General features: G+C 48.5%; 1 protein-coding gene across 1 annotated transcript; it reads right to left on the bottom strand.

Moving 5' to 3' along the window:
* Positions 1 to 23,721: 23,721 nt before the first annotated feature.
* Positions 23,722 to 114,137, bottom strand: WNT3A (Wnt family member 3A). Its single transcript, XM_056857964.1, has 4 exons — positions 114,067 to 114,137; positions 64,082 to 64,323; positions 25,645 to 25,910; positions 23,722 to 24,286 (listed from the first exon to the last, which is right to left on the bottom strand). Exons 1-4 carry the CDS (start codon positions 114,135 to 114,137, stop codon positions 23,807 to 23,809), a joined length of 1,059 nt encoding a protein of 352 aa, XP_056713942.1. The 3' UTR covers positions 23,722 to 23,806.
* Between the last annotated feature and the right edge of the window lie 30,042 nt (positions 114,138 to 144,179).

Raw genomic sequence — 144,179 nt, forward strand, 5'->3', positions numbered from 1 at the left:
CTTTCGTTTGGCAATACAGTGGTAGCTCGAGGATTTTTCTTTTGTCTTTTCTCTTCTTTCATAAAATTGTTGTCGTTTGTGAAGTATGGCCCTGGACCTCCCAATGATTGACATGAAATGACCACGTTGCTTTTTATTGTCTGTTTCTCAATCCATCCGAGGCTGCGAACGAGAGGATAAAAATGCACACGGAATCCCCCTGGAAGATCCAAAGTCTCCAGGAAGAAGTGACGTTAGGTGCATCTCTTTTTGAGTATACCCCGTTGAAATGGATAAATGGAGATAATTTTCCTTTGCCCCTCCCTCCCTGCCTTAATTCTTTCAGAGCTTCTCGGGTGCAAATGAATGAAAGAAACGCGACACTCTTATTTGCACCCAGGAAACCCGGTCTGAACTCTGTATGACCGTTGACTGTTCGGCTTATATGGTGGCTAGGCATGGCTGAAAGAAACCTGTACCTATTATCATGTAAACAGTGTTGTAGTTCTAAATGTGACTGGGCAGATGTGGACCACAACCTAACACACGAGCCCGCTTGACGTTGTACTGGATCGTGGCCATAGAATGATCTCTCTTTTCCTCATCTCCCTATTTTTCCATCACTGGTTGCTGATTTAACTATTCCCTTTACAATCTAATTAACAAGTGGCACTTGGCTGATTACAGATGCCCCTTTGGCTGGCGAAGGAGGAAAGCCGAATGTATAGAAGATATAAATCTAATTTGGGAGGGTAGCGCCCCCCCTTCGGAAAAAGAGAGAGGGAGGAGGGAGGATTGGCGGGGATAAGGGGGCGAAGAGGGGGGGGGGGAAAGGATTAGAAAAAAAGAAGGTATTTTGTGCTAAGCTAAATATTATTTTGTTTCCATTGAAAGGGTTAAGAAAACAAAGACCGACTTGACAATTTCTCCCCAGTGGAAGCTGGGAATGGTCCTCCGTGGCACAATGCTATCATTATAACACAGCCCCATTCTCACTGGATTTTCCACAAAATCTTTAATAATTTGATTCTTTTCAGCCCCAGCAGCCAGCTGAGCTCTTTAAGAAACAGTAACAAAACCCAGAGAAAAACCTACTACTGAGAAGGGAGCTTTGGTGCAGAGAAGAAATGAAGCAGATTAGACCTGAGCTGAATAGACTCAGGCAGGGTCTAGCAGTACAGCACAGCCTGGAGCCCACAGTTTCATTCATTCCAGTACAATATCACCACCAGAGTCCGGTCCTACCTACTAAATTACACCATTATAGGCCTAGATTGATACACAACTTTCCCTCCCAGGCTGAGCCGGTCGGGGCGGGAAAGAAAACGCAGACTTCTCCCCCCACCCAGCCTCCCTCCAGCCCCGCAACCCAACAGTGTTTGGAGACTCTCGGGTCTCCATTGAGCGTCTTTCGAGGTCCTTCCATTCATATTAAGCATATCAATTCTGAATTGTGCCACACACACAAAAAAAGTGGCAATTCCTCGGGAGGCAAAGTCGAGGGGGAGCGGGGCGAGGGTTGGGGGGGCGTTGTCCGGGTTCATTGGGAACATGTTCGGGGTTTTGTCGGGGTGGTTTCCCAGAAGCCTCAGCGGGCTGGAAGCCTTTCATCATCGCAGCGCCTTCCGTATTTGTCGCCCGGCGACTCGCTTTCGAGTAACAGTTGGGTTCTCGTGTCTCGAGGCGAGATAACATAGACTTTTTGACCCGTGTCTCCATGTCTGCAGCCGGGGTAAACCTGCTTCCCGTCTTTGCCGTTGCAACAAATTGTGGCGGGGAGGCCTGCGTTTGTTTCCCGAGATGGGCAGGGCAAAAGAAACACACAAACACCGCACAATTTCGATGCCAGCTTGTGTCTCATTTAACTCTCTCGCTGTCCGCCCCGACAATTATGACCGTAACCTTCCTTTATTCTTTCAGAAAGTGTGAAATATTTATCGGTTTCCTTAGCACATTTTTTAAACCCGCCTTTCTCCAGTCACAGACTCAAGGTGGATCCTGACAATCATTAAGACAAGCAGGCTTTATTTATTTATTTATTTATTTATTTATTAAAAATGACACCTCATCGACACATTGATAACCACAGTAAATAGTAATAGAAGGCTCAGATGGTAGCCAATGATGCACCAGCACAATACACTGAAAAAGCCCTCTTTAAAAAAAATTAGCCTGGTAAATAGGGTTGCCAGGTCCCCCCTCTCCTCCGGAGGGAGGGTTTTGGGGTGCAGCTGGGGCATGACTCGTGTGCGCAGCTGTGCTGATGCAATTACATCATTTCTGGTTTACACTTCTGGGCCTGTCGGGACGCGGTGTTTCCATGTGTAAACCAGAAGTGATGTGATCACGGCCGCGCATGCGATCCCCGCTTCTATGCCGAGCAATGCATTGGCAGGAAATTGCTTGCCAGTCCAAGTGGCCTGGCAACCCTACTGGTAACCTTAGCATCATGTTCGTAATGTGGCTGCCTTCCTACTCCTCAGAAAGGCTATTCGACAATGTGAAGGGTGGCTACAGAAAATGGCAGCAAACAGGTAGTAAGAAGACGAAGAAGAGTTGGTTTTTATATGCCGACTTTCTCTCCCACTTAAGGAAGACTCAAACCAGCTTACAATCACCTTCCCCTCCCCACAACAGACACCCTGGGAGGGAGGTGGGGCTGAGAGAGCTCAAAGAGAACTGTGACTAGCCCAGGGTCACCCAACAGGCTTCATGTATAGGAGTGGGAATCAAACCCGGTTCACCAGATTTGAGTCCTCTGCACGTGTGGACGAGTGGGGAATCAAACCTGGTTCTTCAGATCAGAGTCCGCCGCTCCAAACCACCACAGCACTCTGGCTCCCCGAACAGGCTGGAGAGAGACTTTTTAATCATTTCTTTGTACCTTCTAAATGTTGCTGAAGATCTTGCAGATAGTTTGGGGCTTCCCAGCTAAGAGCAGAAGTGTCTGTCTGTTGTGGCGTGGTGCAAAGATGACTCATTTCCGCTACTGAAGCCAGCCTGGGAGAGAAGGGCCCGGAGCAACCAGGAGACATTTTGAGAGAAAGGAGAGTAGAGCCTGTTTTGACAATAAAAGTTGGCTCCCAGAATCCACTTTATATGTGAACGAGGCAGACATGTGAACAGTCTGAGTTTGATAGTCCGTGTGGTTCCTAGGGGTGCCAGCCTCCAGATGGGGCCTGGAGATCCCCCGGAATGACAACTCATCTCCAGATTACAGAGATCAGTTCCCCAGGAGAAAATGGATGCTTTGCAGGGTGGACTCTATGGCGTTTGACCCCACTGAGGTCCCTGTCCTCCCCAGGCTCCATTCCCAAATCTGCAGGAGTTTCCAAACCAGTATCTGACAACCCTATCCCCCATCGCCCACTAGGGAGAGGGGCTGTGGTTCAGTGGTAGAGCATCTGCTTTGCGTGCAGAAGGTCCCAGGTTCAATCCCCGGCATCTCCAGTTAAAGGGACTAGGCAAGTAGGTGATGTGAAAGACCTGAGACCCTGGAGAGCCGTGGAGAGGTGCTGTGGCTCAGTGGTAGAGCATCTGCTTTGCATGCAGAAGGTCCCAGGTTCAATCCCCGGCATCTCCAGTTAAAGGGACTAGGCAAGTAGGTGATGTGAAAGACCTCTGCCTGAGACCCTGGAGAGCTGCTGCCGGTCTGAGTAGAGAATACTGACTTTGATGGACCAAGGGTCTGATTCAGTATAAGGCAGCTTCATGTGTTCATGTGTAGTGGCCAGGGGGGAACTGGCCAATACCAGTGGTTCAGCTGTTGGAGAGCTCATAAGAACATTAGAAAGGCCCTGCTGGATCAGACCAAGGCCCACCAAGTCCAGCAGTCTGTTCACACAGAGGCCAACCAGGGACCTCTAGGAAGCCCACGAGCAAGATGGCTGCAGCAGCATAGTTGTAAGGTCTGGGTCCACCTGTCGAATCCCAAACAAGAGAACATCCAAACAGAGTTGTCTAAGAAGCCATTTATTTGGGAAGCATACGATGGAAAGCAGAAACTTACAGGAAAAAGGGACAAGGACTCAAGTGGGGAAAAGGCGGGAAGGTTGAACACATATACATCAGAAGGGCGCCGTTATACATCAGAAAGGCACCGTTAGATACTAGGCTGACTCTGGTTCCCATGAGAGGTTACAGCTACAGTCATAACAAACTGCAGAGCTACTCGTCCTTGACTCCAGCTGCGCTCCCAGCCTGGAGCTCACAATAGACCTGCCTGTGTTCCGCAGCACCTACTATAATAGGCCTGCTCCTTTGATCATGGAGAGCTCAACCCTAGTGGGATTCAGATTCAAATTCTGACTGTGCCGTGGAACTCATTGGGTGACCTCTTTTCTTTCTCACAGCCAAAGTGCCCTTATAGGGCTGTTGGGAGAGAAGGAAGAACCATATCTGCTACTGTGGAGGAATTAAAATGTGATACTTTGACCCTTCTGTCTAGGGTTGCCAGTTCTGGGCTGGGAAATTCCAGGAGGTTTGGGGGTGAAACCTTGGGGAGGGTTGGGTTTGGGGAGGGGCTAATACCATAGAGGCTGCCCTCCAAAATTGCCACTTTCTACAGGGGAACTGATCTCTGGAGAGCAGCTGTAAGTTCTGGGAGATCTCCAGGCCCCACCTGGAGATTGGCAAACAGGTAGGTAGGGTTGCCAAGTCCTCCCTGGCCACCGGTGGAGGATGGGGAGATAGGGTTGCCAACTTCAGGTGATGGCTGGAGATCTCCCGCTATTACAACTGATCTCCAGGCGACAGAGATCAGTTCCCCTGGAGAAAATGGCCGCTTGGGCAATTGGACTCTATGGCATTGAAGTCCCTCCCCTCCACAAACCACACCCTTTTCAGGCTCCACCCCCCCAAATTTCCAGGTAATTCCCAACCTGAAGCTGGCAACCCTAGGAAGACTGGGATCTCAGTGGGGTGCAATGCCATAGACTCCACCCTCCAAAGCATCCATTTTCTCCAGGGGAAGTGATCTCTGTAGTCTGGAGATGAGCTGTAATTCCAGATGGGATCCCCAGGCCCTACCTGGAGGTTGGCAACCCAACTGTCAGGCAGGCTTGCCAGGTTCCTGCTTATGCAAATCCCATAGGCAAAGCTCTCCTTGACATGGAATTGTAGGGACAGGGCAAACTTGTCTTATGTAGCAAAGGGCTGTGCGAGCTGGCTTCTGCAACTGGCCACCCACCGAGAGGAATGCCAGCCCTGTGCTCCGTGCTGCCAGGTGTATGCAACTTCCACCCCCACCCCTGTTTGTGCAGTCCCAGGCCAGCTGCAAAATCAGAAGGATTAACCAGTCCCATGGTGGGCCATCACTCATGACTGCTTCTGGCTTGTGCAGGCCTGTGTTAGCGGTGCAGAAGCCCTGCTAGGAAATAAAGAGCAATGGCCACGGTTGGGAGGGGCCATGGCTCAGTGGTAGAGCATCTGCTTGGCATGCAGAAGGTCCCAGGTTCAATCCCTGGCATCTCCAGTTAAAATGACTAGGCAAGTAGGTGATGGGAAACACCTGAGATTGGAATCTTTATGATCAGAAATCCTGAGATGTTAATTATTGGGTTAAAAATTTGCGGTATATGTGTTGGTGGGCACATATTATTTATTTACTTACTTCATTTATACCTCACTTCTCTCCCCAATGGGGACCCAAAGGGGCTTACAACATTCTCCATTCTTCATTTGATCCTCACGACAACCCTGTGAGGTAGGTGAGGCTGAGCGGGTCTGACTGAGCCAAGGACACCCAGAGAGCTTCCATGGCAGAATGGAGATTCAAACCTGGATCTCCCAGATCCTAGATATTCTAACCACCACACAAGGCTGCTCCCAATTTAGATGTAATGATTTGCTGCTTTTTATGTTGTGATTCTGCTCATCGTTTGGCACTGCAAAAATATTCTTTTCTTCTTCTTTTTCAAATCAAAATCTCACAAAGGAAAATTCCAGGCTGAAGATGGAGAAGGAGGAGGAGAAGAAGAAGAGTTGGTTTTTATATACCGACTTTGTCTACCACTTCAGGAAGGATCAAACGGGCGTACAATCACCTTCCCTTCCTCTCCCCACAACAGACACTGTGTGACATAGGTGAAACTGAGAGAACTGTGACCAGCCCAAGGTCACCCAGCAGGCTTCATGTGGAGGAGTGGGGAAACCAACCTGGTTCACCAGATTAGCCTCCGCTGCTCATGTGGAGGAGTGGGGAATCAAACCCAGATCAGAGTCCACTGCTCCAACCACCAATTTTAACCGTTACACCACGCTGGCTCTAAGTGGGTGCCTGCATTTCCAGCAGTCCATTTATTTATTGCACAGGCTAAAGCAGCAAGGTTTTTCTTCATAGTGTCATGCAAAGTACATGGAAACTAATTAGGGTGGGAATTAAATTTTAAAAACCCCCAATCATTAAGAAAAACAATTCAGATGATGTTTGGCACTGTTGCACACTGCGGAACCATTGAAACCATGTCAGAGTTCTGTCAGCAGGCTGGCGGCAAACCAAACCCCCAACGTCGTTCCATTTATCATCTCGGGAAGAGACTGGGAATTTAAACAGACAGGCCTGCACAGCTTCAGGCTGGAAAGGCAACCCTGAAAAATGGGCTATTTATGCAGGGCTGTTTCCTCGCGGTCACCCCGCCGACTGCTTCGGGGCTTCTCCTTGATTATCCATGCGTTTTCCGACCGTCAGAGGCTGCCTCGATCTCCCTGCTCATTCCCGCGCGTTTCGCCTGCGTTTTATGGATTTGTGGGGTTGCCAGGTTGTGGCGTTGGAGGAGAGTGTTACTGATGCCGTGGACTGCCAAAAAAACAACAAATCAGTGGGTTATAGATCAAGTCGAGCCTGAACTGACCCTAGAAGCTAAAATGACTAAACTGAGGCTGTAGTTTGGTCACATTATTAGAAGACAAAAGTCACTGGAAAAGACAGTCATGCTAGGAAAAGTTGAGGGCAGCAGGAAAAGAGGAAGACCCAACAAGAGATGGATTGACTCAATAAAGGAAGCCACAGCCCTCAGTTTGCAAGACCTGAGCAAGGCTGTTAAAGATAGGACGTTTTGGAGGACTTTGATTCATAGGGTCGCCATGAGTCGGAAGCGACTTGACGGCACTTAACACACACACAGGATTGCCAGGTCCCCCCTGTCCTCCGGCAGGAGGTTTTTGGGGCAGAGCCGAGGCACGGATCACATGCGCATGGCCGCGCCAATGCGATTCCATCACTTCTGATTTACACCCGGAAGTGCCGTATCGCAAGGGGCCTTTTACCACTCAAACTGTGAGTGGTAAAAGGATCATTGCGATGCGGTACTTCCAGGTATAAACCGGAAGTGATGTGCTGTGATGTGCAGGCACGGGTGCACGCTTGCTCGCCAACCCTCAGCTGTTCGGCGGGCAGCCGGGTGGATTGGCAGGATTTTGCCCACCACCACCAGGCACTTGGCAGCCCCATGGATTTGTGCTTAGCATCCAGAAAACCGGGAAAACGTGCGGAAACCGGCGGGGAGAGGGGGCAACCTGTGATGGTCGGAAAATGCAAGCATAATCAAGGCAAAGCCCCGAAGTAGTCGGTGGGGTGACCGTGAGGAAACAGCCCTGCATCAATGGCCATGGAAATCCATTGGAAAGTGGCATAATTTTGCTGTGGTTTCCTGCCAGGTGAAAAGGAATTTGATAGCCACAGATGCAATAGTCATGGCTACCATGAACGGTCGATAGCTGGAGAGTCAACACATGAGTTTTCAATATTCAAAGCAGTCTTGACAGAGCGATCCAAGCAATTGGCCTGCTCCAGCTAGGGTTGCCAACCTCCCAGTACTAGCTGGAGATCTCCTGCTATTACAACTGATCTCCAGCCAACAGAGATCAGTTCTCCTGGAGAAAATGGCAGCTTTGGCCATTGGACTCTATGGCTGGGGTTGCCAAGTGCCAGGTGGTGGTGGGCAAACCCCCGCCAATCCACCTGGCTTCCCATTGACCAGCTGAGGGTCAGCGGGCAACACATGCACACGTGCCTGACCGCCGCACCATGTCACTTCTGGTTTACACCAGGAAGCGCCGCATTGCAACGGGTGTAAACCAGAAGTGATGCAATCACGTCGGCACAGCTGCGTGCACGCACAATCTTTGCCTCACCTCTGCCCCAAAAACCTCCTGCCGGAGGAGAGGGGGGGACCTGGCAACCCGAGCATCCGCTGCTCACGTGGAGGAGTGGGGAATCAAACCTGGTTCTCCAGATCCGAGTCCACCACTTCAAATCACCAGTCTTAACCTCTACACCTTGCTGGCTCCCAGCAAGATCTCAAGGTTGGAACAGCAGGCAAGAGGGGAGAATTGCAGGGTCAGGGAGTGGAACATCCAGGGTCAGCAGGTAGAAACAAATATCTCATGCGCCGCAAATTCCAAAATTTTATGTCTCTGCCTATCAGCCAGGAACACCGTTGCCCAGAGCTAACTTCTAATGAAGCTTCCACACTATTATTCTCCCCCCCTTTTAATTTCTGCGCACTGCATTTTTCTAACATTTCTTGACGTGTTTTTTCATGCACTGCATTTCTCCAGGAGAGCCTTGTGGTGAGCAGCAAATCGTTACAAAGTCCTCCGGCATTCGGTCGGCTGCTGGTTAACCCTGTGTGTGCAGCGACATCTGGGCGTCTGAGGTCCTGCCTCGGAAGCCCATCCAGAGCAGCTCTCCGAAAATGGTGCTCAGGATGGCATTCGGGGCAACGCCTGAGCCTGATCTTAGAGCGAACAAGTCAGAGGGGTGAAGGACAGAAGTCCCCAGATGGCGGTGAAGCAGGAACCCCAGCGTGTCCAGACTAAGAAGACCAGGTCCGCAGCCCCAATTCTAGGCAGGATTCATCATCTTGCCATCTATGTCCCCCCACCCCGAAATTCCCATGAATGTTACTGCCAACGGCATATCCTCCAGCATTTAAAGTTGAAAAAGAAGGTACTGATAACACTCCAATAATTCTTGGTTTGATTCCTTTCCCCTGTACACAGTTTCCTTTTTGCTGAAGACGCTTGCTGTTTTCATGCACTCTGCAATTGTCTGTCTTGCTCCGGTTAAAAAACCGGGAGGGCGTTTGTCCTTGTGGGGAAAGATATCCTAGGAAATCAGAATTATTAGACTAACAGTTTTTCAACAGTTGAAATACATCTCAGCAGGGCAATTTATAAAACAACAGGGTGTGTCCAGCTTGGTTTGTTAGGGTGCTTTCACACGTGCTGAATAATGAACTTTCAATCTACCTTAATGCACTTTAACGATCGTTTGCAAGTGGATTTTGCCATTTCACACAATAAAACCCAGCTGCAAAGTGCATTGGAAGTGGATTGAAAGTGCATTATTCAGCATGTGTGAAAACACCTCCCGTGTTCATGCGTACATATTGGCATGCCTCCACTCTAGGGTTGCCAGCTCCGGCCTGGGAAATACCAGGAGATGTTAGGGGTGGAGTCTGAGGAGGGTGGGGCTTGGGAAGGGGAGGGTCTTCAACGGGTATAATGCCATAGAGTCCACCTTCCAAAGTGACCATTTTCTCCAGGTGAACTGATCTCTGTTGCCTAGAAGAAAAAGAAGAGTTGATTTTTATATGCCAACTTTCTCTACCATTTAAGGAGGAATCAAACCAGCTTACAATCACATTCCCTTTCCCTTCCCACAACAGACACCCTGTGAGGTAGGTGGGGCTGAGAGAGCTCTAAGAGAGCTGTGACTAGCCCAAGGTCACCCAGCTGGCTTCATGCGTAGGAGTGGGGAAACCAACCCGGCTCACCAGATTATGCGGAGGAGCTCCAACCCGGCTCATGTGGAGGAGAAGGGAATGAAACCCGGTTCTCCAGATTAGAGTCCACCATTCTTAACCACTACACTACACTGGCCTAAAGATCAGTTGTAATAGTGGGAGACCTCCAACTACCACCTGGAGACTGGCAACCCTATCTAGAGTGGTAATTGTAGTTACCTCTGCAGAAGGCGTTCTAAGGCAGGGAATGAAAAAAGAGCCTAATGGATGGAAGATGATTTATGAAGCGGAGAGCACTTCATGATTTATAATAATTTCCCTGCATTATCTTGATTTATTGTTGTTTACAGCAGAGAGGATGATTTAGAATGTCAAGGAAAATGTGGTTGAAAGAGCTACTAACCAAAGCTTTGTCTGCTGGGCAGACCGCATGTAGACGGGCAAGAATCATGAGTCAGGCTTGAAGATTCGGCGGTCTCATTCCCATGTAGGATTTCCAACCTCCAGGTACTAGCTGGAGATCTCCTGCTATTACAGCTGATCACCAGCCAATAGAGATCAGTTCCCCTGGAGAAAATGGCCGCTTTGGCCATTGGACTCTATGGCACTGAAGTCCCTCCCTTCTCTAAACCCCGCCCTCCTCGGGCTCCACCCCAAAAACCTCCCGCCCGTGGCAAAGAGGGACCTGGCAACCCTATTCCCAAGAGACGTTTGTGTCTAAAATGGCCACAGGGTCAGCAGTCCAGAAGCTTAAAAGCCAGTGTGATGCAGCTAGGGTTGCCAGGTCCCTCTTCACCACTGGTGGGAGGTTTTTGGGGCAGAGCCTGAAAAGGGTGGAGTTTGGGGAGGAGAGGGACTTCAGTGCCATAGAGTCCAATTGCCAAAGCAGCCATTTTCTCCAGCTGAACTGATCTCTATCGTTGTAACAACAGGAGATCGCCAGCTAATACCTGGAGGCTAAGCAACCAAAATAAACACCACTGTACTGTTACCAAAGGTTAGGAAATGAGCACAGAGCATGGCTGAAGGAACTTACAACTGCTATATAGAACAAAGTGTATTAAAGTGCATAAAGTGACTATAAATAAATAATTACATATATACAATTAAACTAAACGGTCCAAAAGGTACACGTATCAAAGTTCATAGCAAGTAAAGTCTGGAACGATGTCTTCATATATAATTGTCGTTGCAGGGGTATAAATGTTGTTGCAGGGGGATGATCGTTTCATTTCTTCTTCAGCCCCGTTTCAATTAGAATCACTTCACATGCATGTTTCCTTATGCAGGATTTAAGATATTTTCAATTCTCCCGTCGGGATGAAAAAAGCAACTTAAGTATATTGATAGTCTTCAGTTCCACATGGGATACATCAAATCACATACATAGTTGCACAGACGATTCTAACCGTTCCCAAAGGGATACAAATGCATTTATATCTTTACTTGCTATGAACTTTGATACTTGTACCTTTTGGACCGTTTAGTTTAGTTGTATATATGTAATTATTTATTTATAGTCACTTTATGCACTTTAATACACTTTGTTCTATATAGCAGTTGTAAGTTCCTTCAGCCGTGCTCTGTGCTCAATACCTGGAGGCTGGCAACCCAAGTGGATGCTATGGTACCCACCAACCCCTTTCCTGGTGCCCGCCAGGTGTTTTGAGAAAGTGGGTGGGGCCAGGTGGGGCTTTCACCCACCAAGAGTTCTGATTGGCCATTGGAGATTTGATTGGCTGTGCACATTTGTAAAAATGTTGCTTTGGCAGCCTCTTCCACCACAAGGATCTTCACCCTGTGATTGAAGCTAAGCTGCGGCAGCCATTTTTTGGCTGGATCCGCCTCCTGCAGCAGCCATTTTTTGGCTGCGCCTACCGTGCTCTGCCAGAATTTCAAAGGTGCGTGCAGGCCCAACAAGGTTGGGGATCCCTGAGTTACAACGTAGGACCACTGGGGTCACTGGGGATGTTGGGGGAGGTAGTTGTTAATTTCCTGCATTGCGTAGGGGATTGGACTAGATGACCCTGGTGGTCCCTTCCAACTCTATGATTCTATGATTCTATGGCCAAGAGCCGGGAGATCCTGGTTCAAATCCCAACTTTGCCATCGACCTTGTCGGGTGACCTGGGCTCAGTCACTCTCTCTTAGCCTAACCTACCTCGCAGGGTTGGTGCAAGACTAAAGCGGAGAGGATCGGCAGGGATGCTTTCTGGAAGAAGGGTGGGATTAAAAATGTGACAGAAAGACAAACCCAATTTTGCCGTGATTTTCGTGGCTTGATTAATGTATCACTTTCTCATGCGCCTTACATCTTTCCCCACCCCTCTTTGAAAGCGGGCGTGGCGGTTGAGTGTCTATTCAAACCTGACACCTGCAATTGTCTCCTGAACATACACATCTTTCATTCCGGAATCTCAGCACTGAAAGGATATATCAGACGACAACAAATTTGCCCCATTCCTCCTTCCCTTAAAAACAACATGCTCCGAACACACCGATTGCTCCCACAATGTTTCAGAACAGACGAAAGAAAGGGCTTCTTTGTACGATGCATAAGTAACCTATGCAACTCATTGCCACTGGATGGCTACTAGTTTAGATGGCCTTATAAGAAAATTAGACAAATTCATGGTGGAGAGGTCCATCAATGACTATTAGACGTGATGGCTAAGTGCAGCCTTTTGAATATGGCCGGGGGGTAGGTGGAGCCAAGTGACTACTCAAACATGGAATGTACAATTGTTTTTTGAACATGTGCATCAAACTTTGTTCTCATATGTTGACACTTAAGGGAGCTTCTGTGTTACCAACGTACAATCAGGGTTCACTTCACTCAGCCGATTAAATTCTAGAGTCATAGAGTTGGGAGGGTTCTTTGAGGTCATCTAGTTTAAACCATTGTTTAATGCAGAAAATCCAACGCCAGTGTGTTGTGATGAGAGCCAATGTGGTGTAGTGGTTAAGAGTGGTGGACTCTAATCTAGAGAACCTGGTTTGATTCCCCACTCATCCATAGAAGCGGCGGACTCTAATCTGGAGAACTAAGTTTGATTCCCCCCTCCTCCACATGAAGCCTGCTGTTTGACCTTGGGCTACTCACAGTTCTTTCCCTTCCCCTCCCCATGGCACCTTGTGAGGTAGGTGGGGCTGAGAGATTTTGGAGAGAAGTGTGACTCTGATGGGTATTCTTTGCTTGATGCTACAAAACACCTTGAATTGGCCCTGACTGGCGAGAGGTGGGCAGGACTAGTAGAGACAGAGAACTGGGTGGACTCATCAAGATAATCCGTTGTTGTTGTTGTTACCACCACCACCACCACTACTACTACTTTTATACCCTCCCCAATGCGGATTTAGACCTGGGTCTTTCAGATACTAGTCCGATGAAGAAGAAGAGTTGTTTATACCCCACTTTTTTCTACCTTTAAGGAGTCTCAGAGTGGCTTACAATCACCTTCCCTTCCCCTCCCCGTAACAGGGGCCTTGTGAGATAGGTGGGGCTGAGAGAGTTCAGAGAGAACTGTGACTGGCCCAACGTCGCCCAGATGGCTTCAGGTGGAGGAGTAGGGAAACCAACCCGGTTCACCAGCTTAGAGCCCACCTCTCTTAACCACTACACCTCATTGCCAGGGGAACTGATCTCTGTCATCTGGAGCTGTAATTCATGGAGATCTCCAGATCCCTCCTGGAGGCTGGTAACCCCAACTTGGGTGTGGCCAGAACATGACATGGATGAGAACCTTTCTTAACATCCCGAGGACTTGAATTTTGGCTCTTGAGTTCAGCTGCATACTCAACACCTTAGAACAAGATTTACATTATACCATCAAGTCATCATTTGTTACAAGCATGGCCCAGAGACCTCTGCCAGGGCTTTAGTTTGCCACATCAAAGGCCAAGGGAAGACGAGACCCATATTCATCTTTAACTGACCAGAGGTGCGATATTTGACTGGCTCGGGAACAAAACAAGGGCCAACACTCCTATAGAGCAGAGTTGGGGGGTGATGGTCATATAAGAGTTTGTCTCACCTTCTGCCCCCAGCATCTTGGTGTTTTGGGTGGAGGTCTCCTGTCAGGGGGGGGGATGGGACATTAGAGCCCTTCTGGATGGATGGCAATCTAGCCCCCCTGAGGTGTGTTCACATGGTCATTAGTGAAGAGGCCAACTTCACAACTGGTGCCCACTCCTCCGCACAACTCCCCCCAAGACCTCCTCCTCCTCCATTTCACACCATTTCAAGTACCTGTTAATACTTCCATTTCCCTTCAGCCTAGAAAACAGTAGGGGATGGGACATGAATTTGGGGCCTCCTCAAAGCCCAAAGTCATAAAGTCCTTTCAGAGACAGTGATGGATGCCTCCTTTTCTTTTCTTTACAATTCCCAGCTGCTTTTCTTGGTGACAGCAGAAAAGAAACCTGGTACTGAGAGATCTTCCTTCCCTCACCTGCTTTGCTAGGGATGCCAATCTCCAGGCGGCACCTGGAGATCTACCGCTATTATGATCCTCCCCTAAATCCTCCTGCCGGTGGCGAAGAGGGACCTGGCAACCCTACCCAGCAAGCTTCCATTGCAGAGCGGGGGATTGGATTGTCCATTTATTACTATATATTTTAACCACAAAAGACTGAAAACATTCGGGGACCTGCCTTAGGCATGATCCAGCCCTTTCTTTCATCTGTTCTGAAACATTCTGGTTAGGACTTAGATGGGAGGCCAACAAGGAAGTCTAGGGTTGCTATGCAGAGGCAGGCAATGGCAAACTACCTCTGTTCCTCTCTTGCCTTGAAAACTCCATGAAAGTTCTCCATGAGTCAGTTGTGACTTGATGGCACTTAATTATCAGCAGCCTGTATAGCCCTGACAAGCCTGGTAGAGGCCTATAAAATGATGCATGGTATGGAGAGAGTGGACAGGGAGAAGCCTTTCTCCCTCTCTCATAATACCAGAATGCCGGGTCATCTGCTGAAGCTGGAGGGTGACAGATTCAAAACAGATAAAAGGAAATATTTCTTCACACTACAAATAGTGAAATTGTGGACCTTCCTGCCCCAGGATGTGGTGATGGCTGCCAACTTGGAAGGCTTGAAGAGGGGAGTGGACATGTTCATGGCTCCTAGTCAAAATGGATACTAGTCATGATGCATCCCTATTCTCTCCAGGATCAGAGGAGCATGCCTGTTATATGAGGTGCTGTGGAACCCAGGCAGGACACTGCTGCAGCAGCCAACTTATTTGTGGGCTTCCTAGAGACACCTGGTTGGCCACTGAGTGAACAGACTGCTGGACGATGGGCCTTGGTCTGATCCAGCATGGCCTTTCTTATGTTCTGGTCTCATCAGATCTCGGAAGCTAAGCAGGGTTGGCCCTGGTTAGTACTTGGATGAGAGACCACCAAAGAGGTCCAGGGTCACCAGGCAGAGGAATGCAATGGAAAACCACTTCTGAACGTCTCTTGTATCGAAAGGCCTACGGGGTTGCCGTGAGTCACCTGTGACTTGACGGCGCTTTCTACCGGTCCAGTCTCAGGGTGGTGGTCGGGCAGAGACAAACACTTAGCAGCAGGAGCTGACGGTATGCCCACCCAGGTGTGGGTCAAGGGGGCTCCGGCAGGGCCGTTTCAACACTCTCGTCTGTTGTGACTGCTTTCGACGAGAGGTTTGCCGGTTCCCCCTCGCTCTGAGCCAACTCTCTGACGGGACGCCGTTGACCTTTCCTTAACACCCGCCGGAGAGTTCATTACTTAACACTTTTCACCTGCTGACACACAGGCATGCACGCACACACACACACATGCACCTAAGCCCCAGAGTGGATTGTAGCCCGGAGGCATGCATTCTGGCTGGGTGCCTGGGAATGGATCGACAAGGGAACACACACATTGAATCACCAGCTGCCACCACGGGAAGGAACCTTCGGCAAGCAAATTCCAGAGCTCGGGCAGACGCCGGTTCCGTTCGAAGGCTGCATTTGTACAGAGAAATAGGAACAATGTTAGGGGAAGGGCTGTGGCTCAGTGGTAGAACATCTGCTCGGCAAGCAGAAGGTCCCAGGTTCAGTCCCTGGCATCTCCAGTTAAAGAGATGAGGCAAGTAGGTGATGTGAAAGACCTCTGCCTGAGACCCTGGAGAGCCGCTGCCGGTCTGAGTAGACAATACTGACTTCGATGGACCAAGGGTCTGATTCAGTATAAGGCAGCTTCATGTGTTCACAGGGCCATGCGCAGTAGACAGCCTGTTGACCACAATGAATCGAAACTACCCAATCGCCATGTTCATCCTTTTTGTGCCACAAATAATAGCTAAGGTGAGAGAATTAAAATTAATGCATTTTTTAATTTTCATTATAAAGTTAACACATCTAGGAAATAACTGGTACCAAAATAAAAATAAAAAATAAAACGAGATGTCGCTAGAAGGTTGTCAGTAGAAAACAGGATAAAAAGACAACAGGCCATGATCCGGATGGGTCTGTGAAGCTCTGGCGAGCGTGCAGGAAAATGTGACATGAATGAACGCTGCCTCGTTTTCGAAGACATTTTGCAAGCATTTCCAGCGTTCAGGCGGAGCGATTTGAAACACAGGAAACGGGGCAGCCCCGTCCGTGCCAAGTTCCACGTGTGGAGCCGCTGGATTGGGGCCAACCGGGACGATGAGCGCAGTAGCGGATTGAAAACACTGTTTCCAAGGAGTTATTTCTCCAAATATATTCTCTCGCTAATATATACATTTGTTCATAAAATAAATAATCATTAAAAAAAACCATCAGACTTAACGAAATACCAAAAAAAAGAGGGGGGGGGGGAGGAAAGGCCAAAAAAATTAATATGACTACTTTGTACAACAGCTTTGGAATTTCAGGGGTTTGCCTGTTTTTCAGTAGATGTGCATTCAGGGGAAAGAGAGATTGAGGAGAGGAAACGGGCGAATGCTAAGACACTGGCAAGAAGGACCGGCTGTACCATGGAAGGAAGGAGATGCTTCAGATAGCGGATTCCAGGATGCCAATTTCCAGCTTCCAGTCTCAATATCGATATAAAGGTTTCATTCTGAGATTCATTTCAGGGGCGACGTCTAAGGCATGCACTGCTTAACGCAGGGGGATGTGTAAGCATTCCTGTGGAACCTGCATGGGAGAGAGCATCCTCATAGCTTGCTCCCCATACGTCTCTCATCCCTTGGTCAGTATGGTGTAGTGGTTAGAGTGTCGGGCTAGGAGTGGGAGACCTGGGTTCCGACTGCCACACTGCCATGAAATCCATCGGGCGACTTCGAGCCTCTCTCTCTCTCTCTCTCTCTCTCTCTCTCTCTCTCTCTCTCTCTCTCTCTCTCTCTCTCTCTCTCTCTCTCTCTCGATTATATACCTCACAGGGCTGTCTGGATAAAAAGAGGAAGGGAGAAACATGTACTGCTTGGAGAAAGTGTGGGATACAAATGCACCTAGATAGACCCTGCTGCCTTTAATGGCAGCTCTAATCTGCTGAGGCTAGCATATTTTGGTCACATTATGAGAAGACACGAGTCACTGGAAAAGACAATCATGCTAGGAAAAGTTAAGGGCAGCAGGAAAAGAGGAAGACCCAACAAGAGATGGATGGACTCAATAAAGGAAGCCACAGCCCTCAGTTTGCAAGACCTGAGCAAGGCTGTCAAAGATAGGACATTTTGGAGGACATTAGTTCACAGGGTCGCCATGAGTAGGAAGCGACTTGATGGCACTTAACACATACACACACACAATCTGCTGAAGCCACTGATTCATCCAAATTCTGGAAGTGCTGGCGCTGGACTTTTGGTTGCCAACTCTGGGTTAGGACATTTTGGGGTGGAGCCTGGGGAAGGAGGGACCACTTTGGTTATAATGCCATAGAGTGGCTATTTTTTCTAGGGGACCCGATCTCTGTAGTCTGGAGATCAGTTGTAATTCTGGGAGAACTCCAGCTCCCACTTGGAGGCTGGCAACTCTAACAGGACAGATGATGGCTCGAACAGAGGCGCCAACTTCCAGTGGGGCTTGGATTTCTCCCAGAATCACAGCTGATCTCACCTGCAGGCGGACATGGGATAGCTGAGACACAGATTTGACTAGCTTAGTGAAAAGTAGGGTTGCCAATCCTGGCTGAGGAAATTTCCAGTGAGTTGGGGGCGGAGTAGGGTTGCCAGGCCCCTCTTCATCACCGGCAGGAGGTTTTTGGGGCGGAGCCTCAGGAGGACGGGGTTTGGGGAGGGGCTTCAATGCCATAAAGCCGCTCTGAGCCTGGCTTTGGCCAGGAAGAGCGGGGTAACAAATGGACATAATAAATAAAATAATAAATAAAGTCCAATTGCCAAAGCGGCCTTTTTCTCCAGGTGAACTGATCTCTATCGGCTGTTCAGTTGTAATAGCAGGAGATTTCCAGCTAGTACCTGGAATCTTTACCAGTCAGAGAATTTCAGGATACCAGAACCGGATTCAAATTCAAGCTTACCCAATTCACCAATTGTAACAGCAAGGGGGTTATTTATTTAATTTGATGCCCCTGTGGGTTACTTTATGTCGGGAAGACGAAGCGCCCAGTAAAATTAAGAATTGGTGAACATAGTTCAAGAATCAGAAATAATAATTTAGAAGAGCTTTTAACAGCACATTACAAGGAAATGAAACATGAGGACCATGAAATATCTTTTTTCGTGGTATGGCAATATAGGGGCAAACCTTATCAAACCAAAAATATGGATAGACTCTTGGCCCAACAAGAGGCACATTTTATCTTTTTGTTTGATTTTTTACATCCAAACGGACTCAATACTAGCTTTGAATTGTCCAGTTTTCTGTAAGTTTCCTTTAACAGTATGGCTCTCTATAATGACAGGTGTCAATAATTACGTTAGTATGACCTTAAATGTAGCAGGGAAGGAGTGCTTGGCAGATGACGTACGCATCGCCATCCGCTTGTAAAATGAGGCTACACGCCACCGGTTTTTGGTATGTATAATCTTCCCTTCTGCTATGTATAATTATTTATGTTATTTTGACTTAAGATCTGGGTGATTGTTCATCTATAAATATGTATTTTAGAACAAATGTTCCAAACGGCTCAAGCTTCAAGTTAAACTTTGCGGGACTGCCGAAATTGAGAAAGCCTGGACTACCTTTGGAAACCTATTTTTTGGCATCTTATTACACTAAGAAAACCTTAATTTTTGAAAAGTTTTGAGCCAATCCGGCACTGTATAATTTGTACAATTTGCTGTTGTCACAGAAAGTGGTATAATTGTTGTTGTCACAAGCTGTACTTACATGTTTGTCACAGTCTGATAACATATGTTTAAGCAATGGATAACTAAAAATTGATTATGCTTCAGTATATGCCATAAGTGCTGTTTATTTCCATAACCAGTACCTGGAGGTTGGCAACTGTAAGGTGGAGCCTGGGAAGTGTGGCGTTTGGGGAGGGAGTTCAGCAGGGTTGTGATGTCATAGAGTCTGCCCTCTGAAGCTGCCATTTCCTCCAGAGCAACTGATCTCTGTAGTCTACTGTGATTCTGGGAGAACGCCAGACCCCATCTGGAGGACAGCAACCCTAGAAGTAGTCATATGACATAGAGTCTTAGGGCCTAGGGTGATCGCTCAGCTGGGTGGGAGAAGCTTGGCTATGTCCTTGAGCTTGGGGGCACCTTTGGAATTCTGACACAGAGTGGTGGGCGGGGAGGTGGATAGGGTTGCCAACCTCCAGGTCCTAGCTGGAGATCTCCTGCTATTACAACTGATCTCGAGCTGATCGCGATCAGTTCACCTGGAGAAAAATGACTGCTTGGGCAATTGGACTGTACGACATTGAAGTTCCTCCCCTCCCCAAACCCCGCCCTCCTTAGGCTCCGCCCCGAAAACCTCCCCCCCCAGTGGCAAAGAGAGACCTGGCAACCCTAGAGGTGGAGTCAGCTTCAAAATAGCTGCCCTGGGAGGTGGAACCAGGCATACAACAGAGGACCTCTAAGTGCTGGGGCGAAAAGGGGTAATTTGAAAAACTACTCTGGGAAAGAGGATTGAGAGAAGAAAACCTACTCTGAACTGGCAGCTGCCACTGAAGCAAAGTTATTTGTATCTGCACGGTCCATCAGGTTTCCAATGGCCAGTCACAAGCCATGCTGGGCAAGGACCCCACCTGACCCCACCCACTTTCTGAAAACACTTAGCAGGTGCTAGATGAGGGGTCAGGGGGGCCCACTGTACCCATGGGCAACCTGCTGGGGACCCCCTGCCCTGCACCAAAGCCCCAAATATTCATTCTGTGATTCCTCTCCATCCAATGAAGGCGCTTTGGAAAGGCAATTTGGCAAGGGTGGGGGGGATGGAATGTTGTTGAAGTTAATTAATAAATAAATACTAATAAATAAAGTCGAGAAACTGGACAAAAAAGAAGAAGAAACATACAGGTAGGAGTTTAATATATTTCCCCAGCGTGGCTGCTGAGTAGGGTTGCCAGGTCCCTCTTCGCTACCGGCAGGAGGTTTTGGGGGTGGAGCCTGAGGTGGGTGGGGTTTGGGGAGGGGAGGGACTTCAATGCCATAGAGTCCAATTGCCAAAGCAGCCATTTTCTCCAGGGGAACTGATCTCTGTCGGCTGGAGATCAGTTGTAATAGCAGGAGATCGTCCGCTATTACCTGGAGGTTGGCAACCCAAGAGGGGAGGGACTTCAATGCCATAGAGTCCAATTGCCAAAGTGGCCATTTTCTCCAGGGGAACTGATCTCTGTCGCCTGAAGACCAGTTGTAATAGCAGGAGATCTCCAACTAGTACCTGGGAGTTGGCAATCCTACTGCTGAGATTTCTCTCGAAGCTTTTGGAATCCTCCTGAGATGCTAGAATGGGAGAAACCTCTCGACAAAAGTGAGGGGGAAGGAGAACAGGCCACACGGAAGGGACTCCTCATTCCTTTCTGAGAGTTGCCAGATCATATTCCTGCTGTGTCCACAGCTGCGTTTCTGCCCTGGGGCGAATATGAAGAGATTCCTAACCTTTCTGCCATCTAAACATACCTCTGAGATTGCTAGAAGAAGAAAGCAGGAAAAAAAAAATCTTCCCAAGTCCTTTCAGGGTACCAACGAAAATCTGAGCTTGGACCACCTAATTCTGCCTCTAATAGGGTTGCCATCCTCAGGTGGGGCGTGGCGATCTTGGGGGAGTTACAACTGATCTCCGTTCAACAGGGTCAGTTCCCCTGGAGAAAATGGCTGCTGTGGAAGTAGATTCTAAGACGTTGTACCCCGCTGAGGTCCCTTTCCTCCCAAAACACCACCCTCCCCAGGCCCCACCCCTAAATCTCCAGTGATTTCCCAACCCAGGTTTGGCAACCCTAGCCTCTGAATCCAATTCAGTTCAGGATCCATCCAGACAAAGTTAAGTGCTTCTCAATCCCATTTATTTCAAAAGGAAAGTTACACATCTGCCTATCTTTGACTTTGCTTAGCCCGCCTTTTGATATTGTCCTTTGGGATTTATATCAAATCAGTTGTCGAGATTTGGGAAGGTGTAACTGCCTGCCTGATGTTTTAGCCTTTAACAACTTTTTAAAGCTTTATCCTCCAATAATTCTTAAAGGGGGAAAGAAGGGAGCACCCTTGTTTCTCACTGCAGATCACACCGACCTCTTAATGGCCACATTGTTCTGGACAGATAATTTCCCACCCTCTCTAACTTCTGACTCCATGGAAACAAGAAAGGAAGCTGATTCAGTGGACTGTTCAATCCAGGGTTGCCAGCTATGGGTTGAGAAATTCCTGGAGATTTGGGGTAGATCATGGGGAGGGCTAGGGTTGCCAACTTCCAGGTAGTAGCTGGAGATCTCCTACTATTACAACTGATCTCCCTCCGATATAGATCAGTTCACCTGGAGAAAATGGCTGCTTTGGCAATTGGACTCTCTGGCATTGACGTCCCTCCCCTCTCCAAACCCCGCCCTTTTCAGGCTCTACCCCCCAAATTGGCGAAGAGGGACTTGGCAACCCTAGGGAGGGCAGAATTTGTGGACAGGAGTTGTCTTCTCACTTCAGACTCCAGACACCGGACAGCACCCTTGAAATGAGATAAGGTCCCACTATCTGCCCCTATCCTTGATGGTGAGGAAGCGGACAGGTGACGGGGACCCTTGAAGCAGCAGGTGAGAGAAGGAGATGTAGCTGCCCATTCCTTCCCTGTCAACTGGGCATCCATTCAGCCTTAAACTGCACTGTACATGGCCTAAAGGAAGAGGGTGTGTTGTGTCCCAGAGATACTATCACCTGGACTAGGGTATATTCTGAAATGCTCACCTAGTTGATCTGCCTATATTAAAACATGCCTGTTTGGGCCTCCCTAGAGCTCACAAATACACGAAATACCCAGTTGTTTACAGAAGAAGCAGAAGAAGAGGAAGAGTTGGTTTTTATATGCCAATTTTCTCCACCTTTTAAGGAGAATGAAACCGGCTTACAATCTCCTTCCCTTCCCCTCCCCACAACAGACACCCTGTGAGGTAGGTGAGGCTGAGACAGCTCTAAGAGAGCTGTGACTAGCCCAAGGTCACCCAGCAGGCATCATGCGTAGGAGTGGGGAAACCAACCTGGCTCACCAGAGTAGAGTCCGCCACTCATGTGGAGAAGCGGCGAATCAAACCCGGTTCTCCAGACTAGAGTCCACCACTCCAAACCACTACACCAGGCTGGCTCCTAATGCTTTTTCTATTGGCCCTGGACCGAGGGATACCAATGCAAAAATAAATGGGGTGGTGGGGAGGAGAATGTAACTAAGCCACTGCAGAAGACCCTAACTACCGACATCAGTGTTCAGAGGGAAGAGGGAAGGGGTCCTGTGAGGAGTGAGGGCATGCTGATTTGGGAGAGAGAGCACCAGGAAGTGAAGATTCGCACACAGCATCTGCAAGACTCCGGCCTGAAGAGGTCCCACTGACCCAGAAGCCCGAACTGAGCATTTACAGTGGGCAAAGAGAGGAGCATCCACTGCTCTCCTGCAACAACATTCTCCTCACGTGTTTGGATGGCTTTGCCCGGGGTACGGAAGCCAAAAGATATCACCTTCCATCCTTTCCATAGCTGTGAAATAATGTGGTTGAGGAATCAACACAGTCTGCTAAGGCATGGATGTCTTTTGTCTCCATGGGGTCTTGTGAGGGGACTGTCCATTTGAGCTGCTATGTTGTCTAGCTAACCAGCCCGCTACTGTCATCCTCCTCAATACCAGAAGGACCATGAATCTCTCCTAGCCTTCCTAAGTCACTCAAGACCGATGTACACATCAGATGCATATGTGTGTTGTGTGCGCGCGCCTGTGTGTAATCTCTCGCACTGTCGAACGAGCATGTCGCACAAGTATTGCCCCCCCTCCCTGCCATGTCTCATGGCAAGAGTACAGTTGGGATGGTCACTTCCTAGGGATATGTTACAAGGCGCGGCATCAACCTGTTCACACGGGGGGGGGGAGTCTGGTTGTTTTGCACAGTAGAGAGCCGTCCACAAGTTTCTCCAGTTCTCGTGAGGTGCCAAACGAGGGTCTTTGAGGAAAAGAAGCACACCACCTCTTGTTAATTCTATACACAGAAACTTACTGGTGGAAATACCGTGCTATGGATTGAGCCAGAATGCTAAGAATCATTGTGTTAGAAGCCCCCGTCTATACTCGTACATGCCCATTGGTCATGTTTTGGGAAGACACACAACTTTCGAAGGACACTTAAGATCAGCAGTCTTGCCATGTGGGTCGAAAGATGAAAGAGCGGAGGCTCCGGAACTTCCTGGAAACCCTCCGGCCATCCATATCCAGGTTTATGTTGCTGAACAGTTAAAGGAACCCCAATCTCATGTAGGGAGGAAGGTCGAACGGGTCACTTGTTTGTGTTTTGGCTCGTCAGAAGGTCCACGTCGCAAGATTAACCTCCAAAAGAGATAGTCGAGAACAAATTAGACCTATTCTAGCCGACCACTTTTAGCCTTGGTTTTGTTTGCGTGCGTTTGATTCCATTCAGTCTCCAGAAGTCGACTTTCCCCACAAAAAACGAGTTGTCTCTGATTCATTTCCCGCTGATGGAGGGTGTCCAGTTTTACTTGCACGTGTGAACGTCGTAGACCCGCGTGCACTCCTGACAGCTGACGTAGCAACACCAGTGGAAAATGCAATGACACTTCTCCTTCCTCTTCTCAGTCCGGGTGTTGTGCCCACGCCCACAGCACAAGAGGTCACATCCATCTATCCCATGCGAGGTGACATTGCAGATCCTGTCACGGGTGCCAAAGGAGCCAGTTTCGGGGTTCGGCTCGCAGAAGTTGGGCGAGTTTTCATAGTAGACCAGGTCTCTCTCGGTTGGCGCTTTGAAGAAGTTATATTTCGGCCGGAGCGTCTCTACCCAGCCACGGGATTCCCTGTGCTTCTCCACCACCATTTCTGAAGCGCTGTCGTACTTGTCTTTCAGGTAGTCGCCGATGACTCGGAAGTCCGGCTGGGACCACCAACAGGTTTTCACCTCGCAGCTACCAGACAATCCATGACACTTGCACTTGAGGTGCATGTGGTCAATGATCGACTGAAAAAGAAAAAGAAAACAAGAGGGGGAGAGAAGAGTGAAAGGAGAGACAACATTAGCCTGCCAAAACCTGACACTTTTAGACCCCTAGGCTTGGATCCAACCAATCAACAGTGGTGGGCGACTGCCAAATGAAGATTATGTTCCCATTTCCTCTGCAATCCCTTTTGACCCCTGGAAACATGATTTCTGAAATCCTGGTTCCCACTTAAACAAAAAGACGTATAGGTTGGAGGACTGCAGTGAGGAGAGGAAAGGGGGTGATATTGCCCATTCACTCCTTCCACCAACAGAATGGCACTTGTGGAAGAGGGAGGATAAAGAAGAAGAGTTGGTTTTTATACCCCAATTTTCTCTACCTTTTAGGGAGTCTCAAAGTGGCTTCCGATCACCTTCCCTTCCCCATCCCCCCCGCCCCACAACAGGCACCTTGTGAGGTAAGTGAGGCTGAGAGTGTTTGGAGAGAACTGTGACTAGCCCAAGGTCACCCAGCTGGCTTCATGTGGAGGAGTGGAGAAACCAACATGGTTCATCAGATTAGAGTCTGCCGCTCATGTGAAGGAGTGGGGAATCGAACCCGGTTCTCCAGATTAGAGTCCACCATTCTTAACTACTACACCACACTGTAGAAAATCAGAAAATTGGAATCGCAGGGTGCAGGCTTCAGCTTAGCTTTCCTCCTGACATGCTAGTTCTCTGCTGTTTGGATTGTGAGTACCCATTTAACTTGGGCTAGTCACAGTTCTCTCAGAACTCTCTCAGCCCCACCTACTTCACAAGGTGTCTGTTGCAGGGAGGAGAAGGGAAGGCGATTGTAAGACGCTTTGAGACTCCTTAAAGGTAGAGAAAAGTGCAGTAGACAAACCAACTCTTCTTCTTCTTCTTACAGGGAAATTACCTGGTTGGCCACTGCTTTAGAACACCACTGGTGGCCAGAAGAAAGCTGAGCCAAACCCTAGCAACACTGCCCAAGCTTCATGGGCCACTGTCCCGGACCCCTTATTAGCCATGACAGTTTATATCAGCTCGCCGACTGTCTCCTCTCGCACTGCTTCCAGTCTGGAGGAGGATGCAGCGGGTGAGCGAATGCCCATTGTCAGCCCGACTGGGCTCCTGCAGCCCTGCAGTGCTGGCTTGTAGGACCGCAGGGACCACCCAGCATGACTTGCTCCAGGGCCATTTTCACTTCTCCACAATTGCATACGCGGGATAACGTATCACAAACGAGTTGCTCAAACATTTTAGGGGGCTGCTCGGTGTGGCTAAACCTTCTGTTCCACCAGCTCCTTGAGAAGGAAGGTCCCACCAGGAAACTATGCTGAAGGAGCGAAGCCAACTGCACAAGGGGTTTTCCTTACCGTCCTCCCAGCCTCGTTGTTGTGTCGGTTCATGGCCGAGCGAGCGTCCGGCCGGTTCTCTCGCGCATCTGCAAACTCCCGAGACACCATGCTCCCAAACTCCACATCCTCACTGCATCCGCCCCATTTCCAGCCTTCTCCCGGAGGACCCTTGTGACGTGTGTCGCAGCCGCAGATGGTGGCTGAACCTTCGGCGCAGGATCTGGTCACTGCGAAAGCCACCCCGGCGGAGGCAATGGCATGAACAAAGGCGGACTCCCTTGTGGCTGCAGGAAGAGAAACGACAGGCTGTAAAGGTTGTGTCTTCACACAGCGCATAGTTAAATGGTGGAACTCCCTGCCCCAGGATATGGTGATGGCGGCCAACTTGGGAGGGTTTAAGAGGGGAGTGGACATGTTTATGGAGGATCCATGGCTACTAGTCAAAATGAACGCTGGTCATGCTGCATACCTATTCTCTCCAGGATCAGAGGAGCATGCCCATTATATTAGATGCCATGGAACACAGGCAGGATATTACTGCAGTGGTCTTGCTTGTGGGCTTCCTAGAGACACCTGGTTGGCCACTGTGTGAACAGACTGCAGGACTTGGTGGGCCTTGGTCTAATCCATCAGGGCCTTTCTTATGTTCTTATGTTTTAAAGATCGTGTCAGATCTCGGAAGTTTAGCATGGTTAGGCCTAGTTCATGCTTGGATGGGAGAGCCCACCAAGGAAGTCCAGGGTTGCTACTCAGAGTCAGGCAGTGGTAAATCAACTCTGTCCATCACTGGCCTTGAAAACCCCATAATAGGGGTGTGAAATATAAGGCCCGCAGGCTGGATCCAGCACACAAGCCAGCCAAGGAAGCCACCCCCCCCATTCTCGATCTGGGCTAGCGAGGCACAGCCCGGCCTGACCAAGTGACATTTGTTATATCTGGCTCTTGTAACAATTTAGTTCAACACCCCTGACCTATAAGGTCTCCATAAGTCGGCTCCAACTTGACTGCACTTTCCACCCTTTAATATCAATTGCTATGGAGTAGGGTTCCCAACACCAGGTTAGAGAATTCCTGGCGATTTGGGGGTGGAAACAGGAGACAGCAGGGTTTGAGAATGGGGTGAGTTCAGCGGGGTATAATGCCATTGAGTCCACCTCCCAAAGCAGCCATTTTCTCCAGAGGGACTGACCTCTTCAGTCTGAAAATCAGTTGTAATTTTGGGAGCTCTCCAGGCCCCACCTGGAGTTTGGCAACCATATTGTGGAGAAAGAGGGCTGATTTGGATTATGAATTTGGGGACTGATCATCATGCAATGTGAAGTCTATGGCTGAAAGAGGGTGCATTACAATACACAAATGTTCTGGCAAGTAGAAATAGCGCCCCTCAATTCCTCAGGGTGTTTCAGAAATTTGGAACAACGACAGAAAAGGCGTGGGCCCTGATTGATACCAGATGAGCTACCCTAAGCAAAGGTACAAATAGCAGCTAGCAACCTGAGCACTGCAATGGGTGCATGGGAGCATAAAGGAAGAGAGGATCTTTTTTATGTTGATAGCAAAGCAGGGAGCCTGGTTTGGAACAGCAAAATCGACTGGAGGCTGAAGGGTTAAATCCCCCTCACTTCCTTGCACAGTCCTGTGGCAAACTGAGGCTTCATGAACCTGAAATCTGCATTAAGTGGCAGATGGAGATGTGTGATCTTCGTCTTATGTGTTTGAGTCCTAAGTTACATAAAATGATGGGAAATACTAGAAACTGGAAATGTAAATTATCCTTTTTGTAAATGAAGGTGGTCAGGAATGGTTAGCTCACTTCTCTTTTAATTTTGCAGAGATTTTTTTAAAAATTTAAAGAAAAACATCTTTTATGAAGCAGTCTTAAATACTTTGAGTTGCTCTGTGTTTCTTCGTACAGTTTTTTTAAAAGAAGCGCATATGGCTTTTCTTTTGCTGTTACCGCACCAAGTAGTTACAGCCGATTATCACCGTGGTAGGCGTGTGGATTTTGGTTCCGTACCCAAACTTCCTGACAGCACTTCACTATTACGCTGGTGTATTAATTGTTCCCAAAACATTTCATTTCCAGTTTGCATTTCCGAAAAGTTCAGCAGGGGGAGCGCGGGGGAGCGCCGCGTCATGGAAGTCAGAAAATTTTCCTTTATTTTTTATTTTATTGAGTACTTAAATAATTACAACTATACTAGTTATGATTTAGATTTTCAGATAACTTTCATTGTTGGTTCTTGTAGGTTATCCGGGCTGTGTAACCGTGGTCTTGGAATTACACAGCCCGGATAACCTACAAGAACCAATGAACTCTGACCGTGAAAGCCTTCGACAACTTTCATTGTTGTTTGTTAACATGAAAAATTTGTATTATAAAAACCAATAAAATTTTTTTTTAAAAATGGACACGTCGCAGATGTTCCCCCATCTTCCTTTTCGTTTTTGCGCATGCGTGGTAACGTTGCTGCGCTGGTACGAAGGACCAACACGATTGGCTGTGAACTCACTTGCTTCCTGTTTGGAATGATTAGATTAGTTTATGCCTATACCTGATTCTCATATGTGAACACCATTTGCCTGGTTTCCCTTTCAGTTAAGGGAGGGTCATACCATCGTATCAATGTCCCTTCGCTAGTACTAAAGGCAGCACACACAAAAAAGGAAGCAGGCACGGGGGATTGCCCGGTTTAGGGTGCTGGAAAACCTGGTACGCATCCCTCTTTGGCACTGGAAAACTACTAACATGTTCCTCTGCAAAAACAAAACAAAACTGAAGTTTTGAGAAATTGCTGGACAGCCCTCGTGCTGGGCTATGTGGACCATCAGTACAACACTCTCATGTCCCAATGCTAGTCCAAGTAGATCAATAAAAAAAAAATTAAAGGGAAGAAAAACTAAGGAAAAGTGACTGACCGAAGAAGAGGGAAGTGACGGGGAGAGTGAAGGAGAAGCAGGGGGCAGATGGGCAAAAGTGGGAGTTAACTATGTAGCAGGTGCGAGTAAATGAGTAGTCTTCAGCACGTTCGCACCTCGGAGAAACCGTCATTAAAACAGATTTTTCTAATAAATCGCCATAAAAGTGTTTGCAGATAACATGGCGATTAAACGTTTGCAAAATGGTTCCAACGCCAAACGGGGGGCGGGGGGAATAAGGCGTGAACACACGGGAATGAAACGTTTCACAAAACATTATAAATTTCACAAAACATTATAAACATTGGTGCAGTAACGGCCTTTAACTCAGCCCACCCATCCTGTTCTCAGAAGGCTGTTACTCACGCCAACAGGAAAAGGAAAATCTTCCTGGAAAAAGGCTCTCCCACCTTTTCTGCGTACTGAGTTCCTATTTCATATCATGTAGATCAAGCAAATTAACACATAGTTGATGAGTATGCACAATTTCTTCTGATTTGGCGTCGAGTCAAGGATTCTTATGATATGCTGACTGAAACGCATTGAAAGGAATCTAGAAAATCAGGATCGAGTCCTGAAAAAGCCATTGAACAAAAAAATATGTACCAGTTTGACAGTTTTTGTTTTAAACCATTTTGGGAACTCGCTCTCCTTTAAATTGAATTAGTCTCATTTGCAGCTTCACGCCATAGTAAGCAAATGGTATGCTGATTGCAAACATGGCATGAAAAATAATTTCAGTAATTAAAAGCTCCTGGAAGCCCAAAGTTCCATCTTTGGAGGGGGCCTGCCTGTTCTGCGTCTGCATCAGTTACTTCTCTGGGATGGACTCCTTCCAATTGACTTCTGTTGGAAGAGGATAATTCTGCTCCATTTTTCGCCCCTGGCATGATTCGATTGCTCAGTATCTCAGATACGTTGCAGAATTATCTGCCCGCAGAGAGGGCTACCAGTTACATCTCTGCATGAGTTACTGCTCGGAGTCAATTTTCTTCCAATCAGGAGGCCCCCAGTCATAATGAAATAAGGGATGGTCTCCAATTAGGTGTGGCAGTTCTCACACACCATAACCAACCATGCCATAACCCTAGAGGTAGGGTTGCCAACCTCCAGGTAGTAGCTGGAGATCTCCGGCTATTACAACTGATCTCCAGCCAATAGAGATCAGTTCACCTGGAGAAAATGGCCGCTTTGGCAATTGGCCTCTATGGCATTGAAGACCCTCCTCTCCCCAAACCCCGCCCTACTCAGACTCCGCCCAAAAACCTCCCGCCAGTGGCGAAGAGGGACCTGGCAATGCTACCTAGAGGGGAGGGACTTCAATGCCATAGATTACAATTGCCAAAGCAGCTATTTTCTCCAGGGGAGCTGATCTCTGTCACCTGGAGATCAGTTGTCATAGCGGGAGATCTCCACCCACCACCTGGAGGTTAGCAACCCTGTTTTAGTGGCTTCCTTGACAAGAGCTGTGCAATCTCTGGGAAGGACGTCTGGACTGCTTGCAGATAGTGCATTTATTGTGTTAAAAACGGATCACTAGCAAAGGCCTTAAGGGAAAATAGTTTTGTGATCCTTCTGATACAAACTTGACAATTTGCTCTACAAAAAAATAATCAGGGAATGGAACTTTCCCCACGAGGCAGGCTGTGAAGTTTTGTTTGCAGAATGCAAGCTATCCTGTGGGACTGGAAAGACCATTTTGTGGTATCTCCAAGCTCAATGGTGCCTGCGAATAGCAAGTCTCTCGGCGCCATTTTTACCAACAGCACGCGCTCATTTCGTGTCTTGGTGTCACATTTTTAGCAATAAAGTATTTTTAATTAAGGTATGTACATTTTTTTAAGACATAATGCTATTGCTCACTCAATCGACGACAGCCTAGTGTAAACATAACTTTTATATGCACTGGGAAACAAAAAAAAAATTCCGTGTGACTCGCTTTATTGCAGTGGTCTGGAACCGAACCCACAATATCTCCAAGGTATGCCTGTATATATCTCTATATTTATCGCTGTATCTTTAAAAAAACAAGTTCTATCTTCTGTAAGCCACTTTGAGTATATTAGAAAGGCAACCTCAAAATGTTTTGAAGGAATAAATCAATGACCCATGCGCGCAGGCCTAAAAGCTAAGCCAACCACACCCCCAAAGCCTTGGAGTGGCAAAAAACCCATTAAAATCCCAGGAAAACAAAATCAAAACCCTAACGCACAGACTCAAAGGCAGGACTAAAGCAACATTTCAATGCACCCAAGGGAACTAGTAGGGTTACCAGTAGGGTTGCCAACTTCCAGGTACTAGCTGGAGATCTCCTGCTATTACAACTGATCTCCAGCCGATAGAGATCTCACCTGGAGAAAATGGCTGCTTTGGCCATTGGACTCTATGGCATTGAAGTTCCTCCCCTCCCCAAACCCCGCGTTCCCCAGGCTCCACCCAAAAACCTCCCGCCGATGGCAAAGAGGGACCTGGCAACCCTAGTTACCAGCCTCCAGGTTGGGCCCAGAGTTCTCCCAGAATTACAACTGATCTCCAGCTTACAGAGATCAGTTCTTTTGGAAAAAACGGCAACTTCAGAGGGTGTGTTCCATATACGCTTGCCAACCTCCATGTGGTGGCTGGATATCTCCCACTATTAAAACTGATCTCCAGGTGGCAGATATCAGCTCACCTTAGGGTTGCCAACCTCCAGGTACTAGCTGGAGATCTCCTGCTATTACAGCTGATCTTCAGCTGATAGACATCAGTTCACCTGGAGAAAATGTCCACTTTCGCCATTGGACTCTATGGCATCGAAGTCCCTCCCCTCCCAAAACTCCTCCCTCCCCAGGCTCTGCCCCAAAAACCTCCTGCCGGTGACAAAGAGGGACCTGCAACCCTAGTTCACCTGGAGAAAATGGCTGTTTTGGAAGGTGGACTCTATGGCCATTTATGCAGGGTCGATTCTGCTCCTTGCTCAATGCTGATTTTTTAAATCCAACCTTTAAAATGATTATTCATGGTCCCGATGCTAGAGGAGAAAGTCTACACTCCCCACTTGCCTGCTCCTTCGTTCCTTCATTTGCATAGCCATTAGCAATAGTTGTTTGCATAGCTAAGCAGTGGCTGGGATTCTGCATGCTTACTTCAGTGAATGCTTTGATGCGGGGGCAGAGCAAATACAAAAGGTCTCGTTAAAGGGGCTCTTAAGAAATGTGAAGCAGGTATACACCGGCTTGGAATGATGTTTCAGCATGAAGAAATAAAAAATATATGCGGGGCACTTCAGCCTGGAGTGTGCTGCTAATTACCAAGCATAAACGGCGTATGGTATTGAAGTCCCTCCCCTCTCCAAAGCCTGCCCTCCTCAAGTTTCACCCCCACAATCTCCAGGTATTACCCAACCTGGAGCTGGCAACCCTAGCTCAATGGCATCACATCCTCACTTTCCAGGCTCCACCCCCAAATCTCCAGGAAATTCCTAAGCTGGAGTTGGCAACTCTAGGCCTAGATCTCCCAGAATTACAACTGATCTCCAGGGTACAGAGAACAGTTCCCCTGGAGGAAACAGCTGCTTTAGAGGGTCGACTCTATGGCATTGTGCCCTGCTGAGGTCCCTCCCCTCCCCAAGCTTCACCCTCCCGAAGCTTCACCCCCAAATCTCCAGGAATTTCCCAAGCTGGAGTTGGCAAGCCTCGCTACGAGGCTGTTACCGCAAAGTTTCCATTAAATGCTTTTCTTCTTTTGTAACTTTGGGGATTGACTAACCGAGATGGGATTGCGCGTGTGTCGCGTCTCCCAGTTTTTGCCCAGCTTAAACAAGCGATGCTTCGGGCTTCATCACCTTTCTGCCTGGCACCCACGCTGGGCACCGGGCCCACGCTGGCGCTGCCCGATCCCACACCTGGCTTCCCTCGAAGCCTGGTGAGCCCACTGGTGTTTTGGCTTTTGGGGACAGCGTGTGTTTCCACTCTGTGGTTTGGCGCTTCCCCTAATAGGAATGCTCTCTGCAACCCCCCAGGTAAGGATTCTTCGCCGCCGTCCTGCTGTTACCAACCAGCTGACTTCCCAGAAAGCCTTTTGGGTCAAGTCGCAACCTGCTGCCGGTCTCCGCAGCAACTACCCAAACCCATCCAGGTGGGCTGGCAGTCGGCTTCCCGCACCGTATCTCTGCTGAGGCTCTTACATTTTTATATGGCACCTTAATAACCCCTCATTTCCATCACAAGGGCGACGCTTGCCCTCCTCTTTATCTCCCAGGATTTCTTCCAGCCAGGCTGCCCCAGGGGCTGACCCCAGGAGCTCTCCCGGGCTCGAGAGGGTCAGGCCAGCCATTAGCTGTCGGGATGGGGGTCAGAGAGAGGACCAGAGACTTCTTCTTGGCAGGAAGTGAGTCATGGATTTCTGGATCCCCTCACCCTTCCAAAACAAAGGTGAACCTGATGCCCCCACCCCGGGAGAGGTAAATCCAGAAGACAGAGTGCTTCCTTCTGAAATCTGCAGATAGTTCTCCAAGGCACCAGGAATGTCTCAAAGTCAGAAAAACAGGGGCACCCTGTTTTTGGTTTGCTTGCTTGCTTGTTTTTACCCCCAAGTCACAGCGGACTTGTGATTTACGGCGACCCCATAGCGTTTTCAAGGCAAGAGATGCTCAGAGGTGGATTTCCTGAGGGGAAACCCTGCTTTTAGGGTTGCCAACCTCCAGGTAGTAGCTGGAGATCTGCGATTACAACTGATCTCCAGCTGATAGGGATCAGTTCACCTGGAGAAAATGGTTCCTTTGGCAAATTGGACTCTGGGGCATTGAAGTCCCTCCCCTCCCAAAGCTTGCCTTCCTCAGGCTCCACCCCAAAAACCTCTCGCCGGTAGCGAAGAAGGACCTGGCAATCCCTACCTGCTTAGCTTCTGAGATCTGACAAGATTGGGCTAGCCTGGGCCATCTAGGTCAGGCCAACTTATTGATTCATGGAGGAGAGGGGTATTCATGGCTACTAGTAAAAATGGGTACTAGTCATGATGCATACCTATTCTCTCCTGTATCAGAGGAGCATGCCTATTCTATTAGGTGCTGTGGAACACAGGTAGGATAAGGCTGCTGCAGTCATCTTGTTTGTGGGCTTCCTAGAGGCACCTGGATGGCCACTGTGTGAACAGACTGCTGGACTTGGTGGGCCTTCCTCTGATCCAGCATGACTTTTCTTATGTTCTTATGATTTAGTGGTGGAAAGTGCTGTCGAGTCGCAACTGACCTTTCAAGGCAAGAGACGTTCCGTGGTGGTTTGCCATGGCCTGCCTCTGCATTGCTACTCTGGATTTCCCTGGTGGTGTCCCATTCAGGACTAGGGTTGCCAATTGCCAGGTGGTGGCTTGAGTAGGGTTGCCAGCCTCCAGGTACTAGCTGGAGACCTCCTGCTATTGCAACTGATCTCCACCTGACAGAGATCAGTTCCCCTGGAGAAAATGGCCGCTTTGGCAATTGGACTCTATGGCATTGAAGTTCCTCCCCTCCCCAAACCCCACCCACCTTGGGCTCTGCTCCCAAATCTCAGGGTATTTCCCAACCTGGAGCTAGCAACCCTAGGTTAGAGATCTCCCGCTATTACAACTGATCTCCAGGCAACAGGGATCAGTTCACCTGGAGAATCTGGCCATCTTGGAAGGTGGACTCTATGGCATTATGCCCCATTGAGGCCCCTCCCATCCTGAAACCCCACCCTTTTCAGGCTCCACCCCCAAAATCTCCAGGGATTTCCCACCCTGGAGCTGTCAACCCTATCCAGGGCTGACCCTGCTTAGCTTCTGAGATTGGATGAGATTGGGCTAGCCTAAGCCATCCAGGTGAGGGCAATTGATTGATTTGGAGGTGGAAAGTGCCATCACGTCACTGCTGACTTACGACAACCCCGTAGGGTTTTCAAGGCAAGAGACAAACAGAAGTGGTTTGCCATGGCCTGCCTCTGCATAGCAACCCCGGATTTCCTTGATGGCTTCTCCTCCAATTACTAACCAGGGCTGACCCTGCTTAGCTTCCAAGATCTGACGAGATAGGGCTAGCTTTTGTGAGTGTGTCAGAATGCAGATTAGTTGCCCTAGGGAGAGCTCAACTCCCTGCATTTTCTTGGTGAATAACTGTTGTGGGTGTGCCTTTTCTGCACGATTTGCCCCTTTGCATTGGGAGTGATTAATTCATCCCATCTTGCCCAGTGCAGAAGCTGATTGGAAGGAGGCACTACAAGAGAAAAGACTCACACAGGGAGGCAGCAGTCACTACAGTGATGAACCTGAATTCCCGAAACTGTCTGGTTCAATACCAATCTCATCACCTCAATTTCGTTTTCTCTTGTCTAAGAGTTGCTCTTGTCTTGAAGGGCTGTCACATAGAAGAGGGTGCCGAGTTGTTTTCTGTTGCCCTAGAAGGTTGGACCAGAACCAATGGGTTGAAATTAAATCAAAAGAGTTTCTGTCTAGACATTAGGAAGAATTGTCTAACAGTTAGAGAGGTTCCCCAGTGGAACAGGCTTCCTTGGGAGGTGGTGAGCTCTCCTTCCCTGGAGGGTTTTAAGCAGAGGCTAGCTGGCCATCTATCAGCAATGCTGATTCTATGACTTTAGGCAGATCATGAGAGGGAGGGCATCTTGGCAATCTTCTGGGCGTGGAGTAAGGGTCACTGGGTGTGTGTGTGTGTGTGGGTAGTTGTGAATTTCCTGTATTGTGCAGGGGGTTGGACTCGATGAACCTGAGAGAAGAGCTATTGTTTTCCCACTAGCTTCCCTTTCCGCACACTCAATTGTCCTGATTTAAATGGAGGCATTTTCCAACATTAATTTCACGCATACAAATGTGGCATATCATGTACAAATGGCATGACAATGGTTGAAACAAAATGAAAGAAAAAGAACCATTATTTAACCTTTGGCTGAAAATACTGTCCAAGAGGGAGCCAAACAGAGCACTCTGTGAAGTGCGTTCTGCAGAATGGGGATCACCACCAAAAAGGCCTGGTGAAGTCCTCTTTGCAGGGGTTAAGGAGGTATTATGGAAATATTAAGGGTCCAGGAACCCTATCCTCATTTGCACCTGGACATGGATTGTCCAGGACAAGGAAATGAACGTCACCTTCCAAGCAACAGATCAGACTGTTATCCTTCTAGAGTCTCCTGATGGCATGATTCAGCCATAGCATCCTTTCTTGATTAGAAGAAGAGGAAGAGCTGGTTTTTATACCCCGATTTTCTCTAAAGAGTCTCAAAGCATCTTACTCTCCCCACAACAGAGACCTTGTGAGATGAGTGTAGCTAAGAGAGTTCGAAGAGAGCTGTGACTAGCCCAAGGTCATCCAGCAGGCTGCATGTGGAGGATTGGGGAATCAAACCTGGTTCACCAGATTAGAGTCTCCCGCTCCTAACAACTACACCACGCTGGCTCTGGGGGTTAGCTGGGGTGTTTGGAGGCATGTGAGGTCCCTTATCACATTCCTTCCACTTACATCATAGGTAGGGTTGCCAGCTCTGGGTTGGGAAATACCTGGAGATTTTTTGGGCGGAGCCTGAGGAGGGCAGGGTTTGGGGAGCGGAGGGACTCCTCCAAAAACTCTGCCCTCTTCAGGCTCTGCCCCCAAAACCTCCCTCTGGTGGTGATGTGGGACCTGGCAACCCTATCTCAAATAAAGAAAAACCCTGCTACCTGGTCTTTGACACCCAAACCTCAACTCGGCCAAACCTCCTAGGGTTGCCAGCTCTGGGTTGGAAAATCCCTGGAGATCTTGGGGGTGGAGCCTGAGGAGGGGGGTTTGGGGAGGGGAGGGACTTCAGTGGGGTCTAATGCCATAGAGTCCACCTTTCACAGCAGCCATTTTCTCCAGGCGACCTGATCTCTGTACTCTGGAGATCATTTGTAATTCTAGGAGATCTCCAGCACCCACCTGGATAGTGTGGCCAACCTCCTGCTATTGCAACTGATCTTCAGCTGATGGAGATCAGTTCCCCTCCCTCCTCAGGCTCTGCCCCAAAAACCTCCCACCGGTGGCAAAGAGGGACCTGGCAACCCTACACCTGGAGGCTGGCAACTCGACAACCTCCCCATTTTCAGTATGCAGAGCTGAATGTTGACTTCCCTTGTAGGGTTGTTGTAGGGATTAAATTGGGTGTGTGAACCCCTTTGAGCTCTTTAAGTGGCTGATGATGTAAAGGGCGTCGATTATCACGAATGAACAAAAGGCCCATCAGGTTTGTCAGGAGCAACAGGAGACCCGATAGAGAGCTCTGTCTTTTTTGCCCAACCAATTCCCCGACTTTCCATTCTCCCTTCTATCACTGAGGCTCTTGCCTCAGGGAACTGGGGACAGGCAGGTTTCTAAGCTGATGGTATCAGAATGTGTTTGAGAAGCTATGCCTGGCTACTGTCTATTTGAAGTATACACGTCGACCCGGAAGGTGAAGATTTGGAGTTAGAGTTAGCCTCTAATGTGTGTTTGTGTAAAGTGCTGTCAAGTCGCAGCCGACTTATGGCGACCCCTTTTTGGGGTTTTCATGGCAAGAGACTAACAGAGGTGGTTTGCCAGTGCCTTCCTCTGCACAGCAACCCTGGACTTCCTTGGTGGTCTCCCATCCAAATACTAACCAGGGCTGACCCTGCTTAGCTTCTGAGATCTGACGAGATCAGGCTAGCCTGGGCCATCCAGGTCCGGGCACTAATAACCCCTCTAAAATTGCAGTGGAGCACGTTTTGTGACTTTTACCGGAGACCCCTTTAACTGGGGATGCCTGGGATTGAACACATGAACATATGAACACATGAAGCTGCCTTTTAGTGAATCAGACCCTTGGTCCATCAAAGTCAGTATTGTCTACTCAGACAGGCAGCGGCTCTCCAGGGTCTCAGGCAGAGGTCTTTCACAGCACCTACTTGCCTAGTCCCTTTAACTGGAGATGCCGGGGATTGAACCTGGGACCTTCTGCGTGCCAAGCAGAGGCTCTACCACTGAGCCACAGCCCCTCCCAATTGAATCTTGGACCCTTGGTGTACAACACATGTGATATTGCTGAGCCACATTTGCTCCCAAAGGACGGTGGTGGTGGGAAGTGCATAGGGTTTTCAAGGCAGGAGGCATACAGACGTGGTTTGCCATTGCTTGCCTCTGCATAGCAGCCCTGGACTTCCTTGGCGGCCACCCAGCCCTGCTTAGCTTCCAAGATCCTGACATCAGAAATTCGGGGGGGGGGATTGTTCTAGTGAAAAATGGTTCTAACAAACAGCCTTGCCTCAGTTTACCTGGAGGTGATGATGCTTCAGTGGGGCGGGATGAGGCAGAAAGCAGAATTCCCCCTTACAAGCTCAGCAGCATCAATATTTGGTTTCCAACGTTCCCGATATTTTCGCCCCGAGCGAAGCCGGCCTAGAACCGCCGCCCTCTTTTGCATGGAAGGAACTCATTACTGTCTTCCTGCCTTGGAGCGATTCACTCCCATGTACTTCTGCGGCACTATTAATAAATTAAACATGCAGTAAAAAAAAACTTCCACGTCTCTTCTCACTTGTGTTCTGGGATGATCTTCATCTTGCCGGGTTTCTTGCCAATCTTTAACAGTTTTGCTTACTGAACTATCTGCTCTTGTATAATCCTGTAATATACCAGCGTGGTGTAGTGGTTAAGAGCGGTGGAGTTTGATCTGGAGAATCAGGGTTGATTCCCCACTCCTCCACATGAGCAGCAGAGGCTAATCTGGTGAACTGGATTTGTTTTCCCACTCCTACACATGAAGCCAGCTGGGTGACCTTGGGCTAGTCACAGCTCTCAAAGCCCCACTTACCTCACAGGGTGTCTGTTGTGGGGAGGGGAGTGAGCCAGCTGACATTTGTAAGTTGTAAAGTCTAAAATTTGTTTATGTATTTCATCCAGAATTGCCTTTATAATCTTAGGGTCCTATAGAAGACAATCATGCTAGGAAAAGTTGAGGGCAGCAGGAAAAGAGGAGGACCCAACAAGAGATGGATTGACTCAATAAAGGAAGCCACGGCTCTCAATTTGCAAGATCTGAGCAAGGCTGTTAAAGATATGAAGTTTTGGAGGACATTGATTCATAGGGTTGCCATGAGTCGGAAGCGACTTGACAGCACTTAAGACACACACACAAGTGAGCCATCTTGCCTCAGAACACAATCTTGGAATGGATGGCCATTCCACTCTTCCAAACTCTATGATTCTAAAGTCTAGAGCAGGGGTGTCAAACATAAGGCCCAATGGCTGGATCCGACCCATTGAGAGCTCTTATCCAGCCCGCGAGGCAGGCGAGGCAGCCACCCCCTCCTCGATCTGGGCTGGTGATGCATGGCCTGGACCGACCGACCGACATTTATGTCATATCCAGCCCTTGTAACATTTGAGTTCGACACCCCTGGTCTAGAGCGTCCCACCACATAGGGTTGCCAACCTCCAGGTACTAGCTGGAAATATCCCGCTATTCCAACTGGTCTCCAGCCAATAGAGATCAGTTCCCCTGGAGAAAATGGCCGCTTTGGCAATTGGGATCTATGGCATTGAAGTCTCTCCTCTCTGTAAACCTGCCCTCCTCAGGCTCCGACCCCAAAACCTCCCGCCGTTGGTGAAGAAGGACCTGGCAACCCTACCACCATAGGAGAGGGGTCGCAGATGCTCTGAGCTCGGCCTGGTCTTCAATTCCACCTCCGCTGTCAATAGGGCCGTCGGGCAACTTTCTAGTAGCAGCTTCCAGACGTTATTTCCCTGAGAAGCCGGTCTTACTTTTTTAATCAACAAATCTCTCCTCTTCCCCGCACCCTCACCCAACAGAAAACCATTTTCTGTGGTCAGCGCCAGCTCTGCTAACAAAAGGATCGCCCTGAGCCCACCTGAGAATGGAATGTGAAGCTCCATCTCCCTTGGCATGATTTCTCTTGACAGCCCGGCTTGGTTGGGAAGGCCCGTTGTCCTTATTACCTGCTGTGGGGGATGAATCCCCTTTTGTCCCGGAGGTGTCACGGCGCGTTAGGCCAACAATGGCCCCAGATATTTTATATGAAGTTCCCCCTTGCCACTGATTAGCAAAAACCAACCAAGTCATAGCAACCTAGAACTATGCGTTGGCCGGCCCCCGTCGCTGGCCGAAAGGGAAATCCCTATTCAAATGGTTTAATAAAACAATCTAAAGGGCGTGTGAATCGTGAAAAAGCATTTTCACTTTTTCTCCCCAGCTTAATCTCCTGGTCTCTGGGATATTGTGCTCCGAGCAGACCTCAGCGGGGTGCGGGCTAAGGTCTCCCCATCGAGGCTATTTTACGGCCCCTTTTTCTCGGAGAGTTAATGATATACTGGGGTGATTGCCTCCCCCCACCCCCCCGCAGCAAGGAGAAACACGCATTTGATGAAAAGGATGGACCTCCGAACACATCCTAAAAGGCAACAATTTCTCATAGAGAGGTCACAGGGCATAACCTGCTTTTTTGGGGAGAAAGTCTACCGACCTTCTTTCAAAAGATGGCTGAAGCTCAGGGTTATTTGGGATGGCCTTACACACACACACACACACACACACACACACACACACACACACACACACACACATTTTCTCATGCAACTCAGCTTCAGTAATTAATTTCCACCATCTCTTTGGATGGATTAGATAATTTCTGGTTGTGCTGTGACGTTGGAATTTTTCTGGAACGCATCCATGACATTGAAGACCACCAATGTCAATGATTTTTGAGAAACAGCCATGTTCCTGGAGAACCACGCCATCGATGGCTTATAGCCATGATAGTGTGGAGTAGAACCTCCATGACCAGAGGCAGGATACCTCTGATAACCAAATCTTGGCAACAAACAACTGGGGAGGGGCATACCCTTCATGGCTTGTGATGTGAGCTCCTCAGGGTCATGCTGTAGATGCGGTACTGGACTTTGGGTCTAACCTAGCATGGGCTTTCTTATGGTTAGAGTTAAGAGTAGGGTTGCCAACAGGCCTGGAGAAAAAGCAGCCTTTCCTTTTTAAAGAGGCTTAAGGGGTGGAAATGGGCAGCCGAAACTTTCTACGACTTGGCGACATACAACCTCCCTTGGAAAATAACCCATTTTAGCTTCTGTCATATGATGGCACTTGGCAACCACAACTGAGGGGGTCTGCAGAGATTCAAGCTAGTATCCAAAAGGCTATGGAGAAAAATATGTCAAAGTAGAAGAAAAAAGAGGGGAATAAAACTCAACCTAGAAAAACAGAAGCTGGGTATCCAAGGTTGGGTGGGATGAAAAAATATATAAATAATGAAAATATAATTTATTAGAAGTGCTATGTCAAGATTAAAATTACTTAAAAACAGCACAATGGCATTTCCTAAGGTTGATATCTATAACCACATGCCAGACGCATTTCAGCCTATTTGGCCTTCTTCAGTGGTCTATTTGAAACCCATGTAAAACATGCACACATATTACAAATATATTTATATATACATATACAGACAATATAAAATAGACAAGGCATGTAATAGGTTGTATAATATATTACCAATTACACAAACATCTGGTAAGATTGTCTCAAGTTGTTATGCTGGGCTGTATATGTCTCCCGTATAAGATGTGTGCAATTATCAACCTGGTACAACAATGCTTCTAATAAATATATATATTTTCATTATGAAGAATATGTCAAATATATCAACTTAGCTGGGGTTTAAAAGTTTTGTAGAAATATGGAAAAAGCAACCAGCAGCCCAATTTTGCACAAGTTTCCATAGAGTCTACCCTCTGAAGCGGCCACTTTCTCCTGGGGAACTGACCTTTGTTGACTAGAGATCAGTTGTAATTCTGGAAGATCTCCAGGTCCTACCTGGAGGTTGGCAGCCTTCCCCTGACTTCCAAGTCCCCTCAATCTTGTCCCCTTTAGAAAGTGCATCCAAGAAATGCGGTGTTAATGTGCATATTTCTAAAAATACAACAAATTACTACATCATCTCCTAAAGCCATGTTGTAAGACTATACTGGATTTAAATTTTTCATTTTTTTTCTCCCATTCTGTAAATTCTAACTTCTGGCAATAATTACCATCTGCTTGAAAATGAGCAAAAACCTTGCATGGATTTCTTCTGCGAGACTTTGACCTCCTTGGTAGATAAAGTCTACAATAGTTTCATCATAATTAACAAGTCAAAAGGAGAAATGTTTAGGGTTGCCAGCTCTGAGTTGAGAAATACCTGAAGATTTAGGGGGTGGAGCCCAAGGAAGACGAGGTTTGGGGAGGGGAGGGACTTCAGTGGGGTATAATAACATACAGTCCACCTTCCAAAGTGGCCATTTTCTCCAGGGGAAATTACCTCTGTCACCTGGAGATCAGTAGTAATAAGCAGGAGATCTCCAGCCACCACCTGGAGGTTGGCACGGTGGCCCCACAATGTGACACAGTAGCAATAGAGTCAATTTAGAGTCAATAGTGTAATTTAGGGGGGAAAGGATTTAATGGGCATTCACTTCATGCCCTAATAGTAACGTGTAAAGAAACCAACAAGTCAATATTACAATTTTCCAACGCACGATCTAGGGTAAGCATCTACAAATGATTATTGAAATGTCTGTTAAAAATTGAGCGTTAGAGAAATTGTTTTAATACTTTTAAGATTGGATTATGAAGAAATTATACATCTTGTACACATTGTATTGTCATTGTATATATTGTATTGTTTTTGTTACAGCCTTACGGTGGTATACTGGATGCATACAATACAGTCCGTCTTGGAATGCTCCCGGGAATATTAATATAAATGAGCTGATGAAGCCACCGAAACATGATATGACTGGTTTCACATTCTCCCTTGTTTAATTTTTCTCCTTTGAATCTTCCTCCGGGTCTTTGACGCACCCCTCAACACGATGTTCGCGTCCTTATCATTTTCGGATCCCGTTGGGTCCTCGTGGGGTGCAGTTGTTTATCAACTTGAGGCTTTTTGCCCATTTGCCCATGAACTTTCGGTTATACCACGACTGCATTGCAATTCGATTCATTTTCATTGGGCAGTTTTCATTTGTGTATTATGTGAATCTTTGTATATTTATGTTTGTATCTTTGTAAATTGGTTTCCATAACTTTGCTCACTGCTATAAGTTGTTGGAAAATTGTAATATTGACTTGTTGGTTTCTTTACATGTTACTATTAGGGCATGAAGGCCCATTAAATCCTTTCCCCCCCTAAATTACACACAGTATTGACTCTATTGCTACTGTGTCACGTTGTGGAGCCATCGTGCCGCCCTTCTTTCAGAATTTCTATTTACGGCATAGGTTTTTGTTCATTGCTTAACCACCTGGAGGTTGGCAACCCGAGAAATAATCTGTCTGATAGTCTTTTTGAAGAAAAAGAAGAAGACGAGGTGGTTTTTATTGCCTGCCAATTTAAGCGACCTGGCAACCCTATGGAGAAAAGGGGTGCTTTGGAGAATGGGCTCTGTGGCGTTGTACCTAGGTAGGGTGCCAACCTCCAGGTACTAGCTGGAGATCTCCTGCTATTACAACTGATCTTCAGCTGATAGAGATCAGTTCACCTGGAGAAAATGGCTGCTTTGGCAATTGGACTCTATGGCATTGAAGTCCCTCCCCTCCCCAAACCCCGCCCTCCTCAGGCTCCACCCCAAAAACCTTCTGCTGGTTGCGAAGAGGGACCTGGCAACCCTATACCTAGGAAATACCTAGGTATAGGTATTTGGGAAATACCTGGAGATTTTTGGGGCGGAGCCTGAGGAGGGTAGCGTTTGGGGAATGGAAGGACTTCACCGTAGCGTCCATTTTCTCCAGGTGAATTGGTCTCTATCAGCTGGAGGTGAGTTGTAATAGCAAGAGATCTCCAGCTAGTACCTGGAGGTTGGCAACCCTAATTGTACCCCACTGAGTTATCTGCTCTCCCCAGGCTCTGCCCCCAAATCTCCAGGAGTTACCCAACCTAGATCTGCCCACCCTACTCCCTCCCCATCCCTCAGCGGTGGCCAAGGGGGACCTGGCAACCCTACTGGAGACAAATGTTTATAGGGTGGAGGCTAGGGATTTGGAAAGATCCTCGCCCTGTTTGTTGGAAACATAACTGTTTGCTGTCCTGGGGCAAACACTACACAAACCTATTTTGCAGATTTTTGGAAGGGTTTTGTTTCAGTCATGGCAAGGAGGCCTCGAGTGCACAGCGTTGGTTGGCTAGCGTGTGTAACGGACACACCTTCCCCTCCAACCTCTGGGCCACTTTTTAAACAGTGTTCTTTGCAGGATTGTCGTGGTGGTGGTGGGGGGTTAATGGAGCTCTGTGTGTGGCTGGCCCACACACTTGAAGAATGGGAAGTGGGGACAGAACGATGTCAGGTTTGCTGTTTGACTTGCCGGTAGGGCTGCCAGCTCTGGGTTGGAAAATACCTGGTGAGTTTGGGGGCAGAGTCCGAGGAGGGTGGGGCTAGGGGAGGGGAGGGACTTCAATGCCATAGAGTCCAATTGCCAATGCGGCCATTTTTTTTCAGGTGAACTGATCACTGCTGCCTGGAGAGCAGTTGTAATAGCAGGAGATCTCCAGCCACCACTTGGAGGTCCTGGGTAACTTGGAGGCCACTTGGCCACCACTTGGCCACTTGGCCACTTGGCCACCACTTGGAGGCCACTTGGCCCTGGGTAACGGGGGTGGCCAGGCATATATCATCAGCAACCCTACCTGCTGAGACAAAGGTGTGCAAAGCAGGTTGCGAATTCTGGATCACCCCTTGGCTGGGACTGCCTGCCTCTACTCTAAAGGGAAACAAAAGCATGGGGGGCCACCTCCCCAAGACTATGTATTAGGATTGCCATCCTACATTTGAGGCCTGGAGATTCCATGGTAGGGTTGCCCACCACAAGGTACTAGCTTGAGATCTCCTGCTATTATGACTGATCTCCAGCCACTGGAGATCAGTTCACCTGGAGAAAATGGCTGCTTTGGCAATTGGGCTCTATGCCATTGAAGTCCCTCCCCTCCCAAACCCCACCCTCCTCAGGCTCCACCCCCAAAACCTCCCGCCGGTGGCAAAGAGGGACCTGGCAACCCTATTCCCTGGAATTATAACTGGTCTCCAGACTACAGAGACCAGTTCCCCTGGAGAAAATGGCTGCTTTGGAGGGTGGACTCCATGGCATCTAGGGTTGCCAGGTCCCTCTTCACCACCGACAGGAGGTTTTTGGGGTGGAGCCTGAGGAGGGCGGGGTGTGGGGAGGGGAGGGACTTCAATGCCATAGAGTCCAATTGCCAAAGCAGCCATTTTCTCCAGGTGAACTGATCTCTATCGGCTGAAGATCAGTTGTAATAGCAGGAGATCTCCAGCTAATACCTGGAGGTTGGCAACCTTAATGGCATCATATCCCTGTTGCGCTCCCTCTCTTCCCCAAACTCTGCTCTCCCAAGGCTCTACCCCCAAATCTTCAGGAATTTCCCAGCCTGTCGTTGGCAGCCCTATATTTACTAGGGATATAAGCAACCAAAGCTCTTTTAGCTGGTTGATCCTCAGAACGTTAACGATCCGATCTGACCCAGCGGTCTCTGGATTCCGGTGGGTTCCCTGGTCCAGTCTGGGGCTGTTCTTCCATTGCTGGAGAGGGGAACGGTTTGGTTCGGCAGCCACCCTGACGCTTTCGTCGTAGGGCTCGGCCGCATCTTCCGTGGTTCTCTCAGTTTCCTACTCTGACTCCCCACCCCCACTTTATCTCCTTATCGTCTGTATCCATCTCCCGTTTTAATTATCCGCATCTTCTCGATTCCCTTCAAAGGAAAGGGTGTTTCCTAAGCAATATTCATGGCATGCCTCCTCGGACTGACTCACTGGTATATGATTGATGGTTTGCGCCATTTGCCTAACTATTTCTGCCACAATGTGCTTAATATGTAAAAATTTAATTAAAGTGTTATTCATTAAAGACTGTATCTGGGCCAATTTCTACATATCCGAAGGGTGTATTCCTATCAGGCGAGATGTGCCAGCAAAACTGTGTTGCAAAATCTCCCTTCTTCTTCTTCTCCCTCTCCCATCCCCCCCACCAACATTAAAGCCATCAACATCAATTTGATAAAGAGCACTGGAAAAAAATTAATAACGACTATTCAAATAATATTTGCAGGAAATGTGTGTGGAGGCAAGCATGGAGTCTCCAGTACGGTCATTGCCATGGCGTGGATGGCCCAGGCTAGCCCAATCTCATTAGATCTCAGAAGCTAAGCAGGGTCAGCCCTGGTTAGTACTGAGATGGGAGACCATCAAGGAAGTCCGGGGTTACTACGCAGAGGCAGGCAATGGCAAACCACCTCTGAATATCTCTTCCCTTCCCCTGGATGGGTCAGGCTGGTCTGATCTCATCAGATCTTGGAAGCTAAGGAGGGTCAGCCCTGGTTAGTGCTTGGATGGGAGACCACCAAGAAAGTCCAGGGTTGTTACGCAGTGGCAGGCTATGGCCAACCGCCTCTGAGCATCTTTTGCTTTGAAAACCCTATGGAGTCATTCATTGTCCTAACCTGGCTAGCCCAATCTTGTGAGATTTTGGCTGCTAAGCAGGGTCAGCTCTGGTTAGTACTGGGATGGGATACTACCAAGAGAAGTCCAGGGTTACTATGCAGAGGCAGGCAATGGCAAACGTAATTAGGTGACGATCCTGACCATAATTAGATGAGGAATAGAGACCAAAACTGCTGCTATCATACTGCCCTTGTACAAATCTATGGTGAGACCACACTTGGAATACTGTGCACTTTCCACCACCAAGGGAGAGATCTGTGCCGTTCCACTTGAACTTCTCAAGTTGGATGACTGTAAATTGTCTTCCTTGTGGGGTCAGGATGGTGCTTGTAGCTCTCATGGACAGATAGAAGAAGAAGAAGAGTTGGTTTTTATATGCCGACTTTCTCTACCGCTTAAGGCAGAATCAAACTGGCTTACAATCACCTTCCCTTTCCCTCCCACACAACAGACACCCTGCGAGGTAGGTGGGGCTGAGAGAGCTCTGAGAGCTGTGACTAGCCCAAGGTCACCCAGCTGACTTCATGTGCAGGAGTGGGGAAACAAATCCAGTTCATCAGGTTAGCCTCCGCCGCTCACGGGAAGGAGTGGGGAATCGAACCCAGTTGTCCAGATCAGAGTCCACCACTCCGAACCACCACTCTTAACCACCAGGTTTGGTAAATATGCGTAGAAGGATGGAGGGAGAGAACAACTGGAAGAGCGTGGTCAGCTCACAGCCTGTTGGCTAGGAGCTGTACCATTAAAGGAAAGGTAATAGCCTGACCTGGATGGCCCAGGCTAGCCTGATCTCATCAGATCTCAGAAGCTAAGCAGGGTCAGCCCTGGTTAGTATTTGGATGGGAGACCACCAAGGAATACCAGGGTTGCTGTGCAGAGGAAGGCACTGGCAAACCACCTCTCTTGCCATGAAAACCCCAAAAGGGGTCGCCATAAGTCGGCTGCGACTTGAAGGCACTTTACACACACACAATAGTTTCTCAAATTCTCAAAGACAAGCAAAGTTTCTCCAAGGAGTTGGGCGCACAAAGCTTCCTCCTCTGTTCCTTCATCTGCTGGCTTCTCACGGAAAACGACGGAGATCAACCCGGGGATTTTTTGCCCCTGCCAGGCAGGTGTTATGCCACAACCTTTCCCTACAGCCTGAACTGTGGGCTCCAGAAAACATTCCTGCCCGTTCTCAGCCCAGCAGCTCTGGGGATGTCAGTTTGACAAGGCCGGGGGCGAGAATTATCCCCCAAACGTCTGCAAAAGCAAAATTGCGTGACGCATTTGGAAGGTCCTGTGTGAGAGAAAATAGCTGAGAAGGCTGGAAAGAAGCACGTTTTCATGAGACTCGTCCGCTTTCTTGGGGGAAGGAAATCTGGGCATGGGAGAAGGCCGGGGAGAGCTTTACTCTCTTTACGTGACAGCCTTACTAAGTCCGTATAGCTAGGATTGCCGGGTCCCTCTTTGCCGCTGGCAGGGTGCTTTGGGGGCGGAGCCTGAGGAAGGCGGGGTTTGGGAGGGGAGGGACTTCAATGTGATAGAGTCCCATTGCCAAAGCGGCCATTTTCTCCAGACGAACTGATTTGTACCGGTGGGAGATCAGTGGTAATAGCATAGGGTTGCCAACCTCCAGGTACTAGCTGGAGATCTCCTGCTATTACAACTGATCTCCAGCCGACAGAGATAAGTTCCCCTGGAGAAAATGGCCGCTTTGGTAATTGAACCAAAAACCTCCCGCCAGTGGCAAAAAGGGACCTGGCAACCCTATAATAGCAGGAGATCTCCAGCTACTACCTGGTAGTTGGCAACCCTATGTATAGACAACCGTTGTTGGAGTAGGGTTGCTGGTTTGCAGGTGGTGGCTGGAGATCTCCCACTATTATAATTGATCTCCAGACAACAGAGATCAGCCCCCCGACCCTAGAGAAAATGGCTGCTTTAGAAGGTGAACACTGTGGTATTATACCCCACTGAGGTCCTTCCCCTCCCCAAACCCCGCCCTCCCCAATAAGGTTGCCAGATCTTCAGTGGCCACTGGTGGGTGGTGGGTGGTAGGGTTGCCAGATCCAGGCTGGGAAACCCCTGGTGATTTGGGGATGGAGCCTGGGGAAGACAGGGACCTCAGGGGAGTACAATGCCATAGAGTCCATCCTCCAAAGCAGCCTTTCCCCCGCAGAGGGACTGATCCCTGTAGTCTGGAGATGAGCTGTAATTCCAGGAGATCCCCCAGGTCCCACCTGGAGGCTGGCATCCCCACGCCCCAGGCTCCACCCCCAACATGTCCAACCCAGAGCAATTGGACTCTGTGGCACTCAACCCCGCCCTTCTCAGGCTCCATCCCCAAAATACCCAGATGTTTCCCAGTCTGGAGCAGGCAACCCTAAGCACAGCTGTGGAATTGACTGGGACGACACTGGAGCTCCTCGGGAATGATGGAGGCGCAAAATGATTGATGGGAAGGGAAATTCCTGACAGTTAATGACCAGCTGGAGTCGAAGGCCTGAGGCCTTTGGGAGGGGACTCAGTTCTTCCATTGGGGTGTCTGTTGCCAGGAAGGGCCCAACCCCAAAAAAGTACCGACCCTGTATTGGAAACGTTGCCAATATAATATGAAAGGTACCCTGCCCTCACTTGACTGACTGAAGCTTGACTCATCTCAGGGAGGTGCCGCCATGTTGAGACCAGGCAGCCATCTTTGAGTCACCGACTAGCCCGGAGCCGGGGACGTCCGGCCTTTTCCTTCACACTCCTGCAGCTAAACCCAATTTAGCGGTACTATCTGCGGGAACAACCCTTTTCTCCCCTTCTTTCTCCACTCCCAGTTAACGGCATCGTGGCATTTCTGTCAAAGGAACCGACTGGAAAGAAATATTCTGAAACATGTACCAAACACTGAACATGACTCAGCAGTGTGATGCTGTAACTAAAAAGGCAAATGCGATCTTGGGCTGCATCAACAGAAGTAGTGTCCAGATCACGCAAAGTGATGGTATCGCTTTACTCAACTCTGGTTAGACCTCACCTAGAGTACTGTGTTCAGTTTTGGGCACCACAATTTAAGAAAGATGTAGACAAGCTGGAACATGTCCAGAGGAGGACAACAAAGATGGTGAGGGGTCTGGAGACCAAGTCCTATGAGGAAAGGTTGAAGGAGCTGGGTATGTTTAGCCTGAAGAGGAGAAGACTGAGAGGGGATATGATAACCATGTTCAAGTACTTGAAGGGCTGTCATAGAGAGGAGGATGCCGAGTTGTTTTCTGTTGCTCAAGAAGGTCGGACCAGAACCAACGGGTTGAAATTAAATCAAAAGAGTTTCCGTCTAGACATTAGGAAGAATTGTCTAACAGTTAGAGCGGTTCCTCAGTGGAACAGGCTTCCTCGGGAGGTGGTGAGCTCTCCTTCCCAGGAGGTTTTTAAGAAGAGGTTAGATGGCCATCTGTCAGCAATGCTGATTCTGTGACCTTAGGCAGATGATGAGAGGGAGGGCATCTTGGCCATCTTGTGGTCACTAGGGGTGTGGAGGGGGGAGGTAGTTGTGAATTTCCTGCATTGTGCAGGGGGTTGGACTTGATGGCCCTGGTGGTCCCTTCCAACTCTATGATTCTATGATTCTACATATGCTTTGGTGTCTTCTGACACTATTTACACGGACCATGAGGGAAGGACTGACTATTTCTCAGCTATGGCCGGAACAACATTTCCCAACCCGATGCTGGGGTTGCCTACTCTGAGTTAGGGAAATTCCTTGAGATTTTGTGGGTGGAATGAGATATCTTGGGGATGGGACCCAAATTCATTTATGTTATGTGTGTGTGTTAAGTGCCGTCAAGTCGCTTCCGACTCATGGCGACCCTATGAATCAATATGTCCTATCTTTGACAGCCTTGCTCAGGTCTTGCAAATTGAGGGTTGTGGCTTCCTTTATTGAGTCGATCCATCTCTTGTTGGGTCTTCCTCTTTTCCTGCTGCCCTCAACTTTTCCTAGCATGACTGTCCTTTCTAGTGACTCTTGCCTTCTCATAATGTGACCAAAGTATGACAGCCTCAGTTTATTCAGTTTAGCTTCTAGGGACAGTTCAGGCTTGATTTGATCTATAACCCATTGATTTGTTTTTTGGGTATCCGTAACACTCTCCTCCAACACCACATTTCAAAGGAGTCTACTTTCTTCCTGTCAGCTTTCTTCATTGTCCAGCTTTCACACCCATACATAGTAATAGGGAATACGATGGCATGAATTAATCTTGGTGGCCAGTGACACATTCTTACACTTCAGAATCTTTTCTAGATCCTTCATGGCTGCCCTTCCCAGTCCCAATCTTCTTCTGATTTCTTGGCTATGTTATCTATGTTATAGATACACTTTGTACACACCTCCTGAATGTAATTTTAAGCAATATTTTTTAATAATTTTGTGTAGATTGAACCATCAGAAGCAAAGGTGTAACTATCTCACCAGAATACCTGTATCAGCTGTTAAACAAGAGCGACCAGAAACAAAAAACTAACAAGGGCAGGCTTTCAGTCTCCACCCACAATGCAACTGCCCTATGAGGAACGGTTGAAACGCTTAGGACTGTTTAGCTTGATAGAGGAGTATAAAATGGGGGGAGGTAGTTGTGAATTTCCTGCATTGTGCAGGGGGTTGGACTAGATGGCCCTGGTGGTCCCTTCCAACTCTATGATTCTATGAAAATGATGCATGGTGTGGAGAGAGTGGACAGGGAGAAGCTTTTCTCCCTCTCTCATAATACCAGAATGCGGGGGTCATCTGCTGAAGCTAGAGGGCGAGAGATTCAAAAGATAAAAGGAAGCATTTCTTCACACAATGCATCGTTAAATTGTGGAACTCCCTGCCCCAGGATGTGGTGATGGCTGCCAACTTGGAAGGCTTGAAGAGGGCAGTGGACATGTTCATTGAGGAGAGGGCTAGCCATGGCTACTAGAGAGAATGGAAACTGGTCATGATGCATACCTGTGCTCTCCAGGATCAGGGGAGCAGGCCCATTATATTAGGTGCTGTGGAGCGCAGGCAGGACAATGCTGCTGCAGTGGTCTTGTTTGTGGGCTTCCTAGAGGCACCTGGTTGGCCCCTGTGTGAACAGACTGCTGGATTTGATGGGCCTTGGTCTGATCCAGCATGGCTTATGTTCTCCTCATCAATGGAACTCAAATTTAAAAACAAATTGAACATATACACCAATGGAAAGTACAGATACTGGGAAGCCAGCTGCAACCATCACTCATGGGCTAATGAAGGCATGATGACAGAACCTCTGAAACCAATGTAGGGTCAGGGCCTTCCTCGCATCCCTGGGCAGCCTGTTCCACAACAGAGGGGCAGCCCCAGAGAAAGAACAAGGCCGAAGGAGTGGGGTGCTCAATCATCACTTCTCTGCATGAGACACAAGGTCCACAAATCTTTATTATTTCCCTCTTGGACTGACTAAACCACCTGTTTCACACCTGCACTTTATGCCCAGAAACTGAATAAGTATAAGAACTGGAAGACCTAAGTTGGACCCAGACAAACAAGACAAATTGTTTCCAAGTACTGACGGCACAAAGTCCCTTTCGTTTTGCAATCTCGCCCCAGAAATTTTTTTTAAAAAATAGCGTGGACATGCTCTGCTACACATAGAATCATAGAATTGGAAGGGACCACCAGGGTCATATAGTCCAACCCCCTGCACAATGCAGGAAACTCACAGCTACCTCCCCCCCACACCCCCAGTGACCCCTACTCCATCCCCAGAAGATGGCCAAAATACCCTCCCTCTCATGATCTTCCTAAGGTCATAGAATCAGCATTGCTGACAGATGGCCATCTAGCCTCTGCTTAAAAAACTCCAGGGAAGGAGCACTTACCACTTCCCGAGGAAGCCTGTTCCACTGAGGAACCGCTCTAACTGTTAGAAACATGTATGGTTTCATACATCTATCAATGGAGCAATGAACTGTGGTATGCCAGTGTCTCCTTCCACGCATGTACAGCGTGGTGTATTAGGGGTGGTTTGGAGCGGTGGACTCTGATCTGGAGAACCAGGTTTGATTCCCCACTCCTCCACATGAGCGACGGAGGCTAATCTGGTGAACCAGGTTGGTTTCCCCACTCCTACACATGAAGCCAGCTGGGTGATCTTGGGCTAGTCACAGGTCTCTCAGCCCCACCTACCTCACAGGGTGTCTGTTGTGGGGAGGGGAAGGGAAGGTGAATGTAAGCCGTTTTGATTCTTCCTTAAGTGATAGAGAAAGTTGGCATATAAAAAATACCAACTCTTCCTCAAACCTTTGTGTATGCATTGGTAGGGTTGCCAGGTCCCTCTTCACCACTGGCGGGAGGTTTTTGGGGCGGACTTTGAGGAGGGTGAGGTTTGGGGAGGGACTTCAATGCCATATTGTCCAATTGCCAAAGTGGCCATTTTCTCCAGGTGAACTGATCTCTATCGGCTGGAGATCAGTTGTAATAGCGGGAGATCTCCAGCTAGTACCTGGAGTTTGGCAACCCTATGTATTGGCTTGTTTTAATGTTTAGAGCACCCATTGATAAAAGCTGTTTTCACAGAGCTAAGGAACACTGCTTAGTTCGCCCCATTATTCCCTACCGTGGCAACCCTACCCATCCCTGGTAACCTTTGCATGGCGTAGGGGTTACGTGGCAAACAGCCAGCAATTGCTAGCACTGGGTCCTCCCATGGCTAATCTCACTTCAAGCTTCCAAAGGTTCTCTGGAATACAGTTTGCAAATGTCTGTCCGATGCCACGCTCACAAACCGGCCAGATTTCTCAAGGGCCCAGTCTGAGCCTAGGTGAACCTCCAGGTGGCTAAGCAACAAAATACCAAGAAAAACTGTGCTGCAAAAAACTAAGTTAGTATTTAAAGAAACAGCACCAAAGCTCCAAATAAAATATTCAACATATGTTAACCATCCTTACAAAGTAATAAACACCTATGACAATATTACTGATATTACAACTTACTACTACTTTACTGTACTGTGAAACACCCAAAAGCATGATCAAATTCCAGTCTTTTAACTTTGCGTATATGTCCAAACAATTCCCAGTCAGGGATAGAGGACCCGGACCACAGCAGGAAGAAACTGGTATGCTCCCAGCAGCTACGGCTCTGGTTTCATGAGCATACCAGTTTCATCCTGCTGTGGTTCGGGTCTTCTGTCCCCGACTGGGAATTGTTTGGACATATACACACAGTTAAAAGACTGGACTTTAATCATGCTTTGGGGTGTTTCATAGTATAGTAAAGTAGTAGTAAGTTGTAATATCAGTAATATTGTCATAGGTGTTTATTACTTTGTAAGGATGGTTAATATATGTTGAATATTTTATTTGGAGCATTGGTGCTGTTTCTTTAAATACTAACCTCCAGGTGGTGGCTGGAGATCTCCTGCTGCTACAACTGATCTTCAGCCAACAGAGGTCCGTTCCCCTGGAGAAAATGGCTGCTTTGCCAATTGGACTCTATGGCATTGGAGTCCCTCTCCTCTTCAAACCCGCCCTCCTTAGGCTCAATATCCAGGTATTTCCCAGCCCAGAACTGGCAACCCTATCTGAGCCTGGCATGTGTGTCCAGAGGGCCAGGCCAGACCCATACGCGTGGCGGATCCGCGACGTTTCTCCCTCCTTCCTCCCTCCCTTCCTCCCACGAGGGGCGAAGGCGCGACGCCCACCAAAAGGGGGTCTGCCTCTCTCAAAGGTGGTGGGAATGTAAAACTCTAATCAACACGCTTTGTCCCTAACTGCCCAAAGGATATGGACTCCCTCCCGACAAAGCTGTTAATCCCGTTGGGCGCGACCTTTGACACTATTAGGGGGTCACAGTGACCCTAATCCAATCAGGTTGATTAACTGGAGCAGAGACCCTATAAGCGGACTCCCCTCTCCTCCTTAGCCCCAGCCAAACAGTAGGAGGGACCGGGTCGCATTTGCACCACAATAGGCCGGGACTGAGAACCCGTTTCTTTGCCGGGTGACTTCGGCACCCCTCCATGTGTTGCTTTCCAATCGCTCATTAAAAGTTGCTTCTCCACAATGGCTGCGGGCCATTCCTCACCGGGGCTGGCAGGTTTAGAGCTTTGGACGGTGTTGAGTCGACCGAGGGGAGGCCGGCGGACAAGCACTCTCTTTTTGGGAACATATAAATGAATGGGCTGAGAAGGGGGTAACGAAGGGGGCGTTTAAAGACTCTGGCGGTAATTTACTGTGAGTGGGAAGGGGGACAGAGGGGAAGGGAACCTTTTCTTCTGGGTTAATTACTTGCCGAGGACTTTTCGAGGGCTCCTTGTTTTGTTTCGGGGCAGGGAAGCAATTTCCAATCGCAGCGGGGGGACCTGATCGACGGCGTTTAGAAAGTATCGACATGTTTTGCATGGTATCTGGGACCATCTATGGGACCGCCACTCCGGATACACCCCACCATCCCAGACAGAATTACGCTCTTCTGGAAACAGCTCCTGGCCCTAGAACTATCTGGCTGTCCTTGACCAGGGCCAGAGACTTTTTGGCCCTGGCCCCAGCCTGGTAGAACTCTCTGTCTAGTGAGACCTGTGCCCTGAAAGACCTGGCTCAGTTCCACAGGGGCTGGAAGAAGAAGAAGAAGAAGAAGAAGAAGAAGAAGAAGAAGAAGAAGAAGAAGAAGAAGAAGAAGAAGGGGGAGGAGCTGTGGCTCAGTGGTAGATCATCTGCTTGGCATGCAGAAGGTCCCAGGTTCAACCCCGGCATCTCCAGTTAAAGGGACTAGGCAGGTAGGTGATGTGACAGACCTTTGCCTGAGACCCTGGAGAGCTGCTGCCAGTCTGAGTAGACAGTACTGACCCAGATGGACCAAGGGTCTGATCTATGTGATGCTTTTAACTGGAGATGCCGGGGATTGAACCTGGGACCTTCTGCACACCAAGCAAATGCTCTGCCATTGAACCCTGATTTTTTCTACCTTTCAGGAGTCTCAAAGCGGCTTGCAATCACTTTCCCTTCCCTTCACCACAACAGACAGCTTGTAAGGTCGGTGAGACTGAGAGAATTCGGAGAGAAGTGTGACTAGCCCAAGGTCACCCAGCAGGCTTCATGTGTAGGAGTGGGGAAACCAGATTAGAGTCTGCCACACATACGGAGGAGTCGGGAATCAAACCCAGTTCTCCAGATTAGAGTCCACTGCTCTTAACCACTATACCACACCAGAGATATTCCTCCAGGCGTACGGTTGAGGACAGTGATGGTATTGCAGATTAGCTGGCCTCTCTTCCCTTCCCTTTCCTTTCCCCCATCCCATCCCCTCCCTTTCCTTCCCCTCCCTTCCTTTCCTTGTCTTCTGTTCTTTCTTTGAACCTGCAAGTTCTCTGCTCTTTCTTGGTCTTCCCTCTTACCATCTTCTGGACCAACTTCACCTTATTGATGACAGCTCCACCTATAGCCAGCGTGGTGTAGTGGTTAAGAGCAGTGGTTAGGAGCGGTATGTACTGTAATCTTGAGAACCAGGTTTGATTCCCCACTCCTCCACATGAGCGGCGGACACTAATCTGGTGAACTGGATTGGTTTCCCTACTCTTCCCCATGAAGCCAGCTGGGTGACCTTGGGCTAGTCACACTCTCACAGCTCCACCTACCTCACAAGGTGTCTGTTGTGGGGAGAGGAAGGGATTGTAAGCCGGTTTGATTTTTCCTTAAGTGGTAGAGAAAATTGGGGTATAAAAACCAACTCCTCCTCCTCCTCCTCCTCTTCTTCTTCTTCTTGAGGCGGGTGCGTAGTTCAGCGCACCATCTTATATTATTAAATTAGGAGCTATGGTTTTAAATTATATGTTTTATTTCTATATTTGTATATGTATTTATTGTTGCGGCTGTTGTAAGCAGCCCTGAGCCTGGCCCTTCTGGGAAAGGGCTGGGTATAAATCGAATAAAGTAAAATTAAAATTAAAATAAATCATAGAAATGGGAGTGAAAATTGGAACAACATTCTCTGTATAGGGAAAAAGCACAGAGAATGAGGGAAATGAGGCAGGAGAGTTTCTGAGGTGGCTTTGGGTATTCACCCAAAGCGGTGATAGAGCAAGGTCAAATGGTTCACCCATTAGGTGGGAGCAGCACATATCACCCCACACACGTGGACACATGTGAAGCTGCCTTCTACTGAACCAGACACTCAGTCCATCAAGGTAAGTACTGTCTACTCAGACTGGCAGCAGCTCTCCAGGGTCTCAGGCAGGGGTCTTTCATGTCACCTACTTGCCTAGTCCCTTTAACAGGAGATGCCAGGTATTGAATTTGGGACCTTCTGAATGCCAAGCAGACTCTCTGCCACTGAGCCACAGCCACTCACATGAAGCTGAGTTATACTGAATCAGACCATTGGTCCATCGATGTCTATATTGTCAACTCAGACTGGCAGCAGCTCTCCAGGGTTTCAGGGAAAGGTCTTTCCCATCACCTACTGCACAGTCCCTTTTCACTGGAGATGCCTTCTGCATGCCAAGCAGATGAGCTACCAGTACCACGGCCCCCTCCTCCCATTGCGAGATAAAAATGCGACAGATGGCAATGCACACCTCGGCATGAGGGAACGGGCATGTTACCCGTCTCTCGCATGAAACATGGGAGTGTGAGTCATCCATCATTTTCACTGGGTGAGATAAGCAGAACGTCAGCCTGGATCCTGCAGATCTGTTGTTATAACAGTTACCTTTCCTCTGCTGATGTATCAGCAGAAGGCTTCCTGAGGCAGAGGAACACTGTTGCCAGAATGAATTCACAGAATTAGACACTATATATCTGTCTCCACTCTCTCCACAAAACCTATCCCCTATATCTTACTTAGCCAGTAGCTGGCCACCTTATTGATACATAAATCCACACAATGAGGCCAGCCATAGGAGAAGGAGGAGGAGGAGAAGAGTTGGTTTTTATATGCTGACTTTCTCTACCACTTAAGGAAGAATCAAATCAACATACAATCACCTTCCCTCCCCCTCCCCCTCCGCCACAACAGTCGCCCTGTGAGGTAGGTGAGGCTGAGAGTGCTCAAAGAGAGCTGCGACTAGCCAAGGTCACCCAGCTGGCTTCATGTGTAGGAGTGGGGAAACCAACCCGGTTCACCAGATTAGCCTCCGCTACTCGTGGAGGAATGGGGATCAAACCAGGTTCTCCAGAGCAGAAGCCACCGCTCCAAGCCACCGCTCTTAACCACTACACCATGCTGGCTCTCCAGCTACGATTGAGGGTCCTGGAAAGTGGAAAACTCATTTGCAGAAAAATCGAACTTTCAGAACCCTAACTCTTCCCAAGTCCATAGCAAATCTGCACATGATTGCAAAAAAAAATAAAAATAAAATTAATAATAATAATAATAAAAAAAACCTTTTGGAGTCTGGGGAGCCTTTTGGGTTGTGAGAACTTTGAGGTGTTTTTGCAACAAACAGAACGAGCCAGGGGAGGGAGTCAGAACCAGAGCCTGAATATATGATTTAGGCCCAGAACGCAGGTGACACTAAATTAGGCTTGCCAGCTCTGGGTTGGGAAATACCTGAAGAGTTTTGGGGTGGAGCCTGGAGAAGGCAGGGTTTGAGGTGGGAAGGGACCTCAGCGGGGTATGATGCCACAGAGTCCCCTCTCCAAACCAGCCATTTTCTCCAGGGGAACTGATCTCGGTCATCTGGAGATCAACTGTAATAGCGAGAGATCTCCAGGTGCTACCTGGAGGTTGGCAACCCTACATTAAATGTCCCTCTACTGCCATAAACAGCAGCTGCTTCTTGAGTCCCTCCCCTCACCTAATCCATGTTATCCCACCCATGGTGTGGGGGAAGAGAAACACAAGCGCTTGGATCATGTCACAACTAGGGTTGCCACTGCCAGCTCCGGGTTGAGATTTTGGGGGTGGAGCCTGAGGAGGGCAGCATTTGGGGAAAGGAGGGGCTTCAATGGGGTATAATGCCATAGAGTCCACCTTCCTAAGCGGCCCTTTTCTCCAGGGGAACTGATCCCTGTCACCTGGAGATCACTTGTAATAGCAGAAGATCTCCAGCCACCGCCTGGAGGTTGGCAACCCTAGTCACAACCTGGGGGAAGCCATGCTAGATCTTACAGTGGAGGGAGAGGGAACCAAATAATAGAATCATAAAGTTGGAAGGGGCCATCCAGGCCATCTAGTCCAACCCCCTGCTCAATGCAGGATCAGCCTAGAGCATCCCTGACACGTGTTTGTCCAGCCTCTGCTTAAAGACCACCAGTGAGGGGGAGCTCACCACCTCCCTAGGCAGCCGATTCCACTGTCGAACAACTCTTCCTGTAAAAACTTTTCCCTAATATCCAGCAGGTACCTTTCTGCGCTCAATTTAAACCCATTATTGCGAGTCCTGCCCTCTGTTGCCAACAGCAAATGTTGGCTTCCACAGCGGACCTGGTTTGAGCATTGCCTTTTGCTGGTGCCTCCGCCCCTGCGAGCAGAGAGAAGTGGCCGAGGGAGGTTTGGTGCTCGCATTAGCTCTGCAATCCAGCTTGCTTCTTAGCAGCTCAAATATGTTCTTTGCCCCAGGGATCGCTGAAGAATGTGGCTTAGATATTTATTCTTTTTTCCCCTCCTCTCCCTCCACCACCCTCAGCCCTGATGGTGCTGTAGGTGAAGCAGAGCTGAGGGGTGGCTTGATTCTCCCTCCAGGGACAACATTCTTCAGTTATGAAATAGTTCCTCCCCCCTCCCCGGACTCCTTCACTCTGCTATGTGCCCAACTGGTTTGGGGAAAGCAAAGACATTTCACTGTCTGGTATGGAGGAGGGGCTTGGGCTGCGACAGAGCTGCAGACTTCTGCTCCACTGGGAAGCGAACAGCGTGCCCTACCAACATCTCACCTCTCTGGGGTCGCCTAATGTGGCCTGCAGGGTTGTTGTACATATGAACACATGAAGCTGCCTATACTGAATCAGACCCTTGGTCCATCAAAGTCAGTATTGTTTACTCAGACTGGCAGCGGCTCTTCAGGGTCTCAGGAGAGGTCTTTCACATCACCTACTTGCCTAACTGGAGATGCTGGGGATTGAACCTGGGACCTTCTGCGTGCCAGCCACTGAGCCATGGCCCCTCCCAATAAGGATGGCACAAAAGGATGCATTGAAAAACCTGCCCTGAATAAGTCAGATATCTCCCCACCCCAAAAAAAAAAAAACATTCGGGAGTAGGGATAGGTAACTGTGGGATAGGTAATTTTTAGATCTATAGGGTGTGGAGTAGGGTTGCCAGCTCTGGGTTGGGAAATACCTGGAGATTTTGGAGGTGGAGCCTGAGGAAGGCGGGGTTTGGGGAGAGGAGGGACTTCAGTGCCATAGAGTCCAGTTGACAAAGCAGCCATTTTCTTCAGGGGAACTGATCTCTGTCACATGGAGATCAGTTGTAATAGCGGGAGATCTCCAGCCACTGCCTGGAGGTTGGCAATCCTACTTATATCGTACTACTGTTCTCAGTGAAGCCTGCTGACCAAAGGAGACCTCCTCTGGTGCAAGAAGAATCTGAACTGAGAAGAATCCCTGTGCTGAACGACAACACTGCAACCACTCTGCACATGTGCAGAGTGCTTTTCCTTTACTATGCAGTAACCCACAGATTTACTACCTGGTATTAAGCGATAATTCTAAACTGGTGGTTGTGATTTACATGCAGATGTAAATTAGAAATCTTCCATTTTACTAATCCAGGTACTGATTAACTGATCTTTCCCCACGCTCCATCTTCCCCAACCCGCTTTTGATTCATAGAATCATAGACTCAGAGAATCCGAGAGCTGGAAGAGACCACCAGGGTCATCTGGTCCAACCCCCTGCACAATGCAGGAAATTCACAACTAACTACCCCCCCCACACACACACACACAGGGACCCCAGCTCCATGCCCAGAAGATGGCCAAGATGCCCTCCTTCTCATGATCTGCCTAAGGTCATGTATGCCTTCCCTCTCATGATCTGCCACTGTGAATTATGATCTGCCTAAAGTCATAGATTCCTACCCCACAATCATGCCCTGCAACATCTCTTGAGAAATTACTGTAGGTATGCAAATTAAATCAAGCAAGCACTTGCAGTACGTTTATAAGCAAATCACTGTTTTCTGGACAGCAGCTGTGATGATGTGGCCATTTCCTCCATTTGAACTGACCTCTGTTGCCTGGAGCCAGCGTGATGTAGTAGTTAAGAGTGGTGGTTAGGAGCAGTGGTTAGGAGCGGTTTCCCCACTCCTCCACATGAAGCCAGCTGGGTGACCTTGGGCTAGTCTCTATGAGCTCTCTCAGCCCTGCCTACCTCACAGGTTTTCTATGGAAAAGTGGAAAGTGACTTCACAGCGCTCTAGAAGTCAGCAGAAAGTCTATGGTTTTACCATAGGGTTTCCGCTGAAGAAGAAGAGGAGGAGGAGGAGGAGCTGGTTTTTATATGCCAACTTTCTCTACCACTTAAGGAAGAATCAAACCGGCTTACAATCACCTTCCCTTCCCCTCCCCACAGCAGACACCCTGTGGAGTAGGTGGGGCTGAGAGAGCTCTAAGAGAACTGTGACTAGCCAAGATCACCCAGCAGGATGTATGTAGAGGAGTGGGGAAACCAACCCAGTTCACCAGATTAGCATCCGCCGCTCATGTGGAGGAGAGGGGACTCAAACCCAGTTCTCCAGATCAGACTGCACCGCTCTTAACCACTACACCACGCTGGCCCTAGGTGATTCCTGGAGTGGCCTGATGGAACGCCGTTGCCAGATGGAGCCCATGTCTCTGCCCCCTGGATGCCTGCCGGTAGCCAGCAGCGCCGAAGAGACTCAGATCGGGGAGGAGGGTCTGGGAGATCAGGGAAGGAGGAAGATATCCTCCTACAACCTGTCAAGACGTTTGAGCCTTTCCTGCCCTGGAGGACAAACGTCTAAGGTCAGCCGTACAACTAGCCACCATGACCGGACTCCACTGATTGTGTTCCAGAGGTCACCTTGCACTTTTGACATGAGGTCAATTGGCGTTTGCTCGGGCATTAGGAGAAGCTAATCTTAAGAGGAGTGTCGGTCCCTTTGGGAGAGGAGGGGGCTCCTCAAGCATTCCAACAATGACTTGCAGGATGGCTGACATCCAGGTCAGCAACGCCAGGGCCCTGTTGAAGACGGAGGATGTTTTGCTGCAAAGGTGACTGGCTATTTGTCCCCTGGGACCTGGGCTTTATACCTCAGTGGGGGCCCGGCACAAAAAGAAATTGAGGGGTAGGCGCATTATTTATTATTATTTGTATTTATATTTATTATTGATTTATATTATGATCAATTTGTGTTCATTTATATCCCACCTTTCTCCATGCTGGAGAGCCAGCATGGTGTAGTGGTTAAGAGAGGTGGTTTGGAGCGGTGGAGTCTGCTCTACAGAACCAGGTTGGATTCGCCACTCCTCCAGGTGAGTGGCGGAGGCTAATCTGGTGAACTGGATTTATTTCCCACTCCTACACCTGAAGCCAGCTGGGTGACCTTGAGCTAGTCACACTCTCTCAGCCCCACCTACCTCACAGGGTGTCTGTTGTGGGGAGGGGAAGGGAAGGTGATGGTAATCCGGTTGGGTTCTTCCTTAAGTGGTAGAGAATGTCAGCATATAAAAACCAACTCTTCCACTTCTTCTTATTCTTCTTCCACCTTTCTTCTCCATAGGGGCCCAAGGTGGCTTATATCATTTTCTTCTCCTCTGTTTTATCCACACCACAACCCTGTGAGGTAGGTTAGGCCAAGAGTGCGCGACTGGCCCCAGATTATCCAGCAAGCTTCCATGGCTAGGGTTGCCAGGTCCCTCTTCGCCACCGGTGGGATATTTTTGGGGCGGAGCCTGAGGAGGGCAGGGTTTGGGAATGGGAGGGACTTCAATGCCATACAGTTCAATTACCAAAGTGGCCATTTTTCTCCAGGTGATCTGATCTCTATCGGCTGGAGATCAGTTGCATTAGCAGGAGATCTCCTGCTACTACCTGGCAGTTGGCAACCCTATCCTTGGCACAAGTGGGGATTAGAACCTCCCACATCCTAGTCCGACATGCTCACCGCTACACCACACTGGCTCTCGCATTGGACACAAAATCGCTCCAGCATCAGGACTCAGGCTAAGAACGGATTCAATGTGCCACTTAGAGTCTCTCCCTTTAGAAACGACACAGGCCATTTATGCAGGGCTGTTTCCTCGCAGTCACCCCGCCGACTACTTTGGGGCTTTGCATCGATTGTGCTTGCATTTTCCGACCGTCAGAGGTTGCCTTAGTCTCCCCGTGTGTTTTGCCTGGGTTTCTGGATTCATTTTTACCCATTCTCCAGAAAACGTGAGCAAAATGTGCAGAAATGCGCGGGGAGAGCGAGGCGACCTCTGACCGTTGGAAAACGCAAGCATAATAGAAGCAAAGCTCCGAAGTAGTTGGCAGGGTGACCGCGAGGAAACAGCCATGCATAAATGGCGACAGTCATAATTCTGGGAGATCTCCAGGTGCCACCTGGAAGCTGGCAACTGTACCAGATGTCCAAGCTGAAGACCTGTCTCAACACTCATGGAGGAGTTGGTCTCCTGGGCGGCTGCAGCCCCATTTGCCCTAAAGAGCAACCCCAGAAGGTTCAAATGTTCTTGCGGAAGGGATTGTTAAGTCCTCCTTGGAAAGGTGGAATGAGAAAATCCCCTTGCATGCGGAGAAGCAACTATGTGCGGCTTTGGATCCAAACCATTGTCTGAAAATCATTGCTCTTAACCAAAATATAAACAGTCATATGCAACACAAGTTTACTTCTGCATTCCACAGGTATGCGCATGCAGGCACATGCTCACTCACTCACACACACACACACAAACCCTTCTCCCAAACTGAACGCTGAAGTTTAAACATTCACATTTGTTTTGTGGGTTTAATGGAAGGGATTTGTGTTATATGTGAAACGAGGAAGCTGGTAACTGGGTAACAAAGATTTTGGGGGAGAGGATGGGTTTTAGGGAGGTGTGTGTGGGGCTAATATTGATTTTTAAAAAGTCACCCACCCCAAACGTAACTCAACCAACTACTGCCATGCAATTGATGAATTGAAGTCAACGTCAATAACAACACTAACAATAATCTGACTGGAACTGTTCAAATCCACCCTAGGTATTCAGATGTCCATTCATTATCTTGGGGCATATGGTCCTTAGCTTTTCCCCTTCTAGTCCTCCTTCCTATCACCTTTCCTTATAATCATGCCTCTGTGCCCCCAAACATCACTGCCCTTCCTGAGCCAAAGCTCCATATGACGTTTTCCTCCCATCCTATAATGGACCTTATGTTTCCCTCACTAAACCTCTGTTGTTTGTCCAGAATCTATTGTCAGCTTCCCTCTGAGCAGCTGGAATGTTTGTGAATGTTCCGTGGCATCACAGCAGCTCAATCAGGCTTTCCTGTGCACAGAGGGGGCCAGCAACTGGCGAAAGCAACCCCGTTGCCTGAACAAAACAGATACCACCTGCACCTTTCCATAGCCAAGTGCCCAAGCTAACATGGCAATGCTTGTTTTCATAGTGGACAGCCTGCCCACCAGGTTAGAAATTCTCCTGCACATTGGACTGGAATCAAAGCCACAAGCAGGGTCTGACTTATCAACCAGTCAGAAGGAAAAGCCAACAAGAGGTCACACTCGTGAGTTTCTCAGATTAAAATTTCTTTTTTTGTGGGGTCCATTTCCAATGTATTTTGAGGTAAGGAAAGGCAGCATGGTGTAGCCCGATCTTGTCAGATCTCGAAAGTTAAGCAGGGTCAGTACTTGGAAGGGAGACCACCAAGGAAGGCTCTGCAGAGGAAGGCAACGGCAAACCACCACTGCTTCTCACTTGCCTCGAAAGCCCCTTGCTGGGGTCACCATAAGTCTTGGAAGGGAGACCACCAAGGAAGACTCTGCAGAGGAAGGCAATGAGCAACCACCTCTGCTTCTCCCTTGCCTCGAAAGCCCCTTGCTGGGGTCACGAGAAGTCGGCTGCGACTTGACGGCACTTGACACACACACACAATACACTTTGCACAAAGCTACGTGCTCACCTTTATCCAGGACAGGCCCAAAGATGGCCAAGCTGTCGTTGACAGTGGTACAGTTCCACCTCCTCCCGCGGAACTGGTGCTGGCACTCCTGGATGCCGATCTTCACCCCTTCAGCCACACTGGGCATGATCTCCACGTAGTTCCGACAGAACCGCAACTGCTTGGGCACCAAGCCAGGGATGCTTCCACAGAGGATGGGCTGTGTCCCCAAAGAAGAATATTGGTGGCCAATGGCCAAGGACCTAAGAGGAAGGAGGGACAATGAGAGAGGGGCATTCCTGAGAGAAATCACTTCCATCACAGTTTTGATAATCCAACCAAGTGCCCACCTCTCCCCTTCCCTCCACCTAGGGTTGCCAAACCCCAGGCACTAGCTGGAGATCTCCTGCGACCACAACTGATCTCCAGCTGATAGAGATCAGTTCACCTGGAGAAAATGTCCGCTTTGGCTATTGGACTCTATGGCGTTGAAGTCCCTCCCCTCCCCAAACCCCTCCCTCCTCAGGCTCTGCCCCAAAAATCTCCAGGTATTTCCCAACCCAGAACTGGCAATGCTATGGCTGGATATCTCCTGCTATTATAAATGATCTCCAGTCAATAGATATCAATTCCCCTGGAGAAAATGGCAGCTTTGGCAATTGGATTCTATGGCATTGAAGTCCCTGTCCTACCCAAACCTCCTCAGGCTCTGCCCCCCCCAAAACCTCCCGCCAGTGGCAAAGAGGGACCAGTAACAAGAACGGAAACCTGGGCACACCCAAAGGCAGGTAGATGTCCTCTTTTTCACCCAGCCTACTAAAAGCACCTTGACTGGCTAATGAGTAATTAGCCGATTCATGGTTTATTTAAAGAAATGCAAACTGGGCACCCACAAGGGATCGACAGTTCAACCGATTCAGCATTTCCTTGTTGCAAATCATCCTTCTTCCAGACAAGCCTTGGGCAAATCCTACCGCCCTGTGTGGAAGTCAGGATGAGTAGGTGGCTTTGTCAAGGGATGTTGGCATGTTGAAATGATTTTTCAGCACATCTGCAGACCATGACTGAACATCACCTTGTTCAGTCCAGTTAGGGAAGGTTTTGTAACCTGGGAAGAATTCTGAGACCGTTGGGTCATGTGTCAGATATTTTGCAAGGCCCAGCAAACAGGCCCCCAACCACTGGGGAAAATCAACCTAGCAAGAGGAGGAGGAGAAGAAGGGGTGGTTTTTATATGCCGACTTTCTCTACCTTTTAAGGAGAATCAAACCAACTTACAATCTCCTTCCCTTCCTCTCCCCACAACAGACACCTTGTGAGCTGCTTCGAGAGTTCAGAGAGAGCTGTGACTAGTCCAAGGTCACCCAGCTGGCTTCATGTGGAGGAGTGGGGAAACCAACCAGGTTCACCAGATTAGAGTTCACAGCTCATGTGGAGGAGTGGGGAATCAAACTCGGTTCCACCACTCTTAACCACTACACCACACTGGCTCTTAAATGTTCTTCAATGTCTTCAGGGGTCTTCTATGTTTCTAGACCTGGGATCCACCATTACCCCACTAGGGTTGCCAACTTCCAGGTATGAATGTAACATAAACAACAGCATATGCAGCTAAAAGATACTGTACATCCAATAAATGGTTAACTATGCACAATTTTACTGATGACTAATATTGTGTGTGCAAACATACAAAAATCACTCTACAGGGTGACACATATAGATTGACAAGATACTCAAAAACAACTATATGTATTGTTATATGTTGGAAGGCGTAATCAAATACATTCCAATATCTACTGGTTCAGTATATCAAACCATCAATGTCCATATAGTGAACAGACGAAAGCAACACCATATAACAGTACATATAGTTGTTTTTGAGTATCATGTCAATCTGTATGTGCCCCCCATAGAGTGATTTTTGTATGTTTGAGCATACAATATTAATAATCAGTAAAATTACTCGTAGTTAACGAGTTGTTAGATGTACAGTATCTTTTTAGCCACATATGCTGTTGTTTACGTTACATTGGCTTTATTCAGCATATATCCTTCTTTTCAATTGTTTGTAACTTCCAGGTGTGGCCTGAAGATCTCCCACTATTCCCACCCATCTCCAGGTGACAGAGATCAGTTCCCCAGGAGAAAAGGGCTGCTTTGGAGGGTGGACTCTGTGGCATTGTAACCTGCTGAGGTCCCTCCCTTCCCCCAAACCCCACCCAGAATTACAGCTGATCTCCAGACTACAGAGATCAATTCCTCTGGAGAAAATGGATGCTTTTTTAAATTAAATATTTTATTATATATAACAAGACAAACAACACAATAACACTCTAAACACAAAACCACACATACAGTATATCAAACCTTCCAAAGAGTGCTGAGCAGCAGCTACTTTCTATAATAAGAACTTGGTAAATAGAGATATCTAAATTAAAAAGGCATGTTGTAAAGTAACTCCAATATCCCTTAGTTGAAATATGCTATCACACGTCTACTTGTTAATCTGCTCCGTAATGCCTGCTCACGATTTTCTTTAAGTACCACCTATTTTCTAAGCAATATATTTAAGTTGTCTGTAATAAGTAAAATTACACTTTTACTGAATACCAGCTTAGCATGAACATCAAGCAGATTATTTTCTGGGTTGCTGTTCCTGCTTAAAATAAAATGCCTTTGAGATCTTAGGCAGATCGTGAGAGGGAGGGCACCTTGGTCATCTTCTGGGCATGGAGTATGGGTCCCTGGGGATGTTGAGGGGGGCAGAGGTAGTTGTGAATTTCCTGCATTGTGCAGGGGGTTGGACTAGATGACCCTGGAGGTCTCTTCCAACCCTATGATTCTATGATCCTATGATCTACACTATTTTATACTTGAATAATCAATCAATAATTATTACTTATTTGCTCTAAATATTCTTATATTAAGTTAGTTAGATTTGTGCAGACTTATAGTAGGGTTTCCATTTCTTTTCCAGCTCCCCTAGAGGTCTTTTATTCAGCAAGTGAGTCAACCCTGCCGTCACTGCGTACTCTGCCATTTTCTCTCTCCGTCTGTCTATCTCTGGAGTTTCTTCTTGCTTCCACATTGATGCCAATACAACTCTGGCAGCTGTTGTCATATAGTTGAAATGTTCTCTATAATTTCCCCCCAGCTCTATCAGTACTATTCCCAGTTACATTAACTCCGGGTCTAGAGGGAAAAAAGCTTTTAACACCTTCTGCATTTCTTGGTGAATAGAAAAAATGGATGCATTGAAGGCTGCACTCCACCGTAGCCCACGGAGGAATTTCGCTGTAGTTTTGCACCTTAACTAGCCAGCGTGGTGTAGTGGTTAAGAGTGGTGGTTTGGAGTGGTGGACTCTGATCTGGAGAACTGGGTTTGATTCCCCGCTTCTCCACATGAGCGGTGGAGGCTAATCTGGTGAACTGGGTTTCCCCCCCCTCTCCTACACACGAAGCCAACTGGGTGACCTTGGGCTAGTCACAGCTCTCTTAGAGCTCTCTCAGCCTCACCTACCTCACAGGGTGTCTGTTGTGGGGAGGGGAAGGGAAGGAGATTGTAAGCCAGTTTGATTCTGCCTTAAGTGGTAGAGAAAGTCGGCATATAAAAAACCACAACTCTTCTAATAATTAAGTGCAATCAAATCGCAACTGACTCATGACAACCCCTCATGGGCCTTTCAAGGCAAGAGATGAGCAGAGATGGTTTGCCGTTGCCTTCCTGTCCACAGCAATCCCGTTCTTCCTTGGTGGTCTCCCATCCAAGTCTTGACCATGGCCAACGCTGCTTAGATTAAAAGTTCTGATCAGTTTAGGGTAGTCTGGGCCATTTAGGCTGCTTAACTACTGGCCATCAAATGGTCTTTGCCGGAGACATATCTCTGGACCAGATTGAGGTGGTCCAATGAAGACCTCCTATTGGTGGACCTCCAAAACTAAAGACCTAGTCCCATTGACTGCTTGCTTGACTTGTTGCGTCACAAGCCATTCCTGTTGGTGGACCTCCAAAACTAAAGATCTAGCCCCATTGACTGCTTGCTTGACTTGTTGCGTCACAAGCCATTCCTGTTGGTGGAACTCCAAAACTAAAGATCTAGCCCCATTGACTGCTTGCTTGACTTGTTGTGTCACAAGCCATTCCTGTTGGTGGACCTCCAAAATTAAAGATCTAGCCCCATTGACTGCTTGCTTGACTTGTTGCGTCACTCACAAGCCATTCCTGGGCTCTCTGCAGACTGGACAACATTTGACTCCCGACTTTTGTAGTTGATGTTTACGAGGGTGTGAGGGTTCGAGTGCAGTGCGGAGAGTGGTGATGCATGAACTTTGCAGCAAATGACATAAAGTGAAATGCCACATGGAGCAACTGTTGAGAACCCATCCGGAAAGACAGAGAGGGATGAGCATCTGAGGATGGATCTCTTACATCAAGCTTTTGGAGTGGAGGAATGAAAAGTGCTTCACGTTTTCACAAAAAAAAGTGTTTCTGCTATCTGAGAGCCAGAGTGGTGTAGTGGTTAAGAGCGGTGGACTCTAATCTGGAGAACCGGGTTCGATTCCCTGCTCCTCCACATGAACGGGGGACTCTAATCTGGTGAACTGGATTGGTTTCCCCACTCTTCCACATGAAGCCTGCTGGGTAACCTTGGGCCAGTCAAAGTTCTCTTAGAGCTCTCTCAGCCTTATCTTTCTCACAAGGTGCCTGTTGTAGGGAAGGGAAGGTGACTGCAAGCCTCTTTGAGACTCCTTAAAGGGAGAGAAAATCAGGGTATAAAAACCAACTCTGCTTCTTCTGTATTATCAGCAGGAGAAAGAGTTTCACAAAGTATCATCAGATGTGCAGAACTATTGCAAAGTTTTGTCATCATTCAGACTATATTAATGGTTTCTCCCATCCATGTTGCATTCAACTCTCTCTGAAACAGGGCGCCTGCCAGCATAAGCAATCTGCTAAAGCTGGTATTTGCAGGGCTGTGGCTCAGTGGTAGAGCATCCGCTTGGCATGCAGATGGTCCCAGGTCCAATCCTTGGCCTCTCCACCTGAAAGGATCAGGTGGTAGGTGATGTGAAAGACCTCCACCTGAGACCCTTGAGAGCCGCTGCCAGTCTGAGTAGACAATACTGATCTTGCACCAAGGGCCTGATTCAGTATAAGGCAGCCTCATGTATGTTCATGCTTTATTTAGCACCTACAATATACAGTGGGGTGCTTTATATGAAAGTCTGTCCTCAAAAGCAAACACACACACATATACTGGCCTGTTTGGAGTACAGATCTAATGTAAACTCTATCTATAGTCTGAGTAGACTATACTGATCTTGATGCACTGAGGGTCTGAATCTGTATATAAGGCAGCTTTGTGTATGTTTGTGCTTTATTTAGCACCTACAATGGGGTGAAGTCTGTCTTCAAAAGCAGGCACACACACACACACTGGCCTGTATGGAGTACAGACCTAATGAAACTCTGTCTACAAATCTGTAGAACAGAGACCTCAAATTTGCGCACCCAACCCCACGGCAACATTGCCTCTTAATGCAGATCTTAGGCGTGCCTGCCATTTCGAGAGCATCTCGCCTTTGCGATGGTCCAACGTCCTCATTATAGTCTTAGATGAAAGAGCGCTCCTAACCCCAACCGCCGATGACACCAAACAAAGATTGCAAGCACTTTAGAGGATCAACCGAAATCTCGCTCGGCTTCAAACAGCATCGCCCATCTGTCAAGCGGCTCCCCTTTCTTCTCCCAAATCCCTGCAAAGCCCTGCCTTTGCCGCGACAGACTCACACCGTCTGAAGCCTGCATGGTACGCAGACACCTCAACTTCGCCTGCTTCACCTGCAGCTTGTCTGAGATCATTTCCCATCCCTTCCCTCTTCGTATAGGAGGGAACCCGCCAGGGTCGGTTTTCAGCCAAGCCACCCGAGCAAACTGTGTCAGATGGTGTGGCGAGGAGGTTATCTGCAGGGCTGGAGGCCTGGATAGGGTTGCCAGCTCTGGGTTAGGAAATACCTGGAGATTTTGGGGGCGGAGGCTGAAGAGGGCGGGGTTTGGAGAGGGGAGAGACTTCAATGCCACAAAATCCAATTGCCAAAGCGTCCGTTGTCTCCAGGTGAATTGATCTCTATGGGCTGGAGATCAGTTGTAATAGCAGGAGATCCCCAGCCACCACCTGGAGGTTGGCAACCCTACTCCTGGACCAGTTGTGGGCATGTGTGGTGGCTGCCCCCTGAACCCTAGAGGGGGCAGTCATGGGCAACCATGACTGGCTCCTCCTCTCCCTCCCTCCATCAGGGGTCCAGGGGTCTGTGTGGTTGGGGCCCCCCAACCTGGGGTCCAGGGCCACTGCCCTGGTGCCCCATGGCTAAGACCACCCCTGCCTCATTTTAGTACCAGGTACCCAAGTTAAAAACCCCAACAATTGGGGGTGGTCATCAGCTTCATCCCCAGATTGTATGTGCCCCAGAGTTCATGGCTTCTTGCTGTTGGATCAGATAATACTCTTGCTCTGAACCAGCTGTGCCATTCTTAAGAACGTTAGAAGAGCCTGCTGGATCAGACCAAAAGGCCAGCTAGAAAACCATCGTTTTCCCCATAGCAGCTGAAGCAGATGCCATTGAAAGACTCATAAGCAGAACAAAAAAGCCAAAGCCTACCCCTATTTTACTTCGCAGAGACTGTCATTCAAATTTACAGTGCCTCTGAACATGGAGGTTTGGTTTAGACATTAATTGAGCTGCCCATAAATTGACCTTTTAAAGTCATTTGAACAAGTAGCCCATGGTAGTGCATTCCTGTCTTGTTTTGTTATTCATAATTTCTTATGTTGTATTTTTAATGATTTTTTGTATGATTTTTACTTTGGAAGCTATACTGAGCAAGTCCTAGAATCAAAGTGTTGGAAGGGACCACCAGGCCCATCTATCCAACCCCCTGCACAATGCAGGAAATTCACAATGACCTCCCCACACCTCACACCTCCATACCCAGAAGATGCGGCGGGGTGGTGGTGGAACTTTCTAGGATCCCTGGGCAATTTGGCCTGGAGGAAAATTGCTTATTGACACCAAAGTGTGCCATTGGCATTTCCCTGGGCGTGTAAGAAAGGGCCACGAGAGCCAAACACTGACGCAACCCTCCCTGCCTCCCTCTCATGACCTGCCTCACAGAATCAGCATTGCTGATGGATGGCCGTCTAGCTCTGCTTAAAAATCTCCAAAGAAGGAGAGCCCACCCCCTCCAGTGGAACCACTGGAGACATGACATATACATTTGCTACAATAAACTAAGCTTCATAGCCGAGTGAAGATTTGAACACCGGCCTCCTGGTTAAGGATGCTACGAATATTGCGGCGAATGCATTCGGCTGTAGAATTTACTGTGTTCGACTGTGTGGGTCACTAGGGCTGTACAGTTCAGTGCTGGACTTAGGGTTGCCAGGTACCTCTTCGCAAACGATGGGAGGTTTTTGGGGCAGAGCCTGAGGAGGGCGAGTTTGAGGAGGGGAGCGACTTCAATGCCTTAGAGTCCAATTGCCAAAGTGGCCATTTTCTCCAGGTGAACTGATCTCTATCGGCTGGAGATCAGTTGTAATAGCAGGAGATCTCCAGCCAGTTCCTGGAGGTTGGCAACCCTAGCTGGAGTCAAACAGTCCATCCCCCTCCCCCACAAATCAGCTTGCTGATCACAATTGGCGAACAGGATATGAACCAAACCATCAGAGATTCAAGTATCCTTCTTACCAAAACTCTAACCACTGCTGCAGTAAGGATTGGTTATAATGTACTTCGAAAAACATTTCCTAAATTCTAAAGCTGAAACTGGCCCTGGCAATTGGAAAGGATGTGGAAGCCCCTTTCCATCTGGGTATTAGGATGATGATTGGAGACACCAAAATCAGTCAGATTAATTAATGAGTAACATCCTTTTCACATAGCAGTTGCTGAAAAGGCCTGTTTGCTTCAGCAGGAGATGCTAGCACAATTTATTTCAGTCGTAGACCAGCAGAGTAAAACATACATTAGTAGAGTTGTTATAAGAATATATATAATAGCAATGCATGGCTCTCATGTGCGGATTTCTAAATCTGTGGATCGGGGCCAGGCCGACACTAAACGGAGTTTCCTGCAAACTTGGGGGTCCCAATGTGGTGTTGGAGGAGAGTGTTACAGATACCGTGGACTGCCCCAAAAAACAAATCAATGGGTTATAGATCAAATCAACTCTGAACTGTCCCTAGAAGCTAAACTGAGGCTATCGTACTTTGGCCACATTATGAGAAGACAAGAGTCACTGGAAAAGACAATCATGCTCGGAAAAGTGGAAGGCAGCAGGAAAAGAGGAAGACCCAACAAGAGATGGATGGACTCTGTAAAGGAAGCCTCGGCCCTCAATTTGCAAGACCTGAGCAAGGCTGTTAAGGATAGGACGTTTTGGAGGACATCGTTCATAGGGTCGCCATGAGTAGGAAGCGAATTGACCGCACTTAACACACACACACAGGTTTGCAGAAAAATCTGAAATCTTAAAATAAAAATACAACTGGGATTTAAATTCTGGAGAGCTGGCGGCGGCAGATGCCAGGAGCTGCTCCAGGCTCAGAGTGGTTTCCAGATACCATCACCATGGCAGCCAGGCTCCAAGGTGAGTGGTGGGGCTTGGAGCTGCGCAGGGCTCAGCAATGGGGGAGGGGAGATGGGATTCTCCCCTGCGAGTCTCGCGCCCCCCCCCACTCGTGTGTGTGTGTATATATCTATTAAAGTATGGCCTCTTATGCAGGGTCGTTTCCCTGCAGTCACCCCGCTGATTGCTTCGGGGCTTCCTTTTAATTATGCATGCCTTATCCACCCATCAGAGATCACCTCGCTCTCCCAGCATATTTTGCCCCCATTTTCCAGATTCTGGCTAAAACAGCATCTGGAAAACTCAGGCAAAATGCACGGGGAGAGCGAGGCGGCCTCTGGCGGGTGAACAAGGCATGCATAATCAAAAGGAAGCCCCGAAGCAGTCGATGGGGGTGACCGTGGGGAAACGTCCCTGCATAAAAAGCCCATGGGACACGCAGTCAGCATGGTACCTCAGTAGACTTGGCAGCTGCACAGAATCCAGCAGCTGTATCTGAGGTTCCAGATGCGAGGTCTGCAAGAAGAAAGGAGGCATACCATTCCTCTGATCTTCCTGGGATTGTTTTTCAGGATAGGTATAATAAATTTATATCTAAGACTGTTATAGATGGGGCAGTGCAGCAGCAGATGTCCAACTGTTTCTATTTCCCCAGTAGCACAAGGGCATAAGCGCTCATGAAGTACCACACCATGGTATCGTCCTTCGAATAAAATGGATGGAAGAATAATAGAATCATAGAATCAGAGTTGGAAGGGTCCATAGAGGCCATCTAGTCCAACCCTCCTACTTAATGCAGAATCAGCCTAGAGCATCCCTGACAAGTGCTTGTCCAGCCTCTGCTTAAAGACTGCCAGTGAGGGGGAGCCCACCACCTCCCTAGGAAGTTGATTCCACTGTCGAACAACTCTTGCTGTAAAAAAACTTTCCCCTAATATCCAGCCGGTACCTCTCTGCTCACAATTTAAACCCATTATTGCGAGTCCTGCCCTCTGCTGCCAACAGGAACAGCTCCCTGCCCTCCTCTAAGTGACAGCCCTTCAAATATTTCAAGAGAGCAATGGTGTCCCCCTTCAACCTCCTCTTCTCCAGACTGAACATTCCCAACTCCCTCAGCCTTTCCTCGCAGGGCTTGACCTCCAGCCCCCACCCTGATCATCCTCATCGCTCTCCTCTGCACCCGCTCAATTCTGTCCACATCCTAACAAGGCAGGCCGGAGTGGAAGCTGTGCTGTGTTTGGGAATCAACAATTTAGCTAAACAGTTTGACAACACCAAGTTCTTCTTCCTGAAGTAAGGATATTTTGAAACAGACTATTTTTTTATTCCTTTTTATATAAAGGCAAGACTGTTGTTGCTGAAATCTGGATTTATTTATTTTTTTTGCCAACAATTGATGCCTGACTTATGGCAGTGGGGGTGCCCTGCTGGCACCAGCGACCTGGCCACACTACCCCTTCTCTTCCACCCCTCCTCCTCATTCAGAGAGCAGGTGGCAAAACCAACGGGCCAAAATTAAAGCAAAAGGGTTTTCAGCAAAACATCAGGAAGACCTTTCTGACAGTTACAGTGTATTCCTAAGGAGAGTTACTCCAGTCTAAGCCCATTGAAATGAACGGGCTTAGACTGGAGTAACTCTCCTTAGGAATGCACTGTTAGAGCGGTTCCTCAGTGGAACAGGCTTCCTCGGGAGGTGTTGGGCTCTCCTTCCTTGGAGGTTTTTAATCTTCCTTGGAGGTTCTTAAGTAGGTGGGGCTGTGAGAGCTCTAAGAGAGCTGTGACTAGCCCAAGGTCACCCAGCTGGCTTCATGTGGAGGAGTGGGGAAACCAACCCAGTTTTTAAGCAGAGGCTAGGTGGCCATCTGTCAGCAATGCTGATTCTATGACCTTAGGCAGATCATGAGAGGGAGGGCATCTTGGCCATGTTCTGGGCATGGAGTAGGGGTCACTGGTTGTGTGTGGGGGGAGGTACTTGTGAATTTCCTGCATTGTTCAGGGGGTTGGACTAGATGACCCTGGTGGTCCCTTCCAACTCTATGATTCTAAGCAGAGACTAGATGCCCATCTGACAGCAATGCTGATTCTGTGAACTTGGGCAGATCCTGAGAGGGAGGGCAGGAAGGATTGTATCAATGTTTGGCTCTCATGGCCCTTTCTTGCATGCCCAGGGTAATGCCAATTGCCACTTTGGGGTCAGGAAGCGATTTTCAAGCCAGATTGGTCAAGGATCCTGGAGGGTACCCCCCCCCCCCCCATCTTCTGGGCATGGAGTAGGGGACACTGGTGTGTGTGTGTGTGTGGGGGGGAGATAGTTGTGAATTTCCTGCATTGTGCAGGGGGTTTGACTAGATGACCCTGGTGGTCACTTCCAACTGATTCTATGATTTGATCCCTTCTCCAAGTGATCGGAAGCAGCACCTGCCACTTTCTGTATGTGATACAGCCAGTGTGGAGGTAATGGCTAGAGTTGCCAGCTTCTGGTTGGGAAATACCTGGAGATTTTTTTGGGGGGGGGCGGAGCCTGAGGAGGGCATGGTTTGGGGAGGGACTTCAATGCCTTAGAGTCCAATTGCCAAGGCAGCCATTTTCTCCAGGGGAACTGACCTCTGTCACCTGGAGATCAGCTGTAATAGCGGGAGATCTCCAGCCACCACCTGGAAGTTGGCAACCTTAGTAATGGCATCCAGAGATTAGTGCAATCCACCCGATGCATCTCCTCAGCAGTGTCTGGCAGGGCTGGGAAATAGCGTCATGGGCCTGTTCTCCAGACGGATTGTTTGTTTCCTCCCCAGAAGTGCAGAAGACATCAGTTCGCACCTTGCAGGTGAATCAGCAGGGGAGCTGCTACCATCTCTCAGCACTTGTGGGGCTTTGCAGCGATTGGGTATGTCTTAGTTCCAAAGATGAGTCAGGGCTTTGCCAAACAGAAGGTTGGCAGTGAAGATGGATGAAAGGCTGGAAAGGACCCCCAAGGAAGATCCCGCTCCCCTTGAGGTTGCCAACCTCCGGGTGGGGCCTGGAGATCTCTTGAAATTATAACCGATCGCCAGACCACAAAGATCCGTTCCCCTGGAGAAAATGGCAGCTCCAGAGGGTGGAGTCTACAGCCTTATACCACACTGAGGCCCCTCCCCTCTGCAAAACCTCCCCTCCCCAGGATTAGGGTTGCCAACTTCCAGGTAATGCAGGAAAGGCTGATAGCAACAAGATTTAACAATTAAGCCACATAAACAACATTAATAGTATAACAAGGTGTATTCAGTGCAGGAAGAATCAAGGTGAAACACACAAACTATATACAATGATGTACAAATACAATTTCAATAGTCCTCTTGGGTACAAGGATCCACAATCGCTACACAGACATAGTGTTCAAAACTTCATAATATCAAGGTGAAAAGGAAGACGATCGTTTCTGTTTTCTTCTTCAGTTCCGTTCAATCAGGTATTTCAAAATATGCACCCGTACTTCCAAACACAATATCGATCTCCCAGTCGGGATGCAATTCAACTATGTAGACTTCAATTTTTAGGTTCCAACAATAGGATATTTTCTAAATCCAACATAGTTGTACAAACGTTTCAACTAGGTTAACCGTTCCCAATGGGATACAACAAATTGCCACTTTGGCAATTGGACTCTATGGCATTGAAGCCCCTCCCCAAATCCCGCCCTCCTCAGGCTCTGCCCCCAAATCTTCCGCCAGTGGTGAAGAGGGCCCTGGCAACCCTACCCAGGATCTACCCCCAAATTTCCAGGGATTTTCCAACCTGGAGTTGGCAACCCTACTCCCCCCATTCCTAGAATTATTTGGGTTTTCAAGGGCAGGAAAAGATTGTTTGAGAATTGTCAAACTCAGGCAGAGGGCAAATGTGGAGAAGGGAGGTAAGATCGGCAAGATGGTTCAGATAACGGGCAAAATGGCCAAATTGCTGCTATACGTTTACTTGGAAGTAAGTCCTGTTCAGCAAAAGATCCGCTTCTCTCTGCCATTTCCTTTTTGTTCCTGTGTTTTACAGCCTAATTAATTGCTTCCTGTTCTCTCTGCATTCAGCCCTGGCATGCATGAATCTACTTCTAATTATAGTTCTTGTTTGGGAGGGCAGACATTAAATGCTGTTTTTCACTTTGCAGGCAAAGCCACTACTCATTTCTTGCATTTCGTTTTCATGTGGTAAAATGGTTATAAGCCTAATACAACTATAAAGTAAGCAGTGGTTCTCCCCCCCCCCCCCCGCTGCTCCCCTTGCATGTTATAGTGGCTTCATTAAGGTGACAGCTCCACAGAGAGGAAGTAATTAATAAAGCAGAAGGAAAGGAGGGAAATTTAAAGGGACAGCGGTCCTGAGAAACACTGATACTGTGCTGGCTCAGTGCCTGTGTTTTCTGCTAAAAACAAAATTCCACCACCGCCACAAATCAGGTCAGAAAAAAGATACGGGTGGGATAATGGGAAAACACTGGAAAGAAACACCTTGATAACGGTGTCAACTGAATTCTCTGCTAAAAACGAATGGACAAAATTAGACCATTTCAGCCTAAACGGTTACTATGGGAACGCCCAATGTTCAGGGGTAGTCCCCTATAGTTAAACTTCAGGCCCTAAAGGACAGAGGGGCCTTTAAAAATTAAGATGAAACTGGGGACATTCTCCAGCAATGGACGCTTCTGGAGTGAAGGCACCTCAGATACCAATAAAAGAGGGGGGCGAGTGGAATCCTCACTTTAGGGATGCCTCTCATCATAGAATCATGGAAGGGACCACCAGGGTCATCTAGTCCAACCCCCTGCACAATACAGGAAATTCCCAACTACCTCCCCCCATACCCCCAGGGACCCCTGCTCCATGCCCAGAAGACGGCAACAAAACCCCTCCAGGTTCCCTGGCCAATCTGCCCTGGAGGAAAATTCCTTCCGGACCCCAAAGTGGCGATTGATCGGCATGACCCTGGGCAGGCAAGAAAGGGCCACGAGAGCCAAACATTGACACGACCCTTCCTGCCCTCCCTCTCACGATCTGCCTAAGTTCAGAGAATCCGCAGAGCTTCAGTTAATGATTTCTTCCCAAAACGACTGCAGAAGTGTTGGCCTCTCGCCAGCCCATGCTCCGCTAGCACACAGCCGCTCGCGCACGCTTAGGGGGAGATACCAGCTTTGACTTGCCGAAGGAGGAGAAATAGTTTGCCGAGGGATCAGACTCCAGCGCCGTGCCAAGATCCCACGTGTGTTTACTTTCGAATCCAGGGACAAAATCTTCTCCTCCTCCTGGTGATGAAAGCTACAGGTCATTCACTTGGACGTTTCTCCTCCTCCGAAGACTGCAATTGGGGTTGCCAACTCCAGGCTGGGAAATTCCTGGAGATTTGGGGGTGGAGCTTGGGTAGGGGACGGTTTGGGGAGCAGAGCGACCTCAGCTAGGGTTACCAACCTCCAGGTACTAGCTGGAGATCTCCTGCTGTTGCAACTGATCTCCAGCTGATAGAGATCAGTTTACCTGGAGAAAATGGCTGCTTTGGCAATTGGATGCTATGGCATTGAATCCCTCCCCTCCCCAAACCCCGTCCTCCTCAGGCTCCACCCCAGAAACCTCCCACCGGTGGTGAAGAGGGACCTGGAAACCATAACCTCAGCAGAGATCCCATCCTCCAAAGCAGTAGAGCCAGCATGGTGTAGTGGTTAAGAGCAGTGGACTTGAATCTGGTGAACCAGGTTGGTTTCCCCATTCTTCCACATGAAGCCTGCTGGGTGACCTTGGGCTAGTCACAGTTCTCTCCAAACTCTCTCAGCCCCACCTGCTTCACAAGGTGCCTGTTGTGGGGGGAGGAGGGAAGGTGATTGTAAGCTGCTTTGAGACTACTTTTGGTAGAGAAAAGCGGAGTATAAAAACCAACTCTTCTTCTAGGGTTGCCAACCTCCAGGTACTACCTGGAGATCTACTATTACAACTGATGGTCCCTCTTCGCAATCGGCGGGAGATTTTGGGGGTGGAGCCTGAAGAGGGCGGGGTTTGGGGAGGGGAGGGACTTCAATGCCATAGAGTTCAATTGCCAAAGTGGCCATTTTTCTCCAGGTGATCTGATCTCTATTGGCTGGAGATCAGTTGAATTAGCAGGAGATCTCCTGCTACTACCTGGCAGTTGGCAACCCTATTTGGAGAACATGGCTGCTTTGGAGGGTGGACTATGGCATTGTACCCTGCTGAGGTCCCTCTACTCCCCAAACCCTGCCCTACCCAGGCTCCACCCCAAAAATCCCCAGGCATTTCCCGACCTAGAGTTGGCAACACAATTTTCTCCAGGGGAGCTGACATCTGTCATCTGCAGATCAGTTATAATCTGGGAGACTGCCAGGTCCCACCTGGAGGTTGGCTTGGTGGAATGATCACCCCAGCGGATTATGGAATAAGGGATGCTATTAGATTCCTGCGGAGATAGGAAATGAAACTCCAGGGCCATTAGAAAATGAAAGGAACTCGCAGGGGTCAGAGGTTAACTACGCAGGGCATTATGTTATTATACGGAGATTATACAAATGCGGGGATTGGTCCTGATGGCTAAAGGGAACCTCCAGATCCAGAGCGAGATGTTCCCTATTGCTTGCAACTCACTGTTGGCAGTATGCTAAGTGCGCAGAGACGCGTCGTCAGGCTCACTAATTAAAGATAAAGTTGCTCTTTATTGAGGAACTACATTTCGGGTAGGAAAGCTGAGAGACAGAACATAAGAAAGACCCTGCTGGATCAGACCAAGGCCCATCAAGTCCAGCAGTCTGTTCACACAGTGGCCAACCAGGGGCCTCCAGGAAGCCCCCAAACAAGACAACTGCAGCAGCACCTAAGATAAAAGGCATGCTCCTCTGATCCTGGGGAGGATAGGTCTGCATCATGATTAGTATTAATTTTGACTAGTAGCCATGGATAGCCCTCTCCTCTGTGAACATGTCCACTCCCCTCTTCAAGTCTTCCAAGCTGGCAGCCATCACCACATCCTGGGGCAGGGAGTTCCACCATTTAACTATGCATTGTGTGACGAAATCCTTCCTTTTCTCTGTTTTGAATCTCTCACCCTCCAGCTTCGGCAGATGACCCCGCATTCTGGTATTATGACAGAGGGAGAAAAGCTTCTCCCTGTCCGCTCTCTGCACACCATGCATAATTTTATAGACCTCTGTCATATCTCCCCTTAACGGCGTGTGGATATTTGACGTTATGGAAGCATTGGAGGGTCCCAATGAGACTCCTTTTGGAAGAGAAAATTGGGGTATAAAAACCAACTCTTCTTCTTCCTCAGTTATCCTAATCAGAAAATTTTATGCACAGAAATGGGTCATCAAACATCTAAATTAAGAGTTTGTGAAAATGTTTGTGGGAACTTAAGTGGGGCTGTCATGTTCGTGTTCTGTTTTCTCCTCCTCAAACAATACTCCTGGCTCTGGTTGCTACTTGATAGAAGGGAGAGAGGGGCAAATTAGGGGCTTATTAATGTTTTGACCAAACAAATGATTTCATGTCTTCATTGGAGCCCTCGATATGCCAGCTGAGTGACGGGATGGATCTGTTATACAAGACACAAGGAATCTACCCTTGAGGAAACTCAACTCCCAAAGAAGCCGATAATTCCTTCAACCTGGGTCACAAACAAGTCCTCGTGGGCAAATCCTCCAGGAGGCCGAGGCTAATGCAAATATTGATTCACTAAAAACAAACAGTGGGGACCCCGCTGCCTGCGCCTTTCCTTGAGATACTTGAACCTGTGCCAGCCCGACAGCTGCCCAGCTAGTTATAATTGCACAGGAGGAGGAATTAAGACGAGTGCGGGCGGTGAGCCTTCTAGGATTGCAGGGGCAGAAGCGCTGGAAACCGAAGGGAAGAACACCACAACTTTCTTTTGCAACTGGCATGGAGGGTTGCCAACGCCGGTTTGGGAAATTCCTGGAAGTTTGGGGGTGGAGTCTGTGCAGGTCAGGGTTCGGGGAGGGACCTCCACAGGGTTGTGAAGCCATACCAACCACCCTCCAAAGCTGCCATTTCCTCCTGGGGAACAGATCTCTATAGGCTGAAGATCAGCCGTAATTCCAGGAGAACCCCAGCCCCAACCTGAAGGTTGGCAACCGTAATCACGAGCACCTGGGAGTAGGGTTGCCAGCTCCAGGTTGGGAAATACCTGGAGATTTTGGGGGTGGAGCTTAAGGAGGGCAGGGTTTGGAGAGGGGAGGGACTTCAATGCCATAGAGTCCAATTGCCAAAGTAGCCATTTTCTCCAGGGGAACCAATCTCTGCCCCCTGGAGATCAGTTGTACTAGCGGGAGATCTTTAGTCTTCACCCTGGAGGTTGGCAACCCTACCTGGGAGAGGGAATGTCTGTAGGGTGGGGTCCAGAACCACAGATTCTTCTGGAGGGCCAAAGACATGAAAGCCACTTTGACGGGATGGACAGAGAGGTGGGCTTGAAAGAAGGTCATGGGAAAGATGCTGAGACTGGAACAATGCCATGGTACAATAGAGTCCACCCTACACGGCAGCCATTCTCTCCAGGGGAACTTATCTCTGTAATCTGTAATCTGGAGATGAGCTGTAATTCCGGGGGATCCCCAGGTCCCACCTGGAGATTGGCAACCTTAATGCATAAGAACATAAGAAAAGCCCTGTTGTATCAGACTGAGGCCCATCAAGTCCAGCAGTCTGTTCACACAGTGGCCAACCAGGTGCCTCTAGGAAGCCCACAAGCAAGACGACTGCAGCAGCATCATCCTGCCTGTGTTCCACCGCACCTCATATAATAGGCCTGCTCCTCTGATCCTGGAGAGAATAGGTATGCATCATGACTAGTATCCGTTTTTACTAGTAGCCCTGGATAGCTGTCTCCTCCATGAACATGTCCACTCCCCTCTTAAAGTCTTCCAAGTTGCAGCCATCACCACATCCTGGGGCAGGGAGTTCCACCATTTAACTATGTGCTGTGTGAAAAAATACTTGCTTTTCTGTATTTTGAATCTCTCACCCTCCAGCCTCAGCAGATGACCCCATGTTCTAGTATTATGAGAGAGGGAGAAAAGCTTCTCCCTGTCCACTCTCTCTATACCGTGCATCCTTTTATAGGCCTCTATCACATCTCCCCTTACCCACACGTGGGTATTTGACATTATGCAAGCGCTGGAGGGTGCCAATGAAGGCTGGACCCGACAGGGTGGGAAGGGCAAGGCCCAGCCCCCTCCCCCACTCCTGCTCCCCCTCCCCAACCTGCTCGGCTGGCTTGACCAAACCGCGGACCGTCTCTTCCCCCCCTTCCCAAGCAGGAGGCGGCTGCTTCTGCTCCTGCTGTCGCCGCATATTTCAAACAAGCCCGAGCAAAGGATGGGAGACGCTCTCCTCAGCGCACGGCGCCCCGGGCCACAGACTTTGCCTCTTTCGTTAGACGGCGTGTTTTGCTGAATAAAGAATGCGCAGCAGGGCCTTTACCTCCAGCTATTTATCCGGAGGAGCACGCAAGGGGGAAAAGCCTCCGCCAGGGAAAGGAGGAGAGAGCAGCAGGGTGCTGAGGCCGAAAGCAGAGCGCCAGCCTTGGACTACCTCCCTGGCTAGCAAAGGGTGCCCCAGCTTTACGTGTAGGGTTGCCAACCTCCAGGTACTAGCTATCTCCTGCTATCACAACTGATCTCCAGGCAATAGAGATCGGTTCACCTGGAGAAAATGGCCCTTACCTTCCCCACAACAGATACCCTGTGAGGCAGGTGGGGCTGAGAGAGCTCTAAGAGAGCTGTGACTACCCCAAGGTCACCCGGCAGGCTTCATGTGGAGGAGTGGGGAGAGCAACCCCGGTTCACCAGATTAGCATCTGCCGCTCATGTGGAGGAGTGGGGAATCAAACCCGGTTCTCCAGATCAGAGTCTCATTTGACGAAGGGTGAAAAAGCACTGGAGGTTTTGCCTTGGATTTGCCACACTCTAAATACACATTTTCCCCATCCAAATTCTCAAAAGTCAAAAATAAGCCCCCCATGCAGAGTTTTGAGAATTCAGTTTGGCAAAATGTGCATCTAGAGAGCAGCAAATCCAAGGCAAAACCTCCCGTGCGTTTTCGCCCAGAGAGTTCCACCAGGCCGGCCCTGGCCCTGGTCGAGGTAGGGTTGCCAGTAGGGCTGCCCAGGTCCCCTCTCTCCTCCAGCGGGAGGCTATGGGGCTGCAGTCATTTACAACCGGAAGGGCCACTTTACCACTCAAACTATGAGGAAAAGGCCCCTTGCGAGGCAGCACTTCAGGTTGTAAACTGGAAGTGCGGTGTGTGCGCACGGTCATACATGGTTGCCCGCCGACCCTCAGGTGGTCGACAGGCAGAGGGGCGAATTGCCGGGGATTTGCCCGCCACCACAGGGCACCTGGCAACCATAGTTGCCAACCATAGTTGCCAGGTCCCTCTTCATTATAGGTGGGAAGTTTTTTGGGGTGGAGCCTGTGGAAGGCGAGGTTTGGGGAGGGGAGGGAATTCAATGCCAAAGCGTCCCATTGCTAGGGTTGCCAAGCTCCAGGTACAAGCTGGAGATCTCCTGCTATTACAACTGATCTCCAGCCAATAGAGATCAGTTCACCTGGAGAAAATGACTGCTTTGGCCATTGGACTCTATGGCATTGAAGTCCCTCCCCAAACCCCGCCCTCCTCAGGCTCTGCCCCCAAAATCTCCAGGTATTTTCCAACCCAGAGCTGGCAACTCTATGCGCCACCATGCTGAGTTTGCCAACCTCCCGGTGGGACGTTCTCCTGTAATTACAATTTATCTCCAAACCACAGAAGTTGGTTCCCTTTAGGGATGCCAACCTCTAGGTGCTAGCTGGAGATCTCCTGAGATGACAACAGATCTCCATCCGACGGAGATCAGTTCATCTCTAGAGAAAATAATTGCTTTGGGGTGTTCTTATGGCATCATACCCCACTGAGATCCCTCCCCAAACACCCCCCTCCTCAGGCTCCGCCCCAAAAATCTCTAGGTATTTCCCAACCCAGAGTTGGCAACCCCAATTTCACTGGAGAAAATGGCAGCATCAGAGGGCAGACTCTATGGTATACCATAGATTCTAGGTGAAATCCCTCCTCAAATTCCCCCTCCAGAGACACCACCAGCCCAATCTCCTGGAATTTCCCAGGTTGTGGTTGGCAACCCCATACCATGCCAAGGCAGAGCTCTTCTCCCTAGTATCTGTAGGGAAGCAAACACAGGGGACATTGGCTGCCCTCCCCCCTGGCTTCAAGGGTATAAAAGAACCATCTGATTGGCTGGCTTCTGTAATAATAAGAATTCCCTAGATCAGACCAAAGAGTCATCTTGTCCAGTATCCTGTTTCCGACAGTGGACAGCCAGATACTTCAAGCAGGTCATGAAGGCAAAATTCCAGGCTACTGTTTTGCTTCCCATCAACAAGTACACTGCTCCTGCACATGGAGTTTCCATTTCACTGGCTCAGCTGACAGCTAGTGACAGACACATGCTTTTGTCTCTCTCCTTTTTCAAGCCATCTATGGCCTGGCAGTGGAACGAGAAGGCAGATTGCTGAACAGGTAAGGTTGCCTAGGCCACTTCGACCTGCAATAAGGTTGCCAACCTCGGGCCTGGAGATCTCCTGGAATTACAACTGCTCTCCAGAGCACAGAGATCAGTTCCCCTGGAGGAAATGGCTGCTTTGGAGGGCGGACTCTATGGCATTATGCCCTGCTGAGGTCCCTCCTCTCCCCAAACCCTTTCCTCCCTAAGTTCCACCTCCCAGATCTCCAGGAATTACCCCACCCAGAGTTGGCAACCCTAGCTTTCAGGGATGAGAATACTTTCCCCAAAGTTGGCATCCTTCTGTCCCAGTTTCCCTGGAGAAAATGTCAGTTTGGAGGATGGACTATTGCACCATATTCCTGCTAAGCTCCCTCCTCTTTCTAAACTCTGGCCTTCCCCCACAAATCTACAGGAATTTACCAACCCAGAGTTGGGAAGCCTAGGCACATGGCCGCCCCTGCAAGTCCCAGCTCTCTACAATCAGCAGACTGTTCCCTGAAAAACAGCTCGGGGTGGTGAATCACAGAATCGTAGAGTGGGAAAGGGTCATAGAGGCCATCTAGTCCAACCCCCTGCTGAATGCAGGACCAGCTTAAAGCATCCCTGACAAGTGCTAGTCCAGCCTCTGCTTAAAGACTGCCAGTGTGGGGGAGCTCACCACCTCCCAAGGTAGCTGATTCCACTGTCGCACAACTCTTACTGTAAAAAACTTTCCCCTACTTTCCAGCTGGTACCTTTCTGCCTGCCATTTAAACCCATTATTGCGAGTCCTATCCTCTGCTGCCAACAGGAACAGCTCCCTGCCTCCTCTAAGTGACAGCCCTTCAAATACTTAAAGAGAGCAATCATGGCCCCCCTTCAACCTCCTCTTCTCTAGACTAAACAGTCCCCTCGGCCTTTCCTCGTAGGGCATGGTCTCCAGTCCCCTGATCATCCTTGTCGCTCTCCTCTGCACCCACTTGATTCTGTGCACATCCTTTTTGAAGTGAGGCCTACAGAACTGCACACAAAACTCCTGACCAATGCTGTGTACAGCAGAATTATGACAGTGAAAGAGTTAAGATCGACCTTCAACAAGAGTGAGCTAGTGAACATGCCAGGCCATAAGGGTTGCCAGCCTCCAGGGATTACAACTGATCTCCAGGTGACAGAGATCAGTTCACCTGAAGAAAATGGCCACTTTGGAAGGTGAACTCTATGGCATTATACCCCTCCCCTTCCCAAACCCCCACCCCCCTCAGGCTCCACCCCCCAATCTCCAGATATTTCCCAGCCCGGAGCTGGCCACCCTACCTGCCATAAATAGCTGCCCAGATGAGAATCAGATAAGGCCAGAAAATTGCTTCGGGCCTGTTGAACTCATGAAACTGCCTTATGCTGAATCAGACCCTCGGTCCATCAAAGTCAGTATTGTCTGCTCAGCGGCTCTCCAGGGTCTCAGGCAGAAGTCTTCCACATCGCCTACTTGCCTGGTCCCTTTAACTGGAGAAGCCGGGGATTGAACCTGGGACCTTCTGAATGCCAAGCAGGTGCTCTACCACTCAGCCATGGCCCTTCCGATGTAGAGGCTGCTGAGCCCTCTTTGGACACAGAGGTTCATCACAAACACTTGGTTGGGTAGGAGGCAGCTTTGGGAAGCTGCTGCTAGAGAAAATCATACCAAAGGCTCAGAAAGTGATCAGCCACAAAATCTGGACTCTTCATAGAATCATAGAGTTGGAAGGGACCACCAGGGTCATCTAGTCCGAACCCCTGCACAATGCAGGAAATTCACAACTGCCTCCCCTCCACACACACACCCAGCGACCCCTACTCCATGCCCAGAAGATGGCCAAGATGCCCTCCCTCTCATGATCATAGAATCAGCATTGCTGACAGATGGCCATCTAGCCTCTGCTTTAAAACCTCCTGGGAAGGAGAGCTCACCACCTCCCGAGGAAGCCTGTTCCACTGAGGAACCGCTCTGTTAGACAATTCTTCCTAATGTCTAGACGGAAATGCTTTTGATTTAATTTCAGCCCGTTGGTTCTGGTCCGACCTTCTAGGGCAACAGAGAACAACTCAGCCCCATCCTCTATACGACAGCCCTTCAAGTACTCTATATGACAGTCCTTCATATGCCATATTGGGGGTGATAACCTCCGGTAGGGCTTAGAGATTTTCCAGAATGACATCTGATCTTCTGAATGTGTGTGTCAAGTGACATCAAGTCACGGCTGACCTATGGCAACCCCAGCAAGGGGCTTTCAAGGCAAGTGACAAGCAGAGGTGTTTTGCCATTGCCTTCCTCTGCAGAGCCTTCCTTGGGGGTTGCCCTTCCAAATAACGACCCTGCTTCGCTTCCAAGATCGGATGGGATCAGGTCATACCATGCCTCCTTCCCGATTCCCCAGGAGAAAATGGCTGCTTCGGAGGATGAACTCTAGGGCATTATACACTGCTGAGGTCCCTCCCTTTCCCAAACCCCACTTTCCCCAGGCTCCACCCCCAAATCTCCATTAATTTGTCAACCTGGAGTTGGCAGCCCTAGCCAGCGTAGAGAGGGCTTGGATAACTCCAGGTAACTCAAAAAAGCAAGCCAAGCTATGTGCAACAGCAGGGGTAAAACCCTACCAGTTAGCCTTGCCTGGAGGCGAAGCTCTTTCCAGTGTTGAATCAATCAGAGATCCCTGAGCCTGGGCAGAGTTTGCCTACTGAAGCCCACCCCCCACCAAAAGTCTACCCCAGTGGCTATTTGCTTTATTGAAAAATTCTGGAAATATTTCCATAGAAAGCCAAAAGTAGCTACTTTTGCATAGGCCATGGTTATACTTCTTCACTCATATTAGTTATAAGTGCCAGGATTTTTTAGCCCATTTTTTGCACTTCATGCTTGAGCTGCTACACACACCATTAGTAGTTCTCATCTGTATGTGAGAAAGGCAGGAAATAAAGAAAGTAAATAATAATGAAATAGTTCCAGTCACAGTCACACTGTATTATGGGATATGTAGTCCTCAAGACGATAATCTGTTGTGCTTGCCAGCCAAATAAAGCAGGTGATAGCTACGTACTCCTATTTGTGCTGCAGCAGAGCTGCTGTGGATTTGGACGAGCATTTCCAGAACAGAGTTCTGCTTTCGCGAAAGGCCAGATTTTCTATCTGAATTCCTGCGGGGCTGGAATTCAGCGACGACTCTGATTGCCAGCAACTCTTTGCATGCCTTTGGTAGAAAAACAAAGGATTACATTTTACCAGAGGAATAAAGAAGAAAGAAAGAACGAAGATGCCTGGGGCGTTATATTGCATCTGTTCAGATGCACCAGGGTGTTTGCATCGCACTGTTCATCAGCATCTTTCCAAATGCTGCTGCCCAATGTGAGCTGAATGTTCTCCCCTGAGGGTGCATGCATGCGTGCTGCTACACCCGTCCCCTCGATTCACTCCAGTCAGCTGTGACAATAAGTCCCACCCTTAGTCGCTTGCGTTCACGACGAAATAAGTGGCACCGATTTCAGTGGAATCTACTTCCAAAGCCATTTGCTTCGGATTCACATCCTAGGGTTGCCAAGTCCCTTTTCGCCACCGGTGGGAGGTTTTTGGGGCGGAGCCTGAGGAGGGCGGGGTTTGGGGAGGGGAGGGACTTTGATGCCAGAGAGTCCAATGGCCAAAGCAGCCATTTTCTCCAGGGGAACTGATCTCTATCGGCTGGAGATTGGTTGTAATAGCGGGAGATCTCCAGCTAGTACCTGGAGGTTGGCAATCCTATTGCAACCAGAGTCCCAGAGATGCTTCAGTCGACAGACCAGTTATTTTCCTGGGATCGGAGCCTATAATAGCGACTGCACCATGTGTGGCCACCGTAGGAAACCCCCTTGACAATCCTGTGGGTGTGGGAACACCCAGCCCCGTGGCCAGTGGCTTTTATACACCCGCTGCTTCATGTCTAGTTATGTTTTCATGTGTAAGACGTGCAAGGGATACATAAAGATGGCATTTCTGGCGGCATGTCAGAATCTGAATTCTGCATACAGTTACACATGCTCATGGGGCTAGAAGCCACCGTGGGATGGGAGTTTTTAGGGAGTTACTGTCCCCATCCACTGCTTGTGTTTTTAGCCCTTTGTCCTCCACTGCCTGTTGCAGGTAGGGTTGCCAACTAGGGTTGCCAACCTCCAGGTGCTAGCAGGAAATCTCTTGCCATTACAACTGATCTCCAGCCGATAGAGATCAGTTCCCCTGGAGAAAATGGCCGCTTTGGCAATTGGGCTCTATGGCACTGAAATCTGTCCCCCTCCCAAACCCTGCCCTCCTCAGACTCTGCCCCCAAAACCTCCCGCCGGTGGCGAAGAGGGACCTGGCAACCCTACTAAGAGGAGGTGGACAGGGAAGTGCGGCTCAGCTTGTGACTCAGTGAAAGGCTGGCCGTCAAAGGAACGTGAGAAGCTCAGCCCGAGCTCCGGTTGAGCGAACACCCGGGATCCTCTTGCGCCAAGAGAGGACTAACCAATAAACGGGCAGGGAAAGCTTGGCAGGCAGCAGAAAGGGATGGGGCTGGCAAGGCAAACCTGCACCGCTGGGCTGCCCGGCACAACAGCTAGGCAAACCTAGGCAAGTACTTATGGCGTCAGATTTTGAGGGGCTCCAAAATAGCGAGAGGAACCTCCTTAATGGCTTAAAGGGAAGCGTTCTCTGACTTATAAAACCTCCTTATGTGTTGACTGTGGTCTTCTGTAGCTGCCAGGATGGGACATGGAGGGCTTTTGAAGAGCTTATCTTTTTTTAATATTTATATTTATCTTTATATTGTTCATTTTGAATGCCCAGGAAGCATAAAGTTAATTCTAGACTTCTAACTTTTAGAACATAAGAATCAATATTCTGACAGCAAATGGTAATAACTCGGCATTCTATCTACATATGTGGTCTAAATTTGCAACTGATTTATGGTAATCCCAGCGCCTTCCTCTGCAGAGTCTTCCTTTGTGATCTCCCATCCGAGTACCAACCCTGCTTATCTTCTGAGATCTAATGAGTTTGGTCTACTCTGGACCATGCCATTCCACATCTCCAAATCATATGAAATACAGCCTACTTGATGCCTCCAAGGCAGAAAATTGATCACCTGAACTAAGATATGTGTTCTTTATTGCTGTTTCTCCATTGTGGATTTGAGAAAAGGATGCAGGCAGCTGGGAGCCAAATCTTGCATTTCATCGGAGTCCTATCTTGTGTCAATGTAACCATTTCTCCCTTTGGGTCTTTCTGCAAAGATCTTATGATGGAGGCCAATAAATATCGGGCAGTTTGAGATAAGCACCTGGAATTCTCAGGGATATCAGGTTGTTCTTTTTGTCAGCCTGGACATTTCCAAAATCAAGTCCTTGTGAAAGTCTCAGCCCGTTTTCTTATAGAGCAACCCTTTAGAGTTGGTAACATTCTGGTGGGGCCCGGAGTTCTCCTGGAAATACAAGTGATCTCCAGACTATGGAGGTCACTTCAGAAGGTGCTGCAAGAATGAAAATCGAGAAACCTCCCCCAAACAATAGAAGCAGTTTATGTAGCTTTAAGAAATCAAGGGCCCAGGCCCGCAGGCAACACATGAAGCTACTTTATACTGAACCAGACCCTTGGTCCATCAAAGTCATTATTGTCTACTCAGACCAGCAGTGGCTCTCCAGGGTCTCAGGCAGGGGTCTTTCACATCACCTACCTGCCTAATCCTTTTAACTGGAGATGCCGGGGATTGAACCTGGGCCCTTCTGCATGCCAGGCAGATGCTCTACCACTGAGCCACCAAGCCACTCCCTACCACTCGATTTGCATGACTCACAGGGGCCCTGCTGGGTGCCACTGTTCAACGGCCGCCACCCCAGGGAAGCGAGTGTAGGGTTGCCAGGTCTTGGTTGGGAAATTCCTAGAGATTTGGGGGGTGGTTAGGGTTGCCAGGTCCCTCTTCACCACTGGTAGGAGGTTTTGGGGGTGGAGCCTGAGGAGGGGGGGGGTTTGGGAAGGGAGGGACTTCAATGCCATAGAGTCCAATTGCCACAGAGTCCAATGGCCCAAGCAGCCATTTTCTCCAGGTTAACTGATCACTATTGGCTGGAGATCAGTTGTAATAGCCAGAGATCTCCAGCTAGTACCTGGAGGTTGGCAACCCTAGGGGTGGAGCCAGAGGAGGGTGGGGTTTGGGGAGGTGAGGGACTTCAGTGAGGGATAATGCCATGGAGTCCACCTTCCAAAGCAGCCATTTTCTCCAGAGCAACTGATCTCTGTAGTGATGTTGCATGTCGGTATGATGCTGAAGATAGTGTTAACCCTTCACCCATTCTTCTTCCCAGTTACCAGCTATGGCTGCCAACTCCAACCTGCCCTAAGCCCTGTGGCTAGAACTGCAGAGTTTTTTGGGGTTTTGTGAGGCAGAGGTGGCTATGGGGAAGGATGGTGGGAAAGCTAAAGATGGGGGTGTCAATAAAGATAGTTTGGCTGGTGAGTGGAAAGGAGAGAAGGAAGCAGGAAAAAGGGAGAAGCTATAGGGCAGGGGGTGGGTCAAACATATGGCCTGGGTGCTGGATTTGGCCCCTTGAGAGTTCTTATGTGGCCTGCAAGCCAGCCAAGGCAGCCACACGCACCCCGTCCCAATTTAAGCTGGTGAGGCTTGGGTTGCCAGGCTTGGGTTGCCAGGTCCCCCTTTGCCACCAGCAGGAGGTTTTTGGGGTGGAGCCTGAGGAGGGCGGGGTTTGTGGAGGGACTTCAATGCCATTGAGTCCAATTGCCAAAGCGGCCATTTCCTCCAGGTGAATTGATCTCTATTGGCTGGAGATCTGGGAGATCTCCAGGGTCCACCTGGAGGTTGTCAACCCTACCAGACGATTGGCAGTAGGGGTGCCAGCTCCAGGCTGGGAATACTTGGAGATTTTAGGGGTGGAGCCTGAGGAGAGGGGAGTTTGGGGAGGGGAGGGACTTCAGTGGGGCATAGTGCCACAGAGTCCTCTGTCCAAAGCTGCCCTTTTCTCCTGGTGAACCAATCTCGGTCACCTGGAGATCAGTTGTAATAGTGGGAGCTCTCCAGCCACCACCTGGAGGTTGGCCACCCTAATTAGCAGGATACACAATAAAGAAATAAACATAGACAGATATAGCTATAGCTATGAGGTTTAGCACAGCTCCAGAGAAAGAAATATCAGTTATCAGTGTATGTGACAGATAATCTGAACAATGGGGTCATGCTTTCAAAGAAGGAATGTCCTTCATCTTAAACTTAAAAGAGATCGATAGGCCAAGCCCTGCTGAAAAGGCAAGAGAACATTCTTGTCCCCCCGCCGAAGGGAATCAGGACCGCCGTGTGTCGCAAGCAAAGCTGAGGAAGAAACAGTGTTCAAATCTTCCATCTATTATGGAGCTAGGTTGCCAGCCCTCCCCCCCCCCCCTGGGCACTGGGGGTAAAGTTGCCAAATCCAGGTTGGGAAACTCCTGGAGTTTGGGAGATTGGTAGATGGAGTCTGGGAAGGACAGGGACCTCAGTGGGGGTACAATAGGGTTGCCAACCTCCAGGTACTAGCTGGAGATCTCTTGCTATTATAACTGATCTCCAGCCGATAGAGATCAGTTCACCTGGAGAAAATGGCAATTGGACTCTATGGCATTGAAGTTCCTCCCCTCCCCAAACCTTGCCCCTCAGGCTCTGCCCCAAAAACCTCCCGCCGGTTGCAAAGAGGGACCTGGCAACCCTACCCATTGAAGTCCCTCCTCTGCCTAAACCCCGCCCTCCTCAGGCTCCACCCCTCAAATCTCCAGGTATTTCCCAACCCAGAGCTGGCAACCCACATTCCTCTGGAGGAAATGGCTGCTTTGCTGAGTGGACTCTACAGTATGATACCCCACTGAGGTCCCTCACTAGGGCATTATACCCTGCCCTCCCCCAGGCTCCACCGCCAAATCTCCAGGAAGAATTTCTCTGAGAAGATGGACCTCTGTCAGCAATGCTGATTCTGTGAACTTGGGCAGGTCATGAGAGGGAGGGAAGGAAGGGATGCGTCAGTGTTTGGCTCTTGTGGCCCTTTCTTGCGTGGATCAGGATAGGGTTGCCAGGTCCCTCTTTGCAATAGGCGAGAGGTTTTTTGGGTGGAACCTGAGGAGGGTGGAGTTTGGGGAGGAACTTCAATGCCATAGAGTCCAATCGCCAAAGTGTCCATTCTCTCCAGGGGAACTGACCTCTGTTGGCTGGAGATCAGCTGTAATGGCAGGAGATCTTCTGCTATTACCTGGAGGTTGTGGAGAAACAAAGGTATCAAGCTCACAATAGTAATGCAAAAAGTGCTCTATTATTTACAAGTGCAAAGCGTCAAAAATATCATGAACATATACAAACATAACACAATGACAATGTGTAGCTGAATAGAGCACTTTTTGCATTACTATTGTGAGCTTGATACCTTTGTTTCTCCACATTACCTGGAGGTTGGCAACCCTAGGTCAGGAAGCAATTTTCCTCCAAGCCAGATTGGCCAGGGATCCTGGAGGGTTTTTTGCCATCCCTGGGCATTGAGAAGGGGTCACTGGGTGTGTGGAGGGGGGGAGGTAGTTGTGAATTTCTTGCATTGTGCAGGGGGTTGGACTAGATGACCCTGACACTCCCTTCCAACTCTATGACTCTATGGACTAGATGACTCTAGCTGTCGTGCTTAAGCCCCGTCTGCCTGAGAGTGCAGAAACTTGATTCCCATGCTTTCCCACTCCACAAAATGTATCCAGACACACACCTGCCACAAAACACAGGTGAAAGGCCATTCAACTCCTGTCCTACAACATGGCAGCTGGAATGACCTTGGTGACCTCAACAGGCCTATTTGGAAGGAGATCCCCCAAGCCGGGAAGATCAGCCTTCCTTGCACGGCAGAGTTGCACCTGGAACGGCTGCCTTCGCCTGGGTTTCTCTGTGTGGTTGCCAGGAAGGTGCAGACAAACAGGAGGGAATTCGGAGCGCCGAAAGCCAGGCCGGAGGGCTGTGTTTTATGGCAAGAGGTTTCAAAGAGCCACACGTGTATAGCTGGGCCAAGCTGTCATACGATAGGGGATCACAAAAACAGGGCAGGCACAAATCACAATAATGTGTGCGCGGGGCGGGGATCATGGAATTTAGACTCATGCAGTGTGTTTGGGATGGGTGCATGGATGTTCAGCGCGTGTCTATTTCTACATGGTCTCCCTGCAGAATTCCAGATTTGATCTGACATCTGAAAGCCTATAAAGCAAAACTGTATACATCCAGCAATCCCACAGAAAAATGGCAGAATTAAGTACCAGGTGCAGAAATCAACCTCTCATGAATCTATGTCTTCCTTTGTTGTTTAGATCAGATTTCTAGCCCCCTATGGTTGCCAAGAGCCAGTGTGGTAAAGTGGTTAAGAGCGGCGGACTCTAATCTGGAGAACTGGATTGGTTTCCCCACTCCTCCACAAGAGCGGCGAATTCTAATCTGGAGAACCAGGTTCGATTCCCCGCTCCTACGCATGAAGCCTGCTGGGTGACCTTGGGCTAGTCACAGTTCTCTCAGAACTCTCTCCCCCCCACCTACCTCACAAGGTGTCTGTTGTGGGGAGGGGAAGGGAAGGTGATTGTAAGCTGCTTTGAGACTCCTTTTGGTAGAGAAAAGCGGGATATAAAAGCCAACTCTTCTTCTTCTTCCAAAGTGTATTGCTTGGAAACGTCTACAAAGCCTGCAGAGGAAGATCAGTACACATGAGCACATGAAACTGCCTTCTATTGAATCAGACGCTTGGTCCATCAATCTCAGTATTGTCTACTAAGTCAGGCAGCGGCTTTCCAGGGACTCAGGCTGAGGTCTTTCCCATCACCTCCTCCCTGGTTCTTTAAACTGGAGATGCCGGGGATTGAACCTGGGACCTTCTGCATGCCAAGCGGATGCTTTACCTCTGAGCCACAGCCTCTCCCCACATTTCCATTCATTGGGGAATGGTGTTTCAGCACCCAACATGATGATGATGATGATGATGATGATGATGATGGAGGAGGAAGAGGAAGAAGGAGTAGGAGTTGGTTTTTATATGCCGACTTTCTCTACCGCTTAAGGGAGAATCAAACCGGCTTACAATCACCTATGCAAATTAAGTAATTGCATATTGTACAGATGTTACAGTGTGACATGTCTACTTCATCTTTGTGCAGAGGTTCCTTGTTATTAAGGGTTTGAGTTTTTAAAAGAGGAGAAGAATTGTGGCTTAAATTTATCCCAGAGGATCCAGAGGTCCTGTTGTTGAGTTATTTTTGAAAACTAATCTGTGGGTGTCAGAGATCTCACAATTTATTCATTAACTGCAGCAAAGATTGCCCTGGGCGTTAGTGGAGAGCTAATCATATCTGAGAATCATAAAGTGATTCATCAAAGATTAGTGAGTTAGGTAAGCATAAACCAGAGGCATTTGGGTCCGGTTTCCAGAACTATGTAGACAAACAAGATTCCCCCCCATTGCAAAACCACCCAAATGTCCTTTGTTTCATGTTCACCGATCAGCGTAATTTTCATAATATTATGGGTGCGATTAGGCAGATTAAATCTCTTTACATTTCCCTCTTTGCACACTTTTAAAAAATGATTGCTATCCAGTTAATCTGTTTGCTAAATTAAGACTCAAGAGAGAAATTCTCCCCACCCACCTCCCTTCTCTTGTTTTGGCATTTGGAAAACTTTTGCCCTGTGATTCGGATCAATTGAGTGTTTTGAGTTGATGAACCAAATGTGGGAGTGAATGAGGGAGAGGAGAGGCAGAGAAGAGCAGAAATGCAGAGTAAGAAAAGAGATTCTGGGTTGCAAGTTAAGGGGGAAGCAGCAATCAGATAAAGGTGAGGATTTCTTTACTACTCATGTCACACAAATATGTAAGGTGGGGAGGGAGATTCCCCCCCCCCAGAGGGCTTGCAGTCTGCACAAGACGGATCGAACTTCATCATACTTCCATGTCACCTTCGATGACATACGATCAAGGGGGAAGGTGAAGAAGTTTGGGGATGTTTTCGTTTAGAGAAAAGACAAGTCAGGAGTGCTCTGATAGAAGTTAATGAACATGCACACCGTCTGGAGAAAGTCAGTGAGGAGAACTGTTTTTCCTTTCCCCATAATACTAGAACTGGGGAGGGGGTAGGTTCCAATGAAGTTGGCAAGTAGGAAGACTTCAGGAAAGACAAGCGGAAGTCCTTCATGTGGTGAATACTAAAGTTGGGGAACTCAGTGCTATGGTAAGTAGCGGTACCTGCTAGGTTAGATGGTTTTAAAGCCAGAATAGAAACACTCATGGAAGGGACGTCCATTAATGGCTATTAGCTAAGGCAACAAAAAGGAATATGTGCACTTAGAGACATTAAACTTCGGAATAGCGGAAGGGAAGAAGAAGAAGAGTTGGTTTTTGTACACCACTTTTCTCTATCTTTAAGGAGTCTCAAAGGGGCTACAATGGCCTTCCCTTCCCCTCCCCACAACAGACACCCTGTGAGGCAGGTGGGGCTGAGAGATTTTGGAGAGAACTGTGACTGGCCCAAGGTCACCCAGCTGGCTTCATGTATGTAGAGGAGTGTGGAATAGAGCCCGGTTCTCCAGATTAGCGTCTGCCACTCATGTGGAGGAGTGGGGAATCAAACCCGGTTCTCCAGATTAGAAGAAGAAGAGTTGGTTTTTATATGCCGGCTTTCTCTACCACTTAAGGGAGACTCAAACCTGCTTACAATCACCTTCCTTCCCCCTCCCCACAATAAACACCCTGTGAAGTAGGTGGGGCTGAGAGAGCTCTAACAGAGCTGTAACTTGCCCAAGGTCACCCAGCTGGCTTTGTGTGTAGGAGTGGGGAAACAAATCCAGTTCACCAGATTAGCATCCGCTATTCATGTGGAGGAGTTGGGAATCAAACCTGGTTCTCCAGATTAGAGTCCGTCGCTCATGTGGAGGAGTGGGAATCAAACCTGGTTCTCCAGATTAGAGTCCGTCGCTCATGTGGAGGAGTGAGGAATCAAACCCGGTTCTCCAGATTAGAGCCCACTGCTCCTAACCTCTACACAACACTGGCTCCCCATGCTGAGGGGAAGGTCGATGTGAAGGAAGAGAGATTATATAAAACTGACACATGGGTGAGCAAGGGAATACAATGTTCATCTGCCATCTGAGCTGTGGGCACACTGCAGCCATGTGGGGTAGAAGTCCCTATATATTCTGATGCCCTTTGGGTAAGTTTCTCCAAGAGGGTAAAAAAAGGGTCTACCTGAGCCCTGGGCCATTGGGGTTTGGGGCAACGACCCAAGAGGAGGTTCTTCTGTGCGCCAGGGTCCCGATCCTTGCATGCTTGCATGCTTGGGTATTCAATTTCAAGCATGGAACTCACAGGTCCCTACCGATGGCCAGGACCAGAAAGAGGATTTGAGAAAAAGGGAAGGTGTGGTTTTACCTGAGCAACTGACCAAAGGACACACATTGAGCTTCATGGTAGAACGGGCATTCAAACTCGGGCCTCCAAGATCATAGCCCCTCAGGGAGGACACAACCAAACTCTTCCTTGCCTACCCTGAGGAAAAGTTCATGAGAGAAGATTGCTACACAGCTTACAATTCCTAGAGCGCACTGAACTGGGGCTTTCCCCAACTAAGAAGTAAGGTAATATTGTCTCAGGGTGCTGCTGGGCTCCTGAGATTGGGGCCTTGTGAATGGTTCATAAGAACATAAGAAAAGCCATGCTGGATCAGACCAAGGTCCATCAAGTCCAGCAGTCTGTTCACACCGTGGCCAACCAGGTGCCTCCAGGAAGCCCCCAGACAAGACGACTGCAGCAGTATTTATCCTGTCTGTGTTCCTAAGCACCTTATATAATAGGCCTGCTCCTCTGATCCTGGGGAGAATAGGTATGCACCATGACTAGTAGCCATTTTTACTAGTAGCCATGGATAGCCCTCTTCTCCATGAACATGTCCACTTCCCTCTTCAAGCCTTCCAAGTTGGCGGCCATCACCACACCCTGGGGCAGGGAGTTCCCCAATTTAACTATGCATTGTTTGAAGAAATATTTCCTTTTATCCGTTTTGAATCTGTCACCCTCCAGCTCCAGCCGATGACCCTGCGTTCTAGTATTCTGAGAGAGGGAGAAAAGCTTCTCCCTGTCCACTCTCCGTACCATGCATAATAGACCTCTATCATGTCTCCCCTTAGCCACCTTCTTTCCAAACTAAACAGCCCTAAGTTTACAACCAACATAATCTCAATGCAACAGAGTGGAAGTATGGTTGTGGTATATCTAGATGGATGATGAAGCAATGAATAGAGATGTACGGAGAAATGAAGAAGCCTGGCAGGAGGAAACTTGATTACTTTGAAATGTGTCGGAGGAGAGTTTTATGGATACCCACCGCCGAAAAGACAAATCAGTGGGTTGTCAACCAAGTAAAGCCTGACCTCTCCCTAGAAGCTAAAGTAACCAAACTGAGGCTATCATACTTTGGTCACATTATGAGAAGATGAGACTCACTGGACAAGAATGCTCGGAAAAGAAAGAGGAGGCGGTGAAGGAGAAGAAGAGTTGGTTTTTAAACCTTGGTTTTCTCTGTTTTAAGGTGCCTCAAAGCGTCATACAATCTCCTTCCCTTCCCCCTCCTCACAACAGACACCTTGTGAGATAGGTGGGGCTGAGAGATCTCTAAGAGAACTGTGACTGGCCCAAGATCACCCAGCTGGCTTGGTGTGTAGGAGAATCGAACCCAGTTCTCCAGATTAGAGTCCGCCGCTCTTAACCACTACACCACGCAGGCGGCAGGAAAAGAGGAAGACCCAGTGTGAGATGGATTGATCCAATGAAGGAAGCCACAACACTCAGTTTGCAAGATCTGAATGAAACTGTTAACGCTAGTATGTTTTAGAGGTCATTCATTCATGCAGTTGCTGACAAGTTGGAAGGGACTTAATGGCACTGAACACATAAGAACATAAAAAAAGCCCTGCTGGATCAGGCCAAGACCCATCAGGTCCAGCAGTCTGTTCACACAGTGGCCAACCAGGGGCCTCTAGGAAGCCCCCAAACAAGACGACTGCAGCAGCACTGTCTTTCCTCTGTGTTCCACAGCACCTCATATAATAGGCATGCTCCTCTGAGACTGGAGAGGATAGGTATGCATCATGACCAGTATCCATAAGAAAAGCACTGCTGGATCAGACCAAGGCCCATCAAGTCCAGCAGTCTGTTCACACAGTGGCCAACCAGCTGCCTCTAGGGAGCCTACAAGCAAGGCGACTGCAGCAGCACCATCCTGCCTGTGTTCCACAGCACCTACTATAATAGGCATTCTCCTCTGATCCTGGAGATAACAGGTATGCATCATGATTAATATCCATTTTTACTAGAAGCCATGAGTACTACTCTCCTCCATGAACATGTCCACTCCCCTCTTAAAGCCTTCCAAGTTGGCAGCCATCCATCACCACATCCTGGGGCAGGGAGTCCCACAATTTAACTATGCGTTGTGTGAAGAAATACTTCCTTTTATCGGTTTTGAATCTCTCACCCTCCAGCTTCAGCATATATTTTAACTCTGTTTTTCAGTTGTTTTACCGACATGTGTCTGGAAGGCAGCAGGAAACAAGGATGACCCAACATGAGATGATTGATCCATGAAGCCACGGAGCTCCATTTGCAAGACCTGAGCAAGGCTGTTAATGATAGGACGTTTTGGAGGACCTTGATGGTACGTAAGCAAAGACTGGGGGAGGGGGGAGTGACTGGCCTGCTAGAGAAGGGCAGTTAAAAAAAGAACAGCTGTCTCCAGGATGAGGCTAATGCCTTCAAAAAACCTCAATCACTCTCCTCTGAGCAACATTCAGTCTTAAAGCCATACACCTGTTACTTCCATACACCAGTGCATTAGGATTTTAGAAGTCTGGAAGCACCAGAAAGAAACAGAAGCATAGCCTAAGTATTCACGTGGCACATTAAGCGGTACAGAAATTACATAATAGGATCCTACTTACAATACGCTATATACAGCAGTTGAGACCACAAGCCCCAACTGGTCTCATCTGGAAATCAATTGTCATTTCGGGAGATCTCCAGGCCCCACACTGGGGTCAGCAGCTAGGGTTGTCAGGTCTCTCTTTGCTACTGGTGGGAGGTTTTTGGGGTGGAGCGTGAGGAGGGTGGGGTTTGTGGAAGGGAGGGACTTCAATGCTATAGAGTCCAACCACCACAGCGGCCATTTTCTTCAGGGGAACTGATCTCTTTCGGCTGGAGAATCAGTTGTAATAGCAGGAGATCTCCAGCCACCACCTGGAGGTTGCAACCCTATCAGCAACCCTAGCAAATATAAGTTTGCCTTGCAATAAATTACAGTTAGAATAGAAAGGCAGTGAAACATTTAACGAACCCTGCAAGTTATGGAATTAATTAATTCATAGAAACATAGAGTTGGTCATTTAATCCAACCCCCTGCACAATGCAGGAAATTCACAACTACCCCCACACACACCCAGTGACCCCCTACTCCATGCCCAGAGGTTGGCAGAAAAAACCCTCCAGGATCCCTGGCCAATCTGGCTTGGAGGAAAATTACTTCTTTTCCTGAGACCAGCTTTCTTGGCCTCTGCCAAGCTTTATATCATTGCATGGAGTCAGAAAGATTCCAGGGACCTCTCTGGGCATGCAATGGAGCCCAGACGTTTCATTCATGCGCTGCAATGCCTGTGAACCCAGGGAAATCACAAACACAGTGATCCAAACATGACATACTGTGTGTCAGAAGCAAAAGGGCTGTCCTCTGAGACACGCTCTTGTGAAATGTATGTTGAACGCTATTTTTATGGCTCATAAAGTCCTTTGTGGTTCAGCCTGGTTACTCAAACCATGCACTCGAGGAAGAAGAGTGGAAGCAGAAAATGTTCCCAGTAAAGGAAAAGGTATGTTAGAGCACTGGTGAGCCAGCATGGTGTAGTGGTTAAGAGCGGTGGTTTGGAACTGTGGAGTCTGATCTGGAGAACCGGGTTTGATTCCCCACTCCTCCACATGAGCAGCGGAGGCTAATCTGGTGAACTGGGTTGACTTCCCCACTCCTACACACGAAGCCAGCTGAGTGACCTTGGGCTAGTCACAGTCCTATTAAGAGCTCTTTCAGCCCCACCTACCTCACAAGATCATCTGCTTGGCATGCAGAAGGTCCCAGGTTCAATCCCCAGCATCTCCAGTTAAAGGGACTGGGCAAGAAGGTGATCTGAAAGACCTCAGCCTGAGACCCTGGAGAGCCTCTGCTGGTCTGAGTAGACAATACTGACTTTGATGGACCAAGGGTCTGATTCAGTATAAGGCAGCTTCATGTGTTCATGTGTTGTGGGGAGGGGGAGGGAAGCAGATTGTAAGCCGGTTTGATTTTCCCTTAAGTGGTAGAGAAAGTTGGCATATAAAAACCAACTCTTCTCCTTCTTCTTTGCTCAACTGTGGAGTGTGCCTTGCCCCAAAGCAGGGAGCAGTAGAAAAATTCTCCCAATGTAGGCAAGTGACTAAACTGAGTCTGTCGTACTTTGGTCACATTATGAGAAGACAAGGGTCACCGGAAAAGACAATCATGCTAGGAAAAGTTGAAGGCAGCAGGAAAAGAGGAAGACCCAACAAGAGATAGATTGACTCTATAAAGGAAGCCACAGCCCTCAATTCACAAGACCTGAGCAAGGCTGTTAAAGATAGGACCTTTTTTTGGAGGTCATTGATTCATACATTTGCCTGGAGTAGGAAGTGACTTGACAGCACTTAACATATACACAGGCAACTGTGGGCCAGAGATTCAAAGTTGGCTCACAAAGTCCAGTTCCCAGCATACCCTGTGTTCCCAAGGACTCCCCACCCCCCATAAAACCAAACAGTTTTCCATCTCTGCTTTTTTCTCCCTAGCTGAGAGAATCATTGGAAGGGAGCACCAGGGTCATCTAGTCCAGCCCTCTGCACCATGCAGGAAATTCACAACTACCTCCCCCCTACACCCCAGTGACCCCTACGCCATGCCCAGAAGAGGGGGGGAGAACCCTCCAGGATCCCTGGCCAATCTGGCCAGGAGGAAAATTGCTTCTTGACCCCAAGGTGGTGATCGGCATTTTCCTGGGCATGTAAGAAAGGGCCACGAGAGCCAAACACTGGAGCAACCCTTCCTGCCCTCCCTCTCATGATGTGCCTAAGTTCACAGAATCAGCCTTGCTGCCAGATGGCCATCTAGCCTCTGTTTAAAAACCTCCAAGGAAGGAGAGCCCACCACCTCCCGAGGAAGCCTGTTCCAAAAGGCACTGAGAGCTCTTCTCATGTACATTTGCGGCTCACTCTCATGTGCCAAGACACGGCCCTAAAAGAAGAAATCTGCCCCAGCTTATGTGGGTGTTTAGAGTGGGCAAGAGAGGGTGTTACCCATGACTGCTGGGTGACCTGGGCCAGCCACACACTCTCAGCCTAACCTACCTCGCAGGGTTGTTGTGAGGATAAAATGGAGGAGAGAGGAATGTCTAGTAGAGGCAGGACTACATGGGAAAGGAAGGGAAAAGACAGGGAGTGGAGATTTGGAGCCTGTGTGGCTTCATTTGGATGAGGTAGAGCTGAATGACCCCAAACTGGATGGGCCAGGCTAGCCCGATCTCTTCAGATCTCAGAAGCTAAGCAGGGTCAGCCTTGGTTAGGATTTGGATAGGTGACTACCAAGGACGTCCCAGGTTGCTTTGCAAAGGCAGGCAATGGCCAACCACCTCTGTTTGTCTCTGCCCTGACCTGGATGACCCAGGCTAGCCCAATCTCATCAGATCTCAGAAACTAAACAGAGTCGGCCCTGGTTATTACTTGGATGGGAGACCACCAATGAAGTCCAGGGTTGCTCTGAAGAGACAGGCATAATAAGAAAGGCCCTGCTGGATCAGACCAAGGTCCATCAATTCTAGCTGTCTGTTCATACAGTGGCCAACCAGGTGTCTCTAGGAAGCCCACAAGCAAGACGACTGCCATAGGTTGCCATAAGTTGGCTGCGACTTGATGGTACTTTCCCCCACCAAGTAGACTTTGCATGAGCCGAAGGCCAGCCCATTCAAAACCGGCCCACAGGCAAGATGCAGCCACCTGGGAATCAAACTAAACGAAATAACTACTTTTCAAGAAAGGTTGCCATCATTCCCATTATCTAGGAAAAGAAACAGCACCTATGACCAAATGCAAGTAAATAATACATCAAGTGAATGAATCAACGAAATAGAAATCAACCATATATAGGATGTGCATGGATATCATAGAATCATAGAGTTGGAAGTCACCACCAGGGTCATCTAGTCCAACCCCCTGCACAATGCAGGAAATCCCCAACTACCTCCCCCCACATCCCCAGGAACCCCTACTCCATGCCCAGAAGATGGCCAAGGTGCCCTCCCTCTCATGATCTGCCTAAGGTCATAGAATCAGTATTGCTGACAGATGGCCATCTAGCCTCTGCTTAAAAGCCTCCAGGGAAGGAGCGCTTACCACCTCCCGAGGAAGCCTGTTCCACTGAGGAACCACTCTAACTGTTAGAAAACTCTTCCTAATGTCTAGACGGAAACTCTTTTGATTTAATTTCAACCCGTTGGTTCTGGTCCGACCTTCTGGGGCAATAGAAAACAACTCAGCACCATCCTCTATATCACAGCCCTACAAGTACTTGAGGATGGTTATCATATCATCAGATCCAAGAATCGTCACAGTTGTGCTCTACAATTTACAGTTTAATGTCAATCATGTAACCTCACAAACACTTCATCCTCCAAAAAACCATTGACACCTATTAAATGCCATACATTGTCAAGCTATCACAGCTTAAGGAGTTGACAAACAGCTGGAGATATAATCCACACTATTAGCTGGTGTTCCGATGTCCAATGTTGCTTGCTGATAACCAGCTGAATACTATACATAGCCTGTTGGTTTCACCACAAGGTTGCTAGCCTGATCTCATTAGATCTCGGAAGCTAAGCAGGGTTGGCTGTGGTTAGTATTTGGATGGGAGACTACCAAGGAAGTCAGGGTTGCTTTGCAGAGGCAGGCAATGACAAACCACCTCTGAACATCTCTTGCCCTGACCTGGATGGCCCAGGTTAGCCTGACGGTGACCTCATCTGATCTCAGGAGCTAAGCAGGATCAGTCTTGGTTAGTAGTTGGATGGGAGACCACCAAGGAAGTCCAGGGTTGCTACACAGAGGCAGGCAATGGCAAACCCACCTCTGCTCATCTCTTGCCTTGAAAACCCTACAGCCTATAAGTCCGCTGTCACTTGACAGCACTTCACACACACCCAGGGCTGAATTTCCCATCTCAGTCTCCGCCAGTCCCTTGGCTACCTCTCCTTTTGAGTGCTTTTATGACCGTCAAGACGGAGAATCCCTTTTGTGGCACGAAGCACCGGCTTTTCTCCCGGCCTTGAGCCTGTGAATACATCCTGGCTCCATAAACTGAAAAAAGAAATTTCACTGCCTGACTCACATACCTGAGCGCGGAGAGATGGGAAGGCCGGGGGTGAGCTCATGCATTCCATTCGGCCTGGGGACGTGTTTCCTACCGTAAATTCTCCAGGGCTTTGTCCCATCCAGTCCTGAATCGTTCCAGAGCCCCATGATTCTAAGCTTTTGACAAGGAGACTTTGGGCATGCCAAGAGGAGGGAGAGAGTTTTCTGGGGGGGGGGGGACCAGCGACATCTGTTCAGTGTACCCCATCCCCAAATCCACAAGCCTGATCCTGGCTCATTGGAACCAAACTGCAGGCCACACATAGCCTGATGAGAAAGGTCCGACTGTGCATCGGCTCTCAAAGGCACGGTTTTCTCCTGCCCGTCAGACCCAGAGACTCAATCCAAGGGCTTCCCCTCTGGCCCCCAAGGCCTTCCCCATCACTCTTGCTCCCACTGGAGCTGAGACACTGGGGGGCTTTGGCAAATTGCTATCCAGGAGATGATCAAGATCTGTCCATACAGGAGGAGGAGGAAGAGGGCCTGTAAAACAGAGCTATTCCACCAGGCTTATGGTTGAGGCCAGCTATGGTTCCTATATATAAATGCTGGCCTCCCTAACCTCCCCACTGCGGTAATACCTTTTTCTGGTACCTTCCATCTGCTCGCCTAGCTGAAATTTGTGTGTTGTGATTCGTACATTAGAGGCACCTAGGTAATTTAATATAATTGGTTCTTGTGGGTTATCCGGGCTGTGTAACCGTGGTGTTGGTATTTTTTTTCCACGGTTACACAGCCCGGATAACCCACAAGAACCAATGAACTCTGACCGTGAAAGCCTTCGACAATAATTTAATATAATGTTTATACGATTGTATAGGGATATTTTAAAATGTTTTAATGCTTTTATTGATTAGTATGATTTTTGTATTCTGTAAGCCGCTCTGAGCCCAGCTTTGGCCGGGGAGACCAGGGTAACAAATGGAAATATTAATGAAGAGGAAGAAGAAGAAGAGTTGATTTTTATTTGCTGACTTTCTCCACCACTTAAGGGAGAATCAAACTGGCTTACAATCACCTTCCCTTCTTCTCCCCACAACAGCCACCCTGTGAGGTAGGTGGGACTAAGAGAGCTCTGAGATAACTATGACTGGCTTTTTTTATGTGGAGGAGTGGGGAATCAAACCTGGTTCTCCAGATTAGAGTCCACTGCTGCTAACCACTGGTCTTAACCACTACACCATGCTGGCTCTCCAATGGCAAAGAAACAATGGTAAAGGGCTATGTATCCTTGCCCGTCCCCAACAGGCATAGAAGATTGGGCAGAGTCCTTGGGCAGAGAAAGACTCAGGAAAAGACTCATGTCAGTACTCTGACTGGTAGCAGATCTCCAGGGGTTTCATCACCTACTTTTAACTAGAGGTGCTGGGGATTGAACCTGGGACCTTCTGCATGCCATGCAGGTGCTCTACAACCAAGCCACAGCTCCTAACATGAAGCTACCTTCTGCTGCATTAGACCATCATCCATTAAAAGCAATATTGTCTACTCAGATGGCCAGTGTTTCTCCAGAGACTTAGGGAGAGGTTTTTCACATCACCGCTTTGAGACTCCTTAAAGGTAGAGAAAAGTGGGATATAAAAACCAGCGCTTTCTTCTTTTTCTTCTTCTTCTTCCTCCCTTTTATCCTGGCAAGATAACTCAATGGTCTGGGTTAGACTGAGGGAGAACAACCTCCCCAAGGTCATCCAGGGAATTTCACCACTGGCTACTGACTTGAACCCAGGTCTCCCCAACGTGAGTCTGGCACACACATGAACACATGAAGCTGCCCCTATACTGAATCAGACCCTTGGTTCATCAAAGTCAGTATCGTCTACTCTGACCGGCGGCTCGCCGTCTGCATGCCAAGCAGATGCTCTACCACTGAGCCACAGCCCCTCCCCTCACACAAACCCTTTTGGCTGTCTGCCTAGCATCTCATGAAAGCTCAAAACAGCCCTTTTCTGGTGGAGAAAGCCGACTCTTCCAAAACGAGGAGGAAAATCCCCCCCCCAAGAGGCGTGACTCCAGATGCCTGTATGAAAACAGCCCCGTGCTCCAGATTTCATAGGGCCAGGGCCGGAGCTAAAGGGAATATTATCATTATGAAATTGAAATGTCCTCAAGTTGGCTTTGGGCTCTTACCACGTGGAGGGGGGTTGAGAAGGGGATGGAAAAGAGGCTCGGCAGCTTTCAAACCGGATTAAGGGGGGGGGGTTCTCTTGAATTTCTCACAGGGAAAATTGGTTACGGTTTTGCATCTTCCTCTGTCCATTAACTCCAGTGGGTCTATACAGTAGGAACTAATGTATGGGATCACACTTTCTCCCATAACAGCGGGCTAGGGAAAAATCCTAAATCAAAATTAAACTAGTTTGGGGGGGGGGGAGAATTTAAACAATCGTGGATGGACGTATTGATAATATTTTTTCAGTCACCCGCTGGTTTCCAGAAAAAAGATGGGGGAATGCGGGTATGAAAATACCCAACCCACGCTTTAATGTATGGGCAGCTCTCCTCGGCAAATTTCCCCGTGAGTAAATCCTAACTTTGAAGTGACGTGCATGGGGGGGGGGTGACCTCCCAAGGATGCTTCGCATGTCCGCAGGCTTTGTTACAGTTCCTGATTCCTGGGCTTCGCCTTCGGCGTGACTACTCAGGAGTAAACGCCACGGAGCTCCGTGTGGCTCACTCCCAAGCAAGGGCACGGGATGAGACTGATACGCGCATCTCTCACAAATGGCACACAGCCCGTGGGGTTTCTCCTAAACCGTCGCATCCCTAGTTGAGTCTGAGCAAATCAGAAGGAAGGGAGGCTGACCCCCAAAGGATCAAGCGCAGCGCGATCCTGTGGATTTACTCGGATGCAAATTCTCCCAACTTCAGTAGAAGTCGCTCCCAAGGAAAGCTCAGTGGATTTTGCCGCCTTAACTTGGGAACGGGTCCAGGTGATACGAATGGATCCGAATTTTAGTACCCGCACTTTTGCTGCTGCGGTCTTAAACCCGCTTACTTCTAAGTAATCTTGTTTCTGATCCTGATCCGAGCCCTAGATAAGGCGGCCTGAACTCAAATTGGCTTCATTTATGCACCCGAGATCCTTCGTTTCTTTGGCAAAGCAAAAATAGAACCAAACCATATAGGAGTTGATTTCATTCCACCGTCTCTCGCTCAGATTTAAACGTGGTGTCCTGGTTAAGACTCTGGAATAGTAGGTGGGAGACTCGGGTTCGAATCCCCTCCCTGCCATGGAAACTCCCCGGGTGACCTTGGGCAAGTCACACTCTTTCAGCCTCCCCTACCTCACAGGGTTGTTGTGAAGATAAAATGGAGACGAGGAGAGCGATTTAAGCCTGCTTTGGGTCCCCATCGGGGAGAAAGAGGGGTACAAATGAGTTAAATAAAAATAGATTGAAATAGTATGCAGGGTCATCTGCTGAAGCTGGAGGGTGGGAGATTCAAAACTGATAAAAGGAAGGATTTCTTCACACAATGCATAGTTCAATTGTGGAACTCCCTGCCCCGGGATGTGGTGATGGCTGCCAACTTGGAAGGCTTGAAGAGGGGACTGGACATGTTCACGGAGGAGAGGGCTATTCATGGCTACTAGTAAAAAGGGATACTAGTCATGATGCATCCCTATTCTCTCCAGGATCAGAGGAGCATGCCTGCTTCTATTAGTTGCTGTGGAACACAGGCAGGATGGTGCTGCTGCAGTTGTCTTGCTTGTGGGCTTCCTCAAGGCACCTGGTTGGCCTCTGTGTGAACAGACTGCTGGACTTGATGGGCCTTGGTCTGATCCAGCAGGGCTTGTCTTATGTTCTATATTCTTATGTTTTAGTAAAATCGCCTTTGGACTTAGGGCCTCCGCCCCAAAAGTCTCTTGTTGATGCAAAGAACTTTCATCCCGAAGGAAGTTTTCTCACCCGGAGGGAAGGAAGGAAGGAAGAAGAGTTGGTTTCTATATGCCGACTTTCTCTACCACTAAAGGAAGAATCAAACCAGCTTACAATCGCCTTCCCTTCCCCATAACAGACACCCTGTGAGGTAGGTGAGGCCGAGAGAGTTCGGAGAGAAGTGTGTCTAGCCCAAGGTCACCCAGTTGGTTTCATGTGGAGGAGTGGGGAATGAATCCCACTTCTCCAGATCAGAGTCCACCGCTCTTAACCACTATGCCACAGGCTCTCCCTTCTCTGTGTCCAGTATGGATGTAAATATAGGATGGAAGAGAGGCAAAGAGCCGCTGGTGTGCATTTCTCCCCTGAATGCTACCTTTGGACGGCACGCCTTGGACTCTTCCCTCCGCATTCGGGCCCGGATTAACAGCATCGCCCCAGCCAGCCGCCACGGGGCTTCCCGCCGGGACTTCTTGCCAAAAGGTTTCGGGTCCCTGGCCGGGTTACAAACCGGATTCACCCCACAGGCGATTTGAAAACACAAATCCATTTATGCACGGGAGGTTTTGCCTTGGATTTGCCGCTCTGTAGATGCACATTTTCCCCATCCGAATTCTCAAAACTATGCATGGGGGCTTATTTTCGAGTTTTGAGAATTTGGATGGGGAAAATGTGCATCTAGAGAGCGGCAAATCCAAGGCAAAACCTCGCGTGCATATTAGCTCCCGTTTCAGCCGCAGCTGGGAAAATGCGCAAAGACGTCGGAGAAGGCAGTGTGAGCTGCGACCTCTCCAACCTAAGAACCGGGTGTTTTCCACCGGCCTTCTCGCCAATGTCATTGAACCTCAGGATACCGGGGCCCCTCACCGCCTAACCCGGGGATTACTACATTTTAGAATCGTAGAGTTGGAAGGGATCACCAGGGTCATCTAGTCCAACCCCCTGCACAATGCAAAAAATTCCAAACGACCTCACACACCCCCACACACACCCCCAGTGACCCCAACTCCATGCCCAGGAGATGGCGCAGATGTCCTCATCATCTCATCATCTGCCTAAGGTCATAGAATCAGCGTTGCTGACAGATGGCCATCTAGCCTTTGCTTAAAAACCTCCAGGGAAGGAGGAAGCCTGTTCCACTGAGGAAATGCTCTAACTGTTAGAAAATTCTTCCTAATGTCTAGATGGAAACTCTTTTGATTTAATTTCAACCCGTTGGTTCTTGTCCGACCTTCTGGGGCCACAGAAAATAACTCGGCACCATCTTCTCTATGATCACCTCTCAGTCTTCTTCTCTCCAGGCTAAACATGCCCCCCCCCCCTTTAAAGAGATTATTTTTAGAAGAGCATTGTGCGCCTATGAAAATGTCCCAGAGCTGGTGTCCTCGCCTGGATATTTATAGTGCTGCAACCAAGTAAACAGAGTCAGGCAATTCCCTTTCCCCAGTTACACTTTGTGAATTATACCACTAACATCTATTGTTTGTTGCATTCTATTTCGATTTAGACCATTTCTTGCATTGTTGAACATGTACTGTTTAATACGATGCACTTGTTTCAAAATTTCTGCCAATCCGGTTCCTGTGAGGTTAGATGTTTCCTGATCCTATTGATGCTGGAGGGATGTTGTTTTTTTGCCATCTTCTGGGCATGGAGTAGGGGGAAGGTAGTTGTGAACTTCCCGCATTGTGCAGGGGGTTGGACTAGATGACCCTGGTGGTCCCTTCCAGCTCTATGAGCCTATGGGACTGACTCGCCTAATGTAATCCGTCTTGGGTCTCCGGGAGAAAGGCGGACTAGAAATGAAATGACGTCAAGCAATTAAGAGCTGCGCTTTCCGCCCCTTGATCGAAACCAGACAGGGAATGTTTTTCGCTTGGCTTACTGGGAGTCGGTCAGTCCCGAAACCTGTTTTGGATGCCCAGTCTCGCCGGAATGGCATCTCAAGTCCAGCTGCCAGGCCGGTGAACCTGTTGCGAGGCTCCGGCTTCTGGAAGAGGGAATCTTTAAAACCGGAGGGCTTCTGGGCATGGACAGAGCGCTTGTTCTTTATCTGAGGCTCGGGGGGGGGGGCACGCAAATCTCACTCTAGATAGCCTTAAACCATAGTTTTAAAATGAAAAGAAACGGAGGCTGCTATTTGAGGTGTTCTTCCCTGGAAAATGAATCTATTCCGGATAATTTACATCGGAGAAAAATGTGGCTTGAGCCCCCCTTCAAGGATTGCCTCCACCTCTCATGCAGGTCAATCATTACACACACAGCCAATGTTGTTGTTGTTGTTGTTTTTTGAAGTAAATTACATTTGTATAAGAGAAAGCAAACTGTTTCATACAGAACCGGGCCTGCGTTTCGGTCTCCAGTTCGGATCTCGGAGGAAGGATTTCCTCCTGAGCGCTTGTAGGTCGGGGGATCGACCGGGTTTTTTGAAAGATCCCAGACTCAGGTGGGCGTGCGTGCGCAGCCTGCCTTATCGGGCGGCCCATTTGCATTTTATGAGCCTGGCCCTTTGTCATACCTGAATTATTTGGGGAATTCTGCCTTCCATGACACCCGCCCTCCCACCTCCCCGGGAAAGAAAAATGCGCCCAGGTTGTGTGCGCAAAGGAGCGCAGGCAAAACCGGGCGGACAGATCCACTGGCCGCCTCGACCCCTTCACCCGCCTCTCCTGCGCATGCACCTTGTTTTTAAAGAGGGGATTGGAAGGGATTCATTTCCAAAGGCGATGTGTGTGTGTGTGTGATTTGTTTGTTTGTTTGTTTTAAAGTCTGAACGGAAATCATATTTCCACAGTACAAGCTTATAACACATAAGAGAATCTGACTCAGGCATTACATATTATACATAAGAGAATCTGCCTTGGCTAAGACATATTGACAACACATACGAGAATCTCCCTTGGTATGTGTAACAACCCTACTGGTACCAGCATTTCCCACCTTATAAAAGCATTTTGTATGGGAGGGGGAAAATTTGTTCGCTGGGGCCTCTTCCAATCCCAGTTTTCGAGAGGCTCAGCTGGGCTACTTTCCTTAACACCCTTTTGCTAACACCTCCACTAGGATTTTAAAATCTCTGTCCAAGGCCCGGTGAAAAAGGGCTTTCTGTACACTTTTTGATAAAAACCCTCACCCCAGTATATAAACGGGTGAGGAACTGGAGTGTGCCTGAAAGGAAAGGAGTGATAGACACAGGTGAGATGCTTACACACGCGGGCGTTTGTGGGGTGTGTATTAAGGCAGGTGCAGAGAAAATGTCAGGGGATTTAAAACCAGTCTGTATGAGTGATCGGTACCATGTGTGTAAAATGGCCAGTTTCTTGCATTGTTCCGGGAGGCAAAGGCTGCCTTGGAAATAATATGTGACTTTTAAAAGATGCGAGCCTAAACCATCACACCCTTACGTCCCTCCCGAATGCTCACGTGTACACCAGGCAGATTCTCTTTACACTGTGACACGCCAGGGCATGGCTAAGACCCCCCCCAAAAAAAACAGTAACCTAATCCCGTAAACAATTATAAACAAGAATTTGAAAACACGTCAGTCATATAGGTGCCCTCCTCAGAGGCCCAGGATGAGGTTGGAATGCACTATACCGTGACTGGCTAACCCGGGTTTGTTGTGGTGTAACGTGTGAAACGGTAGGTCAACTGCCCTCTCAAGGCCCTTAATATACAGAGATCACTAAATGACGTCATATCAAGAAAAACACACGGAACCCTCTGAAATTATATATAAAAATAATCAAATCATAAATCACCCGAGGACACAACATGTGGCCTGAACACTGGTCCAGACATGTCTTTAGCGCCAGAAAGAAAGAAAGAAAGAAAGAAAGAAAGAAAGAAAGAAAGAAAGAAAAGGCGGGTGGATTGGGGTGAGTTTAAATACCTACAGTACAATCCAGTGGTAACCTTTTTTCTTGGACTTCCCATTCAAGCCACAGCACTGAAGAAGGTTTGCCCATCGCACCCCTTCCCTAAAACTCAAAACACATCCAGTTCGGAAGAAAGAGCATCTCCTGACGCCCTACTTTTCCACCTGCAAGGAACTGGGTGTCGGGGGGGGGGGGACACGACATTCAAACTTGCAACTTGTCGCCTACATCGCTTCCAGCCCAGGGGAAAAAATGCTTTGTCCCTGGATTCTGGGCCTGCGAACACGCGTGTCTTCTCGTGACCATGCCTGGAGACTTACACGCGTGGATGAGGAGGCAACCTGAGGGGCTGCGGCTCCGGCGGCCGGGGAAAGGAGAGGCGGCCTACTCCCGGATCCCCTCCCAACCTCTCCACCGGACCCTTTCCTCTGCACCCGCGCCCTCTCGCGATCGTGTGAACGCGGGGACGGGAGAGACGGCGAGGCGGGCTTCGCCGGGAGACCGGGCTTGGCTGCGTGCTGGAGAGGGGGTTCCTCCATCGCTCATTCCAGCTCCTGGAGTCTATAATTACCGCCGATCGGGTCGATGTGCCGCGACATGCCCAGATCGCTCTCTCCCCAATTCACGCTTTCGGCTTCCCCTTCGCCCCAGCGCTGAAAAGGAGATCCCAAAGGCACAGAGACGCATCCCTCGCCCGCTTAAATGATAACAATAATAATGATTTTTAAAAACCCTCCTAAGACATTTAAGACCAGCCGGGCTCAAATCTAGTTGGCGAAGGAGATCCCATAATCATAGTGAGGGAATTACGATGTTTAACGTAAGAACATAAGGAAAGCCCTGCTGGATCAGACCGAGGTCCATCAATTCCAGCAGCCTGTTCACACAGTGGCCAACAAGGGGCCTCTGGGAAGCCCCCAAACAAGACGACTGCAGCAGCAGCATCCTGCCTGTGTCCCACGGCGCCCAACATATTCGGCCTGCTCCTCTGATCCTGGATAAACTAGGTGTGCATCATGACTAGTATCCATTTTGACTAGTAGCCATGGATAGCCCTCTCCTCCATGAACATGTCCACTCCCCTCTGAAAGCCTTCCATGTTTATTTAACAAAATCGGCTTGTTATGGGGTTTTTTTTTGGGGGGGGAGGAGTGGGGAAAGATTTCCCTTTGGAACCCCTTTCCCAGATCGGATTTCCTGGCTGGATGCGTCTCTCCCTGCGCTTCCTTTCGGTCTTCCCTGGGAAATCCGGAGCGATCCTCTTCCTTTTATTTCAGGCCGTCGTATTTCCTTCCCGCCCGCCCGTGTCGATTTCGCTGCCCGGCCTGGTCAGTTTCAGCCCCGCGGTCTTTGCAGGCCCGTCTGAGGAGCTCAGGATCGCCCCACCCGAACCAGACCCTACTGGCTCAAAGCGTTTCTCTTGAAGAAGAGCCGGGATCGCCAAGACGCCGTTTTCAAGAGCTGGGGGGCTTAAAGGGCATGGGGATCGAGCGCACATAAAAGGGGAGAGCTCACACCCCCAAAACACCCCCAGCTCCCCCATTCTTTTAAAGTCCTCAATAAGACCCTATTTTATGGAACCTCCACCCTTCCCCAAAGCCAGAGCAAATAGGGGATCGGCGTCCCGGTTTTTTCCCCAAAACCGGTTTCCTAAACGTTTCCCACTTTGCAAAGAGAGTTAAGACACGATGTAATTTGGGGCGATATGTACCCCCCATACAACACTGGCAGTTCTAACCGGCGAGGAAGAGACGGTTAAGGCAGCGCTGCAAATATACCCCCCCCCCAAAAAAAAACCCTACCCATACACACGAAGGAAATTTCTCATTTTATTCCAGAATGAATACCCCCCACCCCGCAAAGATCCAGTTTTCCAGAAGAAAACGGCGTCTGCCCTATAAAACAGAAGGCAGTCAGAGAGAGACGCGCGCGAGAGAATCTCGGGTAGGGAAAAACACACCGAAGACACCTCGGTCGGGATTTCCATTTGGATCTTTTTCACACACACACCCTTTAAAAGTACCATTTCCCTACTTCTTTTACCTGCTTGAATTTTCTTAATGAAATGGGGGGGGGGAGTGCTTTCCTCTCCCCCCCTCCCCAGCTTTTGACTCCCTCCTTCTTTTCCACATGACTAGCTCGAAAATATACCTTGGGAAAAACTCGTGCGGACTTGTATCATTCGCTGGTTTAATTCACTCAGTACCTTTTGTTCTTGGCAGGAGAGGATCAAAGTGAGGGTGTTTTTTTTTTAACAGCAAAAAAAATACCTCTGATCTCTCTCCCCCACCACCTTTTCAGATTCTTTTTTAAAACAGTAGGAGAACTGTAGATGAGGGTTAGCCCAGTCAAAATAAACACCTCGCTTAGATAAATAAGGAAAGGCGTACAATGTGAGTCCTTAAAACCCTCTTAGGAACCGCAATCCCCTCCTGAAGAGAAACCCAGAAGGTAGCGAAGCAATTCTTTCCAAAGCTCGAAAAAGGCATAGAGGGAACTCCGCTCGCTCCCCCCAAACGAATCAACCGCCAATCAATCAATCAATCAATCAATCAATAAGAAAGTCCAACTTACCACCAGATCGGATAACTTGACAGAACTTGGGTCAACCCACAAAGAAACAGGAAATATCCAAAAAGAGCCATCTCCTCCCCCTCCAAAAAAAGTTTTTTTTGGGGGGGAAACTTATTTTCGTTTAAAAAACGACAACGAAAGACGTCCTCGGTCTCTCGGGAGGGGGGGCGGAGAAAACCCTCCACCCCCCGAAAAATAAAATCAACCCAGTCTCAACCCAGGTATCGATCGCTACCTCTGGGTCTCTAGAAATCGCAGGTTTTCATTTCTCCGCCTCGCCTTTGGCGCGTCTCTCCAAGAGGAGCAAATAGAAATAAATTGCAGAGAGGTGATTTCTTTTTTTCCTCCTTTTCAAAAAATATAGATAGATATCCTTCTTCTTGCAGTCAAGGCAAACATTTAGAAGAAGAGGTGTAAAAGGGGGGTGGGGATGGTGGAAAGAAAAGTTTCCGAGCCGCTCGCTTTGCCTGAGACCCAATCAGCGCGGATCGCCAAAGGGGGAATTTGGGAGACTTTTGCGCGATGCGTCAGTCCAGAAAGGCGAACGAGGGAATGAGCTAATTACAGCCAGATAGTGTTTTAATAGTCATTAAGGAAACGTTGGCCCCAAAGCCCGGGGATGAGATGGAGGGTGGTGGATTTTTTTTCTCTTCCTTGGGGTTGTTTTTTTTTTTTAAGGAAGATTTAGGGGGTTTAAATAGACGGGAGGGAGGGGGGCGCGAACCCCCGTGGCTCCGCGTAGCTATAACAACCTGTCCAGACTTCGCTCCCTGGGTCGCTGGTGCCACGAAAATGCTGAGAGAGAGAGAGAGAGAGAGAGAGAGAGAGAGAGAGAGAGAGAGAGAGAGAGAGAGAGAGAGAGAGAGAGAGATATTCTATAAGGGGGGGCAGAGGAAAAGAGCCCCCCCCATCTAACTCTGCATTAAAAGAGGAGTCGTTTTCCAGCTATCTATTATCTTTCTATAGATTCTATTGGGGGGGCAGAGGGAAAGAGCCCCCCCCCATCTAACTCTGCATTAAAAGAGGAATCGATTTCCAGCTATCTATTATCTTTCTATAGATTCTATGGGGGGCAGAGGGAAAGAGCCCCCCCACCTAACTCTGCATTTAAAAAGAAGTCGATTTCCAGCTATCTATTATTTTTCTATAGATTCCATGGGGGGGGGGCAGAGGGAAAGCACCCCCCCCATCTAACTGTGCATTAAAAGAGAGGAGTCGTTTTCCAGCTATCGATTATTTTGCTATAGATTATATAGGGGGGGGCAGAGGGAAAGAGCCCCCTCCATCTAACTCTGCATTAAAAGAGGAGTCTTTTGCGGGTGGAAAACGACTCCTCTCTTTTAATACAGAGTTAGATGGAGGGGGATTTTTTCCTCTGCCCCCCCCCCCGCTATAGAATCTATAGCAAAATAATTTAGATACCCAAGGAGATAGGGACTGAAACCAGAGCGGGACTCCAATCTCTCCGCTTATTAATAAGCGAAGTAGCACAGGCGCACACCCCGGGCTACGATGCGATCCCTTCTCATTTTACACTCCAACAACACGAGGAAATCGAGACATTTCAGCCAGGGTGAGACGTAGAGTCAAATCCCCTCCCAAATAACCCATAATTTCCAAAACTATCTTTTCTTTGACAGGGTCTGCATTACTCGATGCAAAATATACATTTTGGAGGCAAAAAAAGAAGGTTTTTTTTTGGGGGGGATATGTCCCCCCTCAACGGGCTGGGCAGACTTAAGCCGATAGCTGCAGCCCGACCCACAGCTCCGTTAAGGAGGAGTTCTGGGCGTGGGGTCAGTTGGCTGCCCTAAATGCAGCGATCCGGTTTCCAGTTTCCTGGAAAGCTATGGGGTTTCTTCCGAGGAAGGCTTATCGCCCTATGCACAGGATGGGAGTGTCGTCCCTTGAGAAGCACTTCCTCTTCACGTGTTTCACAGGCATGGGGCCGAATCGGTTTCACTCCGAATTCTTGGACCGAAGAGGGAGGGAGAACCGGTTTGGATTCCCCGTGGATGGAGAGGCTGACTCCTTCGTATTCATGTAGGTCTCGCATTCATGGCGTCATCCGCAGTCCGCATCAGCTGAAGATCCTGGTCTCATTCCGATTTCGTCCTCAGGATTCTCATATTCCGGATCCAGACGCGTTTCCTCGGGAATAAGATTTCCAGCAGAATTCACACCCACGTTTGGGATCGCAGCCTCAACTCATTCAAACCCGAGTATTGCTGGTGAACTCCAGACAGAGCCTGATATGCATGGGCGCGCGAGCGGTTGTGGGGTGCTGATATCCCCTCCCGCCACACTTGAGAACAATGTCACCCCACGATCCGCAAGGCAGTTTAGCCGAAGTGCGGAACTGTGCGGGAGAGCGACCTTCTTTGATGCATGTTCACTCCGAAGGAAGGCCCCCCTAGCAAATTCACTGGGGCTTACTCTCGAGTATAGTGGCGGGGCAACCAAAATGATCAGGGGGCTAGAGCAACTACCCTATGAGGAGCGGTTAAAACATTTAGGGCTGTTTAGCCTGGAAAGAAGGCGGCGGAGGGGAGACATGATAGAGGTTTATACAATTATGCATGGTTTGGAGAGGGTGGACAGGGAGAAGCTTTTCTCCCTCTCCCATAATACCAGAACACGGGGTCATCTGTTGAAGCTGGAAGATGAGAGCTTCAAAAGGGATAAAAGGAAATATTTCTTCACACAAAGCATAGTTAAATGGTGGAACTCCCTGCCCCAGGATGTGGTGACGGCTACCAACCTGGAAGGCTTGAAGAGGGGAGTGGACATGTTCATGGAGGAGAGGGTTATAGTAAAAATGGATAATGGTCATGATACATACCTATTCTCTCCAGTATCAGAGGAGCATGCCTATTATATGAGGAGCTGTGGAACACAAGCAGGAGAATGCTGCTGCAGTTGTCTTGTTTGTGGGCTTCCTGGAGGCACCTGGTTGGCCACTGTGTGAAGAGACTGCTGGACTTGATGGACCTTGGTCTGATCCAGCATGACACTTCTTATGTTCTTATGGATACTAGTCATGATGCATAACTATTCTAAATATTGTCGAAGGCTTTCACGGTCAGAGTTCATTGGTTCTTGTAGGTTATCTGGGCTGTGTGACTGTGGTCTTGGTATTTTCTTTCCTGACGTTTCGCCAGCAGCTGTGGCAGGCATCTTCAGAGGAGTAACACTGAGAAACACTGTCCCTCAGTGTTACTCCTCTGAAGATGCCTGCCACAGCTGCTGGCGAAATGTCAGGAAAGAAAATACCAAGACCACGGTCACACAGCCCGGATAACCTACAAGAACCATAACTATTCTGTTGATGGACCTTGGTCTGACCCAGCAGGGCCTTTTGTACATTCTCTCCAGGATCAGAGGCGCAGGCCTATTATATTAGGGGTGTGGACCACAGGCAGGACAATGCTGCTGCAGTGGTCTTGCTTGTGGGCTTCCTAGAGGCCCCTGGTTGGCACCTGTGTGAACAGACTGCTGGACTTGGTGGACCTTGGTCTGATCCAGCAGGGCCTTTCTTATGTTCTTATGTTATCACAACTTCACTCCGGGGAAAGTCGGGTATATCAAGGAAGAGCCGAAGGCTGAAGTTGGTCTATGGGTTTCTCCAATGTCTGGCTGGACAATATTGACATAATTCAGCTCATGGATAGGTTTGCATTTCCTAGTCACACAACTGCTGATATCATACTGCCCTTGTACAAATCTATGGTGAGACCACACTTGGGATACTGTGTACAGTTCTGGTCACCACACCTCAAAAAGGATATTACAGAGCTTGAGAAGGTGCAGAAACGAGCAACCAAAATGATTAGGGGACTAGAGCAACTGCCCTATGGGGAGCGGTTAAGACGCTTAGGGCTGTTTAGCTTGGAAAGAAGGTGGCTAAGGGGAGACATGATAGAGGTCTATAAAATTATGCATAGTTCGGAGAGAGTGGACCGGGAGAGGTTTTTCTCCCTCTCCCATAATACTAGAACACGGGGTCATCTACTAAAGCTGAAGGGTGAGAGATTCAAAACAGATAAAAGGAAGTATTTTTTCACACAACAGATAGTTAAATTGTGGAACTCCCTGCCCCAGGATGTGGTGATGGCTGCCAGGTTGGAGAGCTTTAAGAGGGAAGTGGACATATTCATGGAGGAGAGGGGTATTCATGACTATTAGTTAGAATGGATACTAGTCATGCTGCATACTTATTCTCTCTAGTATCAGAGGAGCATGCCTATTATTTTGGGTGCGGTGGAGCACAGGCAGGATGGTGCTGCTGCACTCGTCTTGTTTGGGGGCTTCCTAGAGGCACCTGGTCGGCCACTGTGTGAACAGACTGCTGGACTTCATGGGCCTTGGTCTGATCCAGCAGGTCCTTTCTTATGTTCTAACAGTTAGGACTTCTCAGATCTCACGGGTATTGGGTGGGTGGGTGTCCGATTTCAGTCTAAAAAGACAGTCCCCCCTTTTCAGAATCTGTTCGTGATCCCATCCAAGTTTGAAGCTGCGCTTCCAATGACTGTTATTAGGGTATAAACCCAGTCGAACTCATTAGGACCACTTAGCAGAGTCGAAAAGTGCCTGCCTCTTCCCCAGTTTTGAAAAAAATCTTGATTTTTAAGTTGATATTATCATTATTCATCATTAAAAATATTCAACTTGTTTTGGACTACCGGGAGGATTCCTTTCCACCTGTCTTTCTCTATGCAGCCCGTTTGATTTTAGACCCCCCCCCTTTTCAGCATCCGTCTTTCAACCCCTCCCTCCCGTGCGAGTTTATTTTGGCTGAAAATCAGCCCGGCGTTTGGAAATGTAATATGCTAATATCGTGTGCTGATTTGATGAGCTATTAATGAGCGGAATCCTGCACGCTCACGCAAAACCTGCCATGGGTGGAACTCCAGCGTGGTGTAGTGGTTAAGAGCGGTGGTTTGGAGCCGCCGAGTCTGATCTGTCCCCACTCCTCCACATCAGCGGCGGAGGCTAATCGGGTGAACTGGATTTGTTTCCCCACTCCTCCACACGAAGCCAGTTGGGCGACCTTGGGCTAGTCACAGCTCTCTCAGCCCCACCCACCTCACAGGGTGTCTGTTGTGGGGAGGAGAAGGTGATTGTAAACCGGTTTGAGTCTCCCTTAAGTGGTAGAGAAAGTCGGCATATAAAACCAACTCTTCTTCTTCAATATAGTGATATTATTCTCCTCCTCGGCAGAGCTGAGATCCTGATCCTAACTTACCTAAAGCTGCCCTCTTACGCCCTTTACTTGTATGAGGCCCAACAGATACAGTAGGGCTGACTTCCAAGTAAACACGCTTTGAGCTGCACATTTATCTTTGGACCGAATCAACTTCGAGTCCCACTCCGCTTTGCGCTCCCCTTCTTCACGCTTCGACGAGGGCCATTCGCAGGCCGGAGCTGATGGGCTAACTCGCAAGTAAACCTCGCCGCATTCAACGGGGTTCAAGTAAGGATTGCCGCGCTGGGAAAGCAGGGCCTTCCCGGAATATAGTGGGGGAGACACTCCGAAGTGGGTCTACTCAGGAGCAAGTCCCATGATCTCCCACGGGGCTTACTCCCAGGAAACTGCTTTGAGGCTTGCGGGCGGGCCCTGCTGAGCAAACTGGAGAAGAGGGGGGGGGGGGATCGGGTCGGACGCGCCTCCTCGGAGGAAGGCCCTACTGCAACCCGTGAGGTTTCCTCCCGGGGAAACGGATTTCGATCCGGGCGGCCGGGGCCAGCTCCCGGTTCTGGAGAAGCCGGCGGCCGGAGCTTGACCAGTCCGGTCCCAAACCGGTTTCCAAAGCGGATCGTCCCCTTGAAGCTTGGGTCTGTCCCCCCCCCCCCGGTCTGGGGTGCAAGCGCCCTCAGCAGCAGCAAGCTCCGGATCCGCACCGGCGTCGTGGGAACGCGTGGTGGGATCCGAATCAGCGCGCTCCGTTCTTTCCTTCCTTTTAGGGCGAAAACGCACGGCCGCTGGAGCCTCCTTTCTTCCCTGTTCCAGCCAGGATCCAGCCAGGATCGAACGCACGGACGTTCTTCGAACGTTCTTCGAACGTTCGAAGAACGTTCGTGCGTTCGATCCTGGCTTGAACGTTCGAAGAACGTCCGTGCCCGTGCGTTCGATCCTGGCTGGATCCTGGCTGGAACAGGGAAGAAAGGAGGCTCCAGCGACCGTGCGCTTTCGCCCTTAAACATGCCTGTTTCTGCAGACGATTCCCCCCCCCCCCGCCCCTGAGCTCCCAAGAGGGCTTGTCGGGGTGGAGGGGGGGGGGACGACGACTAGGAGGGAGGGGGTTGAAACAGAGTGGAGCTGGCCAGGACTTTCCCTCCGTATTAGGTGGAAATCCCTGGCAATTATAGCATTACAGGCAAGGAGCGGGAGCCGCCGGTTTCAAAGGCCGGGGGATTTTCACCCTCTTTTCAAGGGAAATTGCTTCGATTTCAAACTGAAATGCACACACCCCAACACGCGTCGGCCTAATACGCAGGCGGGAGGAGGGGAGGGTGAACAAAACGGGGAAAGGCCTGAAAGCAGGTGTCCAAGAGAACAGGAGAAGGAGAAGGAGAGTTGGTTTTTATATGCCGACTTTCTCTACCACTTGAGGGAGAATCAAACCGGTTTACAATCCCCTTCCCCTCCCCACAACAGACACTCTGAGAGGTAGGTGGGACTGAGGAAGCTCAAAGAGAGCTGTGACTAGCCCAAGGTCACCCAGCTGGCTTCATGTGTAGGAGTGGGGAAACAAATCCAGTTCACCGGATTAGCCTCTGCCGCTCATGGGGAGGAGAGGGGAATCGAACCTGGTTCTCCAGATCAGACTCCACCACTCCAAACCACTGATCTTAAGAAGAAGAGTTGGTTTTTATATGCCAAATGCCAACTTTCTCCACCACTTAAGGAAGAATCAAACCAGCTTACAATCACCGTCCCTGCCCCTCCCCACAACAGACACCCTGTGAGGTAGGTGGGGCTGAGAGAGCTCTAAAAGAACTGTGACTAGCCCAAGGTCACCCAGCTGGCTTCATGTGGAGTTGGGGGAAAACCAACCCGGTTCACCAGATTAGCCTCTGCCGCTCATGTGGAGGAGTGGGGAATCAAACCGGGTTCTCCAGATCAGAGTCCACCGCTCCAAACCACCTCTCTTAACCAGTACATCACGCTGGGTGGAGAGGGGTCTTCTCCCCTGGAAGAGAAGATATTTCTTTTTTGCTTCTTAGTCTTCATTTGTATCCTACTTTCATTTGTATCCTACTTTCCAGGGGGATGCATGGGTTAGAGTCCTGGATTATGATTGGGGGGAAATCTACTCTGCCATGCAACTTACCTGCAGCACAAGCCTATGCAGGTTTACTTTACTCAGAAGTATGCCCCATTGTATTTATCTGGGCTTACTCTCCGGTAAGTTGTGCCTAAGACTGCAGGTAAATGTGCCTAGCCCACCTCACAGGATTGTTTTGAAGATCAGTTAGAAAATGTACTCTGCCCTGAGCTCCTTGAAGGAAGGGAGTGAGATAAAATTTGACAGAGAGGCAGATGAGCGTGCTACAAGATTTTTAGGGTCTATCGGATTCCTGGAGAGACACCAAACCCTGCCCCCAAATCTGTAGACCACAATTCTTCTCCTTAGAACCACTGCACTGAAGTGTCAAAAAGAGCTATCGAGCCCAGGTTACACATTTTACTGTGATCCTTTGGAGATGGAAGCAAGATTATTTTGCAACACCTCAGCTCCATTGCAGGCGAATAGGGACACTTTGCCAAACCTGAGCTGTTGAAGCAAAAAGCAGGTGAGTCCATTAGAAGGCAGATCTTATTGAGTGCAGAGGAAGGCAAAACCCCTCCAGGATCCCTGGGCAAATCTGGCCTGGAGGAAAATGCCTTCCTGGCCCCAATCAGCATTACCCTGGGCATGTAAGGAAGGGCCACGAGAGCTGAACACTGATGCAATTCCTCCTGTCCTACCTCTCACAATCTGCTTAAGTTCACAGAATCAGCCTTGTTCTGGTGTGGCAGCGACTCTCCAAGGAGGAGGCAGGCACAGAAATGTTGCAACCTGGGCCCCTCTGTGCAGCTCTCTGGCCGCAAAGCTGTTGTGGCAGCCCCCTTCACATGAACACATGAAGCTGCCTTATACTGAATCAAACCCTTGGTCTGTCAAAGTCAGTATTGTCTACTCAGACCGGCAGCGGCTCTCCAGGGTCTCAGGCCGAGGTCTTTCACATCACCTACTTGTGTGTGTGTGTTAAGTGACGTCAAGTCGCTTCCGACTCATGGCGACCCTAAGAATCAATGTCCTCCAAAATGTCCCATCTTTGACAGCCTTGCTCAGGTCTTGCAAATTGAGGGCCGTGGAGTCCTTTATTGAGTCAATCCATCTCACCTACTTGCCTAGTCCCTTTAACTGGAGATGCCGGCGATTGAACCTGGGACCTTCAGCATGCCAAGCAGATGCTCTACCACTGAGCCATGGCCCCTCCCCTTTCCAGGGGCTTTCCTTTCATCCCTACCCAAAGGATCTGAGAATGGGGGACGTGTGGCCTGTATGTTCAAAAAGGTATTTCAGCCCTGAATGTGCACAGTGGCCTTCATCAAGCATCAGCTTCCTCTCCACCCCATCCATTTTATAGTCACACCCACCTACCTTATAGGGTGGTTGTGAAATTCCCTGAATATTCAGAAAGTGTCATGTCAGTCCTAAGTATAGTGGAGTGTATGAGTCAGCCCATTAACAATCACTGTCTGGGTTTCAGGTGGCAGACAAAGGTTTTCCCCAGCACTCACTGCCTAAGATTATCTCCCCCCACCCACAAGTGAAGGAACCCCCCCCCCAAAAAAAACAAATTGAGTATAGCTGATGTGGACTACAGGGGTGTCTTTCTTAGGCGAAAGATGTAGGGTGCCATCATTATTTTTTAATAGCCCCCCAGAGGTCAGGGGTTTCCTGTGGATTTCTCGAGTGACTTAAGGGGACGTTATTAACGTCCTTAATTGTTGATTGGCTTTTGCTGTTTAGGTTCTGTTTTCCTGTCGATTGGTCTATCGAGAAAGGTGGTGCCTCTGAGCCTGTGCAGAAGGCCTTTCCCTCACGACCAAATAACAGACCTTGATGGCTTTTTTATACTTTTGGGGGATTGTGTATCCATGTCGGAATGAACCCTAGAGACTCCAGAGGAGTTGGGGAAGGGAAGGGACAACCGAAAGACCCAAACCTTACAGGAGAGGTTGCCCTCCACCTGCAGTGAGGTCATGGCCAAAGTTAGATTTAAAAGGTGGGGGGGAGTTCTGATTTCTCAGTCTGTGCTAATGTGACCTCTGCAGATAGGGATGATGATGAAGAAGAAGAGTTGGTTTTTTATGTCGACTTTCTCTACCACTTAAAGGAGAATCAAACCGGCTTACAATGTAGGAGTGGGGAAACAAATCCAGTTCACCAGATTAGTCTCCACTGCTCATGTGGAGTAGCGGGGAATCAAACCCGGTTCTCCAGATCAGAGTCCACCACTCCAAACCACCGCTTGTAACCACTACACCACACTGGGGGGAATATTTCCTCCCTCTGACCTCTTCTTATAGGAAAAATCTTGACACTTGAAGAGTCTAGGCTGTACCCAAAGCTTGCAGGTATTGTATGTCTCTAGGTCGCTGTCACAACAGCAAACGCCACTGGTGTGCGGCTGAAATCCTTTAAAACATCTGGAGTTTTCATAATGCTGATGGATCTTGAACTTGTTAGTTTCTGGAAGTCATTTGTGTGGCATTCTCTCCTTCCTGACCAATGTTTTAATTGTTGTTTTTACACCTTTGTATGCATTTTGGAACTGTTTTTCATTGTATTATTGATGTGTACGTTCTTTTTAGTTGGTTTTAATGGTTTTAAAACCTATCTATGGGCTTTTCTGTATTCTCCTTTTTCTTGCTTGTAAGTTCCTGTTTCTTGGGGGGTGGGGATTCTGTTCTGCATGTGATTTGCCCTCTCTAGTGGTCGATTTGATTTTACACCGGTTTATGTCCCACAGATTGAAACTGCAGATTTTGTGCCAGACCTAAACTGGTGTAATATTGAATGGACCACTAGAGGGAGCACACCACATGTGGAACAATCCCCCCCCCCCCAAAAAAGGAACTTACAAGCAAGGAAAATGAGAATGCGGAAAAGCCCTGTTTTAATTTGTTAGCTCCCTCCATGGCCCATGTGAGTGCACAAAGGATATAATTTTTGCAAAATAAAAAATAAACTCTGTCTCTCGTTGCTCCAGCAGGAAATAAGGTTGGATCCCATAGACAAGATCCACGTGCATGTGAGGGAGCTGTTTTTCATTGATACTCCCCCTGATGAGGCGGCCTTTCTGTTTCCTCTTTTTGCTACTCCCATGGGGTGGTCCTCTGTTCCCTAGGAGTAGTATTTTTGGGAAAGGGGCATTTCTAGCTGTAGCTGGAGGGGGTAGGCAGAGAATTTATGCTTCCCTGCTTGTAATTTAGATGGGATCCAACCTGTATTCTATAAGATGAAGGGAAGAGGAGGGGGGATAGTAATAGCATTCTAACACAGAGGGATGGTTTTATTACTAAAATTTAAACTATTTCCTACTTAAACCATGTCCTGGCAATAATCTCTTATATTGGGGGCTGGTAATCTGCAAATGCATCGGCGTGTAATTCTTTAATCAGTTGACTGAAAGAGAAGATTTATGAATGAAAACAATGTAAAATTGACAGTAAACCTCATTTTAAATTTACAAAAACACAGCTTAAACTCCACTTACACCAGCTGAAAAAGACATATATTTTAACCTATATTTAATGTGTTTTGTAACAGACATATAAACTTCCACATAACTGACAAAAGATTTTAAAGACCTATTTACGTAATCAAAAGATACATAAAGATACTATGTAACTTGTATGCATTTAAAATGCTTCCTGCACATGATTTCTACCTATCTAGTACAGTTTTTAAAACTTGTCCTTCTTCCAAGGAGGGCAGGTTGCATACAGTATTCTTCTTCCCCCTTATGTTCTCACAACAACCCAACGAGGTAGGGTTAGGCTGAGAGATAGTGACTGGCCCACAGTCAACCAGCAAGCTTCAGGGTCGGTGGGGGATTTGAACCCAGGTCTCTCACACCCCATCCCAACACTCTGACCATACACCACAACGGCAAGGTTGCCATTTCCTTGCAGCGACTGTGCAATCAAAGCGAGTGGCTATTATGCTGCTATCACAGATCAGGCCCTGACCTAGCTGGCCTGATCTCTAGAGAGCCAGTGTGGTATAGTGGTTAAGAGTGGTGGTTTGGAGTGGTGGACTCTGATCTGGAGAACTGGGTTTGATTCCCCACTCCTCCACAGGAGCAGTGGAGGCTAATCTGCTGAACTGGATTTGTTTCCCCACTCTGACACATGAAGCCAGCTGGGTGACCTTGGGCTAGTCACACTCTCTCAGCCCCACCTACCTCACAGGGTGTCTGTTTTGGGGAGGGGAAGGGAAGGTGATTGTAAGCTGGTTTGATTCTTCCTTAAGTGGTAGAGAAAGTCGGCATACAAAAATCAACTCTTCTTCTTCCTGCTGCCTTCAACATCTGGCTTCATGTGGAGGAGTGGGGAAACCAACCTGGAAGTCCAAGCAGCAGAAGAAAATCCAGGGAAACTCAGGAGGAAGGAAAAAGATTTTGGCTAGCTGGCAGTAGAGTGTACTGATAAGAATCGGAAAGCCTTTAGGGGGTGGGAGACCCCCCTGGAAACAGAACAGGTCTCTGACAACCCCCCCCTCCTTGGCTACTTGTTTTCTCAACCAAGGGCGCCCTCTAGATGTTATCATCTCTCTGCCAAGGTCACTTGTTTTTGAATTTGCAAGGTCCCGGGCATTCCTCAGGGGAAGGCCTGTTTGAACCTGGGTCTGCTCTACCCCCAAACAGGGTCTCCCCACCCCAACTGGGTGGGGGGCTCTGATTTGTGTGCCACAGGGACACATAAACACACATGAAGCTGCCTCATAATGAATCAGACCCTTGGTCCATCAAGGTCAGTATTGTCCGCTCTGACTGGCAGCAGCTCCCCAGGATCTCAGGTAGAGGAGGGATTTCACATCACCTACTAGCTGATCCTTTTAATAGGAGATGGCGAGGATTGAACCTGGGACCTTCTGTATGCCAAGGAGATGCTCTGCCACTGAGCCACAGCCCCTCATATGAACGTCAGACCATTTGTCCAACAACATCAATACGGTCTACTCTGTCCTTTCTTAAAGATCAGGCATGGAGCTAGTGAGAAAGTGAACCTGGACACGGGCCTTCTTATAATCAAAGAGTTGGAAGGGACCACCAGGGCCATCTAGTCCAACCTCCAGCACAATGCAGGAAATTCACAACTACCTCCCCTCACCTACACCCCCAGTGATCCCTACTCCATTCCCAGAAGATGGCAAAAAAAAAATCTTCCAGGATCACTGGCCAATCTGGCCTGGAGGAAAATTGCTTCCTGACCCCAAAGTGGCGATCGGCATTACCCTGGGCATGTAAGAAAGGGCCATGAGAGCCAAACACTGACTCAACCCTTCCTGCTCTCCCTCTCATGATCTGCCTAACTTCACAGAATCAGCATTGCTGTCAGATGGCCATCTAGCCTCTTCTTAAAAACCTCCCGGGAAGGAGAGCTCACCACCTCCCGAGGAAGCCTGTTCCACTGAGGAACCGCTCTAACTGTCAGAAAGTTCTTCCTGATGTTTAGACGGAAACTCTTTTGATCTAATTTCAACCCGTTGGTTCTGGTCCAACCTTCTGAGGCAACAGAAAACAACTCAGCACCATCTTCTATACGGCAGCCCTTCAAGTACTTGAAGATGGTTATCATATCCCCTCTCAGTCATCTCCTCTCTATGCTAAACGTATCCAGCTCCTTCAACCTTTCCTCATAGGACTTCTTCCTTCTATGCTGTTTAATTCTTGGACACAAAATGTCCGTAACTGGCTGAAGACAGGAGGAATAAACACATGAACACATGAAGGTGCCTTGTATAGAATCAGACCCTTAGTCCATCAAAGTCAGTATTGACTATTCAGACTGGCAGCAGCTCTCCGGGGTCTCAGGTAGAGGTCTTGACTTTCACATAACCTACTTGCCTGGTCCCTTTAACTGGACATGCTGGGGATCGAACCTGGGACTTTCTGCATATCAAGCAGATGCTCTACCACTGAGCCACGGCCCCTCCCCTAATAAGCTCTTCTCTGAGCTACTCTCCTTGGTTTCCACTGTTTGAACAAGGGGTGTTTCTTTGAGATGATCCTCCTTGGTTTATGTGGGTCTCCTCCTAGGCCAGAGAAGGCAGATTTGGAAGCAAAAGTTCTTTTTTCCCCAGAAGAGGTGTCAGAAAGACAAATAAGGGGAGGTGTGGCAGAGGATCAGTAAGTCAACAGAAGGGGATATTGATACAGAAGCAAGAATGACCCTCCCCACTCCCAGAAGTGACAGGAAGAGAGGAGGGGAGCTTTTCACAGTGGCTCCGGCTCCCATTTTAATCACAAAAGGAGGGAAATATTCTCTCCCCTTTCATCTTCATAAACAGAGGGGACAGAAGGTCACAGACCCCAGGGGGGGGGCAAAAGAAGACTCTCCCCCAGCCAAGGAGAAAGATCTTCCTTCTGACTGTTGACACATTAGAAAAAGCTGCAGAGGTCTTCATGGCACCGGGCATGGGGGTGTTGGGGACCTGTCCCCGATTGGGCCTTTTCAAACGGCCTTGAAGCAGACAGGGTGGGAAGGAATTGTGAACAAACTCAACACCTGCCGGACTGGGAAGATGCTCATTTTGTGTTTGGAATTCAACTGTAAATGAGGGTTGCCAACTCCAGGTTGGGAAATTCCTGGAGATTAGGGGGTGGAGCCTAGAGAGGGTGGTGTTTGGGGTGAGGAGATAAATTGGCGAGGCAGAATGCCATAGAGTCCACCCTGCAAAGCAGCCATTTTCTCCAGGGGAACTGATCTCTGTCATTTGGAGGTCAGATGTAATTCTGAGGGTGGAAAGGCGGAGCTGGAAATGTTCAGTCTGGAGAAGGGGAGGTTGAGGTGGGGGAACATGATTGTTCTCTTTGAAGGTCTGTCACTCAGAGGAGGGCAGGGAGCTGTTCCTATCAGCAGCAGAGGCTAGGACTCACAATAATGGGTTTAAATTGTGAGTGGAAAGGTACCGGCTGGCTATTAGAAAATTTTCTTTTTAAAGGAAGAGTTATTTGACAGTGGAATCTGCTTCCTAGGGAGGTGGTGAGCTCCCCTTCACTGGCGGTCTTTAAGCAGAGGCTGGATGTACACTTGTCAGCGATGCTTTGGGCTGATCCTGCATTAAGCAGGGGGTTGGACTAGATGGCCTCTAAGTGACCTTCCAACTCTATGATGCTATGATTCTGGGAGATCTCCAGGCCCCACCTGAAGGCTAGCAAACATTTTTCACAGGTTTGGCATTCAGTTTGAGGAAACACTATTTCTGTTGCCTCACTATTAATGTTAATACTTTGTATCTTGATTGGCTCTTGCCAAGCGGCATGCGAAAACCAAAGAAAAGGAACAACAATCGCAACTCCACCATTGAAGAGAAAGCGGGGAGGAGAAAGCGGAAGAGCTCAGCCTTTGGGGCAATGTGCTCTCTGCCGAGCACCCGTGCCTTAAGTACCAGCCAACGGCATTCATTACTTTGTTATCATGTTTCAATCTAAGATCCCGACTTTCACAAAGGGCAGCTCTCACCTTAACACAAGAGCCATGATGGACCAGCCCAAGATACACATAGGACAGGGCCCCCCAGTGTGCTGCCCATGGACGTCATGGTGCTCATCGACACTTTCCTGGCCCCTGCCGAGTGCTTTCAGAAAGCAGGTGGGGCGAGATAGGGTTTTTGCAGAGCCTGGCTTCTGATCGGCCACTGGAGAGCTGATTGGCTGTGCTGACTAAAAGGCATCCTGTTAAACAGAGCTTCTGCCTGAAATGTTGATGAGTTACTACTCAGCCTGTATAAGGTAACTGAATATAAGAACATAAGAAAGGCCCTGCTGGATCAGACCAAGGCCCATCAAGTCCAGCAGTCTGATCACAAAGTGGCCAACCAGGGGCCTCCAGGAAGCCCACAAACAAGACGAGTGCAGCAGCACCATCCTGCCTGTGCTCCACAGCACCTAATATAATAGACATGAACAGGTGTGCATCATGACTAGCATCCATTTTTACTAATAGCCATGGCTAACAATGAGTTCTCCTGTTTTCAAATAAATGCTTTGATTTTCAGGACACAGTTTCAGGAACTGCACGGTATAATCGAGGGACTGTGGCGTGCAAAGGCTGCCAGTGGATGTTCAGTTTGCAGAAAGGAAGGTGGGGACAGTTTTCAAATATCAAGACGGTTGGGGGAATCTCTTGGGAGACCCTTAAAAAGTTGGGTGTGCATTTGGGAAAGGTGTCATTCTGCAGCCAAATATGAAGCAATGCTGCCACCTGGTGGCAGGAAGCACAGAGACACTGTCCTTCAGTGTTACTCCTCTGAAGATGCCTGCCACAGCTGCTGGCGAAACGTCAGGAAAGAAAATACACGGTTACACAGCCCGGATAACCTACGAGAACCAACATCCTGGTGTGCTTGGAACAGCAATTTCATATATTTAAAATATGTATTCCCCGTTCCTTGTCTTGGCTAACGTAACCCACCCCAAGCATGAAGAACAAACAAACAAACAAACAAAAAGCGTAAACTGTCAAAGAGAAATAATGGAAACTTTAAAAATGCAGCTCCTTTGAGGGAGGGCAGGAAGGGATAAGTCAGTGATTGGCTCTCGTGGCCCTTTCTTACATGCCCAGGGTAATTCCGATTGCTACTGTGGGGTCAGGAAGCAGTTTTCCTCCAGGCCATTTTGGCCAGGGATCCTGGAGGGTTTTTCCCCATCTTCTGGGCATGGAGTTGGGGGTCACTGGGCACGTGATGGGGGAGGAAGTTGTGAATTTCCTGCATTGTGCAGGGGGTTGGACTAGATGACCCTGGTGGTCCCTTCCAACACTATGATTCTATGATTCTTGTTGCCTTGAAAACACCAGGGGGTCACCATAAGTCAGCTGTGATTTGATGGCAAAATAATAATAGTAATAACACTAATACAGAGTGTTTCTGTGGGTCCAGCTAGGACAGAACTAGTATCCAGTACCTGGATAGCCCAGGCTAGCCTAATCTCATCAGACCTGGGAAGCTAAGCAAGGTTGGCTGTGGTTAGTCCTTTGATGGGAGACCACCAAGGAAGTCCAGGGTTGCTGTGCAGAGGCAGGCAATGGCAAACCACTTCTGTTCATCTCTTGCCTTGAAAACCCTACAGGGTGGTTATAAGTCAGCCCAGGTTAGTACTTGGATGGGGGACCATTGGGGAGGTGCTGTGGCTCAGTGGTAGAGCATCTGCTTGGCATGCAGAAGGTCCCAGGTTCAATCCCCGGCACCTTCAGTTAAAGGGACCAGGCAAGTAGGTGATGTGAAAGACCTCTGCCTGAGACCCTGGAGAGCTGCTGCCGGTCTGAGTAGACAATACTGACTTTGATGTACCAAGGGTCTGATTCAGTATAAGGCAGCTTCATGTGTTCACCAAGAGAGTCCAGGGTTGATCCACAGAGGCAGGCAATGCAAACCACCTCTGTTTGTCTCTTGTCTTGAAAACCCTACAATGTCACCGTAAGTCAGCTGTGACTTGATGGCCAAAAACACACACGCAGGGAGAAAGAATGACTCAAACCAATATGTCACATGCATATATATTAGATTGTAAGTTCCTCGGGGCAAGGATCTTGAGATAGAAAAAGCGCTGTCCATGTGCATGTGTGCCTGTTATTTCTGAATTTGCTGTGAAACTGCTCGCAAGAAGTTGGTGGAATATTAAATAAAAACCTCCAACCCTGGCAGAATGCTTTGGTAGCCACAACGTGGCGCCAGATCTCCATGAGAGATCCAGTCGACTGTGCCAGAGGGCTGTTTGCCAGTCAAGAGGACCACAGTTTTCCTGGAGTGACAGCCGACACAGAGACTCCAGGCAAACATTTACTTACTTACTTACTTACTTACTTACTTACTGTATTTATAATCCCCCTTTCTCACTGAGACTCTAAGTGGAGAGTGTGTGTGTATGTGTGTCAAGTCGCAGCAAACCTATGGTGAACCAGTAGGGTTTTCAACCCGAACAGAGGCGGTTTGCCATTGCTTTCCTCTGCGCAGCGACCCTGGACTTCCTTGGTGGTCTCCCATCCAAGTACTTACCAGGGCTGACCCTCCTTAGATTTAAGATCTGATGAGATCGGGCTAGCCTGGGCCATCCAGGCCAGGGCCAAAGTGGATTGGGTGTGTGTTAAGTGCAGTCAAGAAGCTTCTGACGATGGCGACCCTATGAATCAATGTCCTCCAAAACGTCCTATCCTTAACAGCCTTGCTTAGGTCTTGCAAATTGAGGGCCATGGCTTCCTCGATTGAATCAATCCTTCTCTTGTTGGGTCTTCCTCTTTTTCTGCTGCCTTCAACTTTTCCTAGCATGATTGTCTTTTCCAGTGACTCTTGGCCATCTTCTGGGCATGGAGTAGGGGTCACTGGGGGTGTGTGGGGGAGGTAGTTGTGAATTTCCTGCATTGTGCAGAGGGTTGGACTAGATGACCCTGGTGGCCCCTTCCAACTCTATGATTCTATGATTGTCTTCTCATAATGTGACCAAAGTATGACAGCCTCAGTTAGCCATTTTAGCTTCTAGGGTCAGTTCAGGCTTGATTTGATCTATAACCCACTGATTTGTTTTTGGGCAGTCCAGGGTATCCGTAACCCTCTCCTCCAACACCACATTTCAAAGGAATCTACTTTCTTCCTATCAGCTTTCTTCATTGTCCAGCTTTCACACCCATACATAGTAACGGGGAATATGATGGCATGAATTAACTTGACCTTGGTTGCTGGTGACACATCCCTACACTTAAGAATCTTTTCTAGCTCCTTCATGGCTGCCCTTCCCAGTATCAATCTCCTTCTGATTTCTTGCAGTCTCCCTTTGGTAGATGATGGAGCCTTTGATAACAGTCCATAACAACGACACATGTAATGAGAAACTGTGTAGATTGGAAGGTCGGGGTTGCCCCGCAGAGGCTGGCGATGGCAGACCACCTCTGCTTATCTTTTGCCTTGAAAGACCCATGGGGGGAGGGGGGTCACGGTAATCCAGTTGCGACTTGTTGGGACTAAATTAACCAGGCTGATACAGTCAGTACGTGGGGAGAGGACTGAGGGGTGATATGATAACCATCTTCAAGTACTTGAAGGGCTGTCATGTAGAGGATAGTGCTGAGTTGTTTTCTGTTGCCCCAGAAGGTCGGACCAGAACCAACGGGTTGAAATTAAATCAAAAGAGTTTCCGTCTAGACATTAGGAAGAATTTTCTAACAGTTAGAGAGGTTCCTCAGGGGAACAGGCTTCCTTGGGAAGGGGTAAGCTCTCCTTCCCTGGAGGGTTTTAAGAAGAGGCTAGATGGCCATCTGAGTCTATGACCTTAGGCAGATGATGAGAGGGAGGGCACCTTGGCCATCTTCTGGACATGGAATAGAGGTTACTGGGGGTGTGGGGATGTGGGAGATAGTTGTGAATTTACTGCATTGTGCAGGAGGTTGGACTAGATGACCCTGGTGGTCCCTTCCAACTCTATGATTCTATGAGACTGAGTGAGGGGTGGAACAGTACTAGTGAAATTAGAATGAGCACAGCATATTCAACTTTTTTGTTTGGCATTCCCTCAATGAACCCTCCTTCCTAACCAATGCCTTAATTCCTTAATTGCTGTTTTTTTATGTTTTTACGCACCTGATCTCTCGTTATAAGCTAAAATGACTAAACTTAGGCTATCATACTTTGTCCACATCATGAGGAGACAAAGATTTTTTATCATATGTAGTGGGAATGGATTAGAGCAACAACGTATTGGGAAAAAAGTGATTAATATTATATCCAAAGGTCTGGAAATAGATATACCCATGAAACCAGAAACAATTTTATTAAATTGTCTACAGACTGTGCACAAGAAATATCTCAATATACTCCTCCACATGTTAATAGCAAGAGTAAATTTTGCTATATGTTGGAAAGGAAAAAAAATATTCACCAGATTTAATTAGTTGGTTTGATAAAGTGAAAGAGACTTATGATTAAGTTGATTTATTACCAAAATGACAAAAATACAGAGGATTTAGAGGAATTATGGAACCCTACAATTTCCAGAATGGAAAATATATTTAAAAGTTTAGAATCAGATGGCGGTGGTTCATAAAGAGAGTGTTCGTTTGGAAATATTATATGTTCTATCTGTTTTATGTGTTTTATATTCTTATATGTTTTGGTTGATGTTTGGATTGGATTGTTCCTTTTTAATGCTGAAATAAATTTTATTTAAAAAAAGAGAGAAGACAAAGAGTCACTAGAAAAGACAATAATACTAGCAAATGTTGAAGAAGAAGAAGAGCTGGTTTTTATATGCTGACTTTCTCTACCTTTTAAGGAGAATCAAGCCAGCTGAGCTTACAATCGCCTTCCCTTCCTCTCCCCACCACAGACTCCTTGTGAGGTAGGTGAGACTGCGAGAGTTTGGAGGGAACCTTGACTGGCCCAAGGTCACCCAGCTGGCTTTGTGTGGAGGAGTGGGGAAACCAACCCGGTTCACCAAATTAGGGTCCGTCGCTGTTAACCATTACACCGTGCAGGTGGCAGGAAAAGAAGAAGACCCAACATGAGATGGATTGATTCAGTGAAGGAAGCCACGATGCTCAGCTTGCAAGATCTGTTAATGCTAGAATGTTTTGGAGGAGGTCATTCATTCATACAGTTGCCGACAAGTTGGAAGGGACTTGTTGGCATTTAACACACATGCATGTATTTTAACTGTGCTTTTCAATTGTTTTACTGATGTGTGTCTGGGGGCACTGGCATATGAAAACCAACGCCTCCTCCTCCTCTTCCTCCGGAGTTCCTGCAAACCCCATCATATCTCTTTTATTTCAGCTATGACCGGCTTCACTCAACCGGTGATGACTCGGCCACACAAGCAGGACCTCCCTTCAACCCATCCCACCAGAAAAGTTCTGGTCCTTATAGCCTCAGCTGGCTGAATTATTCTGACATCACCCATTTACAGCGGAGACCAAGGTTAATCTCGGGGCATGACTTTCCTTCCAGATGTGGATTGTCAGCCTCAGGGAGAGCCACCCAACCCACGGTCTCAACTTTCCAACTGTCACCAGCTCAAAGCTTTAGGCAGCAATGCCTGCAGAATCTCACGCTTCAAGTGTTTCCCCCCCAGGAGATCCCTCAGGAGACTGGGGGTGTTCTCCTCAGCAGCCTGAGCATGGACTCTTAGCAGACACCGGGGAAGTGAGCTCTGTCAGCTTGAAGAAAGCCAGGAAGGTCGATCATCTCAACGTCCTCAGCCAAGTTGACTCTTGACATTGTAATGTGAAAAGGAGAAGGGGAGGAAGAAAATTATCTCGTTGGGTGGTAGAGATGGTGGACTCTCCAGGGCTGTGGCCGGGTGACCAGATGGGTTAGAAGTCAACCCCCTATCGGTCTTCTGGCCAAACCTTTTCTTGTTTTGGAACCGAAGTGGCAGAAAGATCAAAAGCTCTGCTTTCCAATGGAAAATGTTGCCTCTGGCAAAATATGAAATGAAGTTGGAGCCTTTCTCTTTGGGCGACACAACGAACTCATTCTTAAGGAAGCAGAAAGCATTCTGCAAAAAGGCTGGGAAAAGTTTCTTGGGTCCTTTTCTTCCGTGTATCTCCAGATGTTCTCTCATGCTCTGGAGAGACCCTCGTCCTCATGGAGGTGGGCATCCCTGGTCCAGGTTGCCTCACTTTAGATCACAAGAGGGAGATTCTTGTGATCGAACATATCTCCACTGACAAGATAGAGGTTATCCAGACAACCAGAGGAGTAATGGGTTGATGGAATTGCTGGCCAGGGGTCAAGGAAGCAGCCCGAGCTGGACAGGGTTGGTATCCCTCTGAAAGAGGTTTTCATGGCAGCATTTTCCCCATTTACAAATGGTAGCTAAAAGACAGTCTGATGTTGGACCATAGGAAACTCTTCTCAAACCTCTCAGGTCTTTCTAAGGCAACAATTTCATCATCTTCTTCTTCTTCTTCTTCTTCTTCTTCTCTGGAGTATTAGTATAATTAGTATTTCATTTAATTGAAATTTAGAATAATAGAATCATAGAGTTGGAAGGGACCACCAGGGTAATCTAGTCCAACCCCCAGCACAATGCAGGAAATGCAAAATTGCCTCCCCCCACATGTCCCACTGACCCCTGCACCATGCCCAGAAGATGGCCAAAAAAAACCCTCCAGGATCCCTGGCCAAGCTGGCCTAGAGGAAAATTGCTTCCTGACCCCAAAGTGGTGATCAGCATTACCCTGGGCATGTACGAAAGGGCCACGGGAGCCAATTTAATTCATTTTCAAGGCAGCTATATAACAACAACAGCAATAATGAACTTAGGGAGATCATGAGAGAGAGGGTAGGAGAGGGTGCGTCAGTGCTTGGTTCCCATGGCCCTTTCTTGCATGCCCAGGGTAATGCCGATTACCACTTTGGGGTCAGGAAGCAATTTTCCTCCAGGCCAGATTGGCCAGGGATCCTGGAGGGTTTTTTTTTTGCCATTTTCGGGGCATGGAGTAGGGGTCACTGGGGGTGGGGGGTGGTAGTTATGAATTCCCTGCATTGTGCAGGGGGCTGGACTAGATGACCCTGGAGATCCCTTCCAATTCTATGATTCTATTATTCTAATTTCTCCCATATTCAAACTGCAGCTAAAAGGCAGTCCGGCGTTGGGCCTCGGCAAACTCTTCTCCAGTGTGAAGGGAGGCCACGCTTCGTTTATTAGCTCTTGACCTCTGGACCTGGCTGGTCATGTGTTGCTCTCAATGATTTACAGGCCATCTACACGTTAGCTGCCTGGTACACACTGCTTGAAATGGTAGTTGGCTGCCTGAAGTGTACCTTGGTTGAATCAGGGGCTGCACAGGGAAGAGCCCCCTCCGTCTCCAATATGCCAAGCGGGCACAGGAACACACACTCTGTATCCTTTCCCATAGGGTTGCCAACCTCCAGGTAGGCCCTGGCATCTGCCCAGAATTACTACTCATCTCCAGGAGACAGAGATCAAAGTGGTGGTTAGGAGCGGTGGACTCAAATCTGGAGAACCGGGTTCCATTTCCCACTCCTCCACATGAGCGGTGGAGGCTAATCTGGTGAACTGGTCTTGTTTCCCCACTCCTCCACATGAAGCCAGCTGGGTGACCTTGGGCTAGTCACAGCTCTTTTAGAGCTCTCTCAGCCTCACCTACCTCACACGGTGTCTGTAGTGGGGAGGGGAAGGGAAGGGGATTGAAGGCGGTTTGATTCTTCCTTAAGTGGTAGAGAAAGTCAACATATAAAAACCAACTCTTCTTCTTCTTCTTCTTCTTCTTCTTCTTCTTCTTCTTCTTCTTCTTCTTCTTCTTCTGTACTCAGCATGTGTGAAAGGGCCCAGAGAGTGTCCTCATGACCCAGATGGAGGCAAAATTGGCTGAGAAAATAAACGGCAGTACCAGTTCAGCATAAGGCCAATCAGAGACCTCACTGTAGTATGTCAAAATAGAATTCAAAAGACCGACTCTACACTGGTCTCGGGATATTCCTCGCAGAGCAAGATGGTAACAGAGCAAATCCTTGCTCCAACTCTGGGGTGGCTGCAGGACACAAACCACAGAGGGAGGCGGGTTCCAATCTGCTGCCTCTCCCCATCCGGGTTTCCTAGCAGTTGGAATGCAAACGGAACAGGAGCGGGGAACAGGGCAACAAACTTTGCTTGTTAATCTACCTCAGCCGGGGCCTCACCTCTTTCCCTCGTCATTGCGTGCCCTGTTATTCAGTGGATCATTCTCTCCAGCACATAGAATCATAGAATCACAGAATCATAGATCGAAAACGTGTGGTTGTTTCGTTTTGCGATTCCCCTGTGAATGTAGATCCAACTGCTAGATCCAACTGATGGGCCATCTGGTCCAGCATCCTGTTTCTGACCATGGCCAATCAGATATCCCCAGTAGGTAGGGTTGACCAACCTCCAGGTACTAGATGGAGGTCTTTTGCTACTACGACTGATCTCCAGCCAATAGAGATCAGATCCCCTGGAGAAAATGGCCGCTTTGGCCATTGGACTCTATGGCATTGAAGTTCCTCCCCTCCCCAAACCCTGCCGTCCTCAGGCTCTGCCCCAAAAAGGGACCTGGAAACCCTACCAGTAGGTACGTGCAGTGAAAAGGATTTCAGAAAGCCAGTGGTGGGGAGGACTTTTCTCTGAAGCTGCGGGAAGCTGCTGACAGCCAGAGTAGACAGGGCTTCACCAACTGGACCCGTGCTCTGACTCAGGACCAGGCAGCTTCATATGGCTGCCGAGCTGTTTGATTATACCCGGTTCTTCCAGATTCCTGTAGTTCGCAGGCAGGTGGGTGGGTGGCGATTTGGTCTATTTTGGTCCTCGTGGGACTTGCTTGTCATGCTCCACTTCACCACTAGATGTCTCTGTTTATCATTCAGAATAATTGGAGCCCTCGACGGCAGTTTTCAAAGGTCTGGTTGTACCTTGAATTCATCCATCCATCCATCCATCCATCCATCCATCCATTCATTCATTATCCGCCTTTCTCACTTGGACTCCAGGCAGATTACACAAAGTGAGTCGATATAATTCACAGGATTGGACTTTCGATAAACAGTGAAATAGGATTGGGGTTATTTATGCAACCAAGCAGAAATCTAGAAAACAGAACTGAAGCAAAGCAGAGGTATTGACAATCATGACACATTAAATGATGCAAAAATTCCACAGTAGGATCCTAGTTTCACCAAGCAAAACACAGAAGAAGAAGAAGACGAAGACGACGATGGCAATGACGAAGACGAAGAACAAGAGTTGGTTTTTTTATATGCCGACTTTCTCTACAACTTAAAGAAGAATCAAACCGGCTTACAATCACCTTCCCTTCCCCTCCCCACAACAGACACCCTGTGAGGTAGGTGGGTCTGAGAGAGCTGTGACTAGCCCAAGGTCACCCAGCTGGCTTCGTGTGGAGGAGCGGGGAAACAAATCCAGTTCACCAGATTAGAGTCCGCCGCTCATGTGGAGGAGTGGGGAATCAAATCAGAGTACACTGCTCCAAACTATGGCACCATGCTGGCAAGTTGGGTGGAAACTATCAGAATTTTTTTCCCGATTTTGAAGAGCTGGTACCACTGGATCAAGTTCATCAGTTTTGTTGAATAAATTTCAACTAAAAAGTTGTAATTTGCTTTTGAATAGATGTGCAATTAATTGTTACTGTTTTGAAATTTTATTGTTATCTTCTTTAGTGAGTCATACAAACCCCTATTTTGAATAATGCTTTTTATAAGATAGGGTAGGGGGTGCAGGGGTTGAGATTGTGGAACCAAGGGGGCGGTAGCCCGAAAAGTTTGGGAACCACTGGTCTAGGCTGATCCTGCATTAAGCAAGTGGTTGGACTAGATGGCCTCTATGGACCCTTCCAACTCTACGATTCTATGATTCTATAATTCTGGAGAAAATGGCTGCTTTGGAGGGTGGCATTACACCCCTGCTCAGCTCCCTCCCTCCCCAAGCTCCACCCTGCCCAGGCTCCCCCCACAAATATCCTGGAATTTCCCAATCCAGAGTTGGTCACATGGGATTTTGCTAAAAGGAACTAACATGGCTAGCCCTCTACAGTGTTCAAAGGTGTTCCTAGTGTTGGGTATATGTCTTAAGGGGATGTCCAGAATGGGATTCTTTTCTCAAGGGAAAAGGATAGGGTAACAGGGAAGAAGCATTTTGTCTTCTGGTAGGGTTGCCAGGTCTCTCTTTGCCACCGGCGGGAGGTTTTTGGGGCGGAGCCTGAGGAGATCAGGGTTTGGGGAGGGGAGAGACTTCAATGCCATAGAGGCCAATTGCCAAAGCGGCCATTTACTCCAGGGGAACTGATCTCTATCGGCTGGAGATCAGTTGTAGTAGCAGGAGATCTCCAGCTAGTACCTGGAGGTTGGCAACCCTAATTCTGGGGAAGATCTGCAAGGAACCTGGTGATTGGCAACCCCAGCTTTCGGGGAATCAATGCCAACAGGAGGTGAGCGTACTCCATAGCCCATGACAGATGCAATTGAATTAGCAAAAGAGTACTTGGAATGTTTTTGGTGTCTCTCAGCCATCATTGGTCTGGTATCCAATATGATTTCTATTATTTCTTTACTAGAATAATTTAACGTTTGTATCCCTGAAACAAAGGGACTTACTAAAGGCCGTGGCTCAGTAGCAGAGAATCTGTTTTGCTCAGGTGAAGGTGCAGGCTTAGCAGCCGTTCTACCAGCAGCGGTTTGCTTTCCCGACAAGGGCTGCCGCAGATCTGCAAGCCACTTCCCACCCGCTCCCCGTTTTTTTTTTTTTTTAACAAGGTATCAAAATGCAGCAACTGTCTTTTTGCTTCCCTTGAAATACGGACCGTAGCATTCTTTCTGGGCTAATTTCTGGCCGTGCTGATTTCCAGATGTTTTCGGTGCAAGCAGCTGTGGGTCACCTGCCGGCTAAATCAACTTCAACTCAGTTCTGACCTGTGATAAACTCCTAATGTAAACAAGCCCCGGCTTGGAGAATTGGAATATTTATTTATTTAGCAGGTTTTTTTTTTTAAGAACTTGTCCTATCCCCAAAGATTGCAGAGAGGATAATAAACTGGTTTATAGAATATAAACATAAAATCCAAACTATTCAATATTAAAAAGTCAAGATGAAACATAAGCACTGAATCTTTCCTCCGGTCTCTCCACCATCACTGAACATTTCCCTGTTTCCCAGACTGGTTGTCATTCGGTGCCTTTCTGCCATCTCTGTCTGACTTCTCTCACCTACCAAAGTCATTCACACCAATAGGTGCTTAAATATGCTCCGAAATCTTTGAACAATTTATTAATGATTCTACCTCAGCGTGGTGAAGTGGTTAAGAGCAGTGGTCTCTAATCTGGAGAACTGGGTTTGATTCCCCACTCCTCCACATAAGAAGCGGAGGCTAATCTGGTGAACCGGGTTGGTTTCCCCACTCCTACATGTGAAGCCAGCTGGGTGACCTTGGGCTAGTCACAGCTCTATTAGAGCTCTCTCAGTCCCACCTACGTCACAGGTTGTCTGTTGTGGGGAGGGGAAGGAAAGGAGATTGTAAACTGGTTTGAGTCTCCCTTAAGTGGTAGAAAAAGTCAGCATATAAAAGCCAACTCTTTTTCTTCCTCTTCCTCTTCTTCTTCAGAGCGGTGGTTTGGAGCGGTGGACTCTGATCTGGAGAACTGTGTTTGATTCCCCACTCCTCCACATGAAGCCAGCTGGGGGACCTTGGGCTAGTCACACTCTCTCAGCCTCACCTACCTCACAGGTTGTCTGTTGTGGGGAGGGGAAGGGAAGGTGATTGTAAACCGGTTTGATCCTCCCTTAAGTGGTTTTTATATGCCGACTTTCTCTACCACTAAAGGAAGAATCAAACCGGCTTACAATCATCTTTCCTCCCCCCCCCACACACACCAGACACCCTGTGAGGTAGGTGGGGCTGAGAGTGTGTGACTAGTCCAAGGTCACCCAGCTGGCTTCATGTGTAGGAGTGGGAAAACAAACCCAATTCACCAGATTAGCCTCCGCCGCTCAGGTGGAGGAGTGGGGGATCAAACCCGGTTCTTGAGGTCATACAGTCAATGTAGCCCCCATGTGCAGATTTAGGCATCCACAGAATGGGCCAGACGTGACTATTAGAATATAAGATAATGAAATGGAATCATGTTCATACCCTGGAATACCTTTTACTGTTATAATCAGTTGTTTTTATTAGCCATGGATACTGATCCCCCTGCTGCCTGCTTGTCATGGTTGTCAATTGTTGATGATTTGTGGTGATTTTAAACGTGGAATTTCCTTCAACATGGGATTCCTGGGGACCCCGTTGGCTGACAGTGATTTGGGGCATACATTTTTAAATCAAAGAAATAAATGCATCAGTCAATCTGGACAGAAGTGACCAGACGTCCTATTCTCACAACCCTATTGTCTTTACTCTGCTCTGAGGGAGGCCTCCTAATTGGATCAGGGCTGCGGTGCTGAACGGAGGAGGCGTTCAATCCTCCCCCAATTTATTCTCAATTTGAATTCCCAAACGATGTTAACGTTATCAGACTCCTGTTTTTGGCTATCGTATTTTGGTCACGCCATGAGACGACAAGAGTCACTGGAACAGACAGTCATGCTAGGAAAAGTTGAGGGCAGCAGGAAAAGAGGAAGACCCAACAAGAGATGGACTGACTCAATAAAGGAAGCCACAGCCTGCAATTTGCAAGATCTGAGCAAGGCTGTCAAAGATAGGACATTTTGGAGGACTTTCGTTCATAGGGTTGCCGTGAGTCGGAAGCTACTTGACGGCACTTAACACACACACACTCCTGTTTTGGTTTTTGCTGCGGGGCGAATAGCAGGCCGGGGAGGAGGGTGAGCTTAGATTGGGAAAAGTGATAAGGTACAAATTGAACCAAGCGAATTAGCAGGCCTGATTAATTGCTTCGAAGTCAAGAAAAAAAATGGCCAGATGATCCAATCAAGGATTTCTAGCGTCAGGAATGTGTTTCCTGTTGCATTGTGAGAGATTCTTGTTGCGTTGTGAAACTGGTTCACTTTAGAGAGGAGGCTCTGGGCTAAAGGTCCTCCTTACTAAGCAACAAATGTTGGGGGTCACAGAACAGACAAAAAACAAAAGGGAGAAGGAAAGAGCCAATTTAAAGCTGTGTACCCAAAGGTTGGGTGGAAAAAGACTCAATTATGTACAGAAATATATTTATTTTAAGGCACTGATATCTATATATATAGCCTCCAAGGCTAGTATCATCGGTTAGTACTGTGTATCTGATTGATACTGGTACACCCACCTCGTATGGAAGACTAACAGGCAGAAAGTATTCCTTTGCAGTGGACTCTTTAATTTTTATAAATTTTATAGCATATATTGGGCACAGAGTCAAATTGGAATACATCCCTACATACATACCTGGGTTGTTATTATTTTGCTATAATACATTTATAAATGTTGTAATATGTATTGGTGTGCGCTATAAATGATGTTATCAGACCAATGATGAAGGCCAGAGGGCTGAAACACATTTGGATTGTGGTTTTAGTTTATCAACTTGTATTAGTTACCATGGTTTTTAATGTTTTTAATATAGGTATCAGGGGATCACAGAAGAATATGATGGGGCAGCTCGGCCTGCCAAGCAGGAGAGTGAGGTGCCAAAGCAGCGCTTCAGATAGCAAAGTCCTCTTATGGATTGAGAGCTGGCTGAAAAATAGGAAGCAGAGAGTAGGAATCAATGGTCAGTTCTCCCAGTGGCGGGATGTGAGCAGTGGGGTGCTCAGGGATCTGTGTTGGGACCGGAGTGAAGTAGCCAAGTTTGCAGATGACACCAAATTATTTAGGGTGGTTAAAACAAAATCGGACTGTGAAGAGCTCCAGAAGGATCTCTACATACTGGAAGAATGGGCATTAAAATGGCAAATGAGATTCAATGTGAGTACGGTAAGTGTAAAGTGATGCATATTGGGGCAAAAAATCCCAACTTCACATACTGTATATATTGATGGAATCTGTGCTGGCAGCGACAGACCAAGAAAGGGATCTTGGGGTGGTAGTGGATAGCTCAATGAAGATGTCAACCCAGTGGTGCGGCTGCTGTAAAAAAGGCAAATTCCATGCTGGCCATAATTAGACAAGGAATAGAGAATAAAACTGCTGATATCATACTGCCCTTGTACAAATCTATGGTGAGACCACACTTGGAATACTGTGTACAGTTCTGGTCACCACACCTGGAAAAGGATATTACAGAGCTTGAGAAGGTGCAGAAAAGAGCAACCAAAATGATTAGGGGACTAGAGTAACTGCCCTATGGGGAGCGGTTAAGACGGTTAGGGCTGTTTAGCTTGGAAAGAAGGCGGCTAAGGGGAGACATGATAGAGGTCTATAAAATTATGCATGGAGAGAGTGGACAAGGAGAAGTTTTCCTCCCTCTCCCATAATACTAGAACACGGGGTCATCTGCTAAAGCTGGAGGGTGAGAGATTCAAAACAGATAAAAGGAAGTATTTTTTCACACAACGCGTAGTTAAATTGTGGAACTCCCTGCCCCAGGATGTGGTGATGGCTGCCAGCTTGGAGGGCTTTAAGAGGGGAGTGGACATATTCATGGAGAAAAGGGGTATTCAAGGCTATTAGTTAGAATGGATACTAGTCATGCTGCATACTTATTCTCTCTAGTATCAGAGGAGCATGCCTATTATTTTGGGTGCGGTGGAGCACAGGCAGGACAATGCTGCTGCAGTTGTCTTGTTTGTGGCTTCCTAGAGGCACCTGGTTGGCCACTGTGTGAACAGACTGCTGGACTTGATGGGCATGGGTGTGATCCAGCAGGGCTTTTCTTATGTTCTCATGGATAGTGGTCATGATGCATCCTTGTTCCTCTCTAGTATCAGAGGAGCATGCCTGTTATTTTGGGTGCGGTGGGAACACAGGCAGGATGGTGCTGCTACAGTGGTCTTGTTTGTGGCTTCCTAGAGGCACCTGGTTGGCCGCTGTGTGAACAGACTGCTGGACTTGATGGGCCTGGGTCTGATCCAGCAGGGCCATTCTTATGTTCTTAAACGCTGGATCATGGAGGATCGTCTTTTTGCAATGCTCCCTGGGTTGAAAACACTCTTAAAATATAGCCAGTAGGGTAGAATGCTTAGAGTATCAAATGACAACTTGGGAAACCCAGGTTCAAATCCCCAAGCTGCGAAGTCCAACAAATAACCTTGGGCTGGTCCCTCTTTCTCAGTCCAACCTAACCCACAGTGTTGTTGTGACGATAAAAACAGGAGGATGGACGTGAGCTGCTCCTAGGCAGGAGGGCAGGATAAAAATGTACTGTAACTGAATTGAGACAAACCCAGCACAGTGAGGAGAGGGAAAGGAATCGATC

Source organism: Euleptes europaea, chromosome 11, assembly GCF_029931775.1.
Source record: "Euleptes europaea isolate rEulEur1 chromosome 11, rEulEur1.hap1, whole genome shotgun sequence".
In the NCBI taxonomy this organism is placed as follows: Eukaryota; Metazoa; Chordata; class Lepidosauria; order Squamata; family Sphaerodactylidae; genus Euleptes; species Euleptes europaea.

Excerpts from the sequence above, each read along its gene's own strand:
- WNT3A (XM_056857964.1), bottom strand. The coding sequence starts at position 114,137 with ATGGCTCTTTTTGGATATTTCCTGTTTCTTTGTGGGTTGACCCAAGTT. Across the intron at positions 25,911-64,081 it reads TGGGCCTGTCCTGGATAAAG|CCACAAGGGAGTCCGCCTTT; the intron begins GTGAGCACGTAG and ends CTCTTCCTGCAG. Across the intron at positions 24,287-25,644 it reads ACAACGAGGCTGGGAGGACG|TCGATCATTGACCACATGCA; the intron begins GTAAGGAAAACC and ends TTTCTTTTTCAG.